Here is a 137,362-nt window from a genome sequence, read left to right as displayed (position 1 = left end):
TTTTCAATCATAAAATTTGAAGATCGAAAATGAATAATTAAAATAAACTAAAATCTTAATAAATTAAATTAAAATTTTTGAAAAAATAAATTCAATTAATTAAGCTTATGGGCCAAATTTTAAATGGTGACCCATTTATTTAAGTGGATTCCAAATAATATTTAATAAAGAACCCTCTACCAAGGGTCTCAAAGAATTCATAATAATTTAATAAAGAATCCTCCATTGTGAGGTTCTCCAAAATTAAAAAATCTCATTTTACGTAAGTTAAAAAATAAAATCTAATTAAAATCTTATCTAAATAATTTAATAGATTAGTTAGAGATAAACCTTATTTCGAAGAGACCTAATTAAATCCTAATCCGATCAACAAAACTCTTTAAAAATGAGCATCCACGACTTAATTTCGGAGGTCTTGAGAAATCCTAGAAAATAAAGGTAAAAAAACTCCCCAAAATCTCTCCAAAATCCTAAATTTGAAATCCCATATCAATACCTAAATCCAAGCTCTAATTTTCAACCTAAAAAAATACAGAAATCCTAAAAATACCCCAAAAAGATATAAAAACATCTAGATCTAGAAGAGTAAAGTCTCATCTCGAAGATCGAAAACGGATTTAAAACTAAAGATAAAGCGAGAAGATTCACACGAGGAACGCTTACCACTAGTTTCTGAAAGAACCATCGTTGTAATTACTCAAGTAAAATAAAAAGTAATATCTTTATTTTTATTCTAAATCTATACAAATTTTTACAATATAAATATTTGAGAGAAGTAGAGATCGATTTTTACTAGGCGAGATTGGTGCCTAACACCTTCCAATCTCGTAACTTGATATCCGTATTGATAATTTCTTCGTAGTTTTGTATTTCTTATTCATTTAGAGTCATTTTTTGATTCTTAGACTGTAAAACTGTGTGGCAACTCAAAAAAAAAAAAAATCAAATCCACACCTGCGGATCGATGGCGCTTTCAGTCGTACATACTAACGTTGTTGTATGTTTCAATGAAGTGGGTAATGTATTATTTTGGATTTCTCTTTCCTTCGAATTGTTATAATTTCGGTTGTTGGGACTTTATCGAAATACATATTTATTTTATCTATTGAGTATAAGGTTTTGAGTAGACCAATGAAGATTGTGGCATGCCCTCTTATTGAACATAAATGGTGTCAATAATCATTGTTTACAATTGTTGGACAGATAGTGAGGTGACAGATGTGTAGTATTTTGTGAGTCAGAATGATCTTCCTAGTTCTCATCTTTGCAGGGAGTCATGTATGTTTTAGGAGTGAATGTTGGATGTAAGGGTCCAACGCTTGATTCAGTTACTTTTTCTTTTTATTCTCAATGGTTGAGTAAAGTTGTAATTTGAACGTCTTTTTTTCGATCATCTTTATTAATTTGTTGATGGTGTTTGTCATCTAGGCTAGTTGTTCTTCCATCATTAGTGTTTCGATTGTCATCACTGCGCTAATAGAAGTGAGTTTGTGATGGAAAAATGATTGATAAAGCTCTAGATGATCATTTGCTTGACTTTGAATCAGATCCAGAATTTGATTAGTCATTTTTCATAATGTCTGCCCACATCGTTTTTGTGGCATAATTTTTAGAGTGATGATGGAGAGGCTCAATTAGGTGGGAGCCACCGGTTTTCATCATGGTTCACATCACAGGATGAATGCAATTAACAACCATGGTAGATTTATAGTTAGAGGAAGTAATTTTCTTACTTTTACCCGTAGTAGGAGTTACGAAAACATTGGCATTAAAAGATGTCATTGTTGTCGAAGTTGACTAAAATATGAGAGGTTGAGATAGTCCCACCGGATGTGCTAAAAATTTATAGATAACAAATTTAATAGATATGCCTCGAGATTTGTGAAACAAGATCACAAATGATTTTATTGCTTTTGATGAAAATGAAGCGTACAAATCTCAATACAATCCTCAAATTAACAATCAAGTATAAAAATAGTGGTGAAATATGTAGCTTTCTTCTTTTTGGGTTTCGTATGATCAACTTAAAATGTTACTTTGATGGTTGTTTTATTATGCTTGATCTTCTATAGAGGCTTTCGATAGATTTTCTTCTCTCTAAACTTTGTGTTTGATCGACTGAGAAATATTTATTTAATGGTAGCTTTGTTGTGTTTCATTTTCTGTAGAGACTTTCTATAGGTTTTCTTCTCTCTAGGTTGTTTGTAGATAATGACTTTAGGTTTAATCTTCTTAAAAGGTTTGTTGTAGATTTTCTTTTCTTCGAACTTCACTTATTGGCTTCTGAAGAAAAGCTTTTGTGCTTAATCTTCTTTTAATGAAAGCGCCCTCAATCCGCGTGTGCGGATCCATTTTTTGGTGTTTGGGAGTCGCCACCTAGTTTTTCGATCTAGGAACCGAATCATGACTATAAATAGATAAACAATACTAATCTACAAAAAAGAAACTATGGGTCCGGGGATCACGTTACGGGATTGAAAGCTATTAGGCACAAATCCCGCCTGATAAACGTCGGTCTTTACTTTTTTCAAAAATTACATTACTAAAAATGACTTAAAAAATAAAATAAAAAATCTAACTTACCTGTGTGATTGCAACAATCGATTCCTTCAGAACTGGCAGAGAGTGTTTCTCATGTGAATCTTCCTGTTTTTATTTCTATCACTAGATCTATTTCTGATCTCCAAGATGAGGCATTCTCCAATTAGATCTGACTATTTTCTAGTTTTTTGGGTGTTTTTTGAGGAATTTTAGATTTTTTTTTATAGTAAAAAATGGGGTATGGGTGTTAGGTAAGGACTTGGGACTTCAGATTTAGGATTTTGGGAAGGTTGGGGTGGGTTTCTGGCCTTTCTTTCATAGGATTTTTCTTGGACCGCGAGTTTAAGATGTAGAGGCTCATTTTTGTAGAGTTTTTTGGGAGTTTTTCAGTTTGACTGGGTATATTTAAGTTGTTTAACTAAGGTTTTAAATCTTACATACAATGAAGCTTTTTTAATTTTTGGAAAATCCCATAATTATATTTTAATTCTTTGGGATCCCAAATGGAGGGGTCTTTTAATAAATATTGTGTGGGCTCTACTTAAATAAATGGGTCACCACTTAAAATTTGATCCATGGGCTTAATTAATTGATTTTATTTATTTAAAATTTTAATTCAATTTATTAAGATTTTACTTTACGTTTATTAATATTTTAATTATTAATTTCAAAATTTAAAATTTTTAGGGTTGGAAAATTATCGTTTTGCTTTCAAAGATGACTTTTGAGTTGAAAAGTTGATTTTCGACATTTTGAGATATTTTGAAATCATTTTTTCGTAAGAAATTCAATGGGAGTATCGGTTTGTGTCAGTTATGAATTTTTAGCATAAAATGATTGTGTACCCATTAAGGCATTTTCATAATTTTGTCAAATTTTATGAAAATTGATGGAATAATTTTATTTCATTTTAATTTTTTGTTGAAAAGATTGTCCTAAGCGTAATGTAGACTCTAGGGATGTTTTGATGTTATGGGTATTTTGATAATTTGATCATTTTTAGTGATTTTTTTCTCGTAAAACTTCCTTTTGTAGTAAGAATGATGATTTATTATAGGTTTTGGGTCATATTTTCCTAGTTTAACGTGATTTTTAAAGTTTTGCTTGTTTAAAATATCTCATCTGAATTTTTGAAATATATCTAACAATAAATAAAAAATATTGGAATATTCATCCATCATTGGGGATTGTCGCAATCGGGTTGATGAGTTAATTAATCAGGTGAATACGAAAATAGGGTGTCTACATTTGAATCGAAGTTCAAATCTCTCTTAAAGAATCTTATTTTGTCTTTAGAGGAGGGCTTGAGAACTTCTTTTTCTAGAGAGAGAGAGAGCTTTTGTCTTCTAAGAGAAAGTGATTCAAGTTTCTCTCAAAATGAAGGCGGCTTTGATATTTATAGACTTAATATAATTTAGTTTTCCAATTATCCTTTGATTTAAAGAGAGTTTTGATTGATTCATTTAAAGGCTAAATTTGTCCAAATTCAATTTTAAGAATTTTATGGATTATTGATGGGTCAAACTCATTTATTTGGGTGTAGGCTCAATATTTAATAAGTGGATCACTTTGATTTAATTGAATAACGGATTTTATTTATGAAAAACCCAAAATCCAAGATTTAAAAGGCCTATCCCAGCCAATGAGCTCAATTTGAATATGTGGGGTCCATTTATGAATTTTATGGACTTTCAATTGATTTTTGTAATTTGTGAGGACCATCCCAAGATTTTGATGCCTACTAATAAATTGCATCTACATACCAAATTAGATTTTTTCTGATCTATCTGGATCTTAGTGTTAAGACCCGAATCTTATTGAAGAGATTTCAAATCAAATATTTGATCCATTGGTAGCACCAACTTACATAATTGAATTATGTATACAAGAGATCCAGACTAGTGAACCTAATTGAAACGGAGATAGAAATATCTCTTCCTATCCTTTTAAATCGGGTTCGTTCTAAATTAGTGACTTATGAACCACACACTCAAATTCAAATCAAATGAATCGACAAACCAATTAACATTAGAACCAAACCACTTTGCCATGGAAATGTGAATGATGTGAGTTAAAATCCTTACAATTCTCTTAAAAATCCTCAAAATATGAACAAATTATGCTAAATTAAGCGGCCAAATTAGACATTTTCCTTGCATAATACATATCCTTAGTCCTTTCTAGGTGCTCTGTGGTCCAGTTTTCTTGACCCCATAGTATCTCCAACCACACACTTATCTACATACTTACAAGGCCAACCCACTCCCTTATCAATTGCTACGTAATCCAAGCATTAGAATGTGTTTGATTCACATGTGTCAATTTTCTAATTGACCACGTGGCAAGTTCACTACCACTCATCGTTCTTAAGGCTTATAACAAAAACTGTTTATTCTATTGGATAAAACCAGTCATCAAAGCCACACATTTCAATCCCTCCAACACATACTAATAATAAGCTCCTTTTTAAGTCTGGGTCGAAGCGCTAAAGATTGTTCTCTTATCGAATAGAATAAAGTTAGTTCTAGAATTAAGGAAGAATGGGTTGTGCCTCATCTAAGCGAATTGAGGCAACTATGGTCTCGGATGTGTATCGCCCCGCTCCAACGAGTTTCGCTGTCTTCGACATCAGTACCATTGAAGAGCCGTGGCTTAAGGTCGATGATCAACACGAGGAGCAACAAGAGAAGGTTGTGCACGTGCCGGCTCCAATACTAGAGAAGCTCGACAAGTTCGAGCTCACTCCTGATGGGCCTCATTCGTGGTCCGAGGTTAGTAAGGTCTTAGAAGATCTAAAGCCCACATTTGAAACCAAAACATCCCCTGTATCAAAACCCAAGCCCGAGAACAGCCCGGTTCAAGATAGTACGCCTATCCAAACACCACCCATACACAAGAACCTTTCCTTCCACACACTTGAAGAGCTTGAAACTAAGCTCTCATCCAAGTCGAAGAAACCTGAGTTGAAGAAACCCGAGTTGAAGAAGACTGAATCAGAACTCGGTGTTGTTAAATCATCTGATTCCGAAGTGGTTGTTAAGCCGGTGAGAGAGAATTTGTTTATTGTGAAAGATAGATTGGAGAGAGAAAGAAGTGGAAAGTTGTCAAATTTGGATAAGAGAATCGGTGTTAAGTTTAAACGAAACCCACTCAGTGAGTACCCAGAGAAGTGCCCACCCGGTGGGGCTGACTCGATCGTACTCTACACAACTACGTTGCGTGGAGTACGCCGTACGTTCGAGGATTGCAACCGAGCGAGGACAATCATTGAAATGTATCGAGTGGTGATTGATGAGCGTGACGTGTCGCTACATGGTGGGTTCTTGAACGAGTTGAGGGAACTAATAGGTGAGGGTGCAAGTGTGCCAAGGTTGTTTGTGAAAGGGAGGCACATAGGTGGGGTGGACGAGGTGGTGGAGCTGAACGAGTTGGGTCGACTCAGTGAGTTGATTAACTCAGTTGGGATCGAAAAGGGAATAGGGAAAGTGTGTGAGGGGTGTGGTGGGGCCAGGTTTGTTCCCTGTTTGGAGTGTGGGGGAAGTTGTAAGGTTTTGATTGGTGATAAGAAGGAAAGATGTTCAAAGTGTAATGAGAATGGATTATTGCTGTGTCCTTTGTGTCACTAATGTTTTCTGGAATCCGATATTTTCCAGAAAATTAATATAATTCAGGTGGGACCCCTTGTAATTTTTGGTTTTATTTTTATCAACAAAACTATCAATGTTTGTAAATTATAAATTATAAATTATAAATTATATTGTCGGAATACATACTTTTTTGTGTGTGTTCGAATATTTATCACTTTCTTTCCTATATATAAAAAGGGTATGTTTGATTGCAAGGAATTTGTTGTGTAGGAAATACGAACACTTTGGTATAGAGGCAGAATCGGATTTTACCTTGATCGACCTTGTTCTAGTGATCCGAAGTAGCCCATCAGTTCCTCCTGTAAACATCAATGTAATACTTCTCAAAGATCCTTCGACGTCCAAGTTAGAATTACAAAGAAAATAGTATTCTAGAATGACAATAGTTTTAACCCTTTCTTTCTTGGTCAAAAGAAGATCTCTTCACCTATGTTAATTCTCCTATTTATAGGTTCTCCCTTCAAATAAGAGTTTCCCCCTTAATCAGGATGTGATCATTGTAAATCTCTTGATCGCAAAGATCCTAAACAAAATTGGGATATCTGAGATTGAGTCCAAGATTTCTGGGAAATCTCTTCCGAAATCTTCAGATTTGACATGCATAATCCAGAATCACAGAGATATTCGAAATAGGCCTGCTCTGCTAAGCAGACTAGATTTCTTCTTAAGTTGTTCTATCCCACCAATTAGACCAATTGTTACTAACTTGGTCTGTCCTGCTGTTGGGCAGGACTAGCTCGCTCCAAGTACCACTTACTCTGCTAGGACACGTGTACGGTCTAGATAACGTACCATTATTACCCTATACGCTTGAGAAAATGAATATTGTGAAAATTCAAATTTCATCGTTTAAATGAATCTAGGAAAATATCAAAAAGCGAGTTGGTTTTTAGTATGGTTTTATAACTCGTCAAGTCAACAACAAATGTAGTCGAGTCAACTTGACCTTATTGGATTTCAAGCGGACTTGGCCTCAAAATCTGATGGAATCAATTCATCCAATCACTTGCCAAACCATCAAGTCAACTTGGTTGAGTCAAATAAAAAATGCATCTTATCATGCTAGAACTCAATTGAGTAAATCGATTATACATAATATAGTTGTTGGACCCCGAGGGGTTGGCTCAATGACAATTTTGCACTGATAAGTAGTTAATGCCCGTAGGTTGTGAGTTTGATACCCAGTAAGAGCATTAATTCCCTAAGGGCCACCCGCGAGGGTGCACCCTCACTTACTTGGTGCGTGTGATGTGCGGGCATTGCACGTGCCCTGGACTAGTCCTTAGACAAAACCATGGTCTATGGACTAGGCAAAGCCTAAATACAAGCCCGATCAGTTGTCTACAGGGATACTCGGTTATCAAAAAAAAATTGTTGTGGATAACAAAAATGGAATACTTTATTTGGTTTAAAGTATTAAAATACCTGAAGTTTGAGTGTAGTTTTTCAGTTTTCAAACAATAATTTTCAAATTTAGATGGGAGGGGGGGTAATCATGAGAGAATAACATTTCCCATGGGATGGGAATCCATTTTCTCTCATTGGGCAGTAAATCTTATTAGATTGGAATGATTTTTAGGGAAAATACGTAGTCAAACACCTAAAAATCATTTTTTTCAAGAAAAATCATTTTCCCACTCATTTTTCAAGGACAATTGTGGAGGGATAAAATTTGATTATCATATGGATCGTTCATTCATGCTAATTGGCACAAATCTTGAGGCGGACACATGGAGTTATTTAGGTCGGGAGTTGAATAATCAAAGGGGTAGGATGGTTGGGGGCAAATGAAGGTCAAGATAGAGCTCGGGATAAAAGAAGGATGGGAAGAAGAAGACCTAAGGTCAAAGTCGAAACAAGAAGACCTAAGGTCAAAGTCGATACAACAAGACCTAACGCGAAGGTCGGCACTGTAGACACCCCATTTTCGCATTCGCCTGATAAATCAATTCGTCAACCCAATTGTGACGATTCCCCATGATGGATGAATATTCCAATATTTTATTTTGTTACTAAATATGCTTTAGAAATTCAGGTGAAGTATTTTAAGCAAGTAAAACTTTAGAAATCACGTTACGCTAGGAAAATATGACCTAAAATATAAAAATCATTATTTTTCAGATAAAAAAAAGTTTTACGAGAAAAATTGCTAAAAAAATGATTAAATTATCAAAATATCCCTAACATCAAAACATCCTTAGAGCCTACATTACGATTAGGAAAACCCTTTCGAACATAGAAAACAACAAATTAAAACTAAATAAACTGTTTCACCAATTTTCACCAAATTCGATGAAATTATGAAAATGCCCCCTCATAGGGTCTATGACCATTTCACACCAAAAACCTATAAGTGATGCAAACTGATACCCCCATTGAATTCCTTATGAAAAATTGATTTCAAAATCTCTCAAAACGTCGAAAATCAACGTTTAAACTCAAAAGCCTTCTTTGAGAGCAAAACGATAATTTTTTCAACCTTAAAAATTAAGAATCTGAAACGAATAATTAAAATATTAATGAACGTAAAGTGAAATCTTAATAAATTGAATTAAAAATTTAAACAAATAAAATCAATTAATTAAGTCAACGGATCAAATTTTAAGTGGTGACCCACTTACTTAAGTGGAGCTCACATGATATTTATAAAAGACCCCTCCATCTAGGGTCATAAAGAATTAAAAATATAATTAGGGAGATTTTTCAAAAAATTTAAAAATATTCATTGTACGTAAGAATTAAAATCCTAATTAACCTTATCTTAAAGAAACCTAGTCAAACTGAAAAACTCCCAAAATTTTTTATAAGAGGAGCTTCTATAACCTAATCTCGCAGGTTAAGAAAAATCCTAGGAAAGAGAGGTCAAAAATTCTCCCAAACCTTCCCAAAATCCTAAATCTAAAGTCCCAAGTCCCTACCTAACACTCAAACCCCATTTTTTCCTCAAAAAATACCCAGAATTCCTCATATCGGAAGCGGATCTGGTAACGGAGACACAAGTAGGAAAACTTATACGAAAAATGCATTTCGCCGATTATGAGGAAATCAATCGTCACAATCATTAGGTAAACTAGTTTATTTTATTTTATTTTATTGTTTAGGTCATTTTTAGCAATGTAATTTTTGAGAAAATTAGAGATTGACATTTGCCAGGCGGGATTGGTGCCTAACACCTTCAAATCCAGTAATGTGATCCCTGGACCATTTCTTTTCATTGATTAGTACCTTTTATCGATTTTGAGTCATGTTTCGATTCTTAGATTGTAAAACTAGGTGACGACTCCCAAACACCAAAAAGTGGATCCGCCCACGCAGATAGAGGGTGCTTTCAAGCACCAGAAGTAGATAAGGTCGGGAGGGTTCTCTCTCGAATGGTATGCCATGACAAATCACGTCAAATCCCTTATTTGATGGGATTTGAGCGTGATTTTGAAAGGATTTTGTTGTTAGAATGTTACCAAGTCAAAAATGGGCTTAATTAAGCAAAATTCTTAATTTGGACAAAGGATGAATGTTGTAATTGTAATCTAATTAGTATTTGGGTTTCGTTTTGGGGGTTAGGCTTTTTCTATTTAAAATGGACTAAAGGCCATTGTAAGGAGAGGAAAAGGAGATGAAAGAATGGGAAAAAATTATATAACAATGAGATTTTGAGGTCGATTTTTCACAAAATCGGTCTCAACAACAATCAAACAGATCGTAATGGACAAATGAATGAAATACCCTAATCTTCAATCCCTTAAAAAAAGTGGTCTTCAACATCCTCACATTTTAGGATAAAAATCTTAATTTGTTTAGCATTAGTTGATTTTTTTTCTCTCAAAAATCTCTTGATTTTCCCCAAAACCCATGGGCTTCAAACCTTATTGGGAATATGGATTCCCCATTACTCATAAGAGGGTAAACATTTTCCTACTTTGGATAGAAAACCACTTAGAGAGAAAAATTGAATTCCAAGGAAATTACTCATAGATGGGGAAACATTTTCCTTATTTGGGTAGAAAATCACTTTGAGAGGGAAATTGAATTCTAATGAAAATGTGTAATCGCATGAAGTTGCATTTCCCTTGAAATTTTTTTTCTCACCTATTTTTCATGCGTAATTAGCTAGACCCTTACATTGTGTTTGGATAGAGAGAAATGGAGAGAAGAGAAGAGAAAATAAATGTGTTTTCTCTCCATTATCTTGTTTGGATTGTTAAATGGGGATAGAAGAGGAGAGAAAAAAAAATGTGAGTTTTCTTTCTCTCCAAAAGTGGAGAGAAATGGAGAAAAAACCTTTAAAAATATTTTATAATTCCACCTTTGCCCCTAGATCTCTTTTAAGATATTTTAAAATTCCAAAGTTGTCCCAAGTTCTCTTCTGTCAATCCAAATATAATGGAGAGAAATTGAGTTTCTCTTCTCTCTACTTCTCTCAATCCAAACATAGCCTTAGGGTAATAACATTATTTATTTTCTTTTTAACAATATAGAGATGAAACAATAAAGAAAATCAAGTAATTAATTAAATCATGCTTAAAATTGATGGTGATCTTGTTACCAAAACCCAAGTGTGAACTTTGAAGACAAAGGAATTTTGAAGATAAGGGTATTTTGATCATATTCTATTAGTCTCTAGAAGAAAAACTGCAAGTAACCCCAAAGTTGAACTGAGATTTGCTGTTTTGAAAGTTATTTGCCACCACTACAATATGAAGGCCTTTTAGAGGTGATTTATTTGAGCGGTTCTGTGAAGCATCACCAATGGAGCAATATCAAGGGCATTTTTGTATAAAGGGCCTCCCATGATGAAATTGGTGATAAGAATGCCGATTTTAAGGGCGGAATTAAATAGGTAATTTTGTAAACTGCCATAAAAACCCTAAATCGATAATACTTTTTTCCAATACGCCATCAAGGAGATGAAGAACCGAGGTAATTTTCGCGTAAATGCCCTCTATAGTTGATTAAGAGAGGTGATTATTGATAAATCACCGGGAATCTCAATCAATTTTGGCGTTTTCGTGATCTCCATTTTTGTGTTATTTATTTATTTATTTTTTTCATTTCCTCTTCTACTCTCACACTTTATATCTCCGTCTCATTCCCTCTCCATCCCAATCTTGATCACGATCTTTCAAAGTTGAAGAAGAACAAGAACAAGAAGAAAATGAAAGGAGGGATTTTTATCGACCTTCTTATCTCTCAAGGGTTAGAATGTCTGATTGAAGAAGAAAAAGAAGAAGGTAATTTTTTTTTTTTACTTTTCTCTATAATTGACGTGTTTTCCCAGGAATTTAGTAATTAATTGTTTTAAAGAAGATTCTTTGGTGGGACGTATTTTAGGAGAATTATTGATGTGCTTGTGAATTGCCATTCTCTTCTTGTTCAGACATTTAATCATATAGTTTTCTCTTGTTAGTATGTTTTCTTTCCGGTTTTCATAGCTTGAAAGGAAGGTAGAATAAAATGTGGTTTATTTTTAAAAGTTATTTCTTGAACACAAATCAAACTTTTGTTAATGTTTTTTGTATTTTATTTGAGTAAAGGATGTAGAAGTGTGGAGTTGACTTATGGGCTGTTTGATTAAAAACAAAGGTGTTTTACCAAAATGGTGAAGGATCAACTATTTTTATTATTATATAAAATGGTAAGTTTTTTATGATTATTTGTTAATTTCTTGAAATTATAAGGTTGTTAATTTCTTAGGTAACTCTTTGTGATCATGTTCTTTAATTGGAGTTTTGGGTTTAGGGTTTATGTGCTTCTCACTAATTTTTTCTAGGAATTTTGGTTTGGAGGTATTGTTTATGGGTAGGTAAAATATTCTTTATTTATTTATTATTTATATGGTGTAGGGATTGCAAGATTGAAGATAACAATTTTTAAATAGACATTCCAGGCATAAATCTATTGTGAAAGGTATGGTCTTCAATATCCGTTTAATATGAAATTCATGTATAAAGACAAATGACTCTTTTTCTTTTATTATAGACAAGATTAAAATATCGTTCAATCTCATTGTGTTGGTAAGCTGGCAGAATGAGATAATAGGAAGAAAAAACCATTTCTAAAACATACCCCAATTCAATGCTTAATTAAGCTTACATATCATTTTTATGTATGTAATAAAAGACATACAATAAATATAAGCTTCTAAACCAATTTTAATGTTTAAATTAGGTGAAGAGAATATATATGATATCCCAATGTGTCATTTCTATACCTCACTGGAAGAAGGTGTTTTGGTTGAGATGGATACGTGATTGAGTATCCCTTAAATCAAGAAAAGTTTTAAATCATTGTGTGACAATGATCGATAAGCTAAGTGGGATCATCTGTGTATGATATGTGGGGTATTGATCGTCAAGGATGATATACCTAAGATGTATCATGTATTATTTCACAAATAGAATTGTCAACAATTTGGGGAGGCTTTACCCATATATTCAAACTAGTGTGTTTTTTATTACCAACAACCCAAATGTAAGTTTAGCATGTAATTGTTGCCTGGTTTGCCGAGGTTGATTCCTATCCCAACTGGTTGGTTTCTCAGTCATATTCACAGAGACTAAAAATTTGGGCTGAGTTGAATGGGTCCTATTTTTTTATTTGGTTCTATCTAAAGTCATATCATATGTTAATTTAAGTGTGTTCATGTTAGCTCTCCATTATGTGTACTCAAATAGTTTCATGATTGTCTTTTTTAGTAGTGATAACCACAATTCAAGTGAGAAGAATCTGATTTTCTTTTATCCATAAAATGTAATTAGTCTGATATTAGATAATCAAGGTATTTTGCTTGAATCTCACAAGAAATGGGCAACTTAATTCCTTAATAGTTTTTTTGGGTTCAACAATTCCATGTGAGAATTGTTTCTAAGAATTATACTTATTTATTTATAATTTCTTTTGGTGTGTGAGAATCACTTTCATTTCTATTACTTCCATGATTGTGAGAAACTGAATTACATAATCTAAATTTTTTATTATCAAATATAAAAGCACACGTATTGAATTATACTCAAATTGTAACTTTCACTACTAAAAAGATGTGATCTAGGGGCATTTTACTAGCTACAATTTTATGAAACACCTCATATTCAAGACCAAACAGGAGCGTTCTTTTGGAAACACCGAAGAAAACCGATCAATAGGGGTGATTTTTGAATAAACGCTGCACAATCTAGATCAATTTTTGGCATGGTGCTTTTTGAATGAAAGTTTTCATGGGATTTACCCTCTTTTCATCTTCTCCTCTCTTTCCCTGATTCTCTTTCCATGAGAAAGTCCTAAAAATTGGAGCATCTCTCTTTAACACAAACAATATGCTCATGATATTCTAAATCCTTGCTTCACATAGATTTTATTTATTCTCTCTCTTTCTCTTGCTCGCTCGAAAATTCTATAGGGATTTTCTGCATTAATCAAAGAGTTTGGAGTTCCAATCTAAAGTCCTATAATGGCGACTGCTTCAAGTAAAAATTTTGTATCCATTTTTGTAAATTATATGCTACTAGCATCATCAATTAGATCCAATGTTAGGGTTTATTGGAACATTAATTTTTTTTTTCTTTTGGATTTAGGGTTTTTCAATTAGATGAAGCATAGGTTAAGGTTTATAGATTGTTAGGTTTTATGAGGTTACTGATTAAATCATACCCGAACAACAATTATATTTCCAAGATTAGATTGGTAATTTGCCCTAATTATGATAGTTCCTTGTATTGTGTCCCCTTATGGAAGAAAAAGAGAAGTTGAGATTGCTTGTAATTACCTTGAAAACCCTCGCCCCTTAGTTTCCTAGAAACTTTGAAGTGTTCATATACTTGAGATTTTTTAAGATTGTGGAAGAATTGAGGAGATTTTTGGATTTTGTTTCTTCCTTCTATTTCTATTCTTGATTTCTGTTTTAATTTCGCATTGAGTTATCCTAGCTTATGAGCCTGATCTGATTGGAAATGGCATAGTTGTAGCTATTGTTAAAAAAAATCAAACCTTAGTTTTAGTTAGAATCCACTACTTTGATTCTGAATCAACCCAACCTTGGCTTTAGTTAGAATCCATTATTTTTATTTTTGGAATCTTGACCCCTTGAAGTGGATCCATGCATGGAGTTGTTGGGCTTCCCTTCTTTCCTTGTTAGTATTTTAAATTGCATACTTTAAACCAATCTAGCTTAATTGACTCATTATTTGTAATGTTTAAAAAAAAAAAAAATGTTGACTAAGTCAACTAAAGTTGACTCTGTAAGTTCCATGTTTTGTCAATCCCGAGACACATGTTGAGTGTCGGATCGATTTGCCATTGAAGACATATGAAGACTCCGTTAAAGCTGCTCAACCGTACATGCCTCGACAAAAAGCTTCCATGTGTGTGCACAAAGCCTAAGAGGTAATGAGACTACCTAATACCATTTTCCAACACTTAGATGATTGATAGGTCGACCCGTTGTAATTAGGAAAACTCTTTCCTCGACCCGTTCGCTCATCGGACCTTTTGGGAATCGAATATGGACATAGAGGGGACATTAAAGATTTGACCACCCTAAAACCATTTTCAGTCATTGGTGTTTTATAGGTGTCATTATATAGGTAAAATCTAGCACACCTTCGAACCGTTTCGACGTCGGACTTCCCGAAAGCTCGTTTTGACCAAAAATGATAAAAAGGGTATTTTGGTCATTTTATCCATTTTATCATGGCCCACCCCTTGGTGGCAATTTGGGGATATTCTAAATAGTGATATCTATCAGCTCCCCGAACGGTATACAAATCGGAGCTACCATTTGAAAGTTATGGTCAAAACACTCTGCGGGGGCATTTTGGTAATTTACTGATGTGCCTTACTTGTGGCTGACGGTGCCACCGACAGTCCTGACGGTGCCACCGACAGCAAGCGCTCAAACGGTCATATTTATGACCGTTGAGCCTCGAATTTGCTCTCTTCTCATATATAACAACTCCAACTCTTTCATTTGGGTTGGTTGAAGCTTGAGAGAAGTAAACCCTCCATTTCTACATACTTTTAACCCTCTCTCTAGCCATGGAAGGGCTCAAACTTCATTGAAAATCCTTTTGACCCTTAGCCCTTCCTTTGGATCAATCCTAGAGAAGATTGCCTCTCCTCTCTCCACATTTTGAGAGTCTTCTCTACTTTCATGAGAGTCTAACTTAGGTGAACCCTTCAACATTCCTAGACTTCTCATTTGATCCCTCTCCGCCCATCAAACGTCACCTTGCACACACATTGGTACATTCATAGAGCAAGGAGCAAAAAGGAGATGATGGTAGGAGTAATTACAAGTAGCCGACAAACTCGAAAGCTTGATTGGAAGATCCAACCGTCGAGACGTACTTGTAAGCTCAAGGACTCCAAGAACTCAAGATCTCCATTGACAAATCTTTTGAAGTTGAGTGAGTCTTTGATTTTGTTTTTAATTTTAAAAATATATGTATGTGGTTACTTGGTTCAGCCCTCAAAAACCAAGCTCTTGATTAGAATCGAGGATTCTTGACAAGAGTAGAGGTTTGTGAGTTTCCGAGGAACAAAACTCACAATTTCGAGAGAATGCGTTCTCTCGATCTTAAGGTTTTAGAATTTAGCCTATGTATAAAAAAATTCTATGTAAAAGGTTTGAGGTGAACCATAAACCCCTTTGATAGTGAACACCAAGTTCCTAGGTAGGAATCTTGAGAGTGGATGTAGGCACGTTGCCGAACCACTATAAAATGCTTGTCTCGTGTTTGTGAAAATGCTTCTATTAGTTTATACTTAGATGAATGTATGCTATGAATGAATACTATGCTAAGTATGTCATACGATGAATGTTTATATTCTAAGAAAATTTCAATTGCATTACAAACTAGAGACTTGCCATAAGAATGGATGTAAGCACATTGTCGATCCATTAGATGACGTATGTTTTGTGCATGTGTTTATAATTCCGCAATTTACACTTGAATGTTTTGAATGTCATGCGATGCCATAAAATGCCGAATAAGTAAATCGTATATGAATGTGTCATTGAATGACATGATTAATGAATGATTAAATTTCAAGTGTATTTTCATTACATGCATCTTAGAGACATAAGTTCCAAATCGAGGCTAAGTGAATGACTTAGAACATATAGTCAAATTATCAATCTAAGTTAAAATTGGATAAATCGAAAGAAATTTTAATTATCCTATTCACCCCCCCTCTAGGACTAGATATGGTACGAAGCACGTATTTTCAGACTCAAGTCAAGTCAACTATGGTTGACTCAAGTCAAGTCAAGTCAATTATTGTTGACTAGTCAAACAACTTTGACTAAGTCAAATTGACTAAGATATTTTTAAGAAATTCTAAAAGAATTAGAATTTTGTAATATCTAGATATTTAAAATATCTAGATATTTTTAAAAAAAATATCAAATAAAGATATTAGCTGATTTTTTAGTTGTTTCATTTTCTTTACACAAAAAAAGAGAGAAAAGAAAGAAAGAAAGAAGAAAAGAAAAGAAGGAAAGGAAAAGAAATAAGGTAGGCCCTTGCAACTATTTATAATAGTTTTAGTAAAAATATATATATATAATGCTGATTTTATAGTTGTAAAAATTGGATTTATTTTGTTTTTAAAAAATAATTTTGATTTAGAAATTTTAAAGTTAAAATTGTTTTGTAAATTTTTTTAACAACATGCATATTATTTATACATATTTATATTAGTGTTTTTATGATTTTAAAGCATGCTAGTATTTGGTATTTTGTTTAAAAGGAATTCTTACATGTTTGTAATTGATTTATACATGTTCTATACGTAAATATACATGCTAAAAACAAAATACAGCAACTATGAAAGTTGCTGTTATTTTTGTATTAAATTGACACCATGATTGTTGGATAGAATATAAAAAAAAATGGTTGCTTTATACGTACGTTATACGTGTTTATACGTACGTTATACGTATTTATACGTATTAAATATAAAATACAGCAACTATAAAAGTTGTTGTTTTTTTTACACAATACATATTTTGTTCACATTTTTATAAACATACATGATTTTTGAATAAGTTAAACTGGTGGACAGCTTACTTTAATCATTTTAGTGATGGATTTCCAAGAAATGTTTCTAATTAAAAGTTGGGTAGAAAAGTAATTTATTAAAATAAATATGAGAACGAGTTCTCAATTGAATGTCGTGCTTTTAAAATATCCAGTTAGTGAGATGCTTCGGCGTATGCCGTATAAGACACGAAAAGAAGAGAAAATATGAAGTAATGCTTCAGTCATAAACTGTGTAAGACACGAATGCGTGAAATGCTTCGACTAAGGGTCGTGTAAGACACGAAAGAAAGAAAAAGAAAAGAGAGATAAGACTGTACATTTAAGAGTGGATTGGGTATTTAAAACACGTGTATGTTTTATTTTTCATTACGTTTTGAAAAGAAAATAAATACTTATATGTAGTATTTTAGTGATTTATTAAAGAGATTGTGAAAACCTATAAAGAATAACATGTTGTGATATTTCCGGAATGACGTGTTATTCTAGGATAACAGTTGCGTTGTTTGAGTTCTTATATATTATGGGATGCATAAGAACACAACATCACAACAGGAATCCGGGAGTTTCTTTTCTATCTTTAATAGAGAACAAGATGTAGATAGTTGTATGATTGATAGAGAATATCGAGGATCACATGCACGCCAGATTGGCATAGATGAAGATGACTAGTTAATGATCATTAATAGTCTAGAGTAGTCAAGAAAGAATGACCTACTTGATTTGACCCGTTTCTTAAGGCCTTGGTCAACGGCCAACCTGAACCGGAAAACAGTTACCCAAATTATGGCAGAGGCTGGCCATAGAATCAGGAACTAACGGTGGGGTTCCACACTGGTGAAGTATTGGAATAATCTTATTTTGACTGAGATGTTCACATCAGTCGTGACCCTCAACTCTCTATTATAGTACTCTATTATTTGATGTTATATTATGAACAATTGTTTTCTTCAGATTTTTAAGTGTTTTAATTTCCTACTAAGTTTTATGACATCGGTGTTCAATTATTTTTAATTGTGTTGAATATCAAATATGCATGATTTATGAATTCTTAGAATGTTTAAACTGCATATAGGATGCTGTTATTTAGAATTGTAAGATTCCCCTATTGGGTAACTCCCCTGTTACTCACCTCTACGACATCACAAATTTCAGGCGCACCTGGTTTAGGTGATCCTTCCGAGGAGACTCAGTGCTAGGGCCTTATAGATGATCAGTCCAAGCTTGCAGGAGTGGAGCATGGGTATTACTAGTAATAAGTCTTAAACTAGAGTTAGGTTTAAGTCTTTAGCTATCGTTTTTGGTTATGTAATTATGAACACCATAGTATGACATTACTGTTTTAAGTATATATGTCAAGTGTTTCTGATGTTTGAGAATACGTGTTTGTTCTGTTGAGCAATGATCAGGTATGACATATAGTTATATTATTTGTCATTTAAGTTTATGTATTGATTATCATGACATGGGTTTTATATTATGCCTCGGAATTCAACTTGGGAATCATGGGGATTCGGGTTGAGTTTTTGGGGCGTGACATTATTAGTTTAAGTTAATTTGTTTGTTTCATTTCATTATGCCAATAAGTGTAATGGGTCGGTTGTTCTCCCTTTTAATTTTAATTTTATGTTGATCATCTGTTTTTTTTTTCTCTTTGAGGGAAAAGATTAGGTTTAGGCAGATGGTAGACCCCAACAAGCTATATTAAAAAAAAATTAGGTTTAAGCAGGCAGACCATCTTGGCCTCGCAAGATGGTCTCGAAGCATAAACCCATATTAAGTTTGATTTTGATATAGGGGCACCAATTATTGAGGCCATGCAAGAGTCCTCATCAACACCACGTGACCTCCAAAATATTTTGCTAGATCTATTTTTGCCCTAATTTACTGACATCTCGAACATTGGTTAATTTCTCCATTTTGTAAATCAGATCTGATTGGTTCTCTCCAATAACTTCATCAGGTATTCTTTTAGTGGATCTTTGAGTCTCCATTTGTACTAAAAATGATATGTTTCTAGGGTTTTATACATGTTTGTTTAAAGATACACAAGTGATGCATTGTTCATCAAATCTCTTAGTTTGGTTTAGTGTACAAATTTTCTTCAATTGCTATTGTTAATTTTTCTCTTTTTGGAGTTTGTGGATGAAGCAGAAGAATGGATGAATTCTCATGGAAACCATTACTGAAGGTATAATTATTTCAAAACTTTGGAACATGCCTAAATAGAATATATGTTTTAAGGTAAAATTATGAATATTCATATAAATTTACTAATTGAAATTTGAAAAAGATAAAAAAAAAAAAAAATTGTCATGAACTATATATTTTATGGTCATATTTTTAATATGTAAATTAATTTTGACAAAGTGATTGCTAGTATTATGTATAGATAGACTATTACAATAATCAGGTTTATATCTTTTGTTTTGATATACTTATTGATTTCTGTATAACTATTCCCCTTTATTTGTGTACATTAAACTTTAAAGAAAATCTTCCATTTAAAGAGTTAATTAGATTATTTTTCCCTGCCTCTCATATAGTAAACCATTATTTCTAAGATAGGAGTATGGATGCATAAAATGTGTTAGATATTTCACTTGTTCTACTTGATAAACATAAACTCTTGAAAATGATTTTTTTTCTCCTTATACAATAAGCAAAATATGCAGTTATGGATGTTTAAAATGAGTTTTAGATTTTTTTATTTGAAAGAACAATTAGTAATTTTTTATTTGAATTATACATTTTCCTTAATCTTTATTTAGGTTTCCATATGTTTATGCTTGCATAATGTTCTTGAAAAACAGGCAATCCCTTGTTGCCTTTATAAATGTTGGATGTTACTACCTGTTTAGACTATTTATTTGTGCTTTTCTTAGCAAGTTCAACCTCGGCGTTTAGGTAAGGCACTAAACCTCAAGTTTCCTATTATGATCATCAAAATTTTACGAATGCTATCAGTTTGTATAAGTTTTAGGTTTTATTTAAAATTTACACTTTGAAACTACTTTCTATTCTTATTCAATTACTAAGATTTGTGTTTCTTTGTTACAGATTTTGGCAATGCTAACTAATGATGAGAAGTATGTATGTTATGTTCAAGAAATGGCATTGGGTGAATATTACCTTACCACTTCTAATTTGTTGACATTTCATGTTTTCTATTGCCCATGGTAAATTTTGAAGGAATTTATGTAGTATGCATCAATTCCTTGAAACTGCAAATTTTACATGCATACATTTAGTCTCATATATTTACAAGAAAATCTGGGCATATGTATTTATACTTAGTTCATGTGTTGGATGTATGTTAGATAAATGTATACTCATGGCTTGATGAGTCTACTCTAACTCTTTATTTTATTTGTATATGTGTTTCTTTATTGAAAATTACTACTCTAGTAGGAATCGATTTGTATTGCAACCTTACGCTTACATATCAGATCTTTTACATGACTTTTATAGTATTGGTTTAGATGTTGATTATGTTCCTATGAAATTTTTACTGATTACAGGTAGTGCATGATGGTGTTCATAATTAAGTATGGGAGTATAACAATGTCGAAGGACCACATTTGAGTAGCTGATTTTTTGTTTCTTAATTTTATTTTCTTTGTTTACAATATTAGTGTTTCAAGTAGTACTTGGTTTGTCACTATAAAAACTAACCTTTGTATGTTTCGTAATGTGAATGCTGTGTTTTATTCTAATTATGGTGTGATAATTAATTGAAGTATAATAAGTAAAATGTGGGGTGCGGATAACATTTCTTAAGAAATTGAAGTGTGATAAGTGAAATTTAGGGTGCAAATAATAGTTATTTTTCTTTATATAATTGCATTTTTTATTTTGGAATGAAAATTTTAATAATTATTTTTAACAACATTAGAGGCGGTTTTGAGCTGTCTAAAATAATATTTGTTTAAATTTTTTTTTTTTTGTTATTAGGGGAAGTTTGAATCCGTCGGGTATAGTTCATCTATTTAATTATAGAAATTAATTCGGGACGGTTTTAAATAACTTCTAAAAATCTAACAATCTCATTAAATTCCATTAATTAGAGGTGGTTTTCAAACAAGGTCTAAACAATATAACAACCGCTCTTAAATCACATTAATTAGAGGTGGTTTTAAAATCACCCTTAAATCACATTAATTAGAGGCGGTTTTAAAATCACTCTTAAATTACTATTAGTAGAGGCGGTTTTGTAGCCATCGCTACTTGGCCACTAAAAGTAATTGTGACGCCACTATAGTGGGCGTATGATTAAACCATCCTAATATAAATTGGAGGCAATTTTTAATAATTTGGTGGCAGTTTAAAACTGCCACAAAAAACTTCATATTTTGTAGTATAAGCTGATGAACCAATGGTATGAGGCCATGCGTATTAAATGACTAAAAGTTATAGGTCACTGAGAGAACATTCCAAAAGAAAATTTGGGAGCAGTTTAAGTGCTTTATTTTTAATAACTTTTCAGTACACATGGGGTCGTGCCATTAGTTCATCTGCTTAGCACATGACTTTCAAAACAACAAATCTCTTTTCCCCAAAGGGGTATGTGTAAATCATAGTTTTTAAATTCAAATACTCGACTCAACTCAATGTCAATCAAGTTGAGTCAGGTCCATCACTGATGGATTTTTTGTTTTTGTTTTGATAACCGGTTATGTTAGCTGTGATGTCTCTAATAAAAGTATATTAAATTTATAAGTATTTTTAAAAAAAATTGTATTTTTATATTTTAAATAAATAAAGTTGTTTATTTTTTTGTTCCCCCACAATATTAATGTGTTTGAATAACTTGGTCAAGTTTTTTTTATCAGATTCGGGCGCATTTTTTAGCTGACTCAGCGAATTTGATGAGTTGACTTGATGATTTTCCAAGTTCAGTGGATGAGTTGGGCCCATAGAATTTGGGAACTGAGTCACCTTCAAATCCAATTGAGTCAAGTTTAGAGTCAACTCAACAAGTTATAAAATTTAAATTACCCCAGCCTACCATGTGTTTTCAAACTGATCATAACATGCCTTTGACCTTGGTCTAAGAAGTAGACCAATAAAAAATGACTTAAATACCCTCATTTTCTTCTTCTAGCTAATAAACCTTGATTTTGATTTTTCTTCCAAAAATCCGCCACCTTCATGCTCTACAAATTTTATGGTAAATTACTGCTAATCTAATCAACCTCTGGTAAGTTATTTAAAAAAAAAAAAAAATCCATTCGAGCAAAACCTTTAGAAAACTTTTGATTTTTATCCAAAATGTCATTTTCTTCTATCTTGATCAGTCGAAGATGTAAGGGTATTTTTCTAAAAGTTGAAAATGAGGGGATTTATAACATTTTGTTAGTCTTTTGTTGAAAACCAAGGTCAACGAACTATGTTACGGGATCTTAAATATACACCAAAATGTTAGGGCAAGTCAGGTGGAGTTATAATAACCACTAATTTTTTTCCCATATGTCAGCAAACAGTATTTACAAGGTAAAGTATTTAAAAGTGTATTTTTATGTCACCAATACTCCCTTGTCCTGCTGAAAAGAAGCTGTGCTTGACTGCTAGGTCGAGGGTTCAAGTAATGGTACTTGAAGAAGAAGACAACAAAAAAGAAGAAAGAGGTATTCTAAAATACCTTTTTCTTAATTTTTTATTTTTTATTTATATTAAAAATGGAATTATTGGACTGTTAAATACATGTAACATGACATTTTGCAACTAACTTGATAGAAGTCTACCTAAATTTGTCCCACGCTAATTGAAGATTCACGTGACCTGATATTTGTAAATATCAAGAAAAAAAAAAACTTTTACGATGATGCATGTCAATATTTATGTAATTGATATGACTAAGCTAGCATATGATAGACAAAGGTTTCAAGATTATAAACAAAAGTTTTTTTTTTTTTTGGGGGAACATGTTATCCCCATTGGTAGAGGACTGGGATTCGATCCATCAGGCAGTTCATAGGACAAGTCCAACCCAGGTTTTTCAGACTATATACAAAAGATAAAAATATACAATTTATACTATTTCAAATGAAAATTCTTCCAAACTTGTGACTAATTTGAACGTTATGCAAACCAAACCGTATAATCAATGGTTCAGATGATGCTACAAGAAAAGAAGATCAAGTGGTAGGAATTGAGCAAATATATTAGACCCATAAACACATATTCAAAGGATATATCACATATCCAATGGTCAGGACTGTGTGTTTGTATATAAGTTTCTTCTCATGATCTATCGATCCCAACCAATAAGATAATCATCAAAAGAACCATATACTCATTTTATCATTTATTTTTCCCAAAGTTAGTATCCAATGTAATGACCTGTGCAATTTTACCATTTTAGTCTCCTCCGGAGCCTCAAATAAAAGATTAATTTTTTTCCTTTTTACAAAATTATAAAAAGCTAGAACTTAACATCGCGTTTATTTCAAATTGAAAATAAGGGTACAAAAGTAAATTCAGCTAAATATATATTACTTTTAGGGGAAAATCAGTTTATTTGTATGAATTTGAAGAAAAAAGTATAAAGTTAAATTCAGCTTAATGTCCATACACTAGATACTTATTTTGGTAAAAATAAAAAAATACAAAAAAGGTTATATGGACTTTTTGATAAACATTTCAAAAAATGTGGATGGGCCATTAATTTTGAAAAAATACTTGGCTGGTTTGGAAAAACCCTTTTCTTTTCCTCCTTTTTCTCCAAGAAAAAATGGGCAATTAATATCAATATTCAATGCTTGGTATGTCTATATAGATATTTTAATTATTGTATATTATTAAAAAATAGTATTTCTTCTTCTAATGAAAGATATTTGAGGTAATATAATTGTTATAAGCTAACAATTTCATACTTGTTTTTATCATAATGGTTGGACTAATTCTTATATAACTTTTAAGTGTGTTTTTCCCCCCCAAAATATCTTAAAAAATATGTAAGATACATATGGATTTCATCCTAAATTTGGGGTATTTCTAGTCTCTTTATAATTTTGATTCAAGCAAACTGAGTTAGCCTAATTCAATCCATAATTTTTTTCCCCAGGCTTTTTTTTATAAAATATCTTTTCATTTATTCCATAAATTTCTTTTAGGAAAAATTTCCAAAAATGTAGAAAAGATTGTGAAAGTATCATTTAAACACATATTCATTTTAATTATAAAAATGGTGAACTATTATTTTTGGAATGGAAATATTTCACTTAAAGTGGGAACACATTTCATGATGTTTTATAAAACAATAAATATTTTTCTCTCTTTAATTTTACTAAGTGGTTAAAAAAAAACCCACTTTATAAAATAGGAAAGAATTTTCTACTTTAATTAAAATATTTTAATTCCAAAAATGATAATTTACTGCTTTTGAAACTAAAATGAGTAGCACACTAAAATGGGAATTTCACAATTTTCAAGGTCTGTTATGATAACTAACCATCCTTTTAAGAATGGTGAATCCACCTTTAAGTATTTGAAATAAGACTTTGATGATAATTATTCTTTACTTAGGCCGTCAGATCCAATGTATCATGATAGATTTATTGGACAATATTCACATTGGACTCCTTGCAAAACTTGAACATGCTTCTAGGAAAAACATTTGCCTGACAGATAATATCTTTTACCTTTAATCAAATTTTCAAAATACCCTTCATCTTTAATCAAATTTCCAACCAACTTAATCTTAAAAAATAAAAGGGAATTAACAAATATCCTTTATCTTTAATCAAATTTTCAATCAAACCTAATCTTAAAAAATAATAGAAAATTACCAAAATACCCTTCATCTTCTCAAAATGGGATTATTACCAAAATACCCTTCATCTTTACTACTAATACCAAAAGCAATTCATCATCACTACTTTATTACCAAAACACTTTCATCTTTATGTGGATGTTGAATTATGTATTATGTAGGCATTTTCTTTATTAGGAAAATTTTATATGTTCATTTTTAAGAGGAGATGATGTCGAAATTTTGATAGAATTGTCAAATTTATAAATTTATTTAAATGGAAAATAATTTTTTTAATATAAATTTCTTATATGTATATAGTGTAATTATATATTTATTAAGGTATTCTGCTCATTTTTTGTGCATTCCAAGTGCATTATCAACATTAAGGGTATTCTCGTCATTTTATCAGAATCCAGCAATAAAAATATGTCAAACGAATATCAATTTCTGACTTATATGCTTTTGTAACGAACAAATTTATATTGGATGTGACTTTTCAAGCTCTAGACTCCTACTTATTCTAAAAGCCAACTTCTGAAAATGGAGCTGGCTTCTATAAAGGACAAACCCTTAATTTCAAAATTAAAATACTCGACTCAACTCAATGTCAATCAAGTTGAGTTAGGTTCATCACTTATGGATTTTTTTGTTTTGTTTTTTGATAATCGGGTATGTTGTTGTGATGTCTTGAATAAAAATATATTAAATTTATAAGCATTTAAAAAAATAGTATTATCATATTTTAAATAAATAAAGTTGTTTATTTTTTGTTCCCCCACAATATTAATGTGTTTGAATTACTTGGTCAAGTTATTTTAATCAAATTCGGTGCATTTTTTAGCTGACTCAGCTAATTTGATGAGTTGACTTGATGATTTTCCAAGTTCAGTGGATGAGTTGGGCCCAAAGAATTTGGGAACTGAGTCGCCTTCAAATCCAATTGAGTCATGTTTCGAGTCAACTCAACAAGTTATACAATTTAAATTACCCCAACCTACCATGTACTTTCAAACTGTCATAACATGCCTTTGACCTGGGTCGAAGAAATAGACTAATGAAAAATGACTTAAATACCCTCATTTTCTTCTTCTAGCTAAAAAACTTTGATTTTGATTTTTTTTCCCCAAAAATCCGCCACCTTCACGCTCTACAAACTTTATGGTAAATTACTGCTAATCTAATCAACCTCTGGTAAGTTTGTTTTTTTTTTTTTTTTTGGGTTAAAAAAAAGTAAAATCTATTCAAACAAAACCTTTAGAAAACTTTTGATTTTTTATCCAAAATGTTATTGTCTTTTATCTTGATAGATCGAAGGTGTAAGGGTATTTTTCTAAAGGTTGAAAATGAGGAGATTTATAACATTTATTAGTCTTTTGTGGAAGACCAAGGTCAATGGGTTATGTCAGGGGATCTTAAATATACACCAAAATGTGAGGGGAAATGGATGTAAAACAGTCCAGCCAGATGGAGTTATAGTAACCATTAAAGTTTTTTTTTTGTTTCCATATTTGATGTGTCACCATACAGTATTTACAAGGTAAATGATTTAAAAGTGTTAGTTTCTGTCACCACTATTCCCTTGCCCTGATGAAAAGAAGTTTTGTTTGAAAAAACTATTTGACCCATAAGCACATATTCAAAGGATACATCTCATATCCAATGGTCAGGATTGTGTGTTTGTATATAAGTTTCTTTTCATGATCTATTGATCCCAACCGATAAGATAATCATCAAAATAACCATATACTCATTTTGTTATTTAATTTTCCCAAAGTGAGTATCCAATGTACTGACCTGTGCAATTTTACCTTTTTAGTCTCCTTGTGAGCCTCAAATAAAAGATTATTTTTTATTTTTTACAAAATTATAAAAAGCTAGAACTTAACATCGGGTTTATTTCCAATTGAAAATAAGGGTATAAAAGTAAATTCAGCCAAATATGTATAACTTTTAGGGGGAAAATCAGTTTATTTATAAGAATTTGAATAAAAAGGTATAAAGTTAAATTCAGCTTAATGTCTATACAATAGATACTTATTTTGGTTAAAATAATTAAATACAAAAATAGTTATATGGACTTTTTGATAAACATTTCAAAAATGGTTTGGTAAAACCCTTTTCTTCCTCCTTTTTCTCGAAGAAAAAATAGGCAATTAATATCAATATTCAATACTTGGTATGTCTTTATAGGTATTTTAATTATTGTATATTATTAAAAAAGAGTATTTCTTCTTCTAATGAAAGATATTTGAGGTAATATAATTGTTATATGCTAACAATTTCTTACTTTTTTTTTTTGCCCCCCCCCCCCCCCAAAAAATATCTTTAAAAATATGTAAGATACATATGGATTTCATCCTAAATTTAGGGTATTTCTAGTCTCTTTATAATTTTGATCCAAGCAAACTAAGTCAGCCTAATTCAATCCATAATTTTCTGTCCCAGGCGCTTTTTTATAAAATATCTTTTCATTTACTCCATAAATTTCTTTTAGGAAAAATTTCCAAAAATGTAGAAAAGATTGTGAAAGTATCATTTAAGCATATATTCATTTTAATTATAAAAATGGCGAATTATTATTTTTGGAATTGAAATATTTCACTTAAAGTGGGAACACATTTCATGTTTTATAAAACAATAAATATTTATCCGCTTTAATTTTACTAAGTGGTTAAAAAAAATCCACTTTATAAAATAGGAAAGAATTTTCTACTTTAATTAAAATATTTTAATTCCCAAATTGATAATTTACTGCTTTTGAAACTAAAATGAATAGCACACTAAAATGGAAATTTCACAATTTTCAGAGCATATTATGATAACCAACCATCCTTTTAAGAATGGTGAATCCACCTTAATTGTTTGAAATAAGACTTTGATGATGATTATTATTCTTTACTTAGGCCGTCCTATCTAGAGAGCCAAAATATCATGATAGAGTTATTGGACAATATTCACATTGGACTCCATGCAAAACTTGAACATACTTCTAGGAAAAATATTTGCCTGACGAATAGTACCTTTTACGTTTAATCAAATTTTCAAAAAACCCTTCACCTTTAATCAAATTTCCAACCAACTAAACCTTAAAAAATAAAAGGGAATTATCTAATAACCTTCATCTTTAATCAAATTTTCAATCAAATCTAACTTTAAAAAATAAAAGAGGATTATCAAAATACTCTTCATCTTTCAAAAGGGGATTACTATCAAAATACCTTTCATCTTTACTAGCAAGACCAAAAGTAATTCATCATCACTACTTTATTACCAAAACACCTTCATCTTTATGTGGATGTTGAATTGTGTATTATGTAGGTATTTCCTTTATTAAGAAAATTTTATATGTTCATTTTTAAGAGGAGATGATGCCTAAAATTTCGATAGAATTGTCAAATTTATAAATTTATTTAAATTGAAAATAATTATTTTTATAATTTTTTTATAGAAATTTCTAATATATATATATATAGTGTAATTATATATTTATTAAGGTATTCTGCTAATTTTTGGTGAATTATCAACATTAAGGGTATTCTCGTCATTTTATCAGAATCCAACAATAAAAATTTGTCAAACGAATATCAATTTCTAGCTTATGTGATTCTGTAACGAACAAGTTTTTATTGGATGTGACTTTTCAAGTTCTGAGCTCCTACTTATTCTAAAAGCCAACTTCTGAAAATGGAGTTGACTTCTATAAAGAACAGACCCTTAGTTTCAAAATTCCAATACTTGACTCAACTTAATGTCAATCAAGTTGAGTTAAGTCCATCACTTATGGATTTTTTTGTTTTGATTTTTGATAACCGGGTATGTTGTTATGATGTCTCGAATAAAAATATATTAAATTTATAAGTATTTAAAAAAAAATATATTTTCATATTTTAAATAAATAAAGTTGTTTATTTTTTTGTTCCCCCACAATATTAATGTGTTTGAATAACCTGGTCAAGTTATTTTAATCAAATTCGATGCATTTTTTAGCTGACTCAGCTAATTTGATGAGTTGACTTGATGATTTTTCCAAGTTCAGTGACGAGTTGGGCCCATAGAATTTGGGAACTGAGTCACCTTCAAATCCAATTGAGTCAAGTTTCGAGTCAACTCAACAAGTTATACAATTTAAATTACCCCAGCCTACCATGTGCTGATCATAACATGCCTTTGACCTTTGACCTTGGTCTAAAGTAGACTAATGAAAAATGACTTTAATACCCTCATTTTCTTCTTCTAGCTAAAAAAGTTTGATTTTGAATTTTTTTTTTTTCCAAAAATCCACCACCTTCACACTCTACAAACTTTATGGCAAATTACTGCTAATCTAATCAACCTCTGGTAAGTGGTTTTTTTTTTTTTTTTTGGGTTAAAAAAAGCAAAATCTATTCAAATAAAACCTTTAGAAAACTTTTGATTTTTTATCCAAAATGTTAGTGTCTTTTATCTTGATAGATCGAAGATGTAAGGGTATTTTTCTAAAGGTTGAAAATGAGGAGATTTATAACATTTTATTAGTCTTTTGTGGAAGACCAAGGTCAATGGGTTATGTTAGGGGATCTTAAATATACACCAAAATGTGAGGGGAAATGGATGTAAAACAGTCCAGCCAGATGGAGTTATAGTAACCATTAAAGTTTTTTTGTGTTTCCATATTTGATGTGTCACCATACAGTATTTACAAGGTAAATGATTTAAAAGTGTTAGTTTCTGTCACCACTATTCCCTTACACTGATGAAAAGAAGTTTTGTTTGACTCCTAGGATGAGGGTTCAAGTAATGGTACGAAGAAGACAAAAAAATTAAAAATTGAGAGGTATTCTAAAATACCTTTTTATTAATTTTTAATTTTTAATTTTTGATTTATATAAAAAATGGAATTATTAGAATGTTGAATACATGCAACATGATATTTTACAATTAACTTGATAAAGTCTACATAAAATTGTCCCACACTAATTGACGATTCATTTGACTTGATATTATGTAAATATCAAGAAAAAAAAAAAAAAAAAACTTTCACGCTGATGCATGTCAACATTTATGTAATTAATATGACTAAGCTAGCATTTGAGAGATCAAAGATTTTAAAACTATAAACAAATTTTTTTTTTTTTTTCCTTTTTTGGGAACATGGTATCCCTGTTGGTAAAGGACCAGAACCTGATTCATCTTCATAGGACAGGCCTATCCCAGATTTTTCAAAGTATAAACAAAAGGCAAAAGTACACAATTTACACTTTTTCAAATGAATTTTTTTTCAAATTTGTGACTAATTTGATCGTTATGCAAACCAAGTAATCTACGGTTTAGATATTGCTATTAGAGAAGAAGATCAAGTGGTAGGAATTGAGCAAAACTTGAACATACTCTCAGGAAAAATATAAACCTGACAAATAATGTACAAGCAAATCCTTTTCTATTGTTTGAGCACATCATGGAAAATAATTAAGATACTCTTGGGATTGTATCTAAATTATTTCTAGGATTTGATTTGAATCCTTAAGATTTGATCCTAATTAATTATAAATACATGAATAATCAAAATTAATCATTGAATAAAAGTTAAATAGTATTCCTATTGAAACATGATGGTGTAATTTTCTTTTCCAATTAAATACATTGTTGATAAAATTGCAGTTCACATATGCTGTTAACAAAAAATTGTGCTAAATTGTTAAATGAATCTCAACGTGCCATGTGTACGTACATAGAGATTCATTTCAAAAAAGAAATTAATTAAACATAAATCATAAAATTTCAAATATATTTTTAACATGTTTTACCAACCCTACCTTTCCAAAATCTCTCCATCACTTTTTTTAGTCAATCTCAAGAACCCTTTATCTCAAATCTAGGGTTGGCGATCTTAACACAATTCAAGCTTAAGCGTTTTCCCAATAGGCTAGGTTTCCTTTTCTCTCGAATAGGAGAAGAAGAGACCTTTTCATTCATCTCCCTGATTATGATAAAGAATGGTTCTTGTACCCGATTGCTCTTACAAGTTAGTGGGAGTGTGACTCTGAGCATATTTTTCCAGCTCTTGTGTACAATTCTTTTAACTTGGAAGGTCAATATTTTAATTCAGAGAGTCATGCCTCTAATTTGTCCGGATCCGAGGCTTTAATCTCTTGTTGTTTATTTTGCAGACGCTACTAAGGATAAAGCGCCCCCAAGTCTGTAATCATCAAGCACCTACTCCACAATCCAAATGAGTACGAAAGAGTTACAGAGTGAATCGAGATTGATTCTAAAGGCTTCAAGGTCGGGAACGTGCTACCATCTGAGTCTCAAGCTTCGACTTCTTCGAGTGATTAGCCTCCAGCTACTTTTCGCTCCCTTTCTTTGACTCCTTTAAGACGTCTACATGACGAACTAGAAGATCTTTCCGAGGATATGGGTATGATAAATCTCAAACGTAATCGATCTTTCCAACCTTCCTCCTAGCTAAGCTTAGCCTCAGAGGAAGAAGAAACAAAAGAAAAAGGCCTTGAGCAGGGTCTCAAGCAACCAAAACAAGTTGTTCATAGTAAGCAGGTTAAGTTTTCTCTTCCTGTCACATTTCCACCATGCCCTCCAACGGGTGTTTCTCTTTCAGCTCGAGCATAGGGCCCTTCTTACTCTACCTTAGAGTCGTCTCCACCAAACACCTGGGTGATAACTCCAAAACTCGGAAGTAGGAATGTCAATGAGGGAGATTCTGCTCTTATTGACGATCAAGTAGCCAAGACGCCTTTTGAGACTACCTAGTTGCCAAGAACGTATCATTGCCCTTGTATCACGGTTGTGTTCTTTCGAAGCGAGTTCGTGCGACGAAAGGGAGTGCTAATCCACAAGCAAGCTTATAAAAATGATCGTACACCATAAACGTAGCAAACAAACAAGATAACGGGACAACACGAGGTAAAGTCCGGAGGCAACTTTTTTGATATAATATTGATTACACGGGGTAACACGTTACAAAAATAATAGGTGTGTTACAAGCAATAGATGATCCTATAACACGCGGGACTTCCACGTAGCATGGCGCGAGGGCTCGAGTCAACGTGGGTGTAGGTCAGGGATTGGGAAGCACTAGACACCCTTCCTACAAAGAGTACGCTAAGTCTTTCCTAGGTTTTCAGAAGGAAACATCAAAAGTGGAGGCCGATCATACTCCCTTATTACTAAAATGCCACTAAGCTAATATATATGTCTTGACACGGGGCTGGTATGGTTTCATAGTGAGTCTTATATAGTGTTACATGGGTGCTCCCGGGTGACCTCGGGGCGAATTTACACATAACTCTAGGTGATAAAATGTATGACAGTCACACATTGCCTTCAATGAAAGGCTCGAGAGTATGTATGAAGACGATCTCAAAGCCTTGGCAACGGTACGTAAATGTCTTTTCCTTGCTTCTAGCTTTATTTTCTTCATTTATTCCTTAAGTTTGCAGTTTCTAGCTTCAACATATTTTTATCGGGATGTATTGGAGTCGGTTTGAAACCCTCCAAGCAAAGGCGGGCGTGGAGGAAATCTCCACAAGAAAGGGCAGTACATTGATTGACATGAAACAACGACTCAAGACCTCCAACGAGATGCTCAAAGCTTTTGAGGTCACTCGGTGTACAACTTGGTTCAATTTGGGGCCAAAATGGAACCAAACCGTTCCATTAAATGAGAATTGGAATTGAACCAAATTGTCATAGAACCAAATCAACCTAAACCAAATTGAACCAAGTTGAGGTCGGTTTGGTTCAATTAGGTTCTATGGGTTGCCAATATCTTAAAAACCTAATTGAATCAACAATTTTTTATAAAAATAAATAAATATGAATATGAAATCTCATATAATGAGTTATTAATCTATCTATCCATTAAAAAATCATTAATGCATCCATTAAAAAGTCAATAGTTTTTCCATCAATTAAAGAAATTCATTAATCCATCCATCCAAAAAAATGTCATTAATCTATCCATAAAAAAGTAATTAACTTGTCCATAAAAATGGGTATAATTTATAAAATAGATTAATAATATTTATTTATAATTTTATTAACATAAAGATTCGATTCTTAGTTTGGTTTGGTTCTATACAAGGCATGCAAATTGGTCGGTTCTCTATTTTGTTAACCCATAACTGAATTCGAGTTTATTATAAATAGAACCGAACCAATCCAAAGCTCTTGGTTTGGTTCGGTTATAAGTTTAAACATGACCAAGTTACGTCCCTAGAGGCTTCGAGATGGGTAGAGGAGAAGAGTTAAGAAGCTTTGAAAGACAAGGCCCTAAAGGACCAACCTGTCGAAGTCGACAATGCAGAAATATTGGTTGCATCAAAACAATCCAATAAGAGGCTCAAAGAGAAGATCTCTTAGCTTGAGTCTCTTCGAAATTTTGTTCCTTAGACTACTTCTCTTATTGTTGACGTGAATGTTTCCTCAAACCTCGACTTTCTATTTATCTCTGACCTTCCTCCAACCAGTGACCCATGAATTGATAACCCTCCTGTTGCTTAGTTATTTTTTCTATCCCTCTAAATATTTTTGTTGCACTGCCCATAGAGGTTTTAAAAAACAATTTTTTATTTATGGCCAAGATGGCATTTTTAACAATTTTCGATCGAGATGGTCAAAAGTAAATGCGGTTATGGCTAGGGCTGTATAATACTTTATTTTGCTCTAGTTGTCCCTGGCCAAGGTTGGGTACTTTGTTTATGTATATATTTGTCATCCTTGCTATTGTTTTTATGTTTTTTTCTTGTTTTTTGTGCATTTCCTTTGTTATTGCAGGTACCTAAGAGCTTGATGATTTCTTTTTTAGCATAATTTAACTTAAAAAGTTGTCTATTAGTCTTTTTAATGCACTGGAATTATTTATTTTTTTTAAAGTACTTTGTATCCTTTTGGTTTGTTGTAATACCTTGAATTTTTAACTTGTATCTCGAAAAAATCAAATGGTGATATTTTGAGAAAAATTTCGAAATAGGGTCTTAGAGTAAAATCCTCGAATTTTACGTTAAGCGGGACCCAAAATAGTAAAATTTTATTAGAAGGAAAATCAGAAAAATTCGACGTCACCATTAGGTCCGTAACAAAAAATTATTTGAAATGGAATACTCATTTGTCATTTTTCGAGTCTGAATGGTCAGGTTACCGTCGAACATAGAAACTAAAAAAAAATTACCAAAAATGCCCTCTAGCTTTTCATAAAGAACTAAAACCTTCTTTTATTTCATTCTCTCTTTTCCTACTCACAAAGAAACCAGTCCATTTCTTTCACCAAGGGTTTTGACACATTCTCGACTAGATCCCTCGCAATGAAGTTCGAGTTAAACCTCGACGAAGAAGGCAAAGTCGTTGGCATTGCCGAGCTCCACGTTCTCACCCCATCCAACCTTCATTTCTTTTTCTTTCTCTTGGGTTCTCACCAAAAATCAGCAAAGGAGTTTCGATTCTACTCACTTGGAATCTTATCCAACTAAGGGAAGAGTTATTCTTCGTTGTGGAAAGAGGAATAACACCTCTATCGAGGGTTTCGCAACCAACTTGATCCGTTTGACACCCAAGTTCAACCAATATCAAAGCTTTGGACTACTGATCTTTGATTTCCAAGCCAGCTCATCGTGTCCATCAACCACAACAGTAAGAAAGTCTCAATTCTTATTAGTAGCCTTAGATTTCGAAAATGTGAATTTAGGTTTTTTTAACAAAACTATTGTTTACTTTTAAATCGTAGAAATCTTATGGTTGATTTTAAATTCATGTTAGAATTAAAGATTTGATGTGTTTTTATCAAGTTTTAACAACAAATTCGTGGGTGGGTTGAAAGGTTCGAAGAACGAAAGAAAAATCCGAAAAATGGATCAAAAAATCAAGAATTCGTGAAATGGTTCAGTGCTGTCTGCAGAAGCCGTTGGTGCCACTGACACCTGTCGAAGGCCATTCTGTCAGTTCTACTGACAAAATCATGCTTCTGCCACCGACAAAATTTTATCAAAACTACTTCTGGCTTTTGATTTATTCTCCTCATGACTTATACATGTGTTCCCACCCTTCATTAAAAATATTTAAGTAAATGTCATCTTTAATGAACGTAAATTTTCATTTACTTTCAGTTCTTTAGTGAAATTAAGCTTTTATCCCCCATTTCGGAACAATGGGAATGGTTTCAAGATCCAAATATCAAAGGATCAAAATCCGAATTTTGATTTCAAGAACAAAACGTAAATTTTGACATTTTCGACAAATTTTCAAAAGTTAATATCTTTCGCATTACTTTGAATTAAACTATAAAAATTATATGGTGTCAAATCTCGTGTTCAAGGCTTTCATTTTCAAAAAGTCATTTTCAATTTCGAAAACTTTGAAAAATTGAGTTTCCGACACTTAACCAAAATTTCACCAACTTTTCTAATTTTGACAGTTTGACTTCACGTACTTATTGGGATCTCGTTTTAATAAAATTTAATGATTTTGTCGATTGAATGATCAAAGTGAATTTGGAAGCTTGAAAAAAAGGTTTGGTTTGAAAAGTTGAAAAGTAAAAACATCAAAAAAATGGGAAAGGGAATAAACGGTAAAATGTCAGAATCACATCCGAGGGGTGATGTTTGCATTTTACATTGTATGTTGTGTGTAGTTGGTAAAGGGATATCTAGGGATAATGAATGGTTGCATGTTTATTTAAATTATGTTGGTGCAGAGGCTCCGAGTACTGTTATTTATTTTAGGCTGAGTAGTCACAGTTGCATGGTAGGAAACTAGATATCCATTCTTAACCTTATATTGTTAATTTCTCTTTTATTTTGAAAGAAAAATAAATAAATAATATATTTATATATTGTTTTTTTTGTGAGTTGTTAAAGAGTCCGTGAATGCTTGAAGGGATAGTACGTCATATCATTCAAAGTAGTGTATTATCCTGGGATGTACGGTATGGACCACCAAGTTTATACGTGGTATGAAACACGTATGAGAGTGGAATCATAATTGGAATTTGGGTCCATTCTTCTCTATCTTTACTAGTGAACGTATATTGTAAATGTGGTCATATACGAATGGAGTGTTTATTTTGAAAATCACATGTATGCCTGATAGGCATAAACGAAGATGATTAGTCAGTGATTACTAACAATTTAGTAGTAATCAAATATTCTAACACATCGAAAATAGACCCATTGCTTACGGTCACGTCAAACGACTAACCTAAGTAGGATGAATGGTCTCGTAAGTGTGGTAAACAGCGACCGACTACAAAATCAGGAACTACTACTTTATTGATGAATATAATATCCCGATTGAGAGCGATTCAGTTGTAAATCCCAACTCTCTAATTCTACTACTCCACTATTGTGTATTATGTAACTGTTGTTTTATCTTGAGATATAAACTAAAAAGCATGCCTGTCATTTTAATGTTGTCCATTATATTTGTATAAAAATGAAAATATACAGTGAGTATTGATGATTGATGTTATGTGAATTTTTAAACCGTTTAGTTGCTCATCCTTGACTATATGTATAGTTGATCGTATTTTATTTTGTAAAGTCTTGCATGTATTAAAATGTTCAGTATGCTTACTCGATCACGTTTAGGAGAGATTATTAGTAGGAATTGGTTGTGGACTTACTGGGTAACCATTGTTACTCTCCCTTTCCTTTCTATTTTTTTAGTTTCAAAACTTACAGTTATCGAGGTAGGCACGAAGTTGGCAAGTAAGGAGTACCTGGTTGGTCAGATCGACGACCAGAGTCTGTTGCATGGTGAGCACTAAGGCTACACCTTCAGTGTTATCAGTTCCATCCAGGAAGTATATAGATTTTGGGGTCAAGTGTTAGGATCATGTTAGAGTGAAAGTATGTTTATAATCTTGTATATTGTAAACTTTTGCAACTCTGATTTATCTTTATGTCGTTTGTATTTTACCATCTTCTGCACCTTGTATACTTGTGACTTATGTTTTATAAAGGATTTGTTGGATTTTGGTTTATCAGATTTTCAAGTTTCGTAGAACGCTAATATAAATAGAGGGAGCCAAGTCAATTTTTTGGGGTGCCACCTAGTACCTTGAGATTTGACCTTGGGAGTTGTCTTAGCGTTTGGCAGGGCGTCACATTTGTATAAAGAGTCCTTATATCACCAAGGTATGCCCCGAGTTTTTGTGTTTTGCAACAATTTTAATGATGAAAACATTTACTTTTACCGTCCTTCCTCATCTTGTTTTCCTTTCTTTCATTCCCGATTTCTATTTAGATATTCATGTTTTTCTTTTAATACTTAGAAACCTTTGAATAATTGTTGTGTTGTAGCAGACATAACCTTGGTTTACTTTTATGGATATCAAGCCTTTTCCCCTGTGCATTTAAAGACAGTGTATTTTTGGGTTTTTGACAATGTTTTATTTTGGGCAACTCGTGCATGTTTTGAGTGATATCTTGGTGTTTCTTTTGTTGCTTGACTTTGTTTTTTTTCCAAATGTTTCTCGCCTAGAGCCATATGAGTGTGTTGAACCGAACTTGTCGTGACGTTACTCAAATTTTCTTTTTGATATGCGAGTGTGTTTTAAACAACCTCGATAACTGTAAGTTTTGAAACTAGGAATGAAAGCATGGTTTACATTTTTCCTGAGTATTTTGGATCATGACAAACAAAAATAAAAGTTAGTTCAAGTAATAGGACTTTAATATTACCACTATATATTGTTACATGAAATTATGAAATAAGGACATGAATAACTTCATGATTTATATTACAAGCATTTTTCTTAGGTATTTTGGATCATATTCATTAAAGTAGCCTTTGATATAAAAACCAACTCTACAACATCATTATTAAAGTTTTATCTCTAAAATTTGAAATCCTTTGGATGAATCATAATTATAATTATGTGATTTTTGAGCTCAAAATATCGATATTATGTGGATTATAGTCACCGCCATTCTTTTTTAGGAAATGAGTATGAATGACCACCCAAAAATTGATTTTAAAATTTTGATTTTTGTAGTATAGTGGTTCTTGTATGGATATGACATCAGTCTAGCTAAGATCTAAATAAGGGATCCGATTAAAAAGTAGGGAAGATGTTATGCACCCTACTCTCTCCACTTTGGGTGATTACATTGAAAAATAAAATAAAAGAAAATTCAGTGAAACACGATTTTGTACCCTTTAACGTAAAGGGACATTGCTATTGGCTTAGATCATGAGGATTACTTCATTGAAAAAAGATATTCTAATTCATGTCTTACCTTAAAGTTACAAAACTTAGATTTTGATGGTGGCTCATTCTTATGGAAAGTGGGGCTCAGATACTTTTAGCCTTCAAAATCATTTTTCTGATGAGTGCACAATATGTGCATAGTTTAAAGAAAACAATGATTTTTAAAAGGATTTTCAACCCCTACCCTTTCGATCGAGCTAAAGCCTAATCTACCTGGTATATGAGAGGGTATTCATCGCATCTTCAGACTTTTCTAAACAAAAATTAAAGAAGAGGAAAAATAGAAGGGGGATAGGGGCACAATTATACTAAATTAATTTTCAACCCTACATTGTTATTGATGTCTTCTCTTTGTAATATTGTTTTCTTAATCTTCAAGAGATGGCTTTTTTATTTTGAATTTGAGTGTAGAGACTTAAGGTTGAGAGTTGATAGAGTTTTAGTATAGGGATTTGAAGTTGGGGTTGAGAGAATTTTAGATTGGGAGAATGATAGATGGACTTGAGATTTAGAAAAATGGAAAGTGAATGATATTTCAAGACTTGAAAAAGGAAATTCAAGCATTGACTTTTGGTGGAGAGAAGATGGGTTTTTATAGAGTTTTGGGAGACCTTTTATGGTCAAAAGGTCTCAAAATAAAAGTTACGGAAAATGACATGAAATTTAGAGAGAAAATGATGGAATTTGGGATTAGTGGAAGGTAAAAATGGAAATTAGTGGTTGGATCATTCGTAGAATCATGTCCATTGATTTGATCTATATGGGTTGGATTTTACATCCATATCTTAAGTTGAGTGAGGGTTAAGTTATAAAGCGTGACGTGGTTGTTTGAGAAAATGGTTAAGGTAATGGCGTTAAATGATTTGATTTTGAGAGGACGAAGGAAATGGTGACATTTGACAATGTGGTAAGTATGTGTAACTTTTTGGTAGATTAGGTGAGTTGATTAAGAAGAAGGGGTGTGGTGTAGCATGAGGGTAATTTGTGTGGTGATTTTTTGAGAAAATAATGTGATTAGGTTTATGACTTGTGATACGGTGCGAGAGTCATTTGTGTAGTTTTTGAAGGTGATGATGAGTTAGGTTGATTGGATTGGAGAGAGTGAATGAGGTAGTGACATATGACAATTTGTGAGAATGGGCTTTGACATTGGTCGATGGACCTTGAAGTTTGAGAATGGCTATGGATATGGAATTAGGCTTAGGCCTTTGTTGAACATGGGTTGGGTATTAAGAAGGATATTGATGGGCTTGGATGTGGGTTTGGTTTTGTGGTTAAAAGGGATTGAGATTGGGAGTATAATTGGCTTAAAGTTAAGACTAGATTTAAAAGTTAATGGGTTTAAAAATTTGCTTTGGTTTAGGTTGGAAAATAGTTAGGGGATTGAAATTTGTTAAGGATTGGGACTAGGTTTAGGTAGGATTTGAAAGAGGGATTGTGATTTTAAAAATGATTTAAGAATGATGGGCTTTGAAATGAGTGTAATGAGAAAATAAAAATGAGTTGTTTGAGAACTCATGGGCCAAATGAAGACCTTGGGCCATTTTATTAGAGCAAAATGTTGCATTTTCAAGAGTTGGGTCCTTAGACCTTTTGATTTTAAAACATTCTTATGGACCTTTTCGAATAAGGCCCGTGCAAATTGAGGTGTCTACAATAATAATAATAACAACATGAATAATAATAATAATAATAATAATAATAATAATAATAATAATAATAATAAAGAAAAATAAGAACAAAAAATAAAAAGTAAAAGCGTTATATCTAGTTTTTAATTGTCTTGAAGAGTTTGTTTAAAGGAATATTAATATTGAGTCAACCCAAATTGAACTAATTAATTAAAGCAAATTGGTTTGATGATTTTTAAAACATAAATTATACCAAGAAAATGAAAAGTGGAATTGCATCTTGAGGTCCACCATATGTAAATGTTGGTGATAAAATATCACCAATGGGTTGTTTTGATTAAGTTTTACGAATTCGGGGCAAAATAGAGCTTCGAAAAAATAAGAAATATAAAAAGGGTCCAATCATTAAGAATTATAATAATCAATCATATCTTTAATGATTGGATCTTATGTTAAAGGTGTCGGTCCTTCTCCTAATCCTTATTTTGGCAATTTTGGAGTGGATCTTTGTAGAATATCCAATGCTAAAATTTTACGATCCATTCCCTAAATGTTGGAAACCTACTCTTCATGAAAAATTTATAACAGTAGAAAATATTAAGATGTTGTTATGATTATGGAATTCACCACTCGAGACTTTCAAATAAAAAGAAATTTCATACATTAATTATTTCTTACCAATAAATAGTAATATTGATTAGGAATTAATTGATTGTAAGTAGTTGAAGATTGAATGAATAGAACAACAACAATAGTAATACTAATCATTTCATATCAGAGTGAGAGAAAATACAATCAAGCTATGGATATAGGAAGAGTGATAGGCCCTTCATGGGGATGTTAATATCTTCCACAACTTTAATTTTTTGAAAATATCATTAAAATATATTTATTATTGTATCCTTTAGTACAAAAAATAAATGTATTTTTTATTTATTTATCATTTTACAATAAATTCTTTTACAAAATTGTGATTAAGATTTTTTATATTTACTAAATATGCCATCACTTTTAATTTTTTTTTTTTTTTTTTTGCACTAAAAAGATAAAATAATAAATATCTTTTATTAAAAATTAAAAAAAAAAATCAAAGTTAAAAAAAATTGTTAGGTGATATTACTAAATAATTTCTCAAGTTGACACCTTTTACATCCAATTAAATTCATTATTTGGTGTGTTATAAAAAAAAAAGTTGATGCCATTATCTTCGTACCAAAACCAACTCCCAATTGGATTTAATAATTTTAATCTGATCATCAACTTTATGATGAAATTAATAATGGGATTCAAGTCCATGATGAAAAAAAAATAAAGAATCGTATTGGGGTAACACAGGATTTACTGTGATTCTCACAGTTCTGACGTGGACATGCATACATAACCGTATTTTACTCATATCTCGAGAAAACACATCTATGATTATGTGCACATCCCATGTCGACTTGTGAGAATCGCAGTAAATACTTTGTCATTTCAGCATTTTAATAAAAAAAAACAAAAAAACAAAAAAACAAAAAAACCAAAAAACCATATATGAGTCGAATGACCGAAATTGACATATCATTAACCAATCAGGAAGCTTCAAGTATAAAGGTGCGCCAAACAAATTGTGACTGCTAACCACCATACGAGTCAGTCTCACATACGTGTTATATCCTCACAAGTGGTGTTGAATCCACAACCTCCACCACCACAAGTCGATCTTTCCAGATATTATTTTAACGTGGGATGGTGGGTCCAAAGACTTCTAAGCCTTCCTTCTGTCCTCCTATAAAGGAAAAAAAACAGTGTCACGTGAAGCGTACCACGTATACTTCTGCGAAACGAAACTTCTCATGCAATGTAAATCCCCAGAAAGCCCCTCTAACTTACACGTGTCTCAATATCTAAGTGCCACGTATATATTCTAAATTATCACCAAGTGTAAGCTTCCTTCACTCATTCTCGTCTCGATTTTTTGAGATCCCTTTATCTTTTCTCGGATCCAAAATTGTTTGATTTCTGTCTTTTTTGGTTCCAAAACTTGTGATTCCTTTCTTCATCGATTGGGTCTCTGTCATGGAGGCTCTGCAGATCTCTCGCATTCTCACCTCTAAATCTTCTCTAAATTTTGTGGAAACTCCGTTAACTTTAACTGTGGTTAGAACCAGGAGTGTGGGTTTGTTTCATTTGTGGAGAGACAGATATGGTGGTGGATTTAAATCACTGAGGAGATCGGTTGTAGGGAAGAATCGAAGTGGGTTTGATAGTTTACAGGATAAGTTTCCTGTTGTTGAAGAGGGAAAAGAGTTGGAGGACATTTCAAAGAAAGAGAAGGATGGTTCTGTTACTGGGATTCATTTGAATTCTCAATCTGGTAAGTTAAATTACCATTATTTTTTCAGTTTTTTTTTTTAATTTGATGTTTTGGAATCTGGGTTTGTGTTATTTTTCTTGTTTTTGATGAAATTTTAATGGGTTTAATCTTCTTGTCTTTGTCTCTCTGTTTCTTTGTTTTTTTCCCCCTATTGATACCTGTGTTTCTAGAAAGCGCATGAAAATAAAAAAGGATTAAAGTTACAATTTTGTTTTGATCCTGAAATAATTTTGTGGATCATATCGTTCTAGCTGAATTTGATCCTGAATAACAATATGCTATGTTTGGCTCTTATGATTTTTAATCAGATTTCTTGCTTTAGTTCTGTGTTTTATGTTGAGTTTCTCTTTCCATAATGAGGTGGGGCCCATGTGTTGAAAAGAGAGAAGTACACTCGCCTCCCGTTAACGTCCTTCTCTTGTTAATGGGTAGGTATGAATTAAATATTCTCAGTTTAATCTATCTCTCCAACGTATTGAACCAAAGAATAAGAAAAAGGTCTTTTGGTTTTTCTACTGAAAAACACACTCAACACACAGGTTCATGGAACCCCAAAATGAGATCTTTTAGAGGTATTTGCAATTCTAATTCGGATAAGAAGTTTTTTTTTGTTGTTGATTTGAATCCAACTATTGGTAAAGATATTTATATTGTAATCCAAGAGTGCTATTCTCTTGATGTTTGTATCCTCTAGCTTTGTCTAGGGAGGACTCTTTGTAACCTCACTATTGTCATAGTGGAAGTTTATTAATTGAACTAGGTCCCATGGTTTGCTCCTTCCCATTGAATGGTTTTTTCATGTGAACAATCTTGGGGTTCCTTGTGTGGTTTGCTTGTGTTAATTTAATTTAATTTTTTTATCAGTAACGAAATTTATTGAAAAAGTGGTCAAGAAGACGAACTAAAGATACAAAACAACTAAGGTAAAGCAATAGAACAAATCCAATCCCACCGAGCGACAAATCCCTCGAAGACCACACCCTTAAACTCGATAAACACTTAACACCAAAAAAAGATAGAAGAAAGGACCGACAAAAAAACCTTTGAAGCATCCACACTCTTGTCTTCAAAACATCTTTTGTTTCGCTCCTTCGAAATCTCCCAGCAAATTGCAAACATAGTGATCTTCTAAAGAACTTTATTGGCATTAAAGAACTCCCATTCCTACCATGATTGAAATAGGGACAAGATAGAACCAAGAAGGCAACCCTCCACGCCATAGCTCCTCAAAAAGAAACTCCAAATCTCTCGCCCAACCCAGCAGTTCGATTCATTCCTCCATCTCTTCGACTGGTCCCATCTTACACCCCCTGCCCTCAGTAGTAGAAGTTTTCAATAGAAAAAGAAAGCTTGCAAGTGGCCTCCCACAGTATATGCGACCCCCAGCTCCAGATTCTGCGGAGGGGCCCACTTCTACAAACGAAGCCGGGGGATCAGGGGTCAAAATCTTCGGGAGGATTTTGATTCCCGGTCACCCCCCGGAGCAAATGGGGGAACCCGACCCCGGCTCCTTCCCGGAGGGCTTCGGCGGTGAATCCGTAAAAACCATTATGGAACATTTGATGGATCAACGGGAAGATCATAACCCGCGTTTCGGCTGGGGCGAGCTTGAAGAGTTGGGTCGCCTAACTTTTAACTTGAAGGCTGCCATTCTGAAAGAAATTGCAGTGTTGGATAAGGATGATCCTTTTGAGCGCATGATCAATAGTTTCCTCATCCCTCATGCAAAGCAAACAAGCATTTGTGTTAATTTAAGTTTCAATTACCTTTACGCCACATTTTTCATTTTATGTAGGTGTTTGTCCATTGGTTTGCACATAGAGGGAAAGGGAGTAGTTTATCACATTTTGGAATTTGGGTTTGTGTTATTGTTATTTGTTTTTTCATTTGTTTTTTATGTTGGATTTTTAATGAGTTCTTGTTTTCTCTGTTTTTTTGTTGACATTTAATTACTTCTCTTCGTATCCGTATAATTGCAAGGGAATATGAATTCCTCGTGGAAAATGGTCATTGGAAAATGAATTCCATGGGAAAATTACTTCTACCATTTGCTTGCATCTTGGAAAATGTCAAAAGAGGAGAATAGGTAATGCAGCACTGTAAATATTACCCTAGGATGATAAATTTGAGATCTAGATTGAATTAACATAAGCAATGCAAATATAAATCATTAGCTCATACATTCATGGATATGTAAGAGAATCCAAGCGATAATCAAAATAGCCATAAGGTTCGTCACAATCCCACAGTGATAGCTATTCAAGTACTAACAATAGGTTCCAATGGAAGACAAGTCTTCCTCTAGCTTACGGTTTCAGTTAAATGATCAAAACAGATTTCTAGACTCAATTTTAATGCAAAAATAGTCAAATAAGTGGTGCTGATTTATGGGGCCAACAAGTTAACAATGTTTGGAGAAATTGTAGGCTAAAAAAAGGAAGGTGATTAGGGTTTTGGGTGGTAAGGAATGATGTGGTTCAAGTAAGGAAGGGTTATATAAGGTTTTTAAGGGTATTAGGGTTAGGCTTCAACGGAGAAGAGAATGTCGATGGGGTTTCGGATTATAAAGTGGATTGGGTAGGGTTTATAGATGTTTTAGAGGTTCAAAGCAGAAATTTAATAGAGAAAGTGAGAAAGAAAATGTTAAGAAAAAAAAAATACCCACCTTGATTGAGAAATCGATAGAGAAAACAAACATTACCTTGGACTCACTTCAAAATGGCCTCACACCAGATCATTAATGGGAATATCAAAGTTTCAATTTCAATTTTATTCATCATTGAAGAAAATTACGACAAGAAGCAAGTATTTATAATGCTCTTTAAACCCTAAATCTAATCTCAACTATCCAACTAAAATAAAGAGATCCAATGGTTGTAAATAAACTTAAAACAACTTAAATAAATCAAAAGCTATGAAAATTCATTAAAAAATCAATATAAAGTTATCAAATTGCCCCTAAACACTTATATTAACACCATAGGCTAATAAAACATGAAAATAACTTCAAATATTCATCCTAAACACTAAAATAGACTCATAAATATAAGCTAAATAAAAACATGAAATATGATGACCTAATAAGATTCCAACGGTACTCGTCCATACTCCATCCATCCACAATGAATCTAAGAGTCTTTTTCTCCTTTGGAACACTTTGAAGGGTATGTCTGTGATGTCCTCATCGATAGGTTTTTAGTTTTGGGCTGGGAGTAATCATGAGAGGATAACATTAGGAGGTGGGAAAATCATTTTCTTGGGTGGTGGGTCGACAAATATTTCCCTGCCTAGAGTGTAAAACTGCTTTGGACGTGAAAATGTACAATCATACACCTAAAAATCACATTTTCCCAACTTCCAGAGAAATCATTTTCCCTCCCATTTGACATTTGGAGTCATACACACATATATTATATTGGTACTCTTTTTTAAAACTTTTGATATGGTTAGTTTGACAATTAATCAAACAAGATCATAACTACAAACAAGAGAAAAATTATCATGGAAGTAGAATTAAAATATAAAGTAGCATCAATTTTGAGGCAATCAGATCAGAAAATTTAGACAAATTTGTGTGAAAACCTTAAAGGAAGTTGAGTTGGAAGAGAATACTCTCTCTTTAGAATGTATTTCATTCAACTACAAACTGATTTACAACTACATTTGATGGCCTATTTATAGGCAAAACAAAAACATAACCACCCAAGTGAGATGACTACACTTCTTTTACATAAACACTTAAAACAACAAAAGAAATAGGTCATTAAGTATGACGTGGGTGATACTGAGGCTACTCTAACTAGAGGACAAGCAAATGGAAACCAACACTCAACACTAAGTGTAGAAGATAGTAAACTTATGTTCTACATCAGACTCTCCCTCTGAAGAAAAACTTGTCCTCAAGTTGAAGTAGCATCAGTATCACCCACGTCAGCAGTATAATAAGGTACAAGATGCTTCACATTGAAGAAATTAAAAATATTGAAATGTGGAGTTAGCTGCACTTTATAAGTATTGTCATTAATCATGCTCAAAACCTTGCAAGGACACACATCTCTATCATTCAGCTTCATATAAGATCCTTGAAATTGTTTTTCTTTGCTCAAAACCACCAATACAAGATCTCTTTCTTTGAAAATAAGTTTCCGTCTGTGCACATCAACAGTTGCCTTGTATTTGGCATTAGACTTCTCAATTTTGGCTCTCACTTGAGCATGAATAGTCTTCATATATGCTTTCATACCCCCCTTCGTTGTTGTTTATCTTCTTCGAAATTGGTAATGGGTCAAATCCACATACATTCTCCAAGAACTATCCTTTTTGGGAGTCAAATTGGTTGGGGAACCGCACAAGGAGTAAGACTAGGCTGAATATAACCTCTGTCCAGAAGTGCCATAACCTGTGTTTGTAGCTCCTTGTTCTCTTTAGGCATCATTCTATAGGCTTCCTTATTAGGAAGTATTGAATCAGGTACTAGATCAATACAATACTGAATATCTTGCATAGGAGGCAACCCAGGAGGCAATTGTGAGGGAAAACATCAGCATATTTCTCCATAAGTTCCTCAACATCCTTTGACACCTCAGAAACAACAATTTCTTCTTCTGGAATCAAGGCAAAGATGTACCCAGATTCAAGATTCTCCTTCATAAAACTCTTAACAGTAAACAAAGTTGTTATTTGAGGTTTAGAACTCACTTTATCCTTCAATGGTAGCAAAGTCCAATCTCCCTTACTTTGATGATTAGGAACAATGAGAGTTTTCCTCATCACGAGTGCTAGTGCTTCTTCTTGTTGAAAATCTCCGCTAATCTCTTCATTTCAGAGCAGCTCCTCTACTGGTTTTGTTTCTACAATTTCTTCACTTTGATACTTAGGAACAAGGAAAGTTTTCTTCATCATGAATGCTAGTCTCTCTTTTTCATCAAGATCTCCACCAATTTCCTCATTGGGAGATTGATCATAGATGGGTAGCTCTTCATTTGGTTCTGATTCCACCATTTCCTCTAATAAAGCTGCCTTATTACGAGGACCATTTGCCTTCCTATAGTTTGAAGACTTGTGCCTGGGCTCACCACATTTGTAGCACTTGAAGTTGGCACCTTGTAACTAATTTTCAGCCCCAAATCGACTTGTATGAGACTGATTAGGGGCAATAGGAATTGAGTTTGCTTGTTGTCCAACCGCGGTAGCATCACTCTTACTCGTACTCGACGAGTTGTCAACTTGGTATCAACTCGAAATGGCTGTTCGGCCCTTGAATTACCCTGGGAGTACTGTCCATACCTTGGTATACTCCTACTTTGTTGTTTTTTCCACCAACAAAGCTCGATTATTGGCCTCCGAAACAGTCCACAAATTTTGTAGACTAAGGATATCTTGAATAGAAGGTTTTAAGCCACAAAGATATCTTGCAACCATTTGTTCTTCAATTTCGTTCAAATCAACTCTTGCTATGAATTGATAGAACTCCTCAGTAGTGTTGTCAAGACATGCGCCTTAGTGCACTTGAGGCGTGCCTCAATGTGAGGAGCAGCAACAACGCTTTAGTATAGGTAAGACAAGATAGGTTTTTCAAGGCGGAGGGAAGCGCATGCCTGAGCTACGCCTCAGGCGAGGCATATGAGGCGTACGCCTCACTTACATATCAAATAAAATGTGATTTTTTTGTAAATCTCTTTTAATTGGTTGATGTAACCTATTAAGTTACATCATGATGAGCCATATACACATATATATTTCCTTTCTACTCTTTTTTTTTTATACAAATTTTACAATTTACTGTATTTTGATGAGGGTTATGTGTTACCCGACGACGACAATGAGTGATGCCTTGAGGCTTTCTCAGAGTTGATATTTTTGAATTTTGTAACTTATCTTTTGTTTATCATACTCTTGGTATAGGATATTGAATGAAATTTTGTGATTAATCTTAAACTTTTAAGTTTTAAATTTCAATTTAATTTATGGTTCATAGTTCCTTAATTTTTATGATATTTTATTCATACTTGATTTTATTGTTAGTTTTTTATTTGCTTATTGTGGTTTAGCCTAACCTATTCATAGAGATTGAAATACTAATTACTTGTATATAAATATAAATTGTATATTTGTTGTAATTGTAGAATTTATAAAGTAGTCTAATCTACTTTCACTATTTAATTCTTGATTTATATGATCTTTTTAATTTTATTGCGCTTTACTTCACTCGGGCGTGCACTTCGCCTTGTGCCTTAGGCACTATGAGGCCTTTGCACCGTAAGTGCATCTTTTGCCCTTAATTACATTGCTTCTCGGTGTATTGAGCCAGACTCCCATGTTGTCGAAGATTGTGCAAAGTTTTATACATGGTTTGCATGTAACTGAAAGGAAAAAATTGTTCCTTGAACTTCTTCTTCATCTTGCACTGATCCTTGATTTTCCTTTTGCCTTTTCGAACTCAACTCACTTACAATTGTTTCCACCTTGCGGAGGCTCTTCCCTTGAGCTTGATGGAAACTAATTTCACCTTCTACTCATCAGAAACCTCATAATACTTGAAAACTCGTTCAAGAGTATTAATCCAATAAACAAATTCAACCGAATTGAGACTACCTTGAAATTCTGGTAGATTTAACTTGATCTGAAAATCTGCAATATTCAACAGATCTGAAATTGGAAATAGATATGAAATTCTGCAGTCTTCAACAGATCTGAAAATTTGTAATCTTCAACAAGTCTGAAACTAGACTGAACTTCTCTCCAAATTTAGATTGAATTCCCTTTGTTCTGATACCAAATGATGCAATCAGATCTGAAAATTTAAACTAATTTGTGTGAAAACTTCAAAAGAAGTTGAAAAGTTAAGTTGGAAGTGAAAACTCTCTCCCTAGAATCTATTTCATTCAACTAAAAACTGATTTACAACTACATTCAATGGCCTATTTATAGGCAAAAAAAAACAAAAACAAAAAACAACCCAAGTGAAATCACGACTCTGCCCTTACATGAACACTTAGCAACAAAAGAAAACTAAAGAAAAATTAACAATACTAACTAACTAATTAACTCCAACAACTAACTATAACAGAAGTAACAAACAAATGGAAACTAACACCTAACACTAAATGTAGAAGATAGCAAACTTAGGCACTGCATCAAATTCGTATGTAATTTATCAGAGCACACTGCGTTGGCCGAATCACAGTGATATGTCATTGAATTTACCGGGAGTGACCCACTAGCGACATGTCAATGTTTACCAATTTCTTTGTGGGGAAGACAGGAGCCACTAATATATGCAGAATGCTTATGAAGCCCAGTGTTTCCATGTTGATATGGTCATAGCTATCTGATAAATTGACCATTGATCAGTTAATTAATGTTCCTGAGTGCAGATAAAAGGTAGAGGAACTGTTTATTGGTGTGTCTGGTCCACCTTAGGATATGGAGAGAGACGAGATCAATCTTACACATAAAATTGGGCCGGACCTTTGGGTGAACTGTTTCCTTTCTCATGAAATGATTATGAGAATTTGATTACATGCCTCATTCATATTGTTATGTACTAATTTGGATAGTAAAACAAGTTATCTGAGCTACAGGTTAAAATCAATGACCTAACGTCCATTTTTCAGACAGCTTGGATGGTTTAAATAGGGTTGTTCTTTGAGTACTTCAGATAAATTACCTTGTGTCCTGCACTTACGTAATCCCCACTTCAAGTTGCTCATGTAGTTCAGCAGCGTTGATTCATAATTAGAGATGTTCATGCTTCAAGACTTATAGACCATCAATGGTATATAAAATTCATCAGATGTTCATATTCATTTGTCTTATATTCTTCTTCTTTTTTTGGCCCATTCATTATACAAGTATTTCTGTGGTGTTTAATCTGTTTTTCATGATTACAAACATGAATTTACTCATTGGGGTGTAATAATTTGAAAGCAGGCAACAAAGAAGTTGTGGACTCTACTATCAATATAGTCAATGTTAAAGAAGAAGAAGAAGCCGAGGATGTTGAAGGAGAGGAGAAACCTCAAACCAGAGTAACCTACAACATTGTTTTTGCTACTGCTGAAGCAGCTCCATATTCAAAGACGGGGGGCTTAGGAGATGTTTGTGGCTCTTTGCCTATTGCACTTGCTGCTCGTGGGCACCGTGTGATGGTAGTCTCTCCACGGTATTTGAATGGTAGTGTCTCAGATAAGGTTTATGCTAATACAGTTGATGTTGACTGCCACATCAAGATCCCTTGTTTTGGAGGGATCCAGGAAGTTGCGTTCTTCCATGAGTATAGGGCAGGTGTTGATTGGGTACGCAGATTCTTCTCTTCACATTTGTTAACAGCTAACGGCCCTTCTACTTAACATCGAGGCTTATCGTTACATAATATTGGAGAACCTTATAAATACATAATTTGGAGAACCTGGGTAGATAGGGCTGGCAATGGGTTGGATGAAGCATATATCGAATCCTTATCCATCTATATTTATTGGGTAAAAAATTAGATGGATGAAGCATCTATCTAATTTTTTACCCACTTTTGCTAAGGATATCCATATCCTACTATTTATCCAAAATTTTAAAGGATATCTGTATCCAACTTGTACCCAAGTTTCAAGCGGATATCCAAGTCGGATATATATAAGCTCATTCTGAAGATGATGGAAGAACCATAATTTTTTGTTATAGATATATTTTAGTGTGAGTTTACCATATTAAACTCGAATAAACGGATATACTGATCAGATAGGATGATTATCCATGTCTGATCCTAAATAAGTTCGGATAAAATAATTACGGATAAATTTACCCAAATTGTTCATCGGACAAAAAAATTGTACCCATACCTGAATAACTCGGATCAGATGATTTGGTGTAAGCGGATATTATCCTACACTTTGCCAGCTCTATAGGTAGAAATTCATAAGGGGAATCTGTTTGTTTAGTTTTTATGTATGTTTCATTTCTTAATATTGCTAGAACTGGAGAATCTCATAGCAAAATATCTGTTTTATAACTTTATAGCTGAGGTGATAGCCTGTGGCCCTCAATTAACACATTGAGATGGTGGACTCTTATCCTCTTCAGGTATTCGTGGATCATCCATCTTATCAAAGACCTGGAAATCCATACGGTGATAGTCTTGGTGCTTATGGAGACAATCAGGTATGTGTTATAATTCCTCCTTTAGTGGAGTTGAGCTTGAAGGATTAGTATTATCTTCTATTTGATACTGACATGAAGTTCTATCTTTGGTTTTACAGTTTCGATTCACGTTACTTTGTCATGCAGCTTGTGAGGCTCCATTGGTACTTCCTTTGGGAGGGTTTACTTATGGTGAGAAGTGTTTATTCCTTGCTAATGACTGGCATGCAGGTCTCGTACCAGTGTATGTGATTCCTTTCCTCTTTATGGTTATAAGTATGCTAATATCGACTGAGTATTACTTTTCTTTAATACATTTGTTGTGGTTCAGCCTTTTAGCAGCCAAGTATCGCCCACATGGAGTTTATAAGGATGCCCGTAGTATTCTTGTAATACATAACCTTGCACATCAGGTAAACACTTTTTGCCTAACTATCTCTGTTGGATGATGTAATGTGATTACCTATGGAGTTGTAATGACCAAAGTAATAATAATAATAATAATAATAAAGAAACAAAGAAAAACTAAAACTAGACAGCCCAACAAGATTAGGCCTAGTAGAAAAAGAGGACCTTGATTATTGGCCTTGCTAATTCCTCTTTTTCAATATGAAATAAAAAAGAATTCAATACAAAATGGAGACACAGAGAAACGAATAACCCAGCTCACCTATCTGTGTAATTAGGTTGTGCTTCGTCCACTATATTCTTTCCCATCTTTTATTGATAAAAAATGTGAAGAAATTGGAAAATATTGTATAAGTTACAATGCTTTCATGAGCAAAGGGAACATTAGAAATAAATGCATTCCTTAAAATGTACCAAGAGAAAGTTGATAAGATGATTTGGTTATATCCAGTTAGAAGGATCAACCAAGTAAAAGGTTCTAAAAGAGTAAGAGGAAGACGTAAAAGAATGTAGATTGAGGTAGAGAGAGCGGATATGAACACATGCAATAATGAATACATGGCTTTAGACTGAATTGAATGGACGAAAACAGAATTCATTCAGCTGACCAAATTTTTTTGTGATCTGTCTTCCATGATGATAATGATGATGACATAGGCCAATGCACTGTTGAGTGTATATTTTCCTCCACTCTCAGGTGTGTCATACCCTAGTCAAGCCCCGAGATCCTCTTATATTCATTGTTCTCCTCCTCTCCAAAAGATCGGTCTTTTGGGGTAAATGATTGTCAACATGGTATCAGAGTACTTGGTACGTATAGGTCATGAGTTCAAATCTTTTGGGTAAATGGTTTATCAACATTGTATCAGAGTGCTAGGTTCTTATAGGTCATGGGTTCCAGTCTCCTCGTAGGAATTTTCCACCCTTATGGGTGGGGGGGAGTGTTGAGTGTTGTATTATCCACCTTTACTCTTGGGTGTCCCGTGCTCACATATCGTGCCCCAATTCGATCCATGACCCTCTTATATTCATGGTTGTGCCTTCCCCATGAGATCGGTCGTTTGGGGCAAATGGTTGTCAACATGCACCACACTCTCTGCGAGATGTTTTAGAATATATGTTCCAATCATATCGTCTGCTGCTTATAGTCTGTAATTACTTCCCTAAGATGCAGACATTAAATTTCCCCATTTTTATTGGTGAACTTCTTTATATTGACTTTTATTTTTAATAGTTTGTTTCTAAGGTTTGTTCTATTTATGTAAGGGAGTGGAAGCTGGAGCAACTTACAAGAATTTGGGGTTGCCATCCGAATGGTATGGAGCACTGGAATGGGTGTTTCCTACATGGGCAAGAACACATGCTCTTGACACAGGTGAAGCCGTCAATATTCTGAAGGGTGCAATTGTAACAGCTGATCGACTACTGACAGTTAGCGAGGTTACAAACATCACTACCATCTTCCGTGCTTAGTTGTTTTTTTTTTTCTCAAATAAAATATTAGATATTTTCGGTTATGAAAAGATGATTTACCAATGAAGAATCAGCACCTGATACATATCGTGATCAGATGGATCCACACCTGAGAGATCTCTGAATCCCAAAAAGGAGAAAAATCATCCCAATTGGGTGATCTAAAGGAATTGATTTTTTTCCTTTTTTTTAGACAATCCAAAGGAATTTAGCAGATGATTGGGTTGAATTTTTGCCAAGGGGGTCTCCCAGAAGGAACCAGTTGAATGGTGGGTACCTATTAATGTATGTTGAGATACACCGGACCATAACTACAACATCAATACAATCTGGTGTATCTCGACACACATTAATAAACTAATACTCTAATACCTTCCATAACCGCGTAACTACAACACCAATACGTTCCGTGTACCTCAGTACACATTAATAAACTATTACATAAATACTACTCTAATAGTACCAACCCTAATGCAACAAGGCAATGTGATTTCTATGCTCTTCATCCGACCCCAAATCTTTGGAATAAGGCTTTGATGATGATGATGATGATGTATTGTCATATTATTTGTAGAGCGGCAATATTTTCTACACAACGGGTGCTTTATTTAGAATTGCATCTTTTTCTTTGTATTAATGTTTTACCATATTATGGCAGGGTTATTCTTGGGAAATAACAACCAGTGAAGGTGGATATGGTCTCAATGAGCTCCTAAGCAGTCGAAAGATTGTCCTGAATGGTATAATTTATGAACCATTTAACAAGGAGATGCCTTTTTAGAAAAGTCAATTTTTTTTGGAAACTTTGGGATACCTAGGGTATACTCGAAATCTCCCTATTTGCAAGAAAAATTGCAAGACTAACTTTCCTTTTAAACCCCAGGAATCACAAACGGTATTGATGTTACCGAGTGGGACCCAGCCTCAGATGAACATATTCCTTTCCATTACTCCATAGATGACCTCTCTGGAAAGGTGACTTAGACTCTAAATTCCATTTGTTTTAATACCATCTAAACAAAACATATGCCTAAAATTAGCCCGCTTTCTCTAAGTGATAATAAACTGCAGGTTCAATGCAAAACAGCTTTGCAGAAGGAATTGGGTCTTCCCATCAAGCCTGATTGTCCAACTGTAAGATCTAAATGCTTAGTTCCTATTTGGTTGAAATCAAAATAGATTATTATTTTTCCTTCCTCTTGTTATGATTTTGAATTGGACTTCGTAGATTGGATTCATTGGGAGGCTGGATTACCAGAAGGGAATCGATTTGATTCGAGCAGCAATGCCGGAGCTTATGCAAGATGATGTCCAATTTGTAAGACAATCTTTTGATTACCCTTAGTATCGTGTTTGCTTTGGTCCGACAGAAGCCTTCGAGATATCTATATAATAAAACACAACATTGGGTCCCACACTCCGACTTTGTCTCAAGATTTATACCCCATAAAAAATGTATCTCGATTCTCAAGAACATGTTTTCCTTTTTCTCTTCTTCCTCTTTCCAAAATACCCTTAACTTTATTCTCTTTCTTCTTCCACCCTTTTCCAATATTACCCCTCCATTTTATTGTCTTTCCACTTCTCTCCCCTTTCTTAATAATACCTCTTCAACTAATTATTTTTCATCTTTTACTAACTCCAAAGATTTTTTAATAATACCCCTCAAACTTCATTATTTTTCCTATTTTGCCCCCTTCCACCCAGAGAACGGCATGGGCAAACTCTAGTTTCACTATAAAAAAATGTCTTGTTTTGTGTTTTATGTGCTAACCGATCCACACATACAAAACCTTCATTTCTTAGAATACTGGTGCATAAACAAACCAAGAAAATATTACTTTCCCTATGAGAAGTTTAACTTAGAGATCTCTTTAAATTCCATTTGCACATTGTTTTTTCCTTGACTTGGAGATTACTCACTGGAGCTATCTTATCTATTTCAGATTATGCTTGGGTCAGGGGACACACAGACTGAAGAATGGATGAGAGCAGCGGAGTCTGCTTATAAAGACAAATTCCGTGGTTGGGTTGGATTTAATGTTTCTATTTCTCACAGGATAACTGCAGGGTAAGTTAAATATTTCTCTTTTAAATTTCAAATATTAATTATAAAATTATTAATGGGTTTTCACTTATCGATATTTGAAAATGCGCAGGTGTGACATACTATTGATGCCCTCAAGATTTGAACCTTGTGGCCTAAACCAGTTGTATGCGATGAGATATGGAACTATTCCTGTAGTGCATGGCACTGGAGGCCTTAGAGTGAGTTGTCTTTTAAGGAACTGCCATGGCTTGATATAGTTTGAGTGTCATTTATATCAAATCTCTCTTGAACATCTTTATCTCTTATTTTCAGGATACGGTGGAGAATTTCCATCCGTTTGCTCAAAAAGGAAGCGGTAAGGGTACTGGGTACGTACTTCTCAACCCACTTTAGTCTTGGTCAATTTTTCATCTACGATTCTCCAATAATTATCTTTGCCCAAAGGAGGCTATGTTATGGCTCGCAAGGACGCATCAAGAAGTCTGACTTCCCTGTCAAAGTCTAATAGAAACAAATGGTTTCTATTTTACGACGGATTGATTAGTCTCTGCAAAAGTAACGAGCTGCCCCAATAAATATAAAATCTTGAATGAGTCGTGGTTTCTGCCATGGATTAATTCAGGGAAATCTCTCTGTCGAAAACCTCTTCAAGTATGTTAAATATGTCTTAATCAACATGAGTATGAAAAGAAAACTTGTCTAAGATTCAAAGTAGATCATTGCCATCATCATCGAAACCTAATCCCACATTTGGAATTGGCCCAATAAATCATGTTCATTCAATTCTTCTTATAAGGGGGATACAAAACAGATAAAGAAATGAAAATCATTCAAGACTGAGTAAAAGAAAGTTTTCTGGACTCAAAGAAATATTATGGTCTGCACCCAAGCATGTATGGATATGTCTTCTAGATTCCAAAGTCAAGATTTATAAGATTCAGATCTTAGGGCCATACTTGGTACACTACAAATCATTTGCATTTGCAAATGGTTTGCGATTAAGGCCCTGTTTGGTACGAAGCAAATCATTTGCAAATGCAAATGATTTGTTGGAATCTAATTTACAAATGCTTGGTTACATTCTGAAATATTTTTGCATTGCAAATTATTTGCATGAACCTCTTAAGCCCTTCATAAATTTCAGCAAATAGTTTGCAGCCCACAAAGTGCTGCAAATCATTTTCAGTGCAAATCTCTTGCATTTGCAAATGATTTGCATGGTACCTAGCAGGGCCTAAGATTTACTTTTGCTTGGTGTAACCATTGGGATGAAAATGGTTGCGATTGAAAGACTTATTTTTGTAATTTCAGTATGCAATTTAATGTATCTTGGGAGGGGTATTTTTGTAAATTTATGTGCATATTGTTGTACCAAGTACCATATAATTTGATTAATTTATTTGATAAAGGGTATATTAGTAATTTTTATATGCATAGATTGGAGTCAAATAATTTTCCAAATGATTTGCGGTACATTTTGTGCCGCAAATTCTTAAGAATTTAGGTGATCCATGCAAATTTTTTCTAATGCAAATCATTTGCATTGTGTAACCAAGCACCAACAGAACTGGTTTTAGAAAATTATTTGCATTTGTAAATGATTTGCAGCGTACCAAGCAGAGCGGCCTATATTTCAAATATATGGATCATGTATTAATCCACTTGCATGTCTTTTAGCATTTCCATGCAAATATTTATTTAAGATACCATCTAATATCTGTGATTTCTTTGACAGATGGACCTTTTCTCCATTAACGAAGGAGAGCATGTTGGCGGTAAAGTTCATTTCTTATTCAATAAAAAGAATTCTCTTTGAAAATATCCAGTGACTGAAAGATCTTGATTTTTTTCTTCTTTTTTTAACGAAATAAAATCCAATAGACCAAGTCAAAAATGAATTCAAAAAACAACTACAGACCATTAGAAATCAAAGAAATTGGTTGGTGACCGAGAGCCGAGACCCACCTTCATCTATTTCAAGGCCTCACTTTCGATCAACAAATTTGGTTCCTCCAAGTTACGTGTAGAACAATATATGATCGAAGAAGGAACTTCTATATGAGATATAGTAATGTGGCAGTTGACCAAAACAAGGATTATTACATTGAAAAATTAATCAGTTGGTTAGTCAAGAAATTAATAAGATATAAATGAATGAAAATTCATAGTTGTGACTAAATCTCTTTCTTAACTTTGGATTGGAAAATCTAAAACGCAACGTTGACTATGATCTGTCACTGTTTACAAAACCCATAAGGTTATTATGTCAAACCAACCAACCCACACCTCACATCGGCCCCCCCATGTTCATTAATTAATCAATATTGTTCAACTTTCAGATGATCATATCTTAAAAGTCACATTGGTTGATCTTGACATGATCTGTCTATTTTTGTTTAGAGTAAAAAGCTAGAAAAAAAAAAAAAAATACAATTACCATGCCGTAAAATATTTAGAAGATAGGGTTTGTCACATGTATGATAATAGATTTTATTTTTATTACCAAATAGAGTATCTATTGTACTTGCATTTATTTAAGTTTATTGACGATCTAAGTCTGATGTACAGGCATTAAGAGTGGCCATCGGGACGTATAGAGATCATAAGTCCTCTTGGGTGGGATTGATGAAGAGAGGAATGGAGAGAGACTACACATGGGAAAATGCCGCTGTTCAGTACGAGCAAGTCTTTGAATGGGCCTTCTCCGATTCGCCTTATGTTAGTTAATTTGAGCTATTAAACAACGTTACAATTTTCAACTTCTCTGTTCTTTCTTCTCTTCTCTTTTTTCTTCTCTTTCTTGAGCTGAGCCAGTATATATTTTTTGACAATTCTTTTGTTCTAGGTGATGCATTTTTTTTTTGTTTTTTGTTGTTGTTGTGGCAAATACTCTTTGTTGAACTATAGTGGATATGGTAATTTTATTTTAATATAATGTATTTGATAAGTAGGCTCTTGTTGAACAATAGTAGATATGCTTATTTTAGATGAATCTAATGTATTTGTTAAGTAGGCCAAACTAAAGGTATATCGATCAAATTCCAGTTATTCTGTTGTGCTTCTATCTTTTTCTTTATCATAAATCTTTCGCAATGCAAATGATTTGCAAGATTTTTTGCATTTGGATGTTTAATAATTGATGTAGCTCTGTAAAAATATGGGTGATCTTGACATAGCCTTCCACGTTTTGGTGAATATTTGAGATAGAATAATGCTGAATTGACCTCAAGATTGGACCTCACATTGCACACCCTGATGTGAAAGTGTGTAGGAATCATAATACTTTTCCTCGAGATATAAGTAAAAAGCATCTATGATTCTTATCCACTTTAACATCAAGATGCTCGGTATGAGGTCGAATCTTGAGGTCACTCCAACACTACTCTTTAAGATAACACCATGTTTTCCAACTGATTACATGCCCCCTTGACCTCAGTCTTCTTTATTAGACTACTAAAAAAAATATTCAAAAGCACTTGTTTTATTTATCTATAGCCAAAAACTCTTGATTTTCTTCTCAACACCATTCATCTTCAAGCTCTTCAACCTTTATGTTATATTATTTTTAATCTAGTCAACCTCATCGGCAAACCATCATTTTCAATTTTGCCTTAACCCTTATTAGATAATCCTAAAATTTTCTATCCCAAAATTTCATCTTTATCTACTTCTTAAAAGTCCTATCTTGATTTTTCTTCCCAAAATTAGTATTCTTCAAGCTATTTAACCTTGTAAATTATTTCCAATTTATTCAACTTCTTACAAAATCCTATATTTTTATATTCAAAATTTTATCATTTTCTACTTCCCAAGTTTTGAAAGATGAAGTAGATAGGAATCCTAAGGTTGAAGATGAGTGTAAATTTTTTTACAAGATCTTGAAATGACAAATTTTGAAAAGAAAAATAAAGGGTTTTTTCTGGAGGTTGAAGATGATGGCATTTAAGCCATTTCTTCCGACTATTGAAAAGACTGAGGTCAAGGGTGCGTGTCATCAGCTTGAAAACACGAAAATGTGAAGAGTATGTCTAAATCATAGTCGAAATGGCCAAGACCATGTATCAAGAAGTGGAGGTCTTGAGTTCGGACCCCCTTCGGGATTTATACCCGCTGTGTGTGGGGTTGAGGAGGGGAATGTATTTCCAAGGATTAGTCGAATCCTCTAGTTGGTGGATATCTTGGTTTGATAATAAAATAAAATAAAAACTCTAAATCATCCACACAAAAATATATATTATCCTAAATCATTTGTGTGGATCACAATTTAGACAATTTATGAAAATGTGCATAAAAAATGAACAAGAGGAAGACTCAAAAAGGTTCGAGCTCGAATCTCCATGGCAAGCCGTTGTTGTTTTCGAATCCTTAAACAAAAAAACAAAAACAAAAAAAAAAAGATTTGCAAATTAATAGCAAGCACAAATTGGGCTCGATACCTCCCACCATCTTATCGTTGGTGTCATCCACTAATTATTTTTTCTAGTTTGAGCCAATACAGTTTCTAACACCATGCTTGGATTGAAAGAAGAGAAGAGAATCTTTCCACCATGTTTGGATTGAGAGGAGATAAATTGGGATAACTTTGGAAGTTTAAAATGTCTTAAACGAGATCTAAGGTTAGAATTGGAATCATAAAATATTTTAAGATGGCTTCTTTCCGAATCTCTCCACTTTTGGAGAGAGAGAAGAATGGAATCCGTTTAAACAATCATGCTTGATTGGTTGATCAGTATCAGGACCCAAATGCTTTAAACAAGGGAGTGAAAGACAATTGATGAACACAACCATCGTCCAAGCAAATAGATTAAAGTACAACACACAAGTCTTCATTCATTTTCTACAAAAACTTGAACAAAAAAAAAAGGGGGGGGAGGGGCAGACTTGATTACTGCCTCCACTCAAGAGGCTAATAACATAAAAGTAAACATACAAACTGTTTTCTTTCTTTTTAAGTATACATATAAGCTGTTTTCTTTTCAAGTGTAGGCAACATTTCCTATTGTCTTGTTTTTATATTTGCAAACCTATATCATATTTTTCTTCTCTACTCTTCACCAAAGCTGTATGTGTGGAGTCTCTCCTTTGGTAGTAATTTTCCTTTTCTTACACACCATTTTAAGAGTTATTGTCCGCAAATACATCCAAGAGTGCGAGTGCCTGTAGTTGACAAAAACAACCCATTAAAACCGAGGATAGAATTTCATGTAAGGAAACGAAATGTGGGAAGTTCAATCGATCTAAATGAAAATACCTCTGGTATGTTTAGTTCTAGGCGGAACTTGGGTCCATCGTAATGGTGAAGGATAGGCCTGAAAGAATCTTCCTCCAATGGCAAATAACTTTTTCGAGTAACAACTCTCACCTGTTATAGATGACAACATTCGATTAGATGAAGGTTTTCGATGTATTTCTATTAAAACTAAAAACCTGAAAAGCAGAAAATTTTAGCCTTCTTTGAATTCACTCTTAATAACACATATGTATCATGAAGAGTGACTCGTGGAAAAAAAAAAAAAAAACACGATCCCAATCATTTAAATACACAATCCAATGGTTGAAATTTATCTTCAGAATAAGTATCTTTGAGATATGTGTTATCAAGATGCACATAAATCTCAACTAAACGATTGGGATCATGAGTTTATGGAACCAAACCCTTTTAACAATACCATCTCTAACCAATTTTTAGCCATCTAAGGCTCTTTCCCATCTCTCAAAAAATATCATTCTGAATTCTTAAATTATCATTATAAAAGAAAATTATTATGGAAATCAATGCCAAAGGGAAGTAATAAATTTAAATAACTTGGTGTCTACCTGAGCCGGGAAGCGTGATTCACCAGGGCATTTTTTGTCTTCCCATGCAGTTGGATCGATGTTTGTCCCTCCAAAACTTGCAGCCTAAACAAAACCATTAGAAATTAAGCTAAATAAATTTTGAAACCCATTAAAAAAACAGTATAATTTTCAAACCAGACTTATAAAGAGAAAACATGAGTAAGGAAAATGGTTCATTAATTGTCAATGGATCAGGTTGTCATCATATATGATCACTCCCTACAGATCACTGCCTTATTGGACCGGGTCTGATCCAATCCATTGTTAGCCTACCATTAGCAACTGAAGCGTCCCATTGCAAAACTTCAACCAAAATTTTTACAGCCGAACCAAAACAATAATTTATGGCCCCAAACACTACAAACCCATGATTTGGATCAAGGTCCACCCTAGTTTTTTGGGGTTGATTTTGAAGTCCATATGGGTCTGGTTTGGAGTTGGTAGACCTAACCCATTAAATGTAAATGAGCAAAAACAAAATAAATAAATAAATACAAACCTCAAAAATTCCATGGAGTTGGTGGGTGGAGTAGTTGTAGAGGAAAAGAGGCAATCCTGGTGTTATTGCCCTGACTGAGTCTCTGTACCTTGGAGGAAGACCTGAAAATTATATGTCAAAATACCTTAGTTTTGAATAAAATCAAAATCAAATTTACCAAAAATTGATTTTTTATTTTTTATTTTTTATTTTATGAACACATCCATAAACAAAAATTAGAAAATAAAGGATTGATCTACATATGATAATTAACCCCAAAAACATGCCATCATTGATAAAATTAATGAATAATACCCATCAAACCAATCCTCAAAGAAAGATCACCCAACAAACAATCTTAATCGTCGGATTGATAGACTTCTAATTTTAAATATAAAAAATCCTATCTACCAAATGATCAAAAAAAAAAAAAAAAATCTGATTATAAACAGACCAATTAAAAGAGTTGTTAAGATTACCAAATATTCACCCAAAAATAATTCACACTTATAATTAAAAAAACGATTTAAAAAAAAAAAAAAAAACCCATTAATGAAACCTAAAGAGAGAGAAAATTTAGATAAATTACATACCAAAGAGCTGTCTTTTCAAATTCTCTTCCATGGTATCGTTGTTGCAGACAAAAATATACCCACCAACTCTTTCATTTCTTGGAAGAGATTCTGATGCTGGAAGAGTTTTAAATCTCTTATCTAAACTGTTTTTATTGCTCTCTTTATTGTTGTTGTTGTTGTTGCTTTTCTTCCCACTGTTACTCTCATGTTCTTCCTCATTCTTGCTCTTCTTCTTACTGTTGCTGTTGTTGCTGTTGTTGATGTTGCTCTTATTGTTTCCAGATTTCGAATAAACCCCTTTATTTAAACCTCCATTAACGTTAAAATTCTTCTGGGATCCAACTATACTGCTCCCAATCTTCCATCCATCGTTGAACCCATTAAGATCTGATGCCTTTGGATTCAAATTAGTGGAAGAAATTCTGTCACCAACAACACTGCTACCCCCGATCTTCCATCCATCGTTGAATCCATTGAAATTCGATGCCTTTGGATTCAAATTGGTGGAAGAAATTCTGTCACCACCTACCCTAACATCGAAATTCTTCCTGTCTTCTGGTCTCTTTGATGTAAAAGAGTTCCCCCAAATGGTATCGTTGATTGAGAGATTAGCGAAGTTTGTTGATTGAAGTCGAAGTTGATCACTAAATTGCCAGAATGATTGCTGATTGTTCTCCATGGTTTTCGATCTATAGAGAGAGAGAGAGACTGAGAGAGATGAGTTTGTTTGAGATAAAAAATGTAGATTTTTTGAGAGATTTTATAGATGAAAGAGAAGGAAATTTCGAGGAAGGAGAGAGGTAGCAAAATGTGTACACTTGTCAAGCAGCGAAACTAGTGAGTGCTGACGGCCAAAAACGCGTTTTTTCGAGAGAGTCTAGAGAGAGAGAATCTCTAGAAGGTGCTTTTTGGCTTGCTTAGGTGCTAAGGGAAGTTAAAGGATATTATACCCCTTTGGGTTTTATTAATATTTGAGATACACCCCTTCTATTTTCAAAATCATGGACATACCCCTTGACTTTGGTATTTACTAAAGATTGTTATTAAATGCCATAAATACCCTCATCTTTGACATCGAGTCGATCCCCCTTTCTTATTTTTCTCCTCACTAATTGTTATCTTCAAGCTTTTACATTACTTCTCTCAAAATGTCAAGATTTTATCTCCTTAGAACTTAAACCATAGTTCTAAAACTTGAAAACTCGATCCTAAAGTCCTTCGAATCAAGTCACTTGAAAAACTCATTGGAACTTAGAAGACGACAATTTTTTTTTCTTCAAACTCAATTCATCTAATTGACTCGACAATCGGTTTCACTGAATTACCTTGAAATCCAATTAAATTTAGTAGACTTGGCAAAATTTTAATTTGATTTGACAAGTTTTAATACCATGTTCCGATCCACAAGAAATATTTTGGGGAAAATTTTGGTCTGGAAAAAAGGATTTTTTAGTAGAAGGTTAAAGATGTTGATTTGAAGATGAGGTCTAAGTAGATTGAAAAAGATATTTACTCTTGAGTTTTAACAGTTGGAACTTGGAAGATGGCAAATTTTTCTTTAAAAAAAAAAGGTTAGAAGTTGAAAATGAGGGTAGTTTAATCATTTTATCGGTCTCTCATATAAGACCAAGGTCAGAGGTATATCTTCATTTTTACAACACAGGGGCATCTCATATATTCACAAAAATGGGGAGGGGCATGTCTAAATCACAAGAATTTTTGTTTTTGTTTTTATTTTAATCATACACTTGGTTGTTGGAGTGGTAGATATTTTGTAATCAAGTTTTAACACGTGTTACAGATTAATTGATTCGTTTGGTTCAGATAAGCTAAAGATCTGCATGGGCCACGGGCTTCTTTTGATCATGGGCTTCGTGGGTCTGCTTTTGACAACATGATTCCAGATCTGGCCCACCAAAAGATATTGCAAACCCGAAAGTTATGAGGGGGTATCCCCACTACTTATTCTTCTAGTACACGTGGAGAGTAAGAAATGGTACAGATCATGTAGTCGGTTTGAACACGTCTTAGTAACAAATTAAATAATAACTACTTCTAGAAAATTAATGAAATAAGTGATCGAAAGATCACAGCCGTTCATATAATTTTGGTTGACTCATCAAGAGAGTTGTCATTGTAGATTAAATTAAAAAAAACCATAACCGTTGACCTAACTTTTGATCAGTTCCAGCAAAGACCACTACAATATTGATCAAGTCAGATGGCTGCACATGCTTAGATCACTAGCATTGATGATGAATCGAATTGTGGTCAAATCATAATTAGCCCAACAACCATCGGTTTGGATTTGAAATCGCTATGAGATACGTTTATTTGTTCAATTTGATGATTTTCTGACTTACTTTATTGCATGTTAGAAAATTTCTTTTTATTAAAATATTAAAATAATATGAAAACCTCATTCTTCAGGGTATAGGAATATCATAAGATATTTGAAAAAATAAAATAAAAATTTGGATCTAAATCAAATTCACAAAAATGCATATAAAATATAAAATATAAAATATCAATATAAATAATATAATAATACAAAATAAAATATTAATATAAATTATATAGTACAAAGATCAATTGATTTTGAATTTTTATTTTATTTTTTTATAATTAAGTAAAAAATGATAATTTCAGCTCTCATTTGATGTTAGAAGTTTCAAGATTTTTTAATTTTTTCCAGAAGATTAACCATGTTAAGAGTTTTATTCTCATTAAAATTCTATCATAAATAATCTTCATGTGGGCCCAAGTGTATATTTAGTCTTTTGAATTTGGTGAATCCATACTAAAGTCTAAGAGCTTAGGGGGACATTGGCATCCTCCACAAGTTTGATCTCTTGAAATTTCTCTGATTAAGTATTTGTTTTTTTTTTTGTTTTTTAATATAAAAACAATGGTATTTTGGTTGTACATAATTTTTTTAAAATTTCAATTGTATTTTTATAAAAATATTTATTATATTTATTGCAGATACATTTATTATATTAAATTTTTTATATGATATTTTTATAAATTTTAATGATATTTTTGTAAAAATATGATAAAAACACCCATCCCATTTTGCACCCGCCTAATAAAAATTTATGAATAAAATTCTAAAAACTTTCATCATTATTTTCTTGTTTCCCTTCTAAATTCTTAGAAGAGTTGTGTTAGAGTGACCTCGAGATTAGTGATGTGAGATCTAATCTTGAGGTCACTTCAACATTATTCTTATTAGAATCATCCTAGGCTTAGAGAAAGCTTTTTATATATTTTAATATCAAAACAGCTCATAAGACTAGAAATTATCCATCGAGGTACAAATAAAAAATGTACATTTTTCTAGAAAATTAGGCACAAACAGACCTCGAGAGACCTAAAATACTCTATGCCCCATCGGCCCATGTCCTTGGTCAACTTGTTGACCACGTGGTTAGATAAAGTTGAAACTTAGATAAAATTTTGATTCTCTCTCCCCAACCCTACTAGAAGTCTCCCAAATGTAATACCTTTCGTTTCTAGTGGAATTAGAGCATATAAACCTTTTTTTTCCTCTCTATGTGGGAGTGGGTCTCACATAAGTATTAAATAAGGTATTTTAGAAATAACCCCCTTTAAAATTGGTGATTAGGTTTACCTTTTGCCAAAATACAAGATTAACTCTACCCCCTTATCGTAAGTCAACATTGGCTTTTTTTATTTTTTATTTTTTATTTTTATGATTTTAACTGTAAAAATTTGATTTTTTTTTTTTCCAAACTTTGATTAAGTAATTTAAGTATTTGAAGAGTATTTTGGAAAACGTTAAAATTTTCTCATTAAATTGCTAAGAAAATATGACGTTGACTTATGACCAATGGGGTAAACCTAAAATCTAATATCACTAATTTTATTGGGGGTTGTTTCTAAAATACCCTATTAAATAAAACCAACATCATATTTAATTAAGGATACAAAAATATCCAATTTTAATCACCTAGATTTATCCAACTATTCCCTGATAAGTTACAATTTTGTTATAAGAGTCATAAATCAGTTGTACTCAATTAAAGCACCAATCAAGAGTTGGGATTGATCAATGACCACTCATAACTCTACAAAAGGCTCTTACATCCCCAAATTTGCTTTGATTAAGGATTCCAAACCTTAAAATTTTATCAAAATCAAAATTAAGATAAAAAATCAAGACTTTCAAGAAAAACCCTAAATTTCTTTGGAAAGATCCCTACAAACACCTCTATTTCTATAAATCAAAGGAGGTAAAAAAAAAAAAATGAAAGACAATAAAATTACGTTAGGAGTATTATAGAAATTAGAAGAAGAGGAAAGACAATATGTAAATATCTAAAATTGAATAAAAAAAATAAAATGAAAGATAATAAAATTGAGGGTATTCTTTAAAAGGAGATAATAAAATTAAAATTGTCCTTAAAATACGTTCTAGTGAGGAGGTGTAAAGATTGCAAAAATACCCCCTTCAATTTTATGAGAGTATTATTAAAAAAGAGACAAACTCAGAAATCTTAGATGACCCTAATTGTCTTTGGATATATTTTTTTTGAACTTATTAAGATGTGTTTGCATGTTTGTTTCTTTTAGTTTACATGAGGATCTCACCATCTACACCATTTAAATACATTCACATTCATCTTGCACGATTTGAAACAAAAAAATTATGGACTTTTCAAGTTCATTGGATCTCGAAAACCCACATGGCCCCCATGCATATTCGAGACCACTTTTCACTCAATTTTATTTATTTATTTATTTATATCAATATCTATAATGAGGTTTGGGTTATAATGTTTTGAACTCCTCTCCAATAGGAATTGTATGATTACAAATCTGACCCACAACCCCTACTACCACATGTAAAGTAATTTAAGTTCAACATCATTGTTCCACCAAAATACCCAATCGATTGTGAAAAAGATCGATTTTATCTGGTGAGATCAGAGTCTAACAACTTCTAAATCTAATAATCTGATCCCCAAACAATGAATCTCTAACTTAGACCGACCCTAATTCATATTTAAAGTCAAATTTTTTATTCTTAAACTATAAAATTAAGTGATGACTCCAAACCTTGACCTATGAATTCAAGAGGACAAATTTGATATGAAAATCAAATAAAGGATTTCCATAGTGGCGAGCGACTCCACTAAGGACATAGAGGGTCAAACTTGACCTAACCCATTGTTGGTTTTACTAAATCAAGTGAAGAACGAGTCATTCATTTTATTAGGTATGGCCAATTTATTATAATATTTAAAATATAATAATTATAAATAAATAATTTTTCATCAAAGTTATTTCATGTGAAAAAATCATTAAATAATATGATTCCCTTAGGTGGCATATTCGAAATACTTTCATGATGTGATGTGTTAGAATCATCGATTTTTGCCTTGGGATACACAAGTTCACATTCTCATAAAATATTTGTAATTGTGTTTCCCGAGGTAGAAAAAATACAATTCTCACATCAACAGAGTAAATCATTACTTGGAAGTTAACTGGTCCAAGTCAATATGTTTGAACCAATCAAAATAATCGATCAATTACATCATTAAATTAAGAGAGATTTTCTATTGCCAGACCAACTTTTGCTAAAGCCACCCCCGTTCATACATAAACCCCCGAAGAATTAGCACACATCATTTGGTGGTGTTAGCAAAAGTTGGCGTGGCAATATAAGCTTTGTAAATTAAATACGAGAATCAGTCTGAGCCAAATCATTTTCGATGGTGGACCAAAAGTAGGCCTAGTTCAAGTCCTTTGTCTTTGTTTGTTGTAGAGGGTATATACGCACCAATCGTACGTTAATCCTTACATGTTTGCCACGTGTAAAGCTGTTACATAGAACGTGACGTGAAGCTCGATGTAAGGATATTTTCGTAATTAAAATATAAACCGTTGGTATTTTTTTATTTAGGCGGCAAAAATTATAGTTTTTCTCGCACGAAGCGCCAGCTACGGCTATAGACAACTGAACAAAACCCTCTCATCTCGTCAGAGAGAGAGAGAGAGAGAGTCTCCTCTCTTTTCGTTCCTTCTTAGATCTTCGATTTCTAACAGAAAAAATAACCTAAAAATCCCTCGCATTCGGAACCTAGTTTCGTAAAATCGAAGAGAATACATCGATTTCGAAACTTCAATTTCAAGATTCGAGATCAGATCGAATCGAGCTGAACTTGCCGATGCTTTCTTCGTTATAAAAGACGCAGATTTTCACCCATTTCGTTTGGATTTGATCTAAATCAATCGATTCTTCAAGAAATTACACGAATTCGATTGAGATCTTCGATTAGTTGCTGATTTCTACGCCGATCGATCGCGATTTTGGTTCTTGTTTGGATGAACGGCGAATTGTTGCAAAATCGATTTGTTTTTTTTTTTTTTAATAGTGAGATTGGAATCTTGATTGCTGTTTTTTCTTGATTTTCAATTTGGATTGATGGCGATACTGAGGGAATCTCGACTCTGTTTGTTTCTTGAGCAATAAAGTTTGAATCTGCGTTTTCTTTCGATAAATCGATGATTTCTGATCCGAATTTGATTCTTTACGCCTGCATTTCCAAGGGAACTACGATCCTTGCTGAGTTCAGTTCTGGCGATCGCGATCTGGAAACCCTAGCTTTACAATGTCTTGAAAAGATTCCTCCTTTGCACAGAACGTTCTCTCACACCATCAGAAATAAGATCTACAACTTCTTGATGGATGAACCGTTCGTCTATTTCACCATTCTTGATGAATCCTACGGTAAACCTCAGGGTTTTGAGTTTCTTGAGTTTGTTAAAGATTCATTCTTGAATATATTGACGAGAAAATCGGTCAAAGTATTGGATAACCTCACTTCTCATTGCTTCCATGAAGAACTTAGTCCGATTTTTCGCAGTTTGATGTTGTCCAGAGATGCTCAAAATCATAATCTTGATTCGAGATCGTCGGGAAAGAAGGTTGTTTCTGTACCATTGTTTGGAAGGCCAAGCAAGCACTCGAAGAAGAAGAAGAAGAAGTCGACCGATGCGATTAATGAAGGAGTTGGAGATATCCCAATTGAGAAAAAACTGGATGTATCTGATGTTGTTAACGTAAGCCGAGAATTCTCAGTGACGTTGCAGAAGAATGGTTCTTATGAGGGATATAAAGGACGCCACAAGGATTCTCAGAACATGTGGAGGCGACATGTTTGGACTGTGTTGGTAATAGACTTGGTGGTATGCTTTGTTCTGTTTGGGGTATGGTTACTAATATGCAAAGGTTTTGAATGCCTTTCTAGCTAAATTCATGGAGAATGTTGGAAGATCTGAAGAAGATAGAAGATATATTGGTTCATTACTGAACATGGCTCCTAATCTTGGAAACTTGGGCTAATTGATGATGTTGATTGAGTTTTTTCTGTGAAGATGTAACATGCTTTCGGCAACACCGATTCATAACATTGTATGGCAATTGCTTGATGTCGATAAGTTCTCTCATTTGTTTCTTTTCTGGGTAATCCCTCTTGTAACTTTTGTGGATTGCGTATGAATTTCATGATTACTCATATAGATTGTTTGGGTCTGATTCAGTCGCTAATTCTTGTTTCTATATTAATGTGTTTGATTGGTTTATTCGATCGACTATTTCTTTAGTTGTTGTTATGTGAACGATCCTTCTGGGTTTTCTATCAATTAGGATTTTATTCTGATGATGATTATTTAGTAAATATGTTATGTTGTGAGTAGGACTGTTTTAGTGTTATTAGTGGCACTTTGTCATGTCATATGAATGCTTAACTTTCATCCTCATCCCTAATATTTTCTTAATTTCTCCTTAGCATAATCCTCATTTGCTTATGCAAAAGTTGTCTGTGTCTGTATATCCAATTGTTGTGTAAATATCTTGTATTCTGTTGGGGGTACGACATGGATGGCGAGGCTGCTGAGCTATAGGGGTGCATGGGGCAGCACCCCCTGCCAAATTTTATAGAGTTACTTAAAGGGCAATAACGTAATATTTTCTTAAGGGTTTTCTATTTTTGGGAGAGTGACACGTTTTCTCTGATCTTGTTTTATTGCTAGAGATCTTTAGGGCTGTAAAACTCAAAGGAAGATAGTGGTTGGATTTTTATCTGATCCGTGGAAGTAGGCACACTGGCGAACAACGTAAACCCTTGTGTTTTGTGTGCGATTTTCTGTTCTGTTTGGTGCTTTGTTTTTCACACAAAAGCATGTACTTGTTCCATGGAATATTAGAAGAGTCTTGATTTTGCTGCACTTCTCTCAAACCCTTAATCCTTGGTTTTAATTTATGAGAACCCTAAAGGCAGTAATCATGGAATGATGAAAGATGACTTCTACAGTTCTACTATTTTTCTGTACATGGAACTTCCTCCATTTAGTTCAAAGCCTACAATCTTCCACTCAATCATTTTCTGTTTGAAGCCTTGTTAATGCAATTTAGTCAAATTCCTAAATCATGTGTTACTTGGCCAGTCTGGTAGTCGGGCTAGGCCCCAGGCTTTGCCTATGGAGCTAAGTGCATCCGGCAACCTGCGATGTAAATAGGCCTGGATACTTGTGTATTGGGCTGGTCTTGGACATTGGTGATTTTTTACTTGGTTCGACCCAGCCAGGGCTGAATGTTGTACAGGGCAGACTTGGATTTTGAAGTCTGATTAGCATCGGACCAGTGACAGTCCGTCTCATTGATAGCCCAATATACCTCAGCAACCAATTCCCTTTTCTTTCTTTTTTCACCCTATTTTGCTGAAAGAGTAAATTAATCGCGATGTGACATTTATTTCTATTCTTGCACTCTCTTTGGTTTTGTGGGATAGTATGTATTGAATGAGGTAAGACCCTAGAAATATTCATATTAATAAGGTTAATCATGCTAATTTTTGGTGTATAGGTGGATCAAGTAGTGGGATCCTAATATTATTGAATATCCACCGCCGAAGAATTATTATTTTTTGGTTGTGTCGTCTTCTTAGGTGGGGGATTCATTAAATGTTGGGAAAAAGGAAGTGGGATCCATCATGGATTTCTATTGCCTTAGAAGCTTATAATGATATTTACTTCGGGTGGTACTTGTACTAATTCTATGTACTTTTCATAGACACCATCTCAATCAAGTACATAGCTCTACAAACAAATGAATTTTCGGAAAAATTATTGGAGATTTTTTGACAGTAGGTTTAAGTTGTGTGGGGGAGAATTAGTTCGATTGGATACGGGTCCATGCAATAAATTTACTGAATAGATTTCATTTGCTTTTTACTTAGATAAGCTAGGGTTAGGTACACCCCAAACAAACCTTATATGATGAAGATTACATTATATACTGCGTCATCATTTATAATGTTAGAAGTACCATGCCCTGTTTCTCTCTTTTTGGTGTTGTAGTTATTGTTAACCGTTGATGAGTACAACAACAACAATATAATGTTATTAGTGGCACTTTGTCATGTCATATGAATGCTTAACTTTCATCCTCATCCCTAATATTTTCTTAATTTCTCCTTAGCATAATCCTCATTTGCTTATGCAAAAGTTGTCTGTGTCTGTATATCCAATTGTTGTGTAAATATCTTGTATTCTGTTGGGGGTACGACATGGATGGCGAGGCTGCTGAGCTATAGGGGTGCATGGGGCAGCACCCCCTGCCAAATTTTATAGAGTTACTTAAAGGGCAATAACGTAATATTTTCTTAAGGGTTTTCTATTTCTGGGAGAGATCTTTAGGGCTATAAAACTCAAAGGAAGATAGTGGTTGGATTTTTATCTGATCCGTGGAAGTAGGCACACCGGCGAACAACGTAAACCCTTGTGTTTTGTGTGCGATTTTCTGTTCTCTTTGGTGCTTTGTTTTTCGCCCAAAAGCATGTACTTGTTCCAAGGTTAGAATAGTGGAATATTAGAAGAGTAATGATTTTGCTGCACTTCTCTCAAACCCTTAATCCTTGGTTTTAATTTATGAGAACCCTAAAGGCAGTAATTGTGGAATGATGAAAGATGACTTCTACAGTTTTACTATTTTTCTGTACATGGAACTTCCTCCATTTAGTTCAAAGCCTACAATCTTCCACTCAATTATTTTCTGTTTGAAGCCTTGTTAATGCAATTTAATCAAATTCCTAAATCATGTGTTACTTGGCCAGTCTGGTAGTCGGGCTAGGCCCCAGGCTTTGCCTATGGAGCTAAGTGCATCGGGCAACCTGCAATGTAAATAGGCCTGGATACTTGTGTATTGGGCTGGTCTTGGACATTGGTGATTTTTTACTTGGTTCGACCAAGCCAGGGCTGAATGTTGTACAGGGCAGACTTGGATTTTGAAGTCTGATTAGCATCGGACCAGTGACGGTCCGTCTCATTGATAGCCCAATATACCTCAGCAACCAATTCCCTTTTCTTTCTTTTTTCACCCTATTTTACTGAAAGAGTAAATTAATCGCGATGTGACATTTATTTCTATTCTTGCACTCTCTTTGGTTTTGTGGGATAGTATGTATTGAATGAGGTAAGACCCTAGAAATATTCATATTAATAAGGTTAATCATGCTAATTTTTTGGTGTATAGGTGGATCAAGTAGTGGGATCCTAATATTATTGAATATCCACGGCCGAAGAATTATTATTTTTTGGTTGTGTCGTCTTCTTAGGTGGGGGATTCATTAAATGTTGGGAAAAAGAAGTGGGATCCATCATGGATTTCTATTGACTTAGAAGCTTATAATGATATTTACTTCGGATGGTACTTGTACTAATTCTATGTACTTTTCATAGACACCATTGGTCTGGTTAGAGACACTATCTCAATCAAGTACATAGCTCTACGAACAAATGAATTTTCAGAAAAATTATTGGAGATTTTTTGACAGTAGGTTTAAGTTGTGTGTGGGAGAATTAGTTCGATTGGATACGGGTCCATGCAATAAATTTACTGAATAGATTTCATTTGCTTTTTACTTAGATAAGCTAGGGTTAGGTACACCCCAAACAAACCTTACACGATGAAGATTACATTATATACTGCGTCATCATTTATAATGTTAGAAGTACGATGCCCTGTTTCTCTCTTTTTGGTGTAGTAGTTATTGTTAACCGTTGATGAGTACAACAACAACAACAACAACAACAACAAGACCTTATATCCCAAAGATTTGGGGTTTTGTTAAAACGAATCTTGTCTGGACCATGGAATGAAATGTCTGATCAAGATTCATGATATTAGGGGTTGTGGGGTTTTGTTTTGTTATGAACAGACGTTGCTTTATTTCGAACAATGTTGTTGAGTTGTGTAATAAATAGCGTTAGGAGGAGTGGACTCCATCACATATCATTGTACAATGTTGTTGAGTTGTGTAATAAATAGCGTTAGGAGGAGTGGACTCCATCACATATCATTGTCGTATTAAAGTTTTATCCCCATAAATCCGGGGTAAGGGGAGTGGTGCCCGATTCAATTATGTATAAGGTCATGTCTTCTGCTAATTCAAGCGTGTTGTGTATAATATTACACTTGGTGCTGCATTTGAGCAAATCATCTCGACTTACCTTTTTTAATCTCCCACTTAATGAGGCAACTCCTACATTTTAATTAATTTCTGCTATAGCTCAATATTCAACACTGTAAAGCTCAACATTCGACCCCCATTCCAATACAAATTAATAATTTTTTAATATTTGATTGGGATGAGTCGATGATAGCTTATTTAAGATGGGAATCCATTTTTCTACCAAAATTTCAAGTAGTAGAAAATTGTTATTTAAGAACTTTCAAAATTAGTTTACTTTTGGTACTAAAACATTTAACATCAAGTCATGTCTGTTAATGCCAAATTAACCCGCTCTAACTCTCTAACAATATCACCAATAATCTGTTTTTCACAATAAATGGCTGACAGAAGATTCAATGGATCTTACTGGTTTGTTATCGATCTAATTGATGGTACAGCCCGAAGTAATGAAATTACATGAATATTCAGAAACATGGGTTTAACATGAGAGAGAGAGAGAGAGATGGCATAGAAAGAGAGGTAGCAGGAAAAAAAAATTGACATATATAATTCTCTCGTGCATTAATAGAGAACTATTCTATATTTAATTCTCTCAATTTTTACTCGCACTTGTTATGCCCACATGATTATAATGTTGAATGATTCGATCTTAAGATTACCCAATATGTTCAAGATTACCCAATATGTTCTCTAAACGCGTATATAACTATAGATCTTTTTCATCGGGATACACAGGATAAGGAAGTGCGGTTCTGTGCCCTTGACACGTCAGCTGTGTATCCAACCGCATACAAAAACTGCGTGCATTCATCATTATTCTTAAATTATAGTGTCTCTAATCAAACAAATTGCATATATTAATATTAGAAAGGACATTCCCAGGAATCCATAACCCAATTTTGAACACCTTTGCTCGTAGTCTTTTGCAGTGAAATATAGAGCAAAAAAATGCCACCTTCGATCATTTGTCTGATTAAAAAAAAAATAAAATAAAATAAAATTTTATTGTGGTGTTCCATGCCAAAATGATCTAGGATGTTTGAATTCATAAATGTTTATAAATAGGACAGACATTGGATGCAAAGTTTGATGGTGGATGTGGTCTTACTATATAGAAATAAAACAAAATGGTTCATTTATTATTTGGAACTAATACGAGGGTAATCCGCACCACACCCACCGATGTAGGACTAAGATTGAGAAAACGATTTTTCTATTTTTTCTTTGCAATAAATGCAACCTATACCAAAATCTAGTTGGGCATGTGTGTTCGGATACCTGTCATAAAATATTAAAAAAAAAAAAAATTGTTAAGAGTGAAAAAAATAAATTCGTAATTTTACAAATAATCAATGATTTTTTTATTTATTTTTAGAGTTGTGATAATATGACGCACTAACACTTACATATGCGGTTGATGTGGCAAGTTCACAGAACCATAGGTATTTTTCTTAGGGATACATAAAGATAGAAATCTATCGATCACTATACTTGCCATGGTTGTACAGATTGCATGTGTTAACAAATCATTTTATCAGTAGTCTTCTTTTAGTCTCCTTCTCTGCTTGATTTTTTTTCTTCAACTTATCTTAGGCTCAAATTGATCGCACTTAATAATTTCCGAATTCGAACTTGTTAGATTTTAAACAAACAATCTTATTCACATAATTATTATTCTATAATTCTTAATGGATAAAAAATTATTTATTTATCTTAAGAACCTATCCATGTTGCTAAGAATCAAAATTAGGGTACTTACTTTGTGCCATAAGTTAAAAACGTTGATCCAATAATATGTGTTGGAGGTGTGCCTTTTCGCAATCCACATGCTAACGAATAGAAATGCGTAAATCCTAATTTCGAATTCTTCAATTTTCAAACTCACCTTCTCTCTGTTTTTTTTTTTTGGATCGGCTATGATTCTAGTGATTGACAGATATCACTATGTTCAAAACCCAATGAACATACTTTGTGCCTTTTTTACTATTATTGTTATTATAGTATTTCAATCCACTTATATAGATAGAGATAGAGGGCTTATAGATCCTCTCTTAGTAAGATTTTTATCCATCAAGGTTTTCTATTAAAATTTAAAGAATATATATTTCTAATTCTAACGATATTTGGAATTATCTCTAATATATAGAATCCTTATGTAAGTAAAGCTACTAAAACTGTGAGGTCACTAGACCACACAAATTTAATTATAATAGAACTTGGTTACCAAGAACATATTTTACGAGCTTGAAAATACAAGGGTATCTTAGATATTCACCAAAATGTAGAGGGGCTTATTTAATTGACAGACAATATAGGTGTGGAATAACTGTGATGATCACAAATTAGGCAACTTTGGTGTGTGAATCTTAGAAATGGGCCCACATGGACGGTCTGGATTGATCAATGTGATATAAATGTGAAACTCACGCTACAATTGAATTCAAAGTGGTTGTTTGGGTTGTTAAACGGTTAAAAACTTAAATTCCATGAAACATGAGAGAGAGAGAGAGAGAAGTTGGGTTGGAATCATTGGACAACTTTGGGCTTTGGCGGACTTTCCAATGAGATTTAAACCAACAACTTTCTTTGTTAACTCCTCCCCTTTTAAACCATTTTTCTCTTAATCGGATTACCCAAAGTTCTATTTGAATCTCTCTTCTTCTCTCTTCTCTTATATCAATCAATTCTTACTTGTTATAGAGAAAGAGATAGAGAAAGAAAGACAGAGAAAGAGAGATGGCAGCCATTGCTGGAACTTGTTCTTCTAATTTGGCATTTAGAACCAGAGAAATGGGAGGCAATGGAGCTTCTTTTCTTCATTATAATGGCCTCAAACCTGTAGAAGTCAAACAAATAGCTTCATCTGGGAGTAAACCAAGTGGGTTCTTTTGTTCAATTAATGGTTTTTCTGAATTTTATTATTTGAGCCTTGTATCTGCATTTAATCTTTTTTTTTTTTTTTAAATAAATAAATTTTGTAGTCTTATGTGTATGAACTGTACAGGGTATTCTGAATTCTATCAGTATTTTATTATTTGAATCTTGTAATCTGCATTTGATCCTTTTTCTTTTTCTTTTTTTGATTCATTTGGTGATTCTTATGTGCATGAACTGTATTGGGTATCCTTGATTTCTAAGTGGTTATTGGTTGAATTATCAGATTTGACATCAATGTGGCCTACTTGGGGATTCTTAAGAAACTGTAACAATTGATTTTGCCTCCTTTTTTTTACTGGATTTTGCTTCTTGTATCCTAGCTTCTTTTTTTTGGCTAAAAGTGGTAGTTTAGAGTTATTATTTAGAGTCTTGGAAGTCTTTTGGGATTGTAAAGCAAGGAGGGGATGTATCTTGCCTAGGGGGCATTTGGTTTTTTGTATTATTTATATATTTATAGCAAGCTCCTTTCTTTTAGGGATTTCTACGAGGGATTTTCAATTTTTCTGATAAGAAATTAGATTGAGACATTGTAACCTGTGGAGGTCGATTTTGTGATAAACTGGCCTGAATCACGATTTCATTATTAAACTCACAAAATAATTGGAAAAGCATGGAAAAGTAAAGAACACGTGGTTCGGTAAACGTGCCTACGTCCCTGTGCTCGGGAAGCCATTTCACCATAAATCTCATGGTTACATGACGTCCTCTCCTCGGTCTTCCCCTTCCTCTTCTTTTCCTCCCCTTTTTACAATGGTCTTTAACCATTTGAATAGAAAAACCTTAAAAATAATCTTAATCCTAGTTAAATTACACTTGCCCCTATTACCCTTTATCTAAATTTATAATTACCTAAAAGGGGAAGAATCCTCTTAAATTGGGATTCTTCCCTAATAAGATAAGAGTTATCTTCAAATAGTGTCACATTCCCATCTCGGAATGCGTGTTGATGGTGCGAATAAACGGTCTAGATAGGAGATGATTTTATCTCTCCACATAACCTATAGCGAAAGGATCTCACCATGGCCCATGGATGTAGGCAATCTTGTTGAACTACGTAATTTTGTGACGTGATCTCTTTTCTTTTGATTTGCATTTTATTTATTTATTGTTATTGTCATTTCTTGCACCTATTATTCTACAAAGATACATTTCAGAGATACAAAATATCCGAGAATGATATATCTTATATCTGATTTCCAACTCCTAGCCTTCAATCCACAAGGGAAAACACCAAAACAAGAAACTTTGCAATTTCCCCATACCAAAAAGGAAAAAAAAAAAACTTATGAATGGCTAAAAACTTATGGGATTCCTAAACTTTAAGCCAATGCACAGAAAGGGGTCATGCCCTTATGTTGGCTCAAGACCACAAAATAGAATTCAAGATACTCAATCCACATACAGCATGCATTTGGTCCTTAATGGATAATTTTCTCCTTCTTTTTACTAGTCATTCTCTTTCAAAAAAAAGGGAAAACTTCAAAGTTTGCTCATTATTCCACGGACAAGTCATGGTAATAAGGTTTTGTTTGGTTTAATTTCAATTGGTTTTCTTTCCCCAGCTCCAATATCCAGTCATCCAAAATCAAGACGTGTCAGGGCCATGGCTTCCTCAACTGTTTCTGCTCCGAAACGAGAGCAAGATCCCAAGAAACGGGTTGTCATAACAGGGATGGGCCTTGTGTCAGTGTTTGGCAATGAAATCGACACATTCTATGAAAAACTTCTCGCTGGTGAGAGTGGGATCAGCCTAATTGACAGGTTTGACGCTTCCAACTTTTCTGTCCGATTTGCTGGACAAATTCGCAATTTCTCTTCAAAAGGCTACATTGACGGGAAAAATGATCGTCGCCTCGATGACTGTTGGAGGTATGGCCTTGTTGCTGGTAGGAGAGCTCTTGAAGATGCCAACCTTGGACCTGAAGTCTTGGATACCGTAAGTGTACATCAATTGGTAACATAAAATTTGTAGTTCATCAACTTATGGGGATCGAGTGGTAATGGGTGTTGTTGGTTTGAATGTTTCATAGATGGACAGATCGAAAATTGGAGTGTTGGTGGGGACGGGCATGGGAGGCTTAACAGCTTTTACCAATGGAGTTGAGTCTCTTATCCTAAAAGGATACAAAAAGATCACTCCTTTCTTCATTCCTTACTCCATCACCAACATGGGATCGGCATTGTTAGCCATTGATACGGGACTAATGGGTCCCAATTATTCGATTTCCACTGCTTGTGCAACTGCAAATTATTGCTTTTATTCTGCCGCAAATCACATTAGAAAAGGTGAAGCAGATATTATGGTAGCTGGTGGGACCGAGGCTGCTGTAATGGCTACAGGGGTTGGTGGGTTCATAGCTTGTAGGGCTTTGTCACAAAGGAATGACGAGCCCCAGAAAGCTTCAAGACCATGGGATAAAGATCGTGATGGTTTTGTCATGGGTGAAGGTTCCGGTGTCCTGGTAATATATTAATCACATCCTCTCTTTTCATGAATGTTAGTTGTTTCTCTAGATTACATCTTGCGTTTTGCATGTAGGGCTTAAAATTTAGAATTCAATTAAATTGACATGCCCTTAAGCCCATAAGATTAACCTTTTTTTTATAGGTAAGCTGGACTTGAACCCTACGACCTCAAAGTTGTTTTGCAATGTGTCAAACCAATTGAGCTATGGGTCTAAGCCCCCAATTAGATTAACTTCTTCGATTGAAGGATATGAAACTATAAATGTTTTTCCATTTAAATTCAGATACAAAAAAATTGCATTTGGATAAATAAATTAGGGCCAGTTTGGATTACCTTTTTCATGGCTTCCCCCCCCCCCCCTTTTTGCAGCAAATGATTTCAAACCTTTTTTTTCTTTTGGATTATGTTTTAAGTTCAGTGGCCATTCATTATCCCAACGGCTGAGCAAATCATATTCCTCCATTTACTTCTGCCTAAGGCCATGGCTTTTATATAAATATTTTATGAGAATATGTGAGTGTCTATACTAATTTTTTTCTTATTTGGGTATTGGAAATTCGTAAAACTGATTACTGGGTCTTTGAGAGAAGATTATGGAGAGCTTGGAGCATGCAAGGAAAAGAGGAGCAAATATAATAGCTGAGTATTTAGGAGGCGCCATAACATGTGATGCACATCACATGACTGATCCTCGTTCCGATGGCCTTGGGGTCTCTTCTTGCATTTCCAAGAGCTTGGAAGATGCTGGAGTTTCACCAGAAGAGGTGAGAAATCACACCATAACCTCTTTATATATTTCGTCTAGATTTATTAGCTTGCACCCAATGCCCTCTTAGTTTTAAAAAATTATGTATAACATAATGTAGAATATCCATTATCCTTCTAGATTTCTAGGCCATTCTAGTAGTTTGACATTGGAATATGCTTAGCGTATTATAATTGATCCTATTGATATTACAGAGAATGGGACTGTCATCTTTCTTGATAGAGATGGTCTATCGATGTCGGATATTCATTATAGTATCTAGAGCACAAAATATATGGAAAAATCAAGAAATATGCTTTACGTGTTCTTTTTTATGCGGGTAGGAGAAGAACCTGACTCGATATTGCTAAGAAAAAGAGAGGAAGCAGAATCAAGTCAAGATGATATGGATCATCCCCTTCTTGTACCAAAGATCTTAACCATGTATTTAGATATTAGTGAACCAATATTATTACATGAAGTAGTCTTCAAAAACAATGTGAAATATTGCACATTCATTTGGATTCCGACAGAAAAGTGAATTTATGTGTCTTACAGGTGAACTATGTGAATGCTCATGCAACATCGACACTCGCAGGAGATTTAGCAGAGGTTAATGCCATCAAAAAAGTTTTCAAGAACACATCTGAAATCAAGATGAATGGGACCAAGGCAAGAATTCTAGCTGGTTTAATGAACATAATATGTTTGTTTGGCATGTTCGATAACGCTGATTATTTGAGTTTGTTCTGTTTGTTCTGTTTTTTGTTTTTTTTTGTTTCAGTCTATGATTGGACACGGTCTCGGAGCTGCTGGTGGATTGGAAGCCATAGCAACCATTAAAGCAATCACTACTGGCTGGCTGCATCCAACCATTAACCAAGATGTAATGCAGCATAACCCATGCTTCATCCCTCATTCCATGTAACTTCTACTGTTATGGAATGCATTTAATGGAGTATTAATCATTTTTTGCTACAGAATTTGGAGCAGCAGGTGACGATCGACACCGTTCCAAATGTGAAGAAAAAGCATGAAGTTCACGTTGGTGAGTTTGGTTCGAAACTTTCATATTTCACAGTAAACACCCATTCATGCAAAATGTATTTATGGCACTCTTAACAGCAACAAAGCTGTATCCCAAAGATTTGGGGTCGACTAAAAGAGTCTTGTTCGTCCATTCCACTTTGTCCATAGACAAGTCTTCTGTAATTGAAAGTGAGTTCATATTTTTTTTTCATTATCTCCATCCACTTTTTTTTTCCCCTCTGGGTCTTGCTATCATTCTTTTAGGACCTTAACTTGAATATTTCTTCTAACAGGGGCTTTAATTGGCTTTTGTTGAACATGCCCAAACCCTCTCAATCGACTTTTCTCTTTGTTTATCACCAATTGGAGTTACTCTTACATCTTCTTGCATCCTTCTCTAATTTTATCTTACCTTGTTTTTCCACTAATCCATCTCAATATCCTCATCTTTCCGACGTTCAATATTTATAATGATGCTTCTTGACCGCTTGACATTCAGCTGCATAAGGCATAGTTGGTCTTACTACTGTCTTATAGAATTTTCCTTTTAATTTGATTGGTTATATAGCACTCTTATGTAATTTATTTTACATTAGATTTGGTATTACTCGTATGGATCCATATAAATGCTCGAGACATGTCCATAATTTCCGGAAAAAGAACACTGATGAATTTATTTTATTCTTATTTTTTTTATCCTTAAATACATTACATTGTTTCTTAACAATATATTATCATTAACTGCAGGTATATCAAACTCATTCGGCTTTGGCGGGCACAATTCAGTGGTCGTTTTTGCTCCCTTCACACCCTAAACGAAGCTCAAGATGTCTTTCTTCTTCCTTCCCTATTTACAAAGCTCAAGATGTCTTCCCTATTTTTGAGCTTGAAACTTGAGATAGTCATAGGTTTTTTTTTATTTTTATGAAGGTCAGATGAGATAATTGTTTTATTGAAACTGTGTTTTTTGTTTAATGAGGCTTAGGAGCAACAATGCCAGTTATCCTTTCTCTATTCGTCATCGTGTTGACGAGTTTGGATTTTCATGAATAAAATCTGACTGCAATTCTCTTGCCTGTTCCTTCTCATAATCATCCAAAAAGTGATAAACCCAAGGCTTCTTTATTTTTCGAGTTCATGTGATGTGCCGTGATAAGAACATAATCAATACACCAAAAGAACGTAATGGTATGGAAATTAAGTCCTCGTTTTTTGGGTTGTAACACTCCACCACAATGTTCTTTGCGGTCTACTTTGTCGGGGTTTTCACTTTGGTATCATTCTTTTGGGCCTCCTTGGTAGTTTTATTCCCGGGTTACCTTTCTCTTGATGTCCATGATCATTGACTCTTTGGTGGCTTTCACTTTGGTATCCTTCTTTTAGGCCTCCTAATAGTCCTCTCCCTAGGTCACTCTCTCTTGTTTAGCGTCCACAATTGCCCATTTTGTGTCTGCTTTCGCTTTAGTACATTCTTTTGAGCCCGGTCATCCATTTATTTTGTACTCAAAACACCTTATGCTGGCTTTAATGCCATTTCATAAGAACCTACACGAAAAATTAAAGCCGTTATCTATTAGGGTTGTAACATACTACATCAATTCCTCTTTACATGATGATCATCATTATAAATAACCAAGTCATTTTGACGGATACTAATCATTTGAAAAAAGTGACGTAATGTAACAATTTAATTCGTCGGTTTGGATTTTTGAAATAAAAATAAATTAGTAACATCTCAAAAGGTTGACACAAGAAGATCAACAAAGGGCTTTTTACATGTCATTAGTCAAATTACGCTTGTCGGTGAATAGTGACCTCCAATTACCCTTAAAATAGTTTGACTATGAGGTTGTAGTGCCACATGGACCTCTGTATCAATGGTGATGTGGCAATCTTAGTTGGCGAATATGTAGTCTGTTGATGTTTACCAGCACCAAGACCATGTAATTTGTCGTCCTCCTCGGGTACTTTTGTCGTATTTATGACTTTTATATAATTCTCAACTGTATTAAAATTTGACTTGGAAATAATTAAAATGTGACCATGTGATTGCATGAGTAAACATGTTATAATGGTTGTGGAGCCATCAATAACCTAGGCAGTTGTAAGTAGCTAAACAAACACATTAACCATTGTGTAAGGCATCTACCTAAACCTCAACAAACACATTATCAAATCATATTTAGTTTGACCAATCATCTGCTCACCAAATGACTTACAATGTATTAAATTGTGATAATTAATCTAAGAGGAATATTGCTTGATTGAAGATATTATTATTTATTTATTTTTACAGTGGGATTCCCTTGTTTTTTGCTCCCCTTGGAAACCCTAACCCTAATTTATGGTAAGCGAAGAGAGAGATGACATGGACTTCAAATAGGGAACTCTCAGTCTCAACTCTCAAATACTCTGCATTCCAACTGCTTAGCACAACTTTTATAAAACTACTTTATATTAAATAATCACAAAAGTGTGAGATTCTTTGGCCCAAAATGAATGTAAGTAATGCTAAGTTCCACATTAGACTTGCCTAATTGGTTGATCCAATGGCTGAGAAAGCCTCAATGGGGACCAAGATCCCACTCAAATTCCCTTCATAGATTTAACTATCATTAGCCTTGATAAGCTCCTCAGGAAGGGTAGGTCAAGTGTTTGAAACCCCACGAAGCTATGAGGCCAAAATCCAGGGTCCAGTTGACCCTTGACTCAACCAACTTCATGTAAGACTTTTCGAGTGGGTGGTGCACGTGACCGTGGAATTAATCTCACCCCAAGGGTGGGGATACCCCACCATAAGAAGGAAGGAGATTAAACTAACATTGTTAAACAATTTTGCTTACACATGAAGAATTGAGAGGGACTACACTCAAACCTTAAAAGTTCAAATTGCCAACGATTGTCTTCGCATGATCAATTCCCATCCCAAAATGCATCTATTCTTTTATGTTTCTAAGGTACCAATATGGAATAAACTAACCCTAAATGCTTGAACTTTTTCAAACAAACAAACAAAAATGTTTTAGGTGCCCACATTATTTTTCCTAAAATCTTGATGGTATTAAGCATGTCCTCTCTCTCTCTCTCATTCATATTTGGAATTTGTTAATCACTCATTAAAACTTTGAATCAGGATTAAGTATGGTGTCCCATTCCAATAGAATAGGAATGGTGTTTACATGGCACACATTGATAGCAGTTTAAAACACATCAGCTCCTAACCAAGCTGTTTTCTTGATAGCACACAGCTCGATGCTCCAACCAAAATGCACCACGTAAGTCACCATATGTTGTTTTAGGAATGGGGTAGTGCTCTGGATTCCGACTCTAAAACTTTACCATGTTCCAAGCAGATAAAAAGATAATAGAATTGTTGTTTTGGTTGATGATGGTTATCGTAATTCTCATCATAGTAGTATTGGTAGGGGTCATGGTAGTAGTGATTATTCCTTCTAATCTTGTATTTCTGTTTGCAATTACCTTCATTGCTCTTTCCTTCAATTTTGATCATTATTATTTTCTAATCAAGGTTGAGGCCTGATAAATTTGGGAGTCCAACTCAAAACCAATTGGCTATGAGTTGGACCCCCACACTTATCATGGTATTAGAGTGGGTCTTTCTCTCCTTCACATCACCCAATTCGTATCTCCATGTGCTTTGGCTCATGCATGCAGGGGCGTATTGAGTTTAGTCCCACATCAGATGTGCATTGCCTTGTTTCTCTCCTTATAAGCGCCTGGATCTCTCCACTCATTGCCAATGAGTTTTGAATTGGACCCCCAAATTTATCAAGGCCCACCAACCTAAACACTTAGATTTAAAAAAAAAAAAAAAAAGTTACTAAACAGGAAATAAGGAAAGAAGAGAAAAGAAGCTATAGTAGTAGTATTTGTAGTCTATTATAGCAAATGATGATTGATTATCTTTAAGCCAATTATAGAAAATGGGGATAAACCACTATGATGCAAGTTGAATGCTTTAAGAAAATGAGAATTGAGATGGTAAGACAACATATATCTCTAGATAGAATTAAATAACAAAAAGTATTATGGTTCCAATTCAATAATTGAGATAAATAAATAAATACATAAATGGTGATGATGATGGGAATAAATAATTAACATTAAAAATGCTGGGTTGAAGGTATCTTTGAAATTACTTCATAGAAGAATTGATCAGTGTGTTAAATATAAAAAGGGAATCAAACTCTTCAAGGCCGGCTCTACCCATAGTTGATCATCCAGAGAAGAAAAAAAAAAATCCTAATTTTTATTTTGTGGGACACTTCCACTTACTAAATTTTTTTAATATTCGCAAATCCCATCATTTGATTGATATATGAATGAAAGAGAGTTATGTTAGGTTGGCAGTCGATGTAAAATAACTTAGCTATCCCTTTATATTTCATCTATTATATAAATAGAATTAAATAGAAGAGCACGAGTCTTTTATAGGTCCCACATATTTGGGATATGGCTTTGATGATGAAATGGGTACATGTTGTAGGATTCTTGTGCGACGACATGACATGATGTGCAATTTAGTGTCTACTTCATTTCATCATCATCGTTAAATCCTTATCCCAAGAATTTGATGTTTTTCGGGTTTTCTTTATAAAGGGTGTCAAATGCTTTCGACGTACATCACATTACAAAATATAGAATGAAAAATAGAATTATTGATCAGATCAAACGAATGGTGTTGAATATCATTATTTGGGTACAATTTCTCACTTGAATGAATTTAATGATTGTCTTATTTTCTTAAGAATGGTGGTTTTGGTTCCACTCAAAACAACCCAAAAACAAAATTCTATACACTGGGGGTTTGTATGATTGCAAATCGTTCCTTACCATCAAAAGTAATCAATTTTGAGTTGATGATGATGATGAAGATGATGTTTCGGATGATGACGGCCACGTTAGCAATGAATGGAAGTGAAGATGGTTGAAATGTGACATAATTGATTAAGGATCAATGTAAATAGTACATACCTAATAGTTAATATTATAAGCAATACCAATTCTAGTGAACATCAATTCGTATGTTGTAATATTTTATTTTTTGAATTTTTAATTTGTAAATTGTATTTATATTTATATGAATGATTCATTATATATTTGTACGTATATTCATAAATCACAACTCTATATAAAATATAACGGTTTCCCCCACTGTCACATCTTGGCCTACAATAGTACTAATATTGTCCTTGAATTAACCATCTCAGGGGCCTATAGTTTTGTTTTTGGGTTTTTATCCCCAAAAGGCCTCAGTACTATGTAGGGTCGGTTTGCCCCTTACGAATATTTCAAGCATCGCACTCTTGGGCGATGTGGGACTAAACTTTTCACCCCGTGTAATGCTACCTCTGGGAGCGGGTTACCACACCCACTTTCTTTATCTCTCACGTAAGGAGGGATTGAGATTTAATCTCAATACGAATCTCAAGAATAACTTTTAACTTTATTTGCCATTTTTCCTTATTTACCAAAATTTTCCTTTCAACTTTATTGTTTTTCCTCTTTTATCCTCCTTTTTGAGAATATTCCTTTAGTTTTTTGTTTTTTTTTTCTCTACTATATCTTTTTCAATAATATCTGTTTAATTTTATTATCTTTCCTCTTCCAACCCCATAACTTCAAATAGGATATATGTGCTTATCAGTGCAAGCAAAATCTAGTCAATATAATAAGAGAAACATTTTCCTTATTAAGATAGTGAAGAAAAAGATCTTACTAAGTCACATCCATAAGACGAAAAGACCTTGTGAGGCTTCTTATAAGAACTCGAGGTGTGTTACAAATCTCGATGACGTATTTTATGAATCGCAAGGTATTTTTTATGGTAGAGGAGACTTAGCAAAGCCTTTTTTGCTCACTATGTTAGTAAGGATAGTTGGACTCATATAATAAAACACAAGGATTGTATTCCTAATGTTTGTCCCTCCCCCAATAAAGAGGGATATAGATTCATTTCTCATGTATCTTGAGGATAACTTCTAAACTTATTCTTTTTCTCTTCTCTCATTTTCAAGAATACTCCTTAACTTTATTGTTTTTCCTCTTTTAACACCCTTTTCAAGACTATCCCTTCAACTTTATATATTGCTTTGCCGTTTTTATATTTTATCACACTTATAATATAATTTTTAATAAAAGATTCTAAAAATGTTATGCTTGTTAAATATGTAAATGTAAATTATGATAAAATATTCTAGAAGATATTATTACAATTTTTTTTAAAAGTAATTCTATTATTTTTTGTCTATTTTTATAGAAAGAACATTTTTCTTGATATACGATCGAATATTCTTTTGTGCGATCGCATTACACATAGACATATGCTTTTCGCACGTTATAGTATATGCTATTTAAAAACATTATTTATAAATGATTTTAGAATTTTCATTAAATTTATCAAGTTTGTATCAATTAACCTAAATAATTGCTAAAAAAAATTTAGTCCAAAATACCCATCACAAATTTCAAAAATAAAATGGAAAATGCAATATAGGGGTTGGGAATATTTGTGCTACTTTGTCCATTATTGGAATCAAAAGGTTTTTTCTTTATTCCTTTTTTCGGATACAATTGATTTTGATTCAAAAGGTTATTTTCAATCATTTTCCCAAAAAGGAGGATTAAACCATCGGCGGGCAGCTTTAGAAATATGAATGCGCGTGTGTTCGACACATTGTCATGGTCCCCCAATACATAAGACCATATATGGTGGTCCCATTGACGTTCTCCAATGAGAACTACCTACCATCTGGAGATCCATTGGGACCACACGTTCCCATTGATTAACTAGTATTAAACGGCATCCCAAAATTACAAAAATACCCACCTTATGTCGTTGGGATGCTCCTCAATACACATGAACCAATGGAAATGTGTGATCTCGGAGCGGTCTCCAAATTAAATTGCACTCGAAGACTATTAGGGCCACAAAAGATCACCACCGTCCAATGGACCCACTATAATGGCAAAATATTAACTTTTGTGCCGTCATGGCTAATATGGACAATATTAAAATTCAAAGAGAATTTGTATCGGGGTATCAACTTTCTATTTCAGCAATCTAATTAATAAAATTAATTATAACACATCAAATATCTAACAATTTAGGGTTGTCAATGAATTGGATATTAAATTCAATATTCTATGATTGAAAAGCCGCGTATTTGAATCAACATTTTGAGTTTTAATAAAGACCCAATCCGCTAAGGATCATATTCGACAACTTATTGTATCAACCATATCCTGATTAGATGAGGACTCAATTTGATTTGATTATGTCTACTTAGAAAGAATAAACTTTCATATTTGAATCGAAATACTAAAAATTATATATGATCAACTTCAGTACTTCAAATGGTCTTGTTTTGAAAAGGTGTCTTGTATTTAGTTTGTGATTGCGATCCTCATATGCAGATTATTAGAATTTTGAGGCAACCATGACCGCCCAAACAAGGGATAAAGGGGCTCAGGTCCCGACCCAATTTTTTCAGCGACAAATTGAAAATATTTGTGTTTTTTTTAGGATAATTATGTAATTAGATCAAAATATAAATATATAACTTCAACTTAGGATTTTCTGATTGAGCCAAAACATATTTTAAAGATAAGGGCGATGGAGAAGGGCGAATCTCTTTGTGATCCTTGTTATATAGTGAAGAAGATTGATTGTGACTGATAAAAACTGGTGAACATCGTAAATCTTTGCATTTTTATTTTCTTCTTATTTTACATTTCGTGTCTGTTATTTCTTATCAATTTTCCAACAAGTATATTTGAATGAGTCGAGATATAATAAAATTCTTATTGGACTGATATCAATGTAACTCCATCTAATAGAAATTTGATCTATTGATAATCCCATTTATCTCTTAATCCTCTTCTAGTATTTCTCTTTTTCAATTTTTTTTTTCTTACAATCTCTTTTCATCTTCTTCTCAAGTTTTTATAAATAAATATAAAAAAATGGAAAATTTGTGTCCCCCTTATCTTTTAAGGTCTTCTTCTCTTAAATAAAGAAAACTACTATTTTCACACTAATTTTTGCTAATGCCACACAAATTCTTATATAAATCATCAAAGAATTGTGTTAGTAAAAATTGGTGTGGCAATAAATGATTTCTTCAACAAAAATCCAAAAAAAATTTATGCTTCATTTTTTACTCTTTCTCATAACTGTTGCTCGTGCTCTCTTTTCCCATGATGAATTTGGACTTGAAAGTAGATGATATTTTTAATTTTTTTAAATTATTACGTATGGGGCATCTATTTATTTCACGTTGGTGTGGTGTGTGGGATATTGAAAAGTTGGTGTGACAATAGAACTTCTTTAATGACCCTACGTTATTGTCGGTTTACTCGTTCGAACGTGGCTGACTAAATTAACGGAATGATGACGTCGTCTTAAAAGATCTTCCGTTAACACTCCGTAATTCAGTTCGAGGCAAGTAATGATTTCCTGACTCCCCACGTGGCAAACTCAAAATACCCTCTGATGTGGCATGCACTACAACCATAGATTTTTTTGAGTGCTGATTTTCTAACTAGAAAGCCTTTTACTCGGTAAATACTCGGCTGCCGTGGCATGGACATGGAACTATAGATCTTTTTCCTTGGGATATACAAGTGCACATCTTTTTATTAGGAGTGCAACTTGATCTGGTTCAAACTGAGAATCAAACCAAACTGATAACTTTGGGTTGGTTTGGTTCGATTTGGAACAAGTTGCGATTCGATTCCGGGTTATGAAAATGGAAAATTGATCAATTTGGTTCGATTCTCCTATCAAATTTGTATAGAATCGAACCAAATCGAGAACCGAACCCCTATATAATAAATAAATATATATGTATATAATAATTATTATAAATTATTTTAAGACTTCGTACATAGATTAGTGATCTTTTATAGATAAACTAATGACTTTTTATGGATATATTTGTGATTTATTATATGAAATTTTATGTTTATTTTTTCATTAAATAATATTACTTACAATTTACAAAGTATTTGCAATCCATCGAATTGAACCGAACCAAACCGACTGTAATTCAGGTTGGGTTGGTTTGGTTTCAATGGAATTTGGTTCAATTTTTGTTCTTATTTAGTGGAACCGATCTATGTCGGTTAGGTTCTAATTTGACCACAAATTGAACCAAGTTGCACCCCTATCTTTTATGGGGATGTACAGTTGTGTATCCCGTGTAAACGATCAATGGGTTTGTGTTCATGCCACATTAGTCGAGTGAAGACTTTCTAGTTACAAAATCATTATTGATCATTTTGCTCGGATACACAACTGCACATATTTGTGGGGATGTGCAAATGTTTATCCCGGGGCATAAAATCTATGGTTCTAGCACATACTATGTTAGGAGAGTATTTTGAGTATGCCACTCGGGGGAGTTTGATTATCTTGACCCATCTACAAATTAGGAGCGCATACAGTTCGGGTTAGGGGTAAAATTGAAATCAAACCGAACTTGATTGGTTCTACAAATCCAAAACCGAATCAACTACCCTTGAATTGAACCAAACTTAATTCGGTTCGATTATCAGGTTTCCTAAACATAAATATCAAGAAATCAATTATCAAATCTTCCAAATGAAAAACTCATGACCATCAATGATTTTGGTCAAAATGCACAACAAAGAGATGACGTTGGTAATATAATATTAATATCTATGTAATCTCAATTGTCTACTTAATAACTAGAGTGATTTTTCCAAATTGAAACTATTAGATGGTTAGGGCCATGTCATTTGGACTATTCAAATTGATAACTAAATTTGTTAGAATATAGAAAGCAAATAATGAGAGCTCTTTTTTGTTGTAATTAATTTTATTTGTTACATAAATGTGTATGTATATATATCTATATACATATAATGAATTTGATTTGGTTTTAGGATTCCAAGAATCAAGAACTGAACAATGTGCACCTCGACTACAAACTCATTAATAAGTAGTTGTTACTGAACAACGACTATTACATCCATCCCTATTCTTGGAGCTGAGTAATCGTAACTCAACTCCACATCTCCCATTTATCAAGCAAACGAGGAGTTGGTTACTATTACTTTAGAGAGCTCTTATTGGCACCCCAACTTTTACTTATTACAAGACAATTTTTTAAATTATTATTATTTGACCAATAAACATGTTTTTAATGAGTTTAGTAACTTGTTGATGACGAGAATTGAATATGGGTCTCTGAAATCATCACCCTAAGACTTTACCAACTATGCTACTTGGTACCTACAAAATTATTTATCACACACAAATTAAAGATTAAAACACACTCTTCAAACATGATTAGAATTTGGCACAAATTATAATCTCAACATTACAAACCATTATAACACTCCTTCAAACAATTTCAGTAGTTTACATTTATGATTAGGTTCATATAAAATCCTAAAACCAAAAAATAAAAATCCAGTAATTTATTTTAGAGAACTTTTATTGGCACCCCAACTTTTACTTATTCTTAATCATTCACTTATTCTCTTTATTTTTAATTGGGGTTTAATAAGTAATAGTTGGGGTGCCAAAAGTATCTCTTTTACTTTACTTAAGGATGTCAATAGATTAAATCATAATCAGACTTGAAAATCGATTTGTTCTACTAAGGACTCTAATAATTATATTATTTGATAAGATTTCAATCATATATGTTATCGGGTCCAGTCTGTATTGACTATATCTTGATCCAATATAGATCGAATCCCATAAAATAATTTATATTATTGTATTTTTTTAAATTAGGGGTGTCAATGGGTTGGTTCTGATTTAATTTCTAATACATTTAGAACCATAACCATTTATATATATATATTTTTTCGATTTTAAAATAAATAGAACTAGAATTGACACTGCCAAAAAACACAAGTACCATCGATTCCGATTCTCAAGAACAAATAAGAAAAAATACATTTCAAATCATTATAAATTTTTTTTTTATTTTAAAAAATTAACATATTATCTCCAAAATTATTGACTTAGTTATAATTTGTTATGATAAAGATACAAGTTAATGATTTTTTTTCAAATATAAAATTTATCTTCTTTAAAAGTAATAAATTTTTAGAAGAGATACCTCTTTTTAAACTCCAATCCATGGCTTAGAGCAACTCCAAAGGAAAACTCCATAATGATATTCGATAATGGAGAAGAAGAACATTATGGATCACCATTTTAGATATTCAAGGGGTTTACACTCCAATTATGTCTTCCAAAATGTTTATATATATATATATATAATTCAACCCAAAATGGAGTTGAGATGGTTATTAGAGTATAAGATGTGAAGCATTGTAATAAGGTGAGCAATGATAAATTGAATCATATCTATGAAAATTTAGATAGGGTAGATTATTGGAGATTTGAAGTATATTAGTTAGAGATTTGAATTGATTGTGGTTATTTTATTTGTTAGAGTTTGTTATTAATTTCTATATAAACTATTAGGGTCATGTAATTATCATAAAAAATAAATCAAATCTCATTATTTCACATGGTATCAGAGTTTGGTCTCTATTGAGAGACCAATCTTTCAACCCACCTTCCATCGTCGGCAGTGGAAACATTGCTAGTGGAAAACCATTCTATTATTATTATTATTATTTTATTTATTTATTTTTTTTCTTCTATTTGGCATTTCTTCGAATAGATTGTGTGTTCCCCAACACTACAACTGAAATGCTTTCTTCGAACAGATTGAGGTTTTAAAAACCTTAGAGGTCTCCCCAAATTCATGCTCACATCAACCCACTGTAGAATACTTAGAGAAACATCATTATTAAACACCATTAGAGAAGTCCTTGGAATTTTTATCTGTTAAAGTCGTTTGCTCTTAGAAAAAACACGAAAGTTTTCCATTTAATCAAGATCTAAAACATACTTCATTTTCAGACTGAAATATAAGGTAGGTACACATTTATCTTTTTTCATTTTTTCGCTTTAATAATGTTATCTTATTTTTTGAAGTTTCTTATGCATTTTTTTTTATATAAGAAAAATTATGAGTATTTCTTTTTATATATCATTTATAGGAGAATAATTTTTTTTTTTATGATGAATGGATCATGATAATGATGTTTAAAAATGATATTTTTGCATTGACATAACGGATTGGTAAAAATCCTGATTGATCAAGAATGAACTAGAGTGCCTTAGGATTAAAGGCCCCAAACATCCTATGGAAAGTCCAATGTTATGTGGGTTTATGACCTAATACTTGCATGCCTCATGTTATGTATGTGAGACCTTTGCATGAATTATCATTGCATGAAAAATTTTATTTGTTTAATATTTTTATAACAATTACACAATCGAAGATTTATAATATTCTTCACTTGATATGATTATTATATCGATTAAACCATGAGTGAATATAGCAGTATCAATTGAGATTTTTTCTCACATTGTTTATTCAAAGTTTCTAGATGTTCATCCCGAGGAAGTATTTTAATCATATTCTAGAAATTATCATTTTTATATTTATCTTATTTCAGTTTTAATTTATGTCGAAATAAATGGTGGCAACATTAATAAACACGTAGTAATTTATTTATTTGTTGTTATTTTATTCATGAAATCAATGTGATGAATCATCTAAGAGGAATGTTAGGTTCATTTCATTAACTTCTTTAAATAATGGATTGAAATTATGTTTGATTGTTTTTTTTTTTTTTTTCGAGTTTGGAGTAAATAAAATATAAATTGATTTTCATTCAGTAAATGATTAATTTTAGAATATGCCACCATTGTGATTTGATAGAAGATGAAGATATCTTTTTAAAATGGGTAAAATCATCGAAATTGGATGAGTATTAAACTTTATATATATTTTTTGAAATAAACTACAATAATTTGAATTTCTACAGTCTTTGCAAATGGAATTTATTTCAGTATATTTTTCTCTTAGAAATATTCTTTTTTTGAAAATAGGCAAAACACAAAACTTTTAGGTTTATGTCTTATTTTCCAACCCCACCGACTATTTGCGAAAATACTGAACGTGTAATCCGCAGCAGTCATTTATTTAAAATGTGTATGTTCTATCCATAATGGAACAACATACATTTGTTGACTTTTTCTAAATTTTCTCTCAAATTTTCTATTATAACATGTAACTATTATATTTTTTTTATGAAAAATTCATTGAGTTGAGAATCTAATGGTTTAGAGAATGTATTATTTCGAAGTGTCTTGGTAATTTAATAAAATCATACATTTTTAATTGTTGATATTTACTACTAGTACTGACTATTATAGAGATTTTTTTTATGTGTTAACCATGACATACTTTTACCAAAAAATCACATATTTTATATCGTAAAGGATTAATAATTTTTTGACCTCCAATATTCGAATCTACATCTTGACTCACGGTTATGGACTTGGATTTTGAGGTGTCATAGTTACAATAATTGGCTTCCATTTGTGAGGTTCTCATACCTCAATTACCATTAGATTCTTGCCACATTAGCTGCAATGATGATCCACCAAAGCAAGTGGCTTCATCAAGTAAGGCCGTTGCATCTTGCTTCTAGATCTCAATATCCAATTCCTGAGGTTGATCTCAAGCACGAACTGTTGTTGGGTTACATGTCACATTTATAACTATCATATTACCACTTATGCCACTTCAAACCAACTCCAAGCAAAACCAAAATGTCATCTTGTGACTCTGGTTCTCAAATTATTAAATCTTAATGCAAAATATGTCTAAGTTTTGCAAAGGTTTTGGTTTGGCGTATCTCACCTACAGCCAAATAAGATGATTTGAGTTTTGATCGATTCTATCTCAACCCAAAATAGGTGAATCATTTTTGGGTTCTCAAACAATCTCTAACTAGCCAAGCCCAATATTCAGATTGAGTGTGTGTTGTTACCTATGTACCCAGCCCATTATTTATTTTGTCTTTAAAAAAATATGTATTGCTTATGAGTAGGGGCGAAGCTAGTAAAGAGACATTGGGGGCAATTGCCCCCACTCAACTTTTTTGGGAAATTTAGATACCCTTGAATTTATGCTTAAATTTGAGATACCCCTGCATTTTGAACTATTGACATTCCCCGTTTGACCTTGTTGCCCCCACTCCCCCATCTTCCTCCAGTTTTCGCCTTCTCTTGTAAACACCTCATTTTTGTATTTGTCCGATTAATCAATTCATCAAATCGATTGCGATGGTTCCTAATGATAGATGAATATTCTAAAGTTTTTAGTTGTTACTAGATGTGTTTTCAAAGTTCAGATGAAATATTTTAAGCAAGCAAACTTTAGAAACCACACTACGCTAGGAAGATATGACTAAAAAACATAGAAATTATTATTTTTAGACAAAAAGAAGTTTTACGAGAAAAATCATCAAAAAATGATCAAATTATCAAAATACTCATGACATTAGAACATTCCTAGAGCCTACATTACGGTTAGGAAAACCCTTTCAAATACATAAAACAACAAACTTAAACCAAATAAACTGTTTGTCAATTTTCACAAAATTCGATAAAATTATAAAAATGCCCCTCATAGGATCCACGATCATTTCACGTCAAAAATGCATAAATGATACAAACCAATACTCTAATTGAATTCCTTATAAAAAACTGATTCCAAAACATCGAAAAACTACCTCTCGATGCAAAAGTCCTCTTTGAGGGAAAAACGGTAATTTTCCAATCTTAAAATTTAAAATTTTAAAATTAATAATTAAAACATTAATTAACGTAAATTAAAATTTTCGAACAAATAAAATCAATTAATTAAGTCTACGGGCCAAATTTTAAGTGATGTCCCATTTACTTAAGTGGGACCCACATGATATTTAATAAAGAACCCTCTACCAGGGGTCCCAAATAATTAAAAATATAATTTAATAATAAAATCTTCCATTGAGGGATTATCTCTAACTAAACAACTTAAGATATTAGTTAGAGATAAACTTTATATCTAAGATATCTAATCCAAACCCTAATCTTCACAAAGATCTTTAAAAAAGAGTCTCTACCACTTAATTTCGTAAGTTAAGAAAAATCTAAAAAAGAGAGGTCAAAAACTTTCTCAATACTCACAAAACCCTAAATCTAAAGCCCCAAGTTCATACCTAACCCGCAAGCTTCAATTTTCAACCTAAAAGACACCTAGAAACTCTTAAAAACATCCTGAAAAAGTCAGTAAAATATTTAGATCTAAGAGAAGAAAATTTTATCTCGAAGATCTAAGCGGATCTAGCAACAAAGATAAAAACGAGAAGATTCACGAGAGGAATGCTCTCTGCTAGTTTCTAAGGGAATTGACCATCGCAATCACTCAGGTAAAGGAAGGTAACTTTTATTTTATTTTTTTAAGTCATTTCTTGCAATGTAAATTTTTTGGGAAAAGTAGAGACTGACGTTCATCAAATGAGATTAGTGCCTAACACTTTCCAGTCCTGTAACTTGATCCCCATACCCACAATCATTTCGTAGTTTAATATTTCTTATCCTTTAGAGTCATGTTTTGGTTCCTAGACCATAAAACTAAGTGGCAAATCCCAAAAAAAAAAGCGGAATTGCATCGGTGGATTGAGGGCGTTTTCACTTCCCCCTCCAATTAACTATATGTTTGCCCCCACTAAAAGAAAATCCTAGCTCCACTCCTGCTTATGAGAGTATATTTTCCAAAGCTTCTCTACTTCAAAAGAGCTACTAATCTTCTCTGATGAAGCTCATTGTGGTCTATAGAGACCCATTTTCAATTTCAAGGCCTGATAGAGGTCTTGCAAATGATCAAGCTCATGAAGCCGACATTGAACACATTTTCTTGGTCCGTTAGAGGCCACATTTTAGATTAAAATCCAATAGGTTTCAATGGCCCAATGGAGGTTCATTTGAGTTGAGTCATTTACTTTTCATTATTTACAATACAATTGGATACATCCTTGTTCTTGGGCAAACACATTACATTTGACAAATTAAAGTGCTTTTTGATGGGTAACTTCTTCATCAACAAGCACCTAGTTGTAGGCGACTCTTCATCGACAATTGCATTTTTGGAGGCGATAGATTTCAACAAACTCACGATGATCTTCGATCACCTTGAGTTTGAGGGGGGGGGTGTTAGAGTATAAGGTGTGAAGTATTGTAATAAGGTGTATAATGATACATCGAATCATATCTATGGAGATTTAGATAGGGTAGATTTGTTAGATATTTGAGGTAAATTAGTTAGAGATTTGAATTGATTGTGATTATTTTATTTGTTAGAGTTTGTTATTAATTTTCATATAAACCTTATTTGGGTCCTGTAATCATCATCAAGAATAAATCAGATCTCATTATTTCACAATAGTTGATTGTGTTGGAGACCATAAAATCCAAAATGATTATCTAAAATGGCAGTTGGGGAATGAAATGATTTGGAGCCAAAAAATTGAAGTAGTTGTACATGTCTTCCATTTTGAAATTTGAAAACTTGAAATTCCAAAATGGAAGAGATTTTAGAAGATTGCATTGGAGACTTCTCTAGTGGATTTTGCACTCCAAAACAACAGTTGAGAGAAATGGAAAAGGTTTTAGAAGATGCATTGGAGTTGCTTTGATATGAAAAATTGAATAGCTCTATATAACAAGTATTAATTTTTAAACGAAAAGAATACCTTAAATCATCTATCTATAGTATAACAAAAAATGACAAAATAAATCTGTTTTCGATACCTGTGGGTGCCATCGAATAGAACCTAACGGTTTCGGTTCCATTTTAGATCCAACTCTTATTGGTTCCAATAAAAAAAGAATCAGAAGTGAGGTTTTTGATTTCAGTTAAATGGGTACCCATTGACATCCGTAATTTAAATATAATATATTTATCAAGATTTTTATGATAAATTAGGTTTGGCCCGATCCAATACCTATTGGATTGGGTTGGATCCTTATATTTAGAGTTCAATACTTCAATCCCACGCTTATGAAATGATTGATTTGGAGACATGGTTTTTAAACTCGTTTGAACGAGACCAACTCACAAAATCATTTTTTGACCGAGATTTATGACTCACATTCATTTTTTTTTATTTGACTTACGAGACGTCTCAAACATATTAAAAAACTCGTTCGAGATGACTCAGTATCGGCCTGGATGAGATGAGACGAAATACCAAATTTAAAAACCATGTTTGGAGACCGATTCAATGCAATACATACCCGATTGGTACCAAAATCGAGCCGATCCATTGACAATTCAAACTATAATTCTGTGATTTTCTCATTCAGTGGCGTACAGAAAACTTTTGCCTGTTAAAAATAACGGTAGATGGGTCAAACCGTCAAAGGTTAGTAGAGAGAGAAAATAATGCTTAGTGAGAGAAATGAAATGAAGTGTTTAATAAAGAGATCTGCTATTGGCACCGCATCTTTGACTTAATACACCCCCATTAAAAATAAGAAATTGTGGTGTAATAAATGAAAGTTGGGTGCCAATAGCAGCTCTCTTAATAAACCTATTTGGGAATTTTCCGTAACGGCGTTTTCTTGCTTTCTGGCGGGAGAGAGGGAAACACAGAGATCTTCAACATTAACCAGGTTGAAGCAAAAGCGGTTTTTGAGGTTCGAAAGCGGTTTTCATGAGGTGGTTTTGGATCAGAGAAGATAACAGATAAGCTGTTTTGTAACGGAAGTTCGATCGCGATCGTAATTGAGAGGAATCGAAGAGTCAGCAGTTTCAAACTTTCAATTACTCATAAAAACGGTTTCAGTTTTATGATTTTGTAATTGTCACTTTGAATTGTTAATTATATATGGAGTGGATTAGGGTTACGTTGAAGTGGTATTTGAAGTTTGATTAGTGGTTTTCGACCTTTGAAGAGTGGTTTAATGGCTTGTGTGGGTAATTTTAGTGGTTCATCAATTTCAAAACCGAATTTCTCGGGGGAACGATCTGAAACAGGTGATATTAGGGTTAATTTCTGATTTTTTCTTAAAATTTTCTTGAGATGTTTTCGCTTTTTGCAGTATAATATCAGGGCTTCTGGTTTTGATTTGTTCTCGTTTGATAGGTTTTGGAACCGAAGATCTCTATACAGAGCTTTGGAGAGCTTGTGCAGGTCCTCTCGTCGATGTTCCTCGAGAAGGAGAGAGGGTTTTCTACTTTCCCCAAGGCCACATGGAGCAAGTAAGCAATTTTTGCTCGAATTTTAGCTCCTTTTCTTGTTTTAATGCTTTGAAGAGATCAAAGACTGGATTTTTTTTCTTGATTTTCCATTTTTTTTATTAAAGTTGTTGTTGATTTGCAGTTAGAAGCTTCAACTAATCAGGAATTGAATCAAAAGATTCCTTCGTTTAATCTTCCTTCGAAGATACTTTGTCGTGTTGTTCACATTCAATTACTAGTAAAATTTCTTCCTTTGTTGCTTAATTTTGATATTGTTTTTCAATCTTTTGTTGTCATTTATAAAATTATGTTGATTCTAGGCTGAGCAAGACACAGATGAAGTTTATGCACAGATTACATTACAAACTGAATCAGATGTAAGAATAAGTGAACTTTTCATTTGAATTTTAACTCAATTTATCTTCAAGAAATGGTGTAAATTTTAAATTTTATTACTTTTTGTTCTTTTTTTTTTTGTTCAAATTTTTATAGCAAAATGAACCTAAAAGTCCTGATCCACATCCTTCGGAACCATCAAGATCAAATGTTCACTCGTTTTGCAAGATTTTAACTGCCTCTGATACAAGCACTCACGGTGGGTTCTGTGTTCTTCGGAAACATGCAAATGAGTGCCTCCCGGCATTGGTAAATTCTCTAATTAATCCATATGTTTCTTGTTCTGTAATTTTTCGTAATAAAATTGTATAATTTTATATGTGGGGTATGGGTTTTCCCTGTTCAGGACATGGCCCAACCAACCCCAACTCAGGACTTAGTTGCTAAGGATCTTCATGGGTATGAGTGGCGATTTAAGCATATCTTCAGAGGTACCTTGTTCACCCAATTTGGCTAATTGGTTCTTGTACATTTATGTCTTAATTTTAATTTTTAAATGATGGAATTTGTGGTCAAACATTCTGAAATGATACTAAGCAAAGTAATCCAATTAGAATCAGATCCATTTATGGGGTAAATTACCATTTTGTGCGCTGAATATGGGTAAATTTCGATTCCAATACGTTGTTCTTTTTAATTCCCAAACCATGCTTTTTAGCGAGATCATCACTTTTATAAACCAGTGAGCTCGTCACATTTAGAATAAATAGCAGCGATCTCGCTCCTTTTAATGGGATGTTCACTTTTCAAAAAAAACATCAGCGACTATAAAATTCCTTGTTGTGCATGTTTTCAGAATTTTCTCTAGTTTATTCTTTTGAATCAAATGGGCAGGTCAACCTCGGAGACATTTGCTTACAACGGGTTGGAGTACGTTCGTTACTTCTAAGAGATTGGTTGCTGGTGATGCCTTTGTTTTTCTAAGGTATGTTTTTTGGCATTTTTCGCTCATAGTTTACATTCCCTGTTGGATTAGGTAGTTAAGCCATGTAGTAGTGTAAATTTTGAATCATAAGGGCTGTTTACGTAGGGGGGATAATGAAGAAATACGTGTAGGAGTTAGACGGCTTGCTCATCAACAGAGCACTATGCCGTCATCCGTGATATCCAGCCAGAGCATGCATCTTGGAGTCCTTGCAACGGCATCTCATGCTGTAGCAACACAATCCCTCTTTATTGTTTACTACAAACCAAGGTTTCAAATATTCCTTCTCTCTTGTCAAACAAGATGATTATGTTGAATAAACATTTAAGAATCTTTTTTCCATTCAATTGGCTTTGCATTGTGTTTTTCAGAACAAGTCAATTCATAATTGGTTTGAATAAGTATTTGGAGGCTGTTAATAATGAATTTGCACTAGGGACGCGATTCAAGATGAGATTTGAAGGGGAAGCTAATCCTGAGAGAAGGTATTTGTAGTTGTATCCATTGGTGCCTTTTTAAAATCTCTCTGTCCAAAACAATTCTCTCACTAGATATGCTGATGGATTTTGGTCCATCAGGTTTACAGGAACAATTGTTGGGGTTGAAGACATTTCTCCCCAATGGAAGGATTCTAAGTGGAGATCATTGAAGGTTGAGATATATTTCAAGTCATTTAGTTTAGTTGTTTCTGGTTTTATTTGTGGTATTTGCATTCTTATATTTTCTCTTTCCAGGTCCAATGGGATGACCCAGCCTCGATTCAAGGATCGGACAGAGTTTCTCCATGGGAGATAGAGCCTTTTGTCACTTCTGTGCCTCCAAGCTTGATTCAAGCCACAACATTATTTAGCAAAAGACCCAAAACATCAATTGATCTCCCAGTCCTTGGTAAGAGATCTCTCCATTTTTGTTTATATTACACTGGATGAGTTGGGCTTTATATCTTCTTTGTTCTCACTGCAATTGGAATGTAGAAATTACTAGTTCTGCAGCTTCACCTTTCTGGTATCCGGGATCGACCCGATCCCATGACCCAACTGCTTCGAGTGGTCCTGAAGTCAATAGCAATGAAAGCCAAATCATCTGGCCTCCTAAACCGAAGGAAATTAATGGCGACATCAACAGTAATAACAACTATAACTCAAGGACAAGGCCTTCTCCACTTGTGAATGTTCCTCTGAATTTGTTTCGGGATGTGATGGAAGATAATAAAACTGTTTCCACATGGCCAAATTACTCAACCTGTGATCATTCATCAAACCCAATCATTGAACCGAAGCATGATGCATTGGAAAGCAGGAAGAAACCTGGAACACTGAGTGGGTGCCGATTGTTTGGAATTGAATTGATCAATAGCTCTTTGATCAATAACTCAAATACCCTGACTTCTGCAACCCAACCAATCAATGTCTCCCATGGCACCACCGAAGGGACTGCCACGGCTACTGTGTCTAGAGCTGATTCAGAACAGTCAGGCCTCTCAAAGGCTGTCAAGGAACAGAAACAAGGAGTATTAAAGGTTTCACCCAGAGAGATTCAGAATCTGAGCTGCTCTACTCCTACGAGAAGTCGAACTAAGGTATTTGAAACTCCTCATCAGCTGGTTTTAGTCGAACAACACTAGGGCTGCAACTTGGGCGGGCTAGCCCGAGATCAACCTGGGCTTAACCCAATTGATGGGGCAAGCCTGGGCTGAGTTATGTAGAATATGAGTTGACCTTGGGTTAGAATAACTCAACCTGACCTTAATTCGGGTTGAGGGTTTGGGCAACCTAGTTCAATCTGAACATGAAGATATAAATATTTGTATTTATTTTAATTATTTCTTATTTAATATTAATTTTTTTTATTAACATTAATTTTATTTCTTGTTTGAGATACAAAATTTCTTTGCTTATAAAAACAAAATTAGGCTTGTCCCATGAACCACCCAACTACCTAACTCGTGCTAAACCGAGCAACCTGAGTTTAGAAGCTCAAGCTTGGGTTGAGCCTGGGTTTATGGTCTCAAGCTCAATGCTCGGGTTGAGTTGAAATTTGGTTGCGCCCCTTCCAACCTGCCCAGGTTTAAGCCCTACAGAACACCATTATCCTTTCTTTTTCTTTTTTTCCGATATTTACTGGGAAAAAACATTTGGTGTTTGAGAAGGTGCACATGGAAGGGATCAGCGTTGCACGGTCCGTGGACCTGACACTTTTGGAAGGGTATGATGAGCTTATAAATGAGCTAGAAGTGATCTTCGAGATCAAGGGAGAGCTTCAATCACAGAGTAAATGGAAAGTCGTCTTCACAGATGATGAAGGGGATATGATGCTCGTAGGCGATGATCCATGGCTGTAAATAACCTCCACTATCATTATCATATTATCATTGATCTAGCCATCAATTTTTCATCTAATTTGATATTGGGTTGTTCCGATAAATTTTATTTATTCAGACATTTGATTCTTGTTATTGGTTCATGAATTTTTGCAGGGAATTCTGTAAGATGGTCAAGAGTATATTCATCTATTCAAATCAAGAAGTGATGATGATGAGTTCAAGAATCAAGTCAGGGTGAATGAACAACTGTAAGCTCGGATACAAAACTAAAGACAAAATCTTGAAAGCTTTTTGTCTGTTAAAAGTGTGTATAATTTGAAGAGAACAAAACTAGTTAATTGACTAGGAAGGTAGGCATGGTTATATTGGTTATAGAAAAACAAGGGTAGGGGGATTGGAAGATGTGAATATCATTGTTTTGGAGATTTTAGGGTTCTGATGTATCTGTTTATTTTCTTTAAAAAGGAAAAAAAAAAAAAACAATTGTATATATATATTTTAGTGAGTGGAAGTGTACTGAAAAAACATTCTTCTGTTTTTGAAATTCCCACTCAGTCAAGGCTGTGAAAATTTACCAAACCCAAATCCAATCCATATAATAATAGGTATACCTGACCTGACCCATGTTATCTATCTAATAAAAATTCATATCTTTATTCGAAAAAATAAATTTTATTTCCACCACAAAAAATAAACTACCATTACTAAAAATAAAGCCATCCAATCATAAACTAATCTCTACCAACATAAATTAAGTAACACAAAACATAAACTAAGTTTTATCATAAAAAAATGGGTTGTTTAAAAAATTCTCAAGTAATTGTTAATGTATATAAAGCTATATGTTAATGCTTGAATAACTAAACATGTCAAAACAAGTTAAGTGGGTTGTCTACTTGGACCCAACCCATTTAATAATCGTGTTAGACAGGTTCACAATATCATGACCCAAACCCACTGATTTTGTATCGTTTTCAAGTTGTGTTTGTGTTTGCAGGTCGTGTTAAGATTACCACCCCTTCTAAGCCTGTTTAAAGATTGGGCTAGGCTAGGTCCGATTCATGACTTTGGGACAGCTTGGCCTATCCTGATTAATAATCGGGCTAGGTTAGGACGGCTATTGGACTTGAGAGCTCGGCCCGTCCTGATAATTCACCTCTCCCACTAGTAGACAATCGGAAGCTACTGATGGGGAAGGGATGATTAATAGATGCCTTCACTTTATAGTATCTCCCGTTGACTGTGACTTAATTACTGCAATTAGACCATTTCCTTACTATTTTACTTACAAAAAAGACATCGATTTACATAATTAAATTACGATTGGAATCAAGTCGGACCCAAATAAATGACTCTACTGTGGCCCGGGTCTTTCTTTTCTCTTTCTGTGTTTATTTTTCTAGTATATTTTTGGAAAATTAGATGAGCATTGATGGTGTACAAGAATTTTTAATCTTTTAATTTGGGCAACTCAATCGATTAGAAAATTTTGTAATCCTCAAGTAGCACTAACATTCTTGATAACAACTCAGAATTAATATTTCGGATTGTTAGATTAAGGTATTAGAAGCCTTGTGGGTATTCTAAAAATTAACCCAATCCAAACCTGACCCATTTAATAATCATATAAAAAACTTAAACCCAAATCCGACACATTTATTAAATACATAAAAATAGTATTGTGGATTTAAGACAAACACATAAGAGAAAGAGATGGAGACAAAGATGAACTTGTCACCTGTGTGGTGATGTTCTTAAATTGTAGAGACGAAGAAGATGGGAGAGAATCATACAGTTAGAGTTCTAAGAAAATAAAGATTTAAGTTTTTGACCATCATATTATCTTTTAGAGAGGGTTTCCTAAACTAAAAGCTTAACTCTTAATTTATTTAATAAATATATTAAACACCTTCTATGTGAAAAAAGTCGCACAAAATTCTAGCAAAATTGGGTAATTTAAAAAATCCCTCAAATAATTGTTGATATTTGAGATACCTACTACGTTTCATGATTTAAATGGGTTGTATACAAATCGGGTCGTAAAGAGTTGATACGACACATTACAGGCATGACAACTAAACATGTCAAAATGGTATGACGTTGCTAACCTAAGACATGCATGACACATTTATGACCCCAAACACAATTAGGCTTAACCAAAACCAACTAACTATGTGTCATTTTCAAGTCGTGTTCACGAATCCGTGTTAAAATTTCCATCCCTACTAAGGGACCACCACTCATTCTTAATATTGATCACGATGTGTTCTTCCAGCTTAATATTAAAGAACCTGTAATGCCATACCAGGCTGTTATTAGAGAAAATTATCAAAATGGTACATGAAAATTGAAAAATTACCAAAATGGTCTATTATTCAACTTATTACCAAAATGGTAAAACTTGAAATGATTAGTAATTTTTGTAAATTACCAAAATGGTGAATCATTCAACTTATTTACCAAACCTTCAAAATCCAAATCTGAATCCTATTTTTCGGATCGGAAATTGGATAAGAATTGGATCATTGCCAGCCCTACCCACAAGGACCAATAATGTGGTTTGTGTATCACAAATCATCAGGATTTCTTTCCAAACATGCCCTAACTTGATAGTTCATTTAGTAAACCTTTTTTCTTTCTTAAACCCCCACCCCCAAACAATTGGTGAGATCAATGATTCTAATTATCAAGATCAACAATTCAAACCATCGAGATTAACCTTTATTCCAATCATCGAGATCAAATGATTGTAAATCATTGATCTTGATGTTTGAACATGGATCATTGAGATCACCGTTCAAATTTTCTAGATCCACCTTGTAACAATCATCAATCTCAATATTTCAACATGAATCATCAAGATCAACAATCCAAATTGTCGAGATTGATGATTCGAATGATTGATCTCAACGATTTGAATTCCCAATCTCGACAATTTGAATTTACCGTGTAATCAGGTTGAGGGGGGCATTAAGAAAGAAAGATCTTACTAATTGGGTTGTTAAGATAATGTCCCAATACTCAGGGTACATTTAAAAAAGACTTCCTTTTGGCAAAGGTTATTAAGTAATTTTCCCTAAAAAAAATTTCTTATCACACCTCTCAAGAAAATTACAAAATCAAGATTGAAGCATGGTTTTAAAATTCTGTATCGCGTCTTATCTTATCCAGGCCGATATCAAGTCGTCTTGGATGAGTTTTCCGATATGTTTGAGACGTCTCATGAGAAGAATAAAAAAACCGAACGTGAGTCCTAAATCTCGATCAAAAAGTGATTTTGTGAGTTGGTCTCATTCAACGTCGATATTGAGTTAACTCGGGCGATACATCACGGTCTCGGACGAATTTTATAACCATGGATTGAACACAATAGGAAGTGGGAAGTACCTTTACAAGTTTTCCTAAGATTTTGGACAGTCTATTGTCTTTTAGACCATTTGATTTGATATGTTTGCCAATTATTTGAAAAGTTCGTCATTTGAGGCATAAGATGAGTTGTTTTTCCGTTGCAATAATGATAAATTGACAATGATGAGTTGGGCCACAATAATCAGTCATTTATTCAAGTTGTTACGTCTAACATGTCATGATAATAAATAGGGTGATTTCGACATACCCACACTTCTTAGTGAATATTATAACTACCCCCATGTTTTTAAACTAATGACATACCTACCTTAACTTCAATCTTCTTAATAAACTAATAGAAAAAGCCCTTCATCTTCTTTCCAAAAACCCTATCTTATTTTTCTTCCCTAAACCAGAAAATTTTAAGTTCTTTAATATTTTTGTTATAGTAATTTTAATTCATTCAACCGTATCTTATCTCCATAGTTTTCTACCTTGCCTTAGCCCATGGTAGAGAATGCTAGATTTTTCTAGACCAAATGCCTTCATTTTACATTTCGGAAAAAAAAAAAAAAAAAAATTATATCTTACCTATAAGCTTGAAAATTGAAGAAAATAGAATCTCAATGTTGAAGGTGAGAGTAGTAAGTTTTAATAAAAAAGATTGAAGGTGATTGTTAAGACCCAATTCAATGCTCCAAAAATACCTAGGCTTCAATAGAACGGAAAGTTTAAGTCTAAACCTAAGGATCATAACATACCCCCACGTTCCAAGATCGACACCCTTGTTGACCCACTTTATGACGAGCCCCCCTCAAAACCAAAAAAAAAAAATACGTTGGCCTTCTTTCGAAGTACCAGATACCCTTTTTACTTTTTCCATAAGTCGCCTCTTCCCATATTAATCATAGTGGCCTATTATGGCGAACCCTTCCATATCCCACACTACAGCGAGCACACTTTTTATTTTTTTGAACCCCTTCCATATCCCATACTATAGAAAAACTTATTTTTTCCCCTTTTTTTAGAACCAAGATATCCCATATTATAAAGGAGCCCCCCTCCTTTTTTGGCTATAATTGCATCCTCATGATTCGAATTATGGACATAGGGTTGGCTCTAATATCAAATGTTAAGACCCAAACCAATAGTAAAAAAGGGCCTAGTTGTCAATGCAGCGAAAAGTTTAAAAACCCAAGAAATGTAAAAGTGCTTAATTTTGAGAAGAAAAAAAATGAAGGGTTTTTAATTGGATGTTAAAGACAAGGGTATTTTAGGTCTTTTTCTTGATAATTTATTATTCAGAAGATTGAGATCAAGGGATGCAGGTCATAAGTTTCAAAACCTATGAGGGTATTCTAATATTCTCATAAATGTACCGTCGGGTGAGGGGAACATCTAAATCAACTTAATACATACGACCACAAGCCTTGAAAGTGAGATAAAGTTGTGAAAAACACTCTCTCTAATTGTTTATAAATTACCTGTAGATTCGTAATTGCTTTGTATTGTTATTATTTTTTTTTTATGGCGGTCTCCAAACTCATAAGCCAACTAGGGGGTGAGGCAACTGGCTTCTTAGAGTATCATATCTCGTCCAAATCCCTCGAGTACATGCAATACCTCACAAACCACACATACCATATAAGTCGAGATAAATCCTTGTGGGTGGGCAACGGCGATGCTTGAGATTATATCATATTTGGATAAAAATCATCTACAGTACACGAAATTTGTAATTTTATTATTATTATTTGTTTAATTTATTCTAAATCAATTTATATCATTTTTTTCCTCAAATATATCCTGTCCGTAAGTGCCGAGGAAAATAAATCCATGCAGAAAGAACCATGGGTTGAGAAATGCAACACATTTTTAATGCATAATTTATACAACCATGAATAAGAAAATATTTGAAGGCACATTATTAGCAGAAGAAAAAATAACTCTAGATAGAGTTAGAGATGTCAATGAATTGAATTAGGGTATAAGTCTGTTCTATTTCGATATGACAATATGGATATAAGGAATTGAGTTTCCTACAAGCACCAGACCTGAAAACTTATTGGATCAATTCTACATAAGCCATATCATGATCCAACAATATGAGAGGAAATAAATAAATTTTGTATCGAAAAAGGCTACATGGACCGAAGGGCCTTGTAGAGACTAGACCCAGGTCGTCGTTTGGGCCACATGGACTACCATGTTGGCCCAATGATACACCAGCCCACTAAGGTTTACGGAAAATCCTAATCAAAGGCTTTGAAAATGAAAGGACACGTAACTCCAACATTAAAAATGTGTCGATCATCGGTTAAAGATGGATTTTTTGAAAGACTAAAAAGAGAGTTCTTCGAATTTTGTGCTGTAGATCCAATTTTTTGGTATCACTTGATACGTTTGACTTGACTATCCATCTTGTTGGTGGATGATATTGAGATGTATCTGACGTGGTCTTAATCTCGGACGGAATTTAAAACCATGATATAGATAGGTAGTCCTTTGGTCCATACAACTAAAATCTTGTTATCTATGAATTACTTGATTAAATATTTTAGGATCGATAATGGATCGGATTGGTTCAACCTAGAATTGTATTGTTAAGAGTTAAATAGGAATCAAATTCAATTTGATAATTTATTGGATTGTTTTTTTATCCATAAAGGGCAAAATATTTGTTGAGAACATAGGAACAATCGAACCAAGAAACAAATCAAAAAAATAAAATACAAATCACACATAGAAACACATATTTTTACATGGTTTCTTAATGATTGAGGTACGTCCACGAATCACACCGATTCTATTATGAAGAGAAAACTTGCAGTTATAGATTACGGCCTTTCAACAAAAAATGATAAATATAAATAGCCCAAGAAATATAACTAAGGTTTTACATAATATTAGTGAAATTAAGAAAATATCCGTGGGAAATTTTCTTTTGGGGGCCACTGGTCCCCCTCAATCCCCCCAGTGAACTCACTCTCAAGATCGACTAGTGTGAAGAAGTGCCTTGATTTACAATACCTCCTTGTTGACTAGTATTATTAGGCTCCACAAACCACAACAATATCTAATATAGGGTAGTATTCGGTCGACAATCTTAGGAAGCCAAAACAGAGTCAAAACTTTTGTCCTATGTGGGCAAGAAATTTCGAATTCAAATGATTTTTTTAGGATGATCTCTATGGTGAGGATACCATCATCACCAAAAATCAGCCCAATCTAAAACTTATAACCCCATCAAAATTATTTTAGAATTGTGAACCGTTGATTTTTTACTGAAAATTTGTATACTACTTTTGATGGACTTAAAAGTTTCAAATTGCATTGATTTTTGGTGAGGATGATCTCCTTTCTGGAGAGATCACCTTCTCCAAAAATCAGCCCAATCCCAAATTTTTAATTCATATAAGACAAATTTTGTCAGCCAACGTTGTCATCTTAAGATTGTCAGCCGAACACTCCCCATAGATATATATATATATATATATATATATATAGTATAATGCTAAAGTAACATTAAAATATTCATCGTGGGAGATATTTTTGACGTGGATGTGTGTCAGAATCATATATGCTTTCATCGAGATCTCACTCGTATCTCGATGAAAAACATTTATGGTCTTAACACACATCCACGTTAGAAATGTCCCCCACAGTGTACATTTCAACGTTACACCAGCGCGACTATATATATATATATAGGGTAGCGTTCGACAAACATTCCTAAGGGGACAACGTTGGGATATATATATATTTTGGTCACCATGAATCTTCATGTTTCAATCACTATTGTGGGATTTAAAACACATAAGGGATCTGAAGGTCTATTGATTCATATCCCATATAATAGAAAAGTTTTTTTTTTTTTTTTTACATTTTTTAGAACCCCTTCCATATTCCATGATGTGGGATTGATTATGATATCAAACATTAAGATTCAAACCAATACTCCAAAAATGCTTAGGCATCAATGGAGTGGAAAGTTTAAGTCTTAACTTAGGGAATGTAAAAATGACTGATTTTGAGAAAAAAAAAAATCAAAGGTTTTTTCTTAGATGTTAAAGATGAGGGTATTTTGGTTCTTTTTCTTGTTAGTTTATTAAGAAGATTGAGGTAGGTCATAAGTTTCAAAACCCATGAGGGTATCTGTAACATTCACAAAAATGTAGTGTGGGGTGGGGGAACATCTAAACCACCCTAATAAATACCATGAAGTGAAACAAAGTTGTGGAAAACAATAACACTTCTTTTGTGCTTCTCAGTCTGTATTGTCCTGTGCTCAAAATATTTCTTGTTGCCTATAAGAAAAATATTAGAAGTTCAAAAAGAAAAAAAGAAAAAAAAAGACTTGCAAAGGTGTAGAATGTGACTCTTATATCAAATTATGAATTGATACGAACCAAATCTGTTTCTGGTACAATTTGATTTACATTCGTGCAGTATAGAAAACCACACATCACTCATTTGTTAATTTTTTTCTTTGGATTTGACAAACTCAGTATAAAATTAGGAGAATCAAATCATAAAGAAAGTACATACTTGATAAATACTACTAATGCCTTTTTGACTAGTACCACTCTCTATCCATAAAACTAAATTAAAAAAAAAAAAAGATAAAGCAACTGAAGTGACTTTCCATTAGGCCTTGTAGACATCTCATTTTGGCATTCGTTTGATCTATCAACTTGTTGCCCTGTTGCAGTAGATCCCTAATGATAGATAATGTTTTATAAGCATTATTTTTAATTTTATACCTCTTCTAGAGTCTCAAAGACTAGGAATATTGTATCAAAAAAAAAAAAAAAAAACTTAGAAACAATTCCTTTTAATTTACACAAAATTTTGCAATTATTACTCCCTAGCCTTCTTCGTCTTGATCGTTATATTGATCGAATTTTTTTTCTTGGATTTTCTCAAATTTGGAGTACACTTGATTATCGATTGAAAAGAGGATCATTGAATCTTGTTGGGCCATGTGAACTACCATGTTGGTCCAATGATACACCAACCCTCTAGGGAATCCTAATCAAAGGCTTTGAAATTAAAATAGGACTCTTAACTCCAACATTTTAAATGTGTTGATCACTGGTTAAAAATGTATTTTTTGAAGAAAAAAAAAATGAGTTGTTAGAATTCTGTGCTGTACATCCAATTTTTTTAAATTTTTTGGTATCACTTGAGGCGGTCTATATAGATCATGGTTTTAAAACTCATTTTGATGTCTCATCTCATCCATGAATGAGACTGAGTCATCTTGGATGAGTTTTCCGATATGTTTTGAGTCGTCTCGTTCAACAATGAGAAAAAATGAACCGTGATTTTAAATCTTGTCTGATACGTTTGTCTATCCGTCTTGTTGGTGGACAATACCGTGACGTATCAAATGAGTGGTCTTGGTCTTGGACAAAATTCAAAACCATGATAGATAGTTAGTCCTTTGATCCATGCAACTCAAATCTCGTTATCTATGAATTACTTGATTAAATATTTTAGGATTGCTAATGGATCGGATTTGGTTCAACCTAGAATTATACTGTTAAGAGTTATATAGGATTCAAATTCAATTTGATAATTTATTGGGTCGTTTATTATCCATAAAGGGTAAAATATCTAAATTTTATCTAGACCATACTAATATTACCTTTATATATATATAGATTAGGATCCGTATACACATAAAGCTACTCATCAAGCTACAAAGTGTTTTGTCTTATATGGGAAAAAAAGTTCGGAACGGGCTGATTTTTTGTGAGGAGATCATCCTTGCCAAAACTCAGCCCATTCTGAAACTTCTAGCCCCATGTTTACAAGTTGAAGAATTCTTGACCGTCCATTTTTTGTAAATCACTTTTGATGGTGTTAGAAGTTTTGGAATATGATGATTTTTTGCAAGGATGATCCCCTCACCATAGAGATCCTCCTCACAAAAAGTCAGCCCATTCGAACCTTTTTGCCCATATAAGATAAAAATATTGTAGTTTTATGTGTCTACGGATCCTGACCCTATATATATATATATATATAAAAGGATGATCCCCTCACCATAGAGATCCTGTTGGCATGAGTTGTACGCTGATTTAGTTGAGATATTTTAGGAGAGATTTTAGAAATTTGACTCCTATCACAACTGTATATATTCCATTTGTTATGGAATCTTTATTGATTTGCCAAAGTTAGTTCCGTATCTATAACCTTCTAAAATCACTGTTTGGATATAAAAATATGTACCTTGTAAATTGAAGAAATAAGAAGAAAGACTTATTCTCAAATTCTCTCTTACTTAACATGATATCAAAGCAGAGATTCTTGAAATCTCCTTGCCTTTTAGTATACTAGAAGTTGTTGTAACAATAACAACAGTAGAAACCAAAGACAATGGCAACACCGACCGATTTGGTGGAACAAAACCAACAAGGTACTGCTGCTATCCTTGATGATTTAACTACAAGAATGACTCAGGCTCTGATTCAGAACCAAACCCAAACTTCAGCGGTGACATATGATGCTGCCGCTACACAGATTGATATCAAACTTGATGGTACAAATTATGCTCTATGGTCCCAAATTGTTGAGATGCATATCTCAGGTAAAGACAAACTGGGATATATAAATGCTGACCTCCCACAACCAGAACTAAACAATCCTACATTCAGAAGATGGAGGACAGAGAACTCTATTGTGAAGGGTTGGTTGATTAACTCAATGGACCCCTCTCTAATCGGCAACTTTATCTGATTTCCAACTGCCAAACAAGTATGGGAATCAATTGCTACAACCTATTTTGATGGAAATGACAAATCTCAGGTATATGATTTAAAAGATGCGTAACTCGAATGAGACAAAATGGAGAATCCATTGAGTCATACTACAATGGTCTCCAAGGCCTATGGAGGGAAATCGACTTCCGCTGCCCAAATCCAATGGAGTGTGCAGGTGATATACAGAAGTATAACACTCTTCTTCAAGAAGATTGAGTTTATGTTTTCCTTGATCAACCATTTCCAACAGTTGAACAGGCCTATGCTTATGTCCGAAGAGAAGATATCAGACAATCGGTCATGCTTGCAAACAATGGTAACTTTACTGCTGCAGCCATGGCATCTAGAGGAGTTAAAACTAATCCACAGCTACATGTGACTTCCCAAGCTGTAAAATCAGGGTCTTCCGCACCAGGTGGTGGAAAATCAAATCCTTCAACAAAAGTTAAGGGACAAACAGAGGGTGGAAGAAGTGGCTGTTCTCATTGTGGAAACTTGAAGCATACTCGTGAAACTTGTTTCAAGTTACATGGCTATCCAGAATGGTGGAATGAACTCAAGGCTCGGAAACAAAAGGAAGCCAATGGTGGAACCGGGTGAGTAGCAATGGCACACGCAGAACCCCAATTGTCTTTTGCTCCACTTGTGGAGTCAAAAGCTGAGCCTACTACTAATCTCAATGATCAAGGTAACGACTGTTGTTACAACAGCAGTGCTCTACTAATTTTTAATGAACAGAGAAAGGGTGGCTGGATAGTGGACTCCGGTGCAACGGATCATATGACATTTTCCCAGATGACCTTGTCAGATATATAGAACCAAGAAGAACTAGTATTTCTAATGCTAATGGGGTCATGTATCCAGTTATAGGGGTTGGAACAATGCACTTATCATCCTCAATATCTTTGTCTAATACTCTTTTAGTACCATCTCTTTCAAATAAGCTAATGTTTGTGGGCCAAGCTACCGAAGAATTAAATTGTGTAGTACTAATGTATCCAAACTTTTGTCTTTTTCAGGATATTCTCACGAAGGTGATCATTGGGTGTGGTACTAAGAGAGAGGGGTTATACTACATGGATGATTTCAGTTCTGGCAGAGTTAATAATGTGAACCATTCAGCTAGTACAAAGGAGAAACAGATCTGGTTATGGCACGTTCGGTTGGGACACCCGTCATTCAGTTATATGAAGCATTTATTTCCACAATTGTTTTCTAATTTGAATTATTCAGATTTCAAGTGTGAGACTTGCATTTTAGCAAAGAGTCATCGTGTACCTTTTCCCATTAGTCTTAATAAAAGTGATATTCCTTTTGCTTTGATTCATTCGGATGTTTGGGGACTGTCTCCCATTACAACGGTCCTTGGTATACGTTGGTTTGTGACTTTTGTAGATGACTGTACCCGAATGACATGGTTATATCCGCTGAAACACAAAGACAAGGTATTTGGTGTGTTTCGTGCATTTCATGCTATGATTCAAAATCAATTCTCAGCCAAAATCAGGATTTTTCGATCCGATAATAGGGGAGAATATGTAAATCAAGATTTTGTGGAATATTTTCACAAACACGGTCTCCTCCACGAATTCTCCTGTAGTCAAACTCCGCAATAGAATGGCGTGGCCGAATGGAAAAACCGACACATTTTGAAAACTGCCTGTGCACTGTTAATTGGAGCAAAAGTACCTCACCGCTACTGGGACAATGTTGTTGTAACTGTCGTCCACTTATTGAATCGCATGCCTTCTAAAGTCTTGGAGTTCAAAACTCCATTACAAGTTTTGTCAGAAAATGTTACATTACCATCTATACTCCTTATTCCTCCTCGTGTATTTGGATGTGTTGCATTTGTTCATCTACATAAAAATCAATGAACCAAACTCGACCCTTGTGATGTTCGTTGTATTTTTCTAGGGTATGGTACAAACAAGAAGGGATACTATTGCTATAATCCTACCACAAAATGTACCTATATCACAATGGATGTTACATTCTTAGAATTTGAGACTTTTTACTCATCATCATTATCGACTTCTCCTCTTCAGGGAGAGACATGGAAGGAAGAGCAGAAGTGGTAGGATTGCCCAACGGCAAATGTTGATGGTCCAAGTCCAGAAAACGCTGCAATAGCACCAACAGAAGTGGACATTGTAGGAGGTGTTACAACAGACACTGCAACAATGTCAGAAAATGTTGCTACAATAGCAAAAGGTGTTACAACAACCGAAGAAGATCTTGAACATCGCACACCCAATAAGGAAACCCCTCTACTCCATGTACCTGACAATGACGATCCTTCTCCTGAGAATATTCGTGAGGTAACCTCTCTTGTTCCACCTTCTAGCCATGTTTTGGATACTCTAGTTGGTTATCACTTACCTTTCAGGCACAATAGCTCGATACTTACCTAACACTGAAGGAAAACAATTGAAATATCCTATCTGTAATCATGTAACCACTCAAAGACTGACTGAACCCCTCAGAGACTTCACTGATAAGTTGTCCTCTTGTCGTATTCCCCATGGAATTCATGAAGCCTTTACTGATCCTAAATGGACTCGAATAATAGAAGAAGAGATGGAAGTATTGGAAAATAACAAAAGATGGGATCTTGTTCCGTTGCTAGAGGGGAAGAAGACAGTTGGGTGTAGATGGGTTTTCTCCGTTAAGCATAAGGCGGATGGGTCGATTGAACGATACAAGGCGAGATTGGTAGCCAAGGGCTATACACAGACATATGGAGTAGACTGTCATGAGACATTTTCTCCAGTGGCAAAATTAAATACTGTCAGAGTTTTGTTATCTTTGGCAACAAATTTAGATTGGCCACTACACCAATTCGATGTAAAGAACGCTTTTCTTCATGGAGATCTTGAGGAGGAAGTGTATATGGACATCCCACCGGGTTATATCTCATCTCACACCACTAGAATTGTGTGCAAGTTACAAAGGACTTTATATGGACTGAAACAGTCACCACGTGCTTGGTTTGACCGGTTTAGTATTGCTATGAAAAAGTTTGATTTTCAACAAAGCAACTCAGATCATACTCTTTTCCTAAAACGGCGACAAAGGAAGGTAACTGCTTTGATAATTTATGTGGATGACATGATCATTACAGGAAACGATACAGAAGAAATTGGTAAGTTGCAGAAACAATTGGCTACTGAGTTTGAGATGAAGAACTTGGGAGGACTTAAGTATTTCTTAGGGATTGAAGTGGATAGATCAAAACGAGGCATCTTTCTTTCACAAAGGAAGTATGTACTAGACTTACTAACCGAAGTAGGGATGCTTGACTGCAAGCTAGTTGATACTCCAATGGTTCAGAATCAGAAACTTGGAGATTTTTCAGATCAAGTACTAACCAATAAAGAGCGGTATCAACGACTAGTGGGTAAGTTGATTTACCTATCCCTTACTCGTCCAGATATTTCCTATGCTGTCAGTACAGTCAGTCAATTCATGCATTGTCCTAGTGAAGAGCATATGGATGTTGTGGTTCGAATACTTCGTTATTTGAAATCAGCTCCTGGAAGAGGGCTTATGTTTTCCAAGAATGGTCATTTAGACGTTGAGGGTTACACAGATGTTGATTGGGCAGGAAGCATATCTGATAGAAAATCTACGTCTGGATACTTCACTTTTATCGGTGGTAACTTGGTTACATGGAGGAGCAAGAAACAAAAAGTAGTCGTTTTGTCAAGTGCAGAGGCTGAATTTCGAGGAATGGCGAAGGGACTGTGTGAACTTCTTTGGCTTAGAAGATTACTGTCAGAAATTGGTTTTGCTCCCAAATCAGAAATGAACTTGTATTGTGATAATAAAGCTGCCATTGAAATATCCCATAACCCGATTCAACATGACCGCGCGAAACTTATCGAGGTAGATCAACATTTCATCAAACAAAATCTTGAAAAAAGAGTGATTTGTTTTCCATTTGTCAAATCAGAGGATCAACTCGTCGATATTCTTACAAAAGCAGTCTCTAGCAAAAACTTTCATAGCTTACTTAACAAGTTGGGCATCGAAGACATCTTTGCACCAACTTGAGGGGGAGTGTTGGCATGAGCTGTACGCTGATTTAGTTGAGATATGTTAGGAGAGATTTTAGAAATTTGACTCATATCACAGCTATATATATTCCATTTGTTATGGAATCTTTATTGATTTGTCAAAGTTAGTTCCGTATCTGTAGACATGAAATGTTCACAATGAACCTCAATACTACATTGTTTGGAGTCGCCACCATTCTTTTTTGGAAATGGGTGTGAATGGGCACCCGAATTGATTTTTTGAAAATCATTTTTTCCATGGCATTGTAGTGACTCTCATTTGTTGGAAAGGGCAAGGTCTACCTAAGATCTAGGTAAGGAGGTCCGATTAGAGGATGGGGAAGGTGTTAGGCACCCCATCCTCTCCACCAAAGGTGGTTACCTTGCTTGGCCATTTTATTTTGTAAAAAATTCAAGAAAACAAATATTAAAATGCATGAGAATGTATGGTAAGAGTGGTGTGTGCATTAAGTGGAATATTCCCTTAACAAAGGGTTTTTGATTTTTAACATGACATTAGGGGCATTCTATGGAAAAGAATGACCCATGTAGCCACATTAAATTTATGAATATGAATGTAGGTTTGAACTTTTAGAGAGACTCCATGATGGAGTTCCCTTAAGGCCACAACCATGATGCATGTATGCATGGCTAGAAACTTAGTGTTTCACCCCATCAAGAGGGTGACACATTTCTTCATCATTGCCATGCATAGGTGAGTGTGTGCATTGTGTACAATATGATGCATGAGATTGAGGTGAAAAGGGCTTCAACCCCCATCCTTTCGATCGAACCTTAGTCCAATCTACCGGGGATGGGAGAGGGTATACATTACATCCTAAGGCTTTCTAAAAATAAAATAAAGAGAGGGTTAGAAGAAGAGAATGCAAACTTTGAAATAAGTAAACTACATCTTAAACCCTACCTTGTCCCTTGATGGTGAACTTGGACCTTGAAGAGTAGGCTTGAGAGATGAATGAGATGGTTAAGGGTTGAGTTGAAGTTTAGAAGATGAGAGAATGAGTAGGAATTTTTGTAGAGTTTTAGGTTGAGAGATGGGGGCTTGAGAGCATGAGTTGTTCATGGAAATTGAGGGTATTTATAGAGTTTTTGGAAGACTTTTGGGGATAAAGTGGTCCAACCCTAAAAATGAAGAAAATGGACATGAGATTTAGGTTATTTCTTTTTGAATTTTTCATTTGTATGGGGGTAAAGATGACATTTGTGAAGAAACCCTAAAAGCATGCTTTGATCCTTGGTTTTTTGGTAAATAGAGGTGAGAGAACAAAAGTACTTTTGGGAGGGTGAATGGGGGAGTGACATGTGTAAAGGTGGAGTGGTAGGTAAAAAGTAGATCTTGGTTTATTTGTAAATAACTCATAAAGCAAGGGTGGAAGTGTAGTTTTGAAATGGACCAATGGGAAAACAAAAGCACATTTGGGAGGGTGAATAAGAGGATGACATGTGTAAAGGTGAAGTGGTAGGTGAAAAGTAGACTTTGGTTCATTTGTAAATAACTCATAAAGCAAGGGTGGAAGTGTAGTTTTGAAATGGACCAATGGGAAAACAAAAGCACATTTGGGAGGGTGAATAGAGGATGACATGTGTAAAGGTGAAGTGGTAGGTGAAAAGTAGACTTTGGTTCATTTGTAAATAACAAATAAAGCAAGGGTGGAAGTATAATTTTGAAATGGACCAATGGGAGAACTCCATGTATGTACTTGAAGATTCCCACCTTTTGAGGGTATAATGGGAAGTTCCCTCACCTTTATGGATTATTACCAAAGACCAAACAACCTTTTTGGTTTGACTAAACCTTTTGAGAAGGGCATTCTTGAGTTTTCACAAAGGGAAAGTTGACCCTCCAATTAGATGATGCATTGGGTATTGGGGGCTTATGAGGTATCAACATGTGTCATCATATAAGGGGTGAGAGAATGGACTTGGGTTTGGGTTTGGGATATGGACTTGGATTTGGGCTTAGGATGGACTTGGTTTTGGGTTAGGGATGTGGACTTGGGTTTGGGCTTAGGATGGACTTGGTTTTGGGTTAGGACATGGACTTGGATTTGGATTTGGGATATGGATTTGGATTTGGGTTTGGGTGATGGGCATAGGTTTAAGTGGATTAGGGACAAGGCATGGGCATGCAATGATATGAGATGATGCATGTATGCATGAAAATGATGCAAAATAGCAATGTGGGTCCGTCGAAGAACTTGAGTTCTAAATCGAAATTAATTCGAGAAAATTTGGATTTTCCTATGGGTTCGTGCAAATTGGGGTGTCTACAGCTGCCCCTCTTTGCAGGAGTTGCTTGCAAAGAACTGCAAAGAATAAATTAGACCCTTTATTTGCACGAATCCGAAATAATTTATTGCATGACGATTAACAACGCCGGATGGATTGAAGAATTTTTTGTAAAATGTGGCTACCCAAGCACGGGGTCTGACAGGATTAGCCTTTTTGAAACCCTTGATTTCGTGGCACGGAGCTCGTTTGAAATCTTAGATACCATTTTTTATGATTTTTGGAAGTGATTGGCGTTTTGAACCATGCAATGCAATTTTGAGATATTTTTTCTTTTTCCCTCCTTGATTTTGCATTTCGAACTTAGTTTCCTCTTCATGGAAGTTATAGGATCATCTTGAGAGAGCTTAGTGTGACGTGACCATCCTTGAGAAAGACTTGCATGATGGTATAATATTTGAGTATTTGGTGTGTCATCAAGCCTCGGATGTGAAGAGATCATCGTTGACCAAGCTGCTCAGGTCAAGCCCTAGAGGATGTCTTGTTGCCTTTTACGCTTGCCAGAGAAATGCTTGAGTATTACTTTGCCCGTTATTCCTTCTTGTACCCTGCTTTTAATGATAATGATGTAATACTATTTGAAATGAATGAAATAGGTTTTTTTTACATAGTGGCCTCAGATATATCTACTGCTTTCGAAAACACTTGATTTTAAGAAAAGTCCTAGATTCTTCGTCATAGGCCAAGAATAGTAATTTTGATGATGCATTTTTTTTGTTTTAGGTTTTAAAAGATTCCCTTTGTCGAATAATCTGTGACAGACTGTGTTTGAAAACTCTGAAAGTTAACGATCATGGTGCCTTTGCCAAATGTCGAGGATACAAGTGTCAGCTAATCCTTAACCTCTTTAGAGTCATCCCCGAGATTGAAAATTTTGACTGAGTTATCTTAGTTGCATCTGTTGGAACATTGAGGATTTCGAGATTTTCGCCGTTCACAGTTTATACTCTTGCGGGCCAGGAGTTGTTTTTTTTTTTTTTTGTTTTTTTTTTTTTTTTTTTTTTTTTTTTTTTTTTTTTTTCATTTTTGCCCCTGGCGCCAATTACGGTTTTCACCAGACCCGATTTCCACATTTTTGCGCATCGACGCCCTTTTTGGGTTTTCATCGTGCCGGTGGTTTTGATCTTGCCATAGCCTGATTTTTTTACTCACAGTGCCCTGACGGGTTTTCACCATGCCCTTTCAGTTTATGCTTACTTTATAGATTTTTTGCTTTGAATACCTTTTCGATTCTCTATGCCCCTTGTGGCTTGGTGACTCAAGTTGAGCTGCGAGGTCGAACACTCTACTCTTCTAGTGGCGCTCTTTCTTGAGTAACAGATCTGGACTCCCCTCTCGAGTTCCTCCGACGATTTTCATGGTACGGTGACTCAAGTTGAGCTTCAAGATCAATGACTCTACACTTCAAGTCGCTCTTTTTTTTCAAATATTCGACCTGGTCTCCCCTCTCGGATCTTCCAACGACTTTGGTGGCTTGAAATCTGATTTAAGTGGCAAGATAGACTGTACTGACGATGTCTTCCATGACGTGCTTCCACCGTGATTGAGATGCTTTGAACCATTCCCTGATCTGAGAGGACTTTTAAATAGGACGAAACATAGGCTTAGGCTAGGTTGTGAAAGGATGTAAAGAAGGCTGAGTTTGGATTTATTGAGGGGTAGTTTGGACACGGGGTTCGTCTATTTTTGTTTCGAAAATATGATCTATGTCTCCTCCCGTCGTCACACGAACTTATTTAGGTAGGAGATTTGGGTCGAGTTTGAGATCAGACATTCGAGATTTTTGACTTTTTGATTTTTTTGTACTTTTAGCCGTTCACAGTTTATCCTCATGCGGGCCAGGAGTATACTTTGGTATTTTATTTTGACTTTTGATGATTTTTGTTTGTTTTTTTTTTTTTTTTTTTTGTGACTTGCCCCGGTCTTGGGTTAAGAAATGAATGTGATGGCTCAAAAGGGTTAACTAAGGGTAGATAGTTGTTCAGGTAGTGGAAAGATGGCCTCTCTTCATTTCAAAGGATGACTTCAGGCGTAATATTTTTTAACGGTGTCAGCATTGATCGGTTGCGGAAAGACTTCCCCGTCCATCTCTGTGAGAATCAGCGCTCCTCCGGACAGTACCTTTTGGACGACGAATGGCCCCTCGTAATTTGGACGAAACTTTCCTCTCGCATCTTCCTGTATTGGCAAGATCTTCTTCAGAACTAAGTCTCCGGGTACAAACTCCCGAGGTCGAACCTTCTTGTTATAAGCACGTGCTATTCTTCGTTGATAAGTTTGCCCATGGCAGATTGCTGAAAGTCGTTTCTCCTCTATTAAGTTCAACTGGTCGAATCGGGCTTGGACCCATTCTGCCTCCTCCAATTCAACTTCTTTTAAGATTCGGAGGGAGGGAATCTCGACCTCAACGGGCAAGACTGCTTCCATTCCGTATACCAATGAGTAGGGTGTTGCCCCAGTCGAAGTTCGGATTGACGTTCGGTAAGCATGTAGAGCGAAGGGCAACATTTCATGCCAATCCTTGTAAGTAACGGCCATTTTCTCAATGATCTTCTTGATGTTTTTGTTGGCGGCTTCAACTGCTCCATTCATCTTTGGTCTGTAAATGACTGAGTTGTGATGGGTGATCTGAAAATCCTTGCACATCTTAGACATATCTTTGTTCTTGAGATTTTTGGCGTTATCAGTTACTATCCCGCTTGGGAGGCCGTACCGACATATGATGTTGTTCTTCACAAACTTCAAGACATTGCCTCTAGTAACATTGGCGTAAGATGCTGCTTCTACCCATTTCGTAAAGTAGTCTATGGCGACTAAGATGAAGCGATGCCCATTGGAAGCTTGAGGATTGATCTGCCCGATGACATCCATGCCCCAAGTGAGAAGGGCCAAGGAGAAGTCATATTGTGCAATTCTGAAGGTGGTGCATTGATTTTGTTGGCGTAGATTTGACACAAATGACACTTCCGAACATGTTGGTACCCATCACTTTCCATGGTCATCCAGTAGTAACCCATTCTCATAATCTTCTTTGCGAGCATATGTCCATTCATGTGCGGTCCACATACTCCTCCGTGCACGGTCTCGATCAAGCGTTGAGCTTCTGTCTGTGTTACACACCTGAGGAGGACCTCGTGATGCGATTTTTTGTACAAGACTCCGCTACTCAAGAAAAACTGTCTTGCCAATCTCTGAATAGTCTTTCGGTCCGTTGTTGTGGCATCGGGTGGGAAAGTTCGGTCCTCTAAGAATGCCTTGATGTCTGCGTACCATGGTTTTTCCTCTGGTTCTTCGATCTCCACAGGTAAGCAATATGCTGGCTCATCTTGAATACCAATCTCAAGAGGGTCAACTATGGTATCTTCAGAGATGCTGATCATTGAAGCCAGAGTAGCCAATGCATCTGCAAACTGGTTCTTAGCCCTTGGCATATAAGTAAAGGAGATTCGGGTGAAGTTTGAACTTAGATCTTCAAGATACTCGTGATACGGCACTAGTCTCTGCTCTCGAGTCTTCCATTCCCCTGTTGTCTGGTAGACTACCAGACTTGAGTCTCCAAATACATCTATTTCATCCACTTCGAAGTCGATTGCTGCTTTCAACCCCATAATGCATGCTTCGTATTCAGCTTCGTTGTTCGAACATTGGAACCTCAATCTAACCGCAATGGGGATATGGGTCCCGTCTGGCTTAACCAGCACTGCCCCCATTCCATTTCCCTTTTGATTTACTGCTCCATCGAAATACATTTTCCAACTAGATTCTTCATTGTCGCTCTCGGCTTCAGCAAACAAAATGGCTTCATCAGGAAAATTTGTCTTTAGCGGTTCATAGTCGGGCAGTGGGTGTTCCGCTAAGTGGTCAGCAATGGCTTGTCCTTTGATGGCTTTTTGAGTGACATAGGTGATGTCGAACTCAGATAATAGTAGCTGCCATTTTGCGGTGCGTCCTGTTAGTGCCGGCTTCTCGAAGAGATACTTCAAGGGATCCATCCGAGCAATGAGCATAGTCGAGTAACTGAGCAAGTAGTGGCGTAGCCGTTGTGATGCCCAGACAAGGGCACAACATGTTTTCTCGAGAGTCGAATAATTCACCTCGTAACTTGTGAACTTCTTGCTAAGGTAATAAATGGCCTGCTCTTTTCGACCTGTTTCATCGTGTTGCCCCAGTACGCAGCCCATGGAGTTTTCTTGCACGGAAAGATACATCAGTAGAGGTCGACCTGATGTAGGAGGAACTAGAACAGGCGGATTAAGCAAGTATCTCTTAATCTTGTCGAAAGCTTCTTGACAGTTTTCATTCCATTCTTTTGGCTCATTCTTTTTCAGTAGTTTGAATACTGGCTCACAGATCGGAGTTAGTTGTGCGATGAACCGACTAATGTACTGAATTCTCCCTAAGAATCCCCTGATCTCTTTCTCTGACTTGGGTGGCTCCATATTTATGATGTACTTCGTTTTAGCTGGATCGATTTCAATGCCTCTTCTACTGACAATGAACCCCAATAACTTCCCTGATGTTGCCCCAAATACACACTTTGCCGGATTAAGCCTTAAGCTGTACTTCCTTAATCGATCAAACAATTTCTTCAAGTTTACCAGATGATCCTCATCGAGGTTAGATTTGGCTATCATGTCGTCCACATATACCTCTATCTCTTGTGAATCATGTCATGAAATAAGGCAGTCATGGCTCGTTGGTAAGTTGCCCCAGCGTTCTTGAGACCGAATGGCATGACCTTATAGTGAAAGGTACCCCAAGGTGTAATGAATGCAGTCTTCTCTTGATCTTCTTCTGCCATTTTTATTTGGTTGTAACCCGAGAATCCATCCATGAACGAGAACATACCGTGCCCTGCTGTATTATCGACCAGAGTGTCGATGTGCGGTAATGGAAAGTCATCTTTAGGACTGGCTTTATTCAGATCACGGTAGTCCACGCACATACGTACTTTTCCATCTTTCTTTGGTACAGGAACGACATTAGCGAGCCACTCAGGGTAAGTGGATACTGCGAGAAATCCTGCTTGGAACTGCTTCATTACTTCATCTTTGACCTTAAGTGTCCACTCTGGTTTCAGCCTTCGTAATTTCTGTTTGATCGGCTTGCTTCCCGCTTTGATTGGTAATTTGTGAACGACTAGATCTGTGTCTAAACCAGGCATGTCTTGGTAGGACCATGCGAAGACATCTTGGTACTGCTGTAAGAACTTTGTCATCTCCTCTTTCTGCTCAATTGTTAATAAGGCTCCGATTTTAACGATCCGTGGGTCATCTTCGGTGCCTAGGTTCACTGAGTTTGTATCCTCTATATTTGGCTGAACACCCTTCTCGTGACGTTCTATGAGTTCTTTGATTTCTTTTGGAGGATATTCAACCTCTTCCTCTAACTCTTCTTCAATCCCCATGAGATCAAAGTCGAGCTCGAGGTCAAAGTCGTATTCTTCTCTTTCATACTCTGTTCTGTCACAAGGCTCATTCAACTGAGAAAATTCTTTGAAAACCTTGGGTATTTTGAAGATTTCTGATTTTTTTGAATTTTTGAGAATATTTGATTTTTTTGAATTTTGGAGAGTTTTTGATTTTTTTGAGTTTTGAAAGATTTTTGATTTTTTTGGATTTTGAAAACTTTTTGATTTTTTTGGATTTTGTGGACTATCTGTATTCCTGAAACACGATAAAGAAAAATCATGCAAATTCATTAGCAACGAAGGTGAGCCCCCAAAACAGTCTTGCTCCGAGGACGAGGGCTCATTATGGTCCTCGGGCAGATGAGATTTTGCTAATGACGTTTTTTTTTGGAGGCCGTAGGGATTCTGGACCCCATGGCGGCCTCGTAAGTGATTGGGTATTCCTCCCAATTCTTGAAAACTTGCCCTTCTTGTGCAGGGCGGATAAGTTGGGAGAGTGACTCCCTTGATGGTTCAGATATAACCATCACTTCCGAGTGACTGTCGTCAAATCCGGGCGGCGTAGGTATTTGTAAGGTGGGTGGAATTACGACAGATCCCCAATCGATTTGAAAGGGGAACGGTGATTTTTCTTCTTCGCATGTTGCGACTTCCGCCTTGGCGGGCTCTCTTTCTTCTTCCTCTTGACTCCATTCGGAATCCCCTCCGAACAAGATGTCCATGCCATCTGTAAAGGAATGCGGGGACTCAACGAATGAGTCTTCTTGTAATTGAACAGGCTCGATACTTACGATACTTGGTTCTCCTGTGTGACTTGTCGGTGGCAGTTCTGCCGAGTCATTTGACTTTTTCAAGGATGGTGGGAAGCTGATGTTGATATGTGGTACTTTGCCCAAGTTCCCCACATTAGGCTCTCGGTTCTGTCTTCGTGCAAGTCGAAGCTCCCTCTTCTTATCCTTCATATCAGAGATGTCTTTCCTCGTAGGCTTGAATCCAAGACCAAAGTAGGGAATGTATTTTCGTATGCTGATCAACGTGGCCCTGCCTTTTCCTTTAGGCCCTAACCCTTGTTTCGGACGATATCCCGCCCTTTTCATCACTCGTCCGACCATTAGGTTTGCTTTTGACCACCTTGCCCTTGTCTTCTCTTTTCCCCTTTGAATGTGATTGATAGATGTAAACTGAAAGGCGTGAAACCCCTCTTTATCCCCGGTCATTTCTACATCGATATAAGGCACATCCGGCGATCGATCGGCTGGTATGAGATTTTCTGCGAGGACCGATATCATTCGCTGTCCCATGATGAATTTGACTCGCTGGTGCAAGGAAGAGGGGACTGCCCCTGCGGTGTGGATCCAGGGTCTTCCTAGAAGGAGATTGAATGCCGAGGGTATGTCCAAGATCTCGAATGTTATTTCGAAAGTACATGATCCGATAGTGACTGGGAGATCCAGTTCTCCTAATGACTCAGTTTTTCTACTATCAAAAGCCCTTACGGTCCTTCTAGTTGGCCGGAGGTAAGATAAATCCGCGTTTAACTTGTGCACAGTTTGCAGAGGACAGACATTAAGAGCCGAACCATTGTCGATCAGTACCCTTGCTACCATCATACCTTTGCACATCACCATAATGTGCAACGGTTCAATGTGTCCGCGTCCTCCGCTAATAAGCTCATCCTCGGTGAAGGTGATCGGATTGGAGGCCATGATCTGACCTACTGTCTTTTCCAACTCTTCTGGTGAGGTGGTCTCAGGTACATGTGCATTACTAAGGACTTTGAGTAGTGCTTCCCGATGATGCTCTGAGTTTAAAAGTAAGTCAAAGATACTGATTTGAGCTGGCATTCTATTCAACTGCTCTACTATGTTGTACTCACTCTTTCGAATGAGCTTGAGGAGGTCTGTTGCCTCCTTGTCAGTTACCCTACTCTTCTTCTTTTCTGGTTCCCCTTGAAGTGTTTGTTCTTCCTCTACCAGCTTTCTTTCCCTTTTTCTTTTCTTCTATCATCTTCCTCGTTCTGCCTTTTTTGTTCTTTTTCTGGTATTTTGTAGCATCTTCCTGATCTGGTCATATGACCAATGTCTGTTACCATGGCCTCTTTCGGTTTCTCAATTCCTGCAGATGTTACGATCAGCGTCTCATAACTCCATGGGACGGTTTGGCTGGAGCAGTATGGGAAGGATTTAGGGAACATGATGGTCATGGGTTGAGGATCTGGCTTTACATGGAGGATAAGAGGTGGCGGACTAGGTTTGATGGTTGATGTAGGGGTGTTTGGGGTTTGTGGGTTGGTATAAGATAGGATGAGGGGTGGTCGAGAGGAAAAGCTTGAAGTTTGAGGGGTCGGTGTAGCGTAGGGTATGACAAGGGGTGGTCGGGAAGAAGGGCCTGACGTTGGTATGGTGCACGGTATAATGAGAGGTGGACGAGCAGTAGAACTTGAAATTGTTGATGTGTAGGGTATAATGAGAGGTGGTCGTGAAGGATTTGAAGTTTGGGAGTTGGAGTGAATGGTGAGATTGGCCAAACTGATTGGGAGTTGGGATGATGATTGGTTGGTCGTATCTGGTGGCAACGCGTTGATGCTTGGTGATGTTGGTTCTTTTCTCAAATTGACTCTAACCTTAGTGCCAATGGGTGCTATCAAAACTGAAGGATTGAAGCTTGGTTCATCCCTCTCTATGGCATTGACTGTCGGCCCATTACCTCCCCCATTATGCGTCGGTAGCGGGTTCTGATTGATATTCTGCTGAGGTGCTTGGGTTGCCGGACCATCCAAGATGATCGTTTTCCTATCGATTAAATTCTGCACTTGGTGCTTGAGTTGCCAACATTGGTCGGTAGCATGCCCCGGTGCACCCATGTGAAATTCGCAGAATTGATTGGGATTGTACCCTGGCCCCTTTATCGCCTCTGGGTTTGGCTGCCTCTTAGTGAGATATTCTCCCTTGAGTAGTGCTGGGAGTAGTTCGGATAGAGTCATAGGCAGACGAGTGAAGACTCGAGGGATTCTGTTAGGTCTACGCTGCTCGGTTTGATGGTTCTGGGCGAACTGTGGGTTCTGACCGAATACTGGATTTTGACCAAACTGAAATATTGGTGGAGCCGGTGCAGCTTGAGGTGGGTTCACCTTGAAAGGGACCTGAGGTATTGGCGGCCTCTGGTTTGAGATGAAAAAAGGTTGAACAGGTTGTACATTGTTAACTTGTGCCTCTTCTTTTTTCTTGTTCAAGACTACCGGTTTCCGTTGAGTAGACCCCCCTACTGGTGCCCCTAGACTGGACAAGTCGTAGATCAGACCTGACCGAATACCGTCTTCAACTCGATCCGCCACTTGGACCAATGACGAGAAGCTTGCAGTTGTATGACCCACTAGATGCGTGTAGAATGAATGGCCCAGAGTAGAAATGAATATAGTATTCATCTCTTGTTCAGTCATAGGTGGTTTTACTTTGGAAGCTGATTCCCGCCACCTTTGCGCATACTCTTTCACATTTTCTTTCGGTTTTCGAGTCATTTTTGCCATATCATTCCTGTCCAATCCCATATCTGTATTGAATTTGTACTCTTCTGAGAAAATCGTAGCCAGATCCTGCCAGCTCTTGATTCGAGAGTGATCCAATTGCGAAAACCATGAAAGAGCCGCCCCTGTCAGACTCCTTTGAAAGAGTTGAACCAGCAACCTATCGTCATCCCCAAATTGGCACATGGACCCACAATAAAGCTTCAAGTGTGATAGAGGGCATCCAATGCCGTTATACTTCTCGAAATCAGGACACTTGAACTTTGGTGGTAATGGTGCATTGGGGTATAGGCAGAGGTCTCTAAACCTCATTCCACTTACGGAGTCCTTGCCCTTCATCTTTCTAATCTCCTCCTCGACTGCCTCAAGCTTGTTGGCAAGTTTCTCTTCTGTGGTACTCCTTACTTCAGCTGCCCTAAATTCACATTCTTCCTCTTGAATGACCTCATGTCGTGGTTGATTGCAGTGAATGTGAATTGGTGGTCCTTGATTGGTAGGGACGGTGGGTGGTAAGGTATTCGGTGCTTGCGGAAGTTGTTGTTGCAGTTGTTCAGGTATAGCCTGATTCGAACCGGATGCCTGATGTTGTACAGAAAAGTTGTCAAGACTGATGTAAGGAACAAAATGAGCAAAAAAAAGTTGTCAAGACTGATGTAAATAAAGTCCAAGAGAAAAGTTGTCAAGACTGATGTAAGGAACAAAATGAGCAAAAAAAAAAAATTTTTTTTTTTTTTTTGGGGGTCCGTTTTTAATGAACGGACCGAAGAGCTTTTGTACTGGTCCGCTCTTTAAAAACGGACCAGAACCTTAATTTTTGCAAAAAAAAAAAATTTTTTTTTTTTTTTTTTTTAATTTTTTTTTTTTGAGATTTTGAGGCACATAGCCTCTGTTTTTTGGCTTGGGGTACAAATTTTTTATTTTTTTTATGATGCAAAGCATAAAAATATATAGAGATTTCCCCCTTTACCTAGGGGGACATGTAAGAAAATAAAGAAAAAAAAAAAAAACCTAAAATCTATACAAATTTGCCCCTTTGGACATTACAACCTTGCCTTCAAGGGCTAAAAAAGAACATTACAAGATACCCAAGGGTTGATACATCTTGACATTTGTGTCATATGCCTCTAATCGTTTTTTGATGCATGCGGTTATAGGTGGTTTGAGGTTACTCAATCTTCAAACCTCCATGCACATTGAAATGTACACTTCTTAGGTTGGTGATTGAGGTGGATGTTCTCCTCCCCGCCTCCCCAAATGAACGACCTAGGGGGCTTGAGAGTACCGGCATCCGGGGTTAGATTTTTAAAATAGGAGAAGGTGGTTTGTGCAATGAGATATGAATCGAATGTGCACAAGTGCATTACAAATGTGTATCAACCCTTACAACCTTGAACAAGTACAAACAAAATAAATATTACATGCATTCCCACAAAGAAGAGAACATCATAAACACAATAATGTGAATCAACCAACAAATATGTTAGTAACAAAAATAAACTAAGAAATAAAGTTGAATATATTTTTTTTTTGAAAGAAAATGGCCAAGTCAAATTGGTTTGGACCCACAAGTTCCCCAGTGGAGTCGCCAAGTTGTAGACATGAAATGTTCACAATGAACCTCAATACTACATTGTTTGGAGTCGCCACCATTCTTTTTTGGAAATGGGTGTGAATGGGCACCCGAATTGATTTTTTGAAAACCATTTTTTCCATGGCATTGTAGTGACTCTCATTTGTTGGAAAGGGCAAGGTCTACCTAAGATCTAGGTAAGGAGGTCCGATTAGAGGATGGAGAAGGTGTTAGGCACCCCATCCTCTCCACCAAAGGTGGTTACCTTGCTTGGCCATTTTATTTTGTAAAAAATTCAAGAAAACAAATATTAAAATGCATGAGAATGTATGGTAAGAGTGGTGTGTGCATTAAGTGGAATATTCCCTTAACAAAGGGTTTTTGATTTTTAACATGACATTAAGGGCATTCTATGGAAAAGAATGACCCATGTAACCACATTAAATTTATGAATATGAATGTAGGTTTGAACTTTTAGAGAGACTCCATGATGGAGTTCCCTTAAGGCCACAACCATGATGCATGTATGTATGGCTAGAAACTTAGTGTTTCACCCCATCAAGAGGGTGACACATTTCTTCATCATTGCCATGCATATGTGAGTGTGTGCATTGTGTACAATATGATGCATGAGATTGAGGTGAAAAGGGCTTCAACCCCCATCCTTTCGATCGAACCTTAGTCCAATCTACCGGGGACGGGAGAGGGTATACATTACATCCTAAGGCTTTCTAAAAATAAAATAAAGAGAGGGTTAGAAGAAGAGAATGCAAACTTTGAAATAAGTAAACTACATCTTAAACCCTACCTTGTCCCTTGATGGTGAACTTGGACCTTGAAGAGTAGGCTTGAGAGATGAATGAGATGGTTAAGGGTTGAGTTGAAGTTTAGAAGATGAGAGAATGAGTAGGAATTTTTGTAGAGTTTTAGGTTGAGAGATGGGGGCTTGAGAGCATGAGTTGTTCATGGAAATTGAGGGTATTTATAGAGTTTTTGGAAGACTTTTGGGGATAAAGTGGTCCAACCCTAAAAATGAAGAAAATGGACATGAGATTTAGGTTATTTCTTTTTGAATTTTTCATTTGTATGGGGGTAAAGATGACATTTGTGAAGAAACCCTAAAAGCATGCTTTGATCCTTGATTTTTTGGTAAATAGAGGTGAGAGAACAAAAGTACTTTTGGGAGGGTGAATGGGGGAGTGACATGTGTAAAGGTGGAGTGGTAGGTAAAAAGTAGATCTTGGTTTATTTGTAAATAACTCATAAAGCAAGGGTGGAAGTGTAGTTTTGAAATGGACCAATGGGAAAACAAAAGCACATTTGGGAGGGTGAATAAGAGGATGACATGTGTAAAGGTGAAGTGGTAGGTGAAAAGTAGACTTTAGTTCATTTGTAAATAACTCATAAAGCAAGGGTGGAAATGTAGTTTTGAAATGGACCAATGGGAAAACAAAAGCACATTTGGGAGGGTGAATAAGAGGATGACATGTGTAAAGGTGAAGTGGTAGGTGAAAAGTAGACTTTGGTTCATTTGTAAATAACAAATAAAGCAAGGGTGGAAGTATAATTTTGAAATGGACCAATGGGAGAACTCCATGTATGTACTTGAAGATTCCCACCTTTTGAGGGTATAATGGGAAGTTCCTTCACCTTTATGGATTATTACCAAAGGTTTGACTAAACCTTTTGAGAAGGGCATTCTTGAGTTTTCACAAAGGGAAAGTTGACCCTCCAATTAGATGATGCATTGGGTATTGGGGGCTTATGAGGTATCAACATGTGTCATCATATAAGGGGTGAGAGAATGGACTTGGGTTTGGGTTTGGGATATGGACTTGGATTTGGGCTTAGGATGGACTTGGTTTTGGGTTAGGGATGTGGACTTGGGTTTGGGCTTAGGATGGACTTGATTTTGGGTTAGGACATGGACTTGGATTTGGATTTGGGATATGGATTTGGATTTGGGTTTGGGTGATGGGCATAGGTTTAAGTGGATTAGGGACAAGGCATGGGCATGCAATGATATGAGATGATGCATGTATGCATGAAAATGATGCAAAATAGCAATGTGGGTCCGTCGAAGAACTTGAGTTCTAAATCGAAATTAATTCGAGAAAATTTGGATTTTCCTATGGGTTCGTGCAAATTGGGGTGTCTACAGTATCTATAACCTTCTAAAATCACTGTTTGGATATAAAAATATGTACCTTGTAAATTGAAGAAATAAGAAGAAAGACTTATTCTCAAATTCTCTCTGACTTAACAGATCCTCCTCACAAAAAATCAGCCCGTTCGAACCTTTTTGCCCATATAAGACAAAAATATTGTAGTTTTATGTGTCTACAGATCCTGACCCCATTTATATATATATATATATATATATATATATATATATATATATATATATATATAGGGTAGCGTTTTGGTGCAATCTTTTGATGACGAAACGGAGACAAAACTTTTGTCTTATGTGGGTTAGAAATTTCGGATTGAGCTGATTTTTTTTAGGATGATCTCTATGATGAGGATATCATTATCACCAAAAATCAGTGCAATATGAAACTTATAACCCCATCAAAATTATTTTAGAATTGTGAACAATTGATTTTTTACCGAAAATTTGTAAACCACTTGTCATGGACTCAGAAGAATCAAATTATGCTGATTTTTTGTGAGGGTGATGATCTCCTCATTATAGAGATCATCCTCACAAAAAATCACCCTAATCCGAAACTTATAAGTCATATATGACAAATTTTGTAAGCCAATGTTGTCATCCTAAGATTGTCAGCCGAACGCTCTCCATATGCATAAGATAATGCTGAAGTAACATTAATATGTACATCGTGGGGGATATTTCTAACGTGGATGTGTGTCAAAACCCTTGATGCTTTCATTGAGATCTCACTCTTATCACGATGAAAAACATCTATGGTTCTAACACACATCCACATCAGAAATGTCTCTCACAATGTACATTTCCATGTTACTCCAGCACAACTCATATATATATAATAGTGTTCGGTAGACAATCTTGAGAGGACAACGTTGAGACACAAAATTTATCATACAAGAGATCATCCTCACAAAAAATCAGCTCAATCCCAAAACTTTTAAATCATATGAGACAAATTTTATCTCCCAACGTTGTCCCCCTAAGATTGTGTGTAGAAGATTGTGTGTCGAACGCTCCTCATATATATATATATATATATATATAGGGTCCTGTTCAGCACCAAACATTTTGGCCAACATTTTAGCCAACCATTTTTGTCCTACATAGGTTAGAAGTTTTGGAATGGGCTGATTTTTGGTGAGGATGATATCTATGGTGAGGAGATCATCCTCACCAAAAATCAGCCCATTCCAAAACTTCTAGCCCCATGTTTACAAGTTGAAAAATCATGGATCGTCCATTTTTTGTAAAGTATTTTTGATGGGGTTAAAAGTTTTGGAATGGGCTGATTTTTGGTGAGGATGATCTCTACAGTGAGGAGATCATCCTCACCAAAAATCAACCCATTCCAAAACTTCTAACTCATGTTTTGAAAAATGTTTTGCCAAAATGTTTGCCAAAATATTTGTTGCTTAACGGGACCCTACATATATATAGGGTCCCGTTCAGCACCAAACATTTTGGCCAACATTTTAGCCAACCATTTTTGTCCTACATGGGCTAGAAGTTTTGGAATGAGCTGATTTTTGGTGAGGATGATCTCCATCCTCACCAAAAATCAGCCCATTCCAAAACTTCTAGCCCCATGTTTACAAGTAGAAAAATCGTGGACCGTCTATTTTTTGTAAATCATTTTTGATGGGGTTAGAAGTTTTGGAATGGGCTGATTTTTGGTGGTGATGATCTCCTCACCGTAGAGATCATCCTCACCAAAAATCAGCCAATTCCAATACTTCCAACTCATGTTTAGAAAATTGTTTTCCCAAAATGTTTGGTGATGAACATTTCCCATATATATATAGGATGGCGTTATTACGATCCCCATTACGACTCACTGTTTGTCTTATATGGGCAAAAATGTTTGGAATGGGCTGATTGTTTATGAGGATGATCTCTGTGATGAGGGGATCATCCTGGCAAAAAATCATCACATTCCAAAACTTCTAACCCCATCAAAATTGATTTACAAAAATTGGACGATCTAAAATTTTTCTACTTGTAAGCATGGGACTAGAAATTTCATAATGAGCTGATTTTTGGCAAGGATGATCTCCTCACCATAGAGATCATCCTCACAAAAAATCAGCCCATTCCAAACATTTTTATCCATATAAGACAAAATGGTGTGTCACAAAGGGTGTCGTAACGGGGGTCTACGGAACCCGACCCATATATATATATATATATATTGGTTACCATGGATCTTCATGTGTCAATTACTATTGTGGGATCACAAATCACTTGGTGAATTTTTGGAAAAATTACTTTATTTATTATATTCGAAAATATTAGACATAAATACTTGAACATATATAGAACAATAATTGTTGTGGTCCAAAGGTCATCATTTTCAATTTATCATTATTGCATAAATAATTCATCGTCCTCTCCTTATCTGTCACATGATGGACTCTCCAAGTAATTGGCAAACCCATCAAATCAAATGTTCTACAAGAAAAACAGAGTGGTCCTAAACTCCACAATCTATGGTCATGACTCTATAATTTTCTCTGGATGTCACAATACATCATACGGGAGAGAGAAACTATTAATTTTGGGAAAATTATTTTATAGACCCTGCGTTTGATGTCTTTCTAAATGCACCCTGAGTTTTGGGACGGCATTTTAAAAGGTAGATTAGTAAATCTTTCTTTCTTAATGCCTCCTCACCCTAATAAAATAACGACTTCAAATCATAGAGATCAATCATTAAAATCGATGAACTGGACAATTTGAATAATTGATTTCAATGATTCATGTTGAAACATTACGATCAACGATTGCAACATTATCTATCTTGAAAATTTTGATGGTGATCTCGATAATTCACATTCAAACATTGAGATTAGTGATTTACAATCATTGATCACGACGATTGTAGAAGGTCCATCTTAACGATTTGACCAAAAGGTTGATCTCATTAATGATTTGAATAGTTGATCTTGATAATTTGAATCATTAATCTCATTAATTGATGAAGGCTGGGGTGAAAGGGCATTAAGAAAAAAATATATTTTATTGAATGGACGATAAAGTTACGCAAAAATAATTAGGGTGTGTCCAGAAAGAAATCCATCCGACCGTCTGGGTTTGTAAAGTAATTGAAAAAGAGGAGGAGGGGTTAATGGGGCATTAAGAAAAAAAAAAAACGATTTTTGCTGGACTATAAAGTTATGCCAAAATAATTAGAGTGTGTTAAGAAAAAAAAAAAAAAAAACCCCTCCGCCAGGGTTTATTAAGGGGAAAATTATTCAAAGGACCTTTGGGTTTTTCTTTCTAAATAGTCCCTAAGTCTTGTGCTGAATCTTGATGATCCATTTAGTAAACTTTTATTTTTTTTTCATAGGTCATGAACCTAATCTCTCTTTATTATATTTGTTAAATACCCAAATTACCCTTTTTTCTCATTTTCTTCACGTAGTCAGATTTTTCAACAGCAATAACAATCATTTTCGACGATTATTTATCGTGAATAATGAATGGAGAATGATATACTCTTAATTTTAAATATTTGAATGTATTTTTTTTATTTACTAAAAATATGGAGAACGAAGTTGAGATTATAAAATATTTAATGATTATGTCGAAACTTTTGATTTGGCAACTATGGTACATGCATTTTGGGTATTTCGAGGAGATATACCTAGTATCGAAGTCGAAAAAAATTAAAAAAATTAAAAAAATTAAAAAATTAAAAATGTGGATCTCACAATGTCGAATTCACCACTTTTTATTGTTTAGTTTAACATTTTTATTGTCATGCTCACTACTTTTTATTGTTAAGTTTGAAGAAATTTTTATTTTTTATTTTTTATTTTTTGTGAAACATTGTCAAACTCGACATTAATTAAAATATGACTTCAAAGTGTCGAGTTCATTAATATTATTGTCGAACTCAAAACATTAATATTATCGGACTCGATGATGTAGGTTATATTATTGATGAACTCAATGCTTTTAAGTATGTTTAATTATTGTCGAGTTCAACAATATTTTCATAAATAAATAAAAAAATTTGTTGAACGCGGCAATAAAAATGTTAAACTAGACAATAAAAAGTGGTGAGCTTGACATTATAAATTTGATCCAATTAACTTTGATATTAGATAAATCTTCTCGAAATACTCAAAATGCATATATCATAGTTGTGAAATAGACACTCGAATCAAGGGTTACAACACAATCATAAAAAATATTAGAATCTCAACTTCATTCATAATTTTTTAATACATCTAAATGTTTGAAATTAAAAGTATATCATTTTCCAATCATCATTCACAATAAAAAATTGTGGGAAATGATCGCAACCATCGTTAGAAAATCCAACCATTTGAAGAAGATGAGAAAATGTTATTTTGTGTATTTAAAAAACATTGTAGCAAGGGATGATGTTATGAACTATTAACGAAAGTAAAGTTTACTAAATGGACCATTTAGATACAGCCTTAAAATTAGGGACGATTTAGAAGAAAAGAAACCTCCTAATAAATATGACTACAAGTCTTGGAAGGCAATAAGACCTATTTTGTGCTTCTAAGTTCTAAGTCTACATTGTTTTGCACTCCAACTACTTTTTTAGTTGAAAAGAAAATTATTTTAAAAAAAAGTTTGAAAGGTGCAGAATGTGACTCCTGTACCAAATTATGAATGATTTACAACGATACAAAACTCCTGCAACACAAATAAGATGCTGTGTAACTTGGTCAACAATAAATTTAAAAGCAAAAAAACAAATTAGATAGATGAGAAAGGTGAGCTAATCCAATAGTGAATTCTATATCCATCTTAAAATACAATAAAAATTTTCACCTTGAAAAAAAAAGTTCTAGAAACTTAAAATTTCACCTCTATTTTTTCTATACTTGTTTCAATATCTTGGAGCTAATCAAGAAATGAAACCGAAGAAAAAAAAATGTCAAACTAATACCAATAGCATACACAAGAAAATCAAAGTAAAACAACCTAAAATTAAAAACTATTTTAGAAGATTATATTAATTTGATATGTATTTATTTGATTCATCCTAGTCAACTTTTGAGTCGTAGAATTTTATAACAATGATATAGTAATTAGTGATAGAATATACTAATTAATGATGACTCAATATATACTATGCATCGTATTATACTTCATATGCTCTATTACTATTCTAATTTATGAGTTTAATTTGTAGAAATTAAAATTAATAAATCTTTAGATACCTAAATCTAATACCTATAAATCACTCGCCATATTGTTTTTTTCTTTTCTTTTTTTTGATAAATCCACCAAGATATAGTTTAAAAGGTTTTCACTGGTTGGTTGGTCAAAAGAATGTTTAACAAGGTCTTTTAGGGGTACAACATCAATTTTTTCGTGTTCACTAAAACAACAAATTAACCCCCTTTTTCGACCACTTGTACGTATGAAAGATGCTCATCAATAAATTCCAACATCAGCATAGACCACAACAATTAATGTTAAAGGCAAATCAATAAATCATATACTAACAAAATGGTACAACAATATTGTTTGATACTAAAATGTTATATTTGAGGTGAAAGAGATTTTTTTTAACTATATTCTTGAAACTCTTTTTCTTTTCTTATATTTATTTC

At 34.4% G+C, this 137,362-nt stretch overlaps 6 protein-coding genes and 1 long non-coding RNA gene across 9 annotated transcripts; 6 read left to right on the top strand and 1 right to left on the bottom strand.

The window, feature by feature from the left end:
* Window positions 1–4,990: 4,990 nt before the first annotated feature.
* Window positions 4,991–6,309, top strand: LOC147390911 (Glutaredoxin family protein). The gene has a single exon (XM_086417319.1). It carries the CDS (start codon window positions 5,082–5,084, stop codon window positions 6,165–6,167), a length of 1,086 nt encoding a protein of 361 aa, XP_086273445.1. The 5' UTR covers window positions 4,991–5,081; the 3' UTR covers window positions 6,168–6,309.
* A 10,816-nt stretch (window positions 6,310–17,125) lies between these two features.
* LOC147390910 (uncharacterized) lies at window positions 17,126–20,981 on the top strand. Of its 2 annotated transcripts, none has more exons than XR_015183291.1 (4): window positions 17,126–19,412; window positions 20,035–20,128; window positions 20,282–20,342; window positions 20,743–20,981. It is a non-coding gene; the product is annotated as an uncharacterized LOC147390910 (long non-coding RNA). The 2 variants fall into 2 exon arrangements; XR_015183290.1 differs by having other exon boundaries at window positions 20,282–20,400.
* Window positions 20,982–41,759: 20,778 nt separating this feature from the next.
* Window positions 41,760–58,175, top strand: SS1 (glycogen/starch synthase, ADP-glucose type). Its single transcript, XM_086459969.1, has 15 exons — window positions 41,760–42,165; window positions 50,098–50,462; window positions 51,241–51,318; window positions 51,417–51,541; window positions 51,629–51,710; window positions 52,972–53,145; window positions 53,837–53,918; window positions 54,062–54,153; window positions 54,250–54,312; window positions 54,407–54,496; window positions 55,125–55,249; window positions 55,338–55,446; window positions 55,541–55,596; window positions 56,964–57,003; window positions 57,797–58,175. Exons 1-15 carry the CDS (start codon window positions 41,868–41,870, stop codon window positions 57,953–57,955), a joined length of 1,938 nt encoding a protein of 645 aa, XP_086316095.1. The 5' UTR covers window positions 41,760–41,867; the 3' UTR covers window positions 57,956–58,175.
* Window positions 58,176–60,003: 1,828 nt separating this feature from the next.
* On the bottom strand, window positions 60,004–62,920 carry LOC147390908 (DCD domain-containing protein NRP-B-like). The gene is made up of 5 exons (XM_086459970.1): window positions 62,138–62,920; window positions 61,566–61,666; window positions 61,046–61,129; window positions 60,480–60,590; window positions 60,004–60,385 (listed from the first exon to the last, which is right to left on the bottom strand). Exons 1-5 carry the CDS (start codon window positions 62,796–62,798, stop codon window positions 60,344–60,346), a joined length of 999 nt encoding a protein of 332 aa, XP_086316096.1. The 5' UTR covers window positions 62,799–62,920; the 3' UTR covers window positions 60,004–60,343.
* A 5,178-nt stretch (window positions 62,921–68,098) lies between these two features.
* LOC147390907 (phytolongin Phyl2.2-like) lies at window positions 68,099–69,733 on the top strand. Its single transcript, XM_086417111.1, has one exon. The coding sequence runs from the start codon at window positions 68,654–68,656 to the stop codon at window positions 69,401–69,403; it is 750 nt and encodes a 249-aa protein (XP_086273237.1). The 5' UTR covers window positions 68,099–68,653; the 3' UTR covers window positions 69,404–69,733.
* Window positions 69,734–76,143: 6,410 nt separating this feature from the next.
* LOC147390906 (3-oxoacyl-[acyl-carrier-protein] synthase I, chloroplastic-like) lies at window positions 76,144–81,877 on the top strand. Its single transcript, XM_086460038.1, has 8 exons — window positions 76,144–76,501; window positions 78,123–78,496; window positions 78,591–79,022; window positions 79,618–79,791; window positions 80,331–80,444; window positions 80,557–80,658; window positions 80,754–80,820; window positions 81,549–81,877. Exons 1-8 carry the CDS (start codon window positions 76,360–76,362, stop codon window positions 81,614–81,616), a joined length of 1,473 nt encoding a protein of 490 aa, XP_086316164.1. The 5' UTR covers window positions 76,144–76,359; the 3' UTR covers window positions 81,617–81,877.
* A 16,448-nt stretch (window positions 81,878–98,325) lies between these two features.
* LOC147390905 (auxin response factor 18-like) lies at window positions 98,326–103,140 on the top strand. Of its 2 annotated transcripts, none has more exons than XM_086458457.1 (14): window positions 98,326–98,755; window positions 98,865–98,980; window positions 99,102–99,197; window positions 99,280–99,336; window positions 99,452–99,604; window positions 99,702–99,786; window positions 100,190–100,280; window positions 100,386–100,550; window positions 100,652–100,765; window positions 100,859–100,931; window positions 101,015–101,168; window positions 101,255–101,859; window positions 102,427–102,617; window positions 102,757–103,140. In XM_086458457.1, the coding sequence occupies exons 1-14, from the start codon at window positions 98,683–98,685 to the stop codon at window positions 102,839–102,841; spliced, it is 2,058 nt and encodes a 685-aa protein (XP_086314583.1). In that variant the 5' UTR covers window positions 98,326–98,682; the 3' UTR covers window positions 102,842–103,140. The 2 variants fall into 2 exon arrangements, with proteins under 2 accessions (XP_086314583.1, XP_086314584.1); XM_086458458.1 differs by having other exon boundaries at window positions 98,328–98,755; window positions 102,430–102,617.
* The last annotated feature ends 34,222 nt before the right edge of the window (window positions 103,141–137,362 follow it).

The sequence above is a fragment of the Akebia trifoliata genome, chromosome 11 (genome assembly GCF_017979445.1).
Source record: "Akebia trifoliata isolate Shusen 1 chromosome 11, ASM1797944v1, whole genome shotgun sequence".
Classification (NCBI taxonomy): Eukaryota; Viridiplantae; Streptophyta; class Magnoliopsida; order Ranunculales; family Lardizabalaceae; genus Akebia; species Akebia trifoliata.
Note: the sequence above shows the minus strand (reverse complement) of the source record. Positions and strands in the feature narration are given on the sequence as shown.

Excerpts from the sequence above, each read along its gene's own strand:
- LOC147390911 (XM_086417319.1), top strand. The coding sequence starts at position 5,082 with ATGGGTTGTGCCTCATCTAAGCGAATTGAGGCAACTATGGTCTCGGAT.
- SS1 (XM_086459969.1), top strand. The coding sequence starts at position 41,868 with ATGGAGGCTCTGCAGATCTCTCGCATTCTCACCTCTAAATCTTCTCTA. Across the intron at positions 53,919-54,061 it reads TCGAAAGATTGTCCTGAATG|GAATCACAAACGGTATTGAT; the intron begins GTATAATTTATG and ends TTTAAACCCCAG. Across the intron at positions 54,154-54,249 it reads TAGATGACCTCTCTGGAAAG|GTTCAATGCAAAACAGCTTT; the intron begins GTGACTTAGACT and ends AATAAACTGCAG.
- LOC147390908 (XM_086459970.1), bottom strand. The coding sequence starts at position 62,798 with ATGGAGAACAATCAGCAATCATTCTGGCAATTTAGTGATCAACTTCGA. Across the intron at positions 61,667-62,137 it reads TTTGAAAAGACAGCTCTTTG|GTCTTCCTCCAAGGTACAGA; the intron begins GTATGTAATTTA and ends TATAATTTTCAG. Across the intron at positions 60,591-61,045 it reads AATCACGCTTCCCGGCTCAG|GTGAGAGTTGTTACTCGAAA; the intron begins GTAGACACCAAG and ends CATCTATAACAG.
- LOC147390907 (XM_086417111.1), top strand. The coding sequence starts at position 68,654 with ATGATTTCTGATCCGAATTTGATTCTTTACGCCTGCATTTCCAAGGGA.
- LOC147390906 (XM_086460038.1), top strand. The coding sequence starts at position 76,360 with ATGGCAGCCATTGCTGGAACTTGTTCTTCTAATTTGGCATTTAGAACC. Across the intron at positions 78,497-78,590 it reads GACCTGAAGTCTTGGATACC|ATGGACAGATCGAAAATTGG; the intron begins GTAAGTGTACAT and ends AATGTTTCATAG. Across the intron at positions 79,792-80,330 it reads CTGGAGTTTCACCAGAAGAG|GTGAACTATGTGAATGCTCA; the intron begins GTGAGAAATCAC and ends TGTGTCTTACAG.
- LOC147390905 (XM_086458457.1), top strand. The coding sequence starts at position 98,683 with ATGGCTTGTGTGGGTAATTTTAGTGGTTCATCAATTTCAAAACCGAAT. Across the intron at positions 98,756-98,864 it reads GGGGGAACGATCTGAAACAG|GTTTTGGAACCGAAGATCTC; the intron begins GTGATATTAGGG and ends CTCGTTTGATAG. Across the intron at positions 100,766-100,858 it reads GAAGCTAATCCTGAGAGAAG|GTTTACAGGAACAATTGTTG; the intron begins GTATTTGTAGTT and ends TTGGTCCATCAG.